Source organism: Ostrea edulis, chromosome 6, assembly GCF_947568905.1.
Source record: "Ostrea edulis chromosome 6, xbOstEdul1.1, whole genome shotgun sequence".
In the NCBI taxonomy this organism is placed as follows: domain Eukaryota; kingdom Metazoa; phylum Mollusca; class Bivalvia; order Ostreida; family Ostreidae; genus Ostrea; species Ostrea edulis.
The window spans coordinates 26,504,553-26,617,382 of NC_079169.1; the positions used below are offsets into that span (position 1 = coordinate 26,504,553).

General features: G+C 35.7%; 1 protein-coding gene and 1 long non-coding RNA gene across 8 annotated transcripts; one reads left to right on the forward strand and one right to left on the reverse strand.

Moving 5' to 3' along the window:
• Positions 1–3,863: 3,863 nt before the first annotated feature.
• On the reverse strand, positions 3,864–107,390 carry LOC125647971 (uncharacterized). Of its 7 annotated transcripts, none has more exons than XM_048874849.2 (24): positions 107,000–107,390; positions 80,678–80,738; positions 79,458–79,525; positions 40,150–40,319; positions 35,319–35,413; positions 32,365–32,454; positions 29,344–29,431; positions 27,624–27,704; positions 26,227–26,343; positions 25,670–25,799; positions 23,713–23,819; positions 20,630–21,481; positions 18,324–18,892; positions 16,657–16,791; positions 15,050–16,469; positions 13,876–14,090; positions 13,091–13,177; positions 12,158–12,379; positions 11,640–11,829; positions 10,041–10,281; positions 9,625–9,866; positions 8,505–8,648; positions 8,010–8,164; positions 3,864–7,526 (listed from the first exon to the last, which is right to left on the reverse strand). In XM_048874849.2, the coding sequence occupies exons 3-24, from the start codon at positions 79,517–79,519 to the stop codon at positions 7,455–7,457; spliced, it is 5,484 nt and encodes a 1,827-aa protein (XP_048730806.2). In that variant the 5' UTR covers positions 79,520–79,525; positions 80,678–80,738; positions 107,000–107,390; the 3' UTR covers positions 3,864–7,454. The 7 variants fall into 7 exon arrangements, with proteins under 7 accessions (XP_048730806.2, XP_048730804.2, XP_055998166.1 ...); XM_048874847.2 differs by having other exon boundaries at positions 26,227–26,346; positions 107,000–107,251; XM_056142191.1 differs by having other exon boundaries at positions 26,227–26,346; positions 106,996–107,242.
• On the forward strand, positions 84,326–85,433 carry LOC130047379 (uncharacterized). Its single transcript, XR_008796273.1, has 3 exons — positions 84,326–84,872; positions 85,001–85,155; positions 85,263–85,433. It is a non-coding gene; the product is annotated as an uncharacterized LOC130047379 (long non-coding RNA).
• Positions 107,391–112,830: the final 5,440 nt, after the last annotated feature.

The following is a 112,830-nucleotide window of genomic DNA, read 5'->3' on the forward strand; positions in this document are numbered from 1 at the left end:
CAGGGGGCGAAACTCCTGGATTTTACAGATTTTATGGGGCTTGAAATATTTCTCCTATTTAGTCATTTGTACTATTTTCTATCATTTTTTAAAGGTGAAATTGATAAAATTACCCAAATGTTAAGGGTTTTTTTGGAAAAAATAAGTTCTCCCAATAAAGAGTTTCAAGAAATCAAAAGATTTTGTAATTTATTTCTCCGGGAGTGGAAGAAATTATTGCTTCTTTTATCATTTAGTACATTTTCCGAAACAAGATACCGCGATTTACCTTAAATTTAAAAATTTTAGGGGGGGGGGGGGGGCGGCTGCGCCCTCCTCTAAATCCGCCACTGAATTCCAGCCGTCCTATAAAAATATGCAGGCATCACCCAAATCTGTCTATTAAAAAGATACTAGACGCAGGGAACCAACAGCATTATCAAACATGATTGGATGAAAGTTTAGAAACTGATGAAACATTATTTACTTCCAAAGTAGAAATTAGCACGTGTACTTAAAAATTCTATTAGTTTCATTAAAAATACATTTAAATACGGGACATTTCGGAGGAACAGCCCCCGGAGCCCCCATCAAAGCGAAATGGGGACCTAAAAGCGACCAACAGACCCCTTGTCTCTCAGAATTTTCCACGTCCCTCTAAATTGAAATCCTATACCCGTTCATGCTTATAGGGCAATTATAAAATGTTGACCTACCCATAGGCACCTGAAGTATGGATATTACTACCCCCCCCCCCTTTTTTTTGATATTTTTTTTTGGTGGCAATAATTTCTCTGAAATGAGTGAATTCTCGGTCTATCTCATCCCTCTTTCGTTTCACGCTTTTTGTAAGCTTTAGAGACTGGCCTTCTACCGGTATAATTTATTTTCATACCCACCGTGTGGCCTGATTATTTTGATCAGGTAAACGGAGTAATCCATAGTCAAAATTAATGTGTAAAGAATGGCTTAACTATTGGTATGAAACAGCTAGACAGCATTCAACTAAACGACGGTTGTATTTATATCATCTTCAGACTCGTTTAAAGTCAGTATTTTGCAAAATCTATTGTCCATAGATTTTGCGAAATACTGACTTTAAACGAGTCTGTTGAAACCTCTGTACATAACATCGATTTTATGTCAGTAGCCTGCCTCGATTTACATTTTGATCATATGCAGAACATGCTCTTGCGTATCGAATGAGAGACATTAGGATCATATATGGAGGTGATAATGGAATATTGCTGCATAAATGTGGAAAGTTGACAGTGGAGGAGCTGAAGTCATACCGATTGTCATAAAGTTGAGTGTTTAGTTTGCCGTTATCATCTACGTTCAATAAAATATTCAATTACGAAACAGACATGGAAGACACTGTAATGTCTTTTAATTTGAATTCACTGGGATACATCGAATCGACATATTGAATAAAAATTAATAGATAAAACGTCATCGAATGCATGTTCAAAGTTGCGATTTTTGCCACAAACCGTGACACACTGGTACAAGATAATTACTATCAATGGATTGTGCATAATATCGAAGTGGGATTCCAATTCCCGTGTCAACTGTGATAGATGTTCGGAGTCAGAGAAGTTTTAAAATACTGTTTACAGTCCTTCCACATCCTCCGTATTCATCAGATTTGCCCACCTGCGACCTTATTCATCTACACAGTACATGGAAAGAGATGCCCTTGGATCTGTTGTATGTTTATATCTGAATTGTGCCCCATTAAAGAGCATGAACTGCGCCTCGAATTGATCGACTCAAAGTGTGTATTCCGTCAGATGGAGAGTACTTTAAATATTATTTTCGTTTTGGGTATCGTTTGCTTACAGGTGTACAATGCCGTGTGGGCGGTGTCACGTGATATGGTCATATAAATAGAAATACGCGTTGTATTAGGTCATTCTACAGCTCGTTTAGAATGGCGATTATGAAAACAATATGTATGTAAGGTTATCATGACGCACTCGTATTTCGTCATGGTGGTATAAGATTGTATGTTTACAAGTGAACGTTCTAACAAGCAGCATTCCAGATTGTGTTTGTTTTCTTTTTCTTCATATCAATAGAGAAAAATTTAATGAGTATAATTAATAATTTATAACCGGACAGGGGGGGTATGAGGAAGGACAGGTTAAGTTAAAATGATGTATAGGATAGACAATGTAAGTGATATTAGTTTTGCAATACCCCTGTGTACACTGAATCCCTAGTTTTGCAATACCCCTCGTGTACACTGAATCCCTAGTTTTGCAATACTCCTCGTGTACACTGAATCCCTAGTTTTGCAATACCCCTCGTGTACACTGAATCCCTAGTTTTGCAATACCCCTCGTGTACACTGAATCCCTAGTTTTGCAATACCCCTCGTGTACACTGAATCCCTAGTTTTGCAATACCCCTGTGTACACTGAATCCCTAGTTTTGCAATACCCCTCGTGTACACTGAATCCCTAGTTTTGCAATACCCCTCGTGTACACTGAATCCCTAGTTTTGCAATACCCCTCGTGTACACTGAATCCCTAGTTTTGCAATACCCCTCGTGTACACTGAATCCCTAGTTTTGCAACACCCCTCGTGTACACTGAATCCCTAGTTTTGCAACACCCCTCGTGTACACTGAATCCCTAGTTTTGCAACACCCCTCGTGTACACTGAATCCCTAGTTTTGCAACACCCCTCGTGTACACTGAATCCCTAGTTTTGCAATACCCCTCGTGTGCACTGAATCCCTAGTTTTGCAATACCCCTCGTGTACACTGAATCCCTAGTTTTGCAATACCCCTCGTGTACACTGAATCCCTAGTTTTGCAATACCCCTCGTGTACACTGAATCCCTAGTTTTGCAACACCCCTCGTGTACACTGAATCCCTAGTTTTGCAACACCCCTCGTGTACACTGAATCCCTAGTTTTGCAACACCCCTCGTGTACACTGAATCCCTAGTTTTGCAACACCCCTCGTGTACACTGAATCCCTAGTTTTGCAATACCCCTCGTGTGCACTGAATCCCTAGTTTTGCAATACCCCTCGTGTACACTGAATCCCTAGTTTTGCAATACCCCTCGTGTACACTGAATCCCTAGTTTTGCAATACCCCTCGTGTACACTGAATCCCTAGTTTTGCAATACCCCTCGTGTACACTGAATCCCTTTTGGCGGACATTGAATTTCTGTTAGTGGTTCCATCTTCTCGTCTGCCTGCCATAGAATCAGAAACTGCATAATGGTGTTTATGCTTGCTGTCGAAATATTGCCAATTCAGCAAACATTATAGATCGGATGGGAAGTTTGAACCTGTCAAGATTAGACCAAGTAGCGTTGTCTGTGTGATAATATTGATGTACATAGAATACATGCGTTTAAAGCCGATTTTAAACCTAAACTTAATCGTAAATAGCTTTAAATGCATTTATTCTATGGTATATATATATATATACACATTTGTATACATATATATCACCAAGTTCCAACACAACACCCGATATCTAGAGGTATCGGATCCACACCACACACACAATGTATATATTCCACATTTCCAAAATACTGATTATAACATACATGGCATTCCATATTAATTTATATAGTCCCTACCCACGGACCTTTTATTTGCAAGTGACAAATTTACATTAAGAGGATTATCACAGATGAAACAGTTGGAAATGTAAATATAAATGGATTTCGTTCACTTGAATCTAGACATTTTAAAGGGGAGGGGCTGAAATTGCCTACATGGATTAATTGAATTCATATGAAATCATAAAGCAATAGCATACCTTTGATTATTTGTTTAGTTTTCTCCACACTATGGCTTACCAATGAGTATTTCAAAATAATGTAAATCCCTTGAATAAAGAAGACGAAGATAAAGTGTAATATTTGATGTTGATTTTTAATGTCATATTCCTGATTCTTCCAATCCTCTAAAGATGGGGTTACACTATTTCATGATTAACAGACATATAACACAGAAACAACTAAATTAGTCGAGTCCAACAGCCGGGAGGACCCCACCAAAAATCACAAACAAATCAACAATTAACCTCTGTACATAGACTGGTAAGGCATGCCTTCCAACGGGGTCGAGGTAACACGGGAGCTGGAGGTGAAACACATACAAATCGTGTCAAAATGTATAGAATAGAATATTTCTAAAAACATCATACAATAGCACTTCTTTTGCTTTCTTTTCAGTTCTTAAAATTGAATGCATTTTTTTTCAAACAGCGGTATTGATTCTCAGATACAGAGATATTTCAAGAGCTGTTAAAAAAAAATAAAATAAAATGGGAAACATTCTCAATTTCCTTCTTTATAAAAAAATCTGATGAAAAGGAATTTTTTTAAAAATCCTCAAAGTCATGAAATTTCTCTGTACTAATTCTTTTATCATGTCAATAATATCACATAGATTAAAAATGAAAAGAAGTCAAAAGGTCTTAGTGATATAAAAATATTTTCATATCAAATATATGAATCTATCAATCTTTTGTGTGAAATCTCATCTTTAAAAAACCCATAAAATGGAGGTACCTTTAGATAGCCCATCATTACCTGAAAAAACTCTTTTTTTTCTGAGGGAAGCAATTTACTCGCAGTCTCTCTGCCTATCAAAGCCAAACCTTATCACAAAACGGGAGTGATCATGTTGACAAATCTATTAGTATTGCTTTGCAAAAATAAATTATTGTATTCCTTTCTTTGTAAACATATAGATTATATCCCAGTAGCTTTCTGCACTGTGGACCATCTTAGCAACAAATACAATTGGCTTTTATCTTTTCTACATTGTAAAGGGTGTTAAGAAAATTGCTTTTGAGATTAAGATGCCCCCCCCCCCCCCCCCCCCCCCAAAAAAAAACCCTGAAGTTTTAATCAACTGAGTGACTTATATTTCAGTCTGAGAGAATCCCGAGGTTAGCAATAATTTCTACGATCTTAATAATTACACAACAGTCTGTGTCAATAATAATCATGCTGTTGTAAAGTGGACACCACTTCTTTGTCTTCCCTTATCTGTACCAGAAGAGTGAACTCCTTGAACATTAATACTGTATCAATTTCAGTACAAGAATATTGTACAAATTTATTTCTAGACCTGACCATTATATTTACTTTATGAATATTATATCTATTTTCTAAACAAAGATTGGTGGGGGAAAAAAAAAAAAGAGAGCAAGTTTTCTTAACACCCTTTTACATTCACTGCCATTCATGATTTCCTCTAAATACATTGGAAGCCAATTACTATGTTTCAAGTGTAGAATATACTTGTATCTCATGTACTTAGTTTCCTAAAGTGGAATAAGAAGACAAATTAATAGCATAAGAAAATGCATGCAAACTTTTCCAATTCTTCAGTGTTTCAGACTAAGTTAGGCTTATAAGCTATGGGGATGATGATGTCACCTATCTTTCTTGGAAATGAACTGGAATAATTAAGAAGTATCTATCACCGGGTGTCACGTCACCTTGTAGCTAGCATTGTCTTCTCAGTTTTGAATTATCCACGTAAAAGGATTTGATTTGATTGATTAGCATCACCAAAGTCTAGAGATTGAAGGGCGAACCCTAATGCATAAAGGTCACCTCAACTTATCGAGTGTGCATAAAGAGGGATGTCGAGGAAAGGCCATCGTTCTTCTTACTATAAATCAAGTACAAGTCATGATATGAGGAAATGCCAACTATGAAATCTTGTGCATGCGCAACAACTTTATAAAACAATGTTAACTTAAAAAAGGTCACCCTTATATTCATCGCAATGGACTCTTAAAAATATTGAGCAAATCATATCAACCCGTTTCAAAAAAATTCATCTGACTTCTCTCTATTTTCTACTGCAAACATTTTGATTTAAAAATTCACACAACTATTAGAAAAATAACTGTCCTTTTCAAACAGATTCAACATCATTCTTTCCAAAATTTCAGTTCACAAAATTATTCCATTCTTACATGGAACGAGATTTATTTCCTGTATAAAAGTTCACTTGATTTCTCCCCCAAAAAGTATTAAAAATGGACAGTGACCACATTGCACTTAAGATTTGCGATACCAGTTGTTTGGTTCAGAATAAAAATTTGACTTCTTTCAATGAACACAAAACTATAAAAAGACGAAAAAGGCCTTGGGTTTAACATCACTGGTGTCTAGTTTAAATAGTCGGATGGGTTTCCCTGTGGAAACCTGAGGGGGTGAAAATGATACATTTAATTTTCATACAACCAAAATTTCTCCAATTAAATGTGAAAATATGCCTTGTAATAAAAATATTTTACACATCTGACACTAACTTCTACATATGAAACGATACAACATCAAAATAAGAGTGAAATCCCATAGTAATATTTCCGATGAATAACATCAGGCGATGCAACTTCAATACATAATGAACATGTACATATTTACAAAAAATGAATATAGTTATATGCATTTACACCACCAGGTTAAAAGATCAAGGTCAAATACACTGGCCCTAGTCCAAAAAGGAAAATAAAGGGTGACAACTCTTGCCCTTACTTCCAGCATTTCTTCTGACCTCTGCCATCACATCACCAAGTCTATCTAATCTCCTGTACACTAAATATATGTACACATTGTACTTACAATTATCAACAAAGTACATCACGCAGTGTTCACAACATGTCCATTTCACGTCAACAAATATATATTTCTATATCTTGTGTTGGCTATCACTGCGACAAGTCAAAACAATATTCTGTAACTGTAGATACTGTCAACATTATGCATGTAGAATTTACACGGATACAAGTTTATAACTGTGAATAAAACAACATTAAAATCTGTGTCTCTTTAACAAAATGTCCGCCAGTCCCACGTACAACAATATGGGACTATAATTTTATGTTACCCGTCAAATAAAACCCAATCCACCTTCGTGGATAAAAATAGATCCGCTTCCTCTACGAGGCTGACAGTTTTTCTGATGAAAAACAATCTTGTGGTATGAAGTCATTAAAGATTCTACAAAAATATACAGGCCAAAGGTCAAAGTTCACCAGCCATTTCCTCACAGACAAATGTACATAGATTAAATCTATTAAAACATTTCTGTATGAAGGTCTTTTAAAAATCTCTGATCTTGGACTGCAGTCAATATACAATGTAGTTTATGGAAGAAATTCGCTAGTTAATTTCTGGATGTTTAATATGGCAGGCACTTTGTGCAACAAGTGTTTCTCCAGAAATAAATTGCGCCTCTTCATAATTCACCACACAAAAAAAAAAAAAAATTCTGCCAATCCGGGTGTAGCGGTCCAACAAATAAAATTGAGATCATAGTGTTCTCATCACAGGCTTGTTGCCATGACAATCCTCCGTAAGAGATCCAGGCATTTAACACTGGCCATTTTTAACGTGCCTGACAGGCACCCAAGGTTTGTAATCCCTGAAATTAGTTCTACACATTTGGTGAGTCTCCTACAGGGTGGGCCCTATGTCATTCAGATAACAGCTGTTGTAGAAGACTGCTCTTGCTATGGTCTGCTGGCTTGATATCCTCGATATTTCCCTGCAAACAAACAGACACATTTACTTGTGGTACATACAGCCAATCATTTGTAACATACATGAGAAAATTTATACATGTGGTTACAAAAATTAGAACAACCCTTTCTCATTAGGGCCACACCATATGGCAGGTGCCCTTTAATAATCACTCTGTGTATGGCATGTGATATTTAAGTTGGCTTGGGATGATTTTCATAAACTTTATACAATGTACATATTACCTGGATTTGAAATTAGGAAGAGGAAGGCCCCTTTCAATTACAAGAAAAATTAACTTTGTTGTTATGGAGTTATGTGACGTTTGACTTTTTTTTATTTCAATAAAATAACAACTCTTTCTATGGCATGCAATAACTAAGAAAGATTTTATAGAATTGAAAGGCAATGCTTCAATTAGGAAGAGTCTAAAGTTTGCATTCAGTCAGTATACTCTGATTATAAAAGAATTTGATTGGACAATTACATCAAACAAAGCTGAACTTACCCGAGGTTCCTTGGCAACCACTTGCACCTGTTCGGGTTTGAGTCGAGCTAGATCTTCGGGGAGAGCCAGATGAGCACTGTTGCCAGCCGCTTGAGGATTCATGAGTTGTGAGCGGAACACAGCTGTTGCCTTTATTTCAGGATTTTCTGGCACTACTGAGATAACCAAACAGAAATCTGATAATTACTGACACGATCAATTCTGTTCTCTATGAAAGGTAGGATTCATTTGATGCTGTAAACAGAAAGCTTGAGGCCAATATAACACCTGGGCATTTAAATGGAAAACATAAATTTGTAAACAGTACTGCAACATCATGTTAATATCTATACACACATAATTATTCACTTGCTCATTACAGTAGAATCTACTTGATATAAGAAATAATGTGAGAGAGAATATATCATATATTGTGATGCTTTGTATTGCAAAACATCATGATGTACTTTCTGTATATTGTTATATTCATATATACAGGCAAGAAAGCAGTCATACCAATTTCATTTTTTTCTGACAGTTGTCTAAACTGTTCATAGATTTCTTTGGCTTCCTGTCGTTTGACGGCTAAAACATCGTCTTCCTTGAAATCATCAAAACTAAAGTCTGACTTTGCCTGTTGCTCCTGCTGCATCTCGCTAACTGAAAAAAAATTAAATAAATAAAATGGATGTTGTTACATACTCTACTTCTCCCAAAATCATTCATCAAACTCCAGAAACTATTAATAATTATTAACGTAAATGGAAATCAGAAACTTTAAACAGAAATATGTCTAAAACAAGTATACACATAGTATTCACATGGAAACAAAGGAAATCAAACAACCGCAAAAAAAAATACTTCTTATACAATATACACATAGCGTTCACATGGAAACAGCAACCACAAAGGAAATCAGAGAACCACAAAAAGAAATATTTCCAATACAATATACACATAGTATACACACGTAAACAGCAACCACAAAGGAAATCAGAGAACCACAAACAGAAAAATGTCTTATACAAGTAGAGACATAGTAACAGCAGCCACAAAGGAAATCACGGTAGAGAACACCACATACTTGATTTCATCTCACTGACATGTAACAAACAACAAGATCGCTTGTGAAACACTATGCTACCTACATGGTCACGTCAAATTGTGACAAAGGACGATCTACAATAAGGACTCTTTTTGACCATCAAAACTGACATTTGTACTATTGTTTTAAAATCATGTGAAATTTGAGTAAGAATTCCGTAGCAGCTCACTTGTTGGACTCAAGTTGACTGAAATAACATTGGCCAAGAATTATGAAATCATAAACATGACATCTTGCCTCCGTTTTCAGTATTTTGACATAAAATGGCTATTTTCAAGCAGTTTTTCTTCTAAAAATAGAATTGGGCACAGGTTTAGACAAAATTTACACGTGAACAAAAGAGTTGTCTTTCCAATATACCTTTCTGATAAAGGTTAAAGTTCCACACAAAATATGTACATACAAGCACTGAAAAGGCCACAGCACTGTTGATTATTATATATATATACACAAGACACAGAAACAAAGATATATATAAAGACATACAGAAAGTCAGAAGAAATAAGATATCCTGGGGTCATGTAAACTTACTTTGCTCTATAATGTAGTTTGGGAGCTCACTGTACTCAGACGAGGTTGGTGGCTGGGGGGTGGTAGGAGGGGCCTGGGAGGAGGGGGGTGGGGGTAGGGAATGTGACATCCCCTGTTGTTGTTGTTGCTGCTGTTGCTGTTGTTGTTGCTGAAGCTGCTTTTCTGATCGTGCATTACATATATTCCTTAGCTCCTCCTTCACATACTGTGACGTAGATTTCTGCTGAATGGGCATGGGTTTACTGAGAAATAAAACATTGCTTGTCACGTCAAGTCATGGGTTCACTGCATCAGAATACACATAGCTCGCTACATCACATCATAGTATAATGCGACATAAAGCACAGTCTATCATAGTATACCGTGAAATAAAGCATTGTTATGTCACATCATAGTATACTGGGAATGTTTGTTACCTGTCCAGCATGTCGAAATCTTGAAACACCGAGTTCTGCTGACTCATCATACCAGGGTGACTGGTTGTCATTGACGACGGTGGCAGGACTGAGCTGGCAATTGACGAGGCATGATTAAATGGTGGGCTAACTTGGCTGACCTGAGGGTTCTGGCGAGGGGATATAGAGGAGTGAGGGGACATCAACAGAGGATCAGGGCTGTTACCGAACGGACTAGCAGGTCCCCTCGGTGAAGCATGACCTGCAAGAGAAAACAGCCATTGCTACTTTAAAAACTATCGCCTCAATCAGAATGCTATCTTATGGACATCTGCTAAACTTTTTAAAAAAGTTTTTGTAAGTACAATAAATACAATCAATTAAACAAATTTACAGTATGGAAAGTAATTCATTCCCATTTCTTAGAGTGTGGAAATTTTATATAGAGTTATATAGGGAGGAATATCATATTTCAACTTTTGAGCATCATCAAAAATTTATAAGTCCCTTAATTTTTATGAATTTGATATTTGTACTTATCACAACCAAACCAAAATATATATATCAACCCATGCACCCATTTTGTTTGTTTGTATCAAGTGTCCTAAAGTACCACAGAAATACGAACTAATGATCGGTGAAAGAATAATGGAAGTCAATATCCAAATCTTAATCAATCATATACCAAATTTCCCGCAACAGCAGCATTCATGCCGCAAACTATGCCCATGCAATATAATCAGTATTGCAGTGATAAAAAGATAGGATTACCTCCAAATAAACCAACCTTCTTTCAACACTTTCTCTTATTCAGACTACATCAATAAAATGTTAGGTCCAAGATGCGTTAGTTATAATATATCAAATGAAAAAAAGATTTTAGGGGCGAGATCAAAAGTTGGATAAAAAAATCTATTATAAATTCAAATAGTTAAGGGGAGGGGGATAAGATCTGTAAGTTTCTGTCATCCGACATCGATTACACTTTAGTGGAAAAAGAAAAAAAGACAAGCAACTGTTAAAAACACATAATAATATTACATTTTAATGAATATTTCACAGTTTTAATGTACACATTTGTGAATAAACAGAAGAGAAGGTGAAAACTATGTGAATTTAGTTTTTTGTCAGACACTGAAGTTTTGATTTCGCTCCTTACTCCGATGAAGCATCACTTTCCAAAATTTTCCAAAATAAACTTGGCATTAACACCATGGGGAACAGTTGAATATCTGTATCGAGTTTGTTTATCCTAGCCTTATTAGTATGATTTCTTCTGTTTTGTGCCAACAAAATGACCCCAAATCAGTTTTCATGTATTTAGTAACCCTGTCCCAGGAATTTCAAACCCCAACAAAATATATCATTTATATGTTTCAATGTGCAGAAACCATATCCTAATATAAAATCATCCTTACGAAACAGTAATATGTCAACAAACCATGAAAACTGGCCCTCACAAATTTAAATGACTCTATAGTAGGGAATAAAAGGTTGGGTCTAAATTTGGAATTCAAGTTACATAGAGGACTGGATTTACCTGGGGGCGAGAAATTAGGAACACAAGGGACTGGATTTACCTGGGGGCAAGAAATCAGTAACACAAGGGACTGGATTTACCTGGGGGCAAACTCATCTGTCGCATTATCCTGTTCTGGGCCATCATCGACTGCTGCTGCTGTTGTTGGAGTAAGCCCATCTGTCCGGTGTTACCCATTTGGTCAGGGAACTGGAAGTGACCACTCTGGTTATTACTGGTCATCGTCCCTCCAGAAAATGACCGGTGACGATTCATCAACAGAGGATTTGACTGCAATAAGAATGTTCATCCATCACTTCTGATCCATCCAGATTTGGGTTTTTGTGAACAGCATTAAATATCAACTGGTTTTGATACGCTAAACTGGTTTTCAAATTGGTATTCAATAAAACTGGCTTTGGTGTATTCTATATTAACTGGTTTTTGTTATTCAACTGGTTTTATTATTTTATTTAATATTTACTGGTTCTGATATCCAATATTGACTGGTTTCATCTTAAATATGAACTGGTTTTGTTATTCTAAATGTGCTGTTGTGATGATTTGGTTTGACTTTGTATTGTTGCACCTGCTGTTGATTTGTTGCACACTGTCCTACCTTAGGTACATTGCTGGTGATTGGGCTCTGCATGGCCTGTTGCTGTGGCTGCTGCTGTTGCTGCCTCATGTTCCACTGGTTCTGGGGTTGCTGATTAAAGTGTGGTGACATTTGAGAGTTTGGGGTGGAGGGTCCGGGTCGGATCAGCTGACTGAGATTAGGGTGTTGCTGATGCTGAAGGCCACTAAACCTGGGCGACATGGGACCGGGGATCTGGTTCCTCTGTAATAATAACATAAGGCATTTTCACACAGAAGAATGAGAAGGATGCTAAAATAACATTAATAAAAAATACTGACAACCAAGTCAAACTAGTCATTTTTTTCACAAACATCAAAACAGATGGGTGTGTAAAACATAATGAACCTGAACATGACTAGGTTCAGTTATGGCAAATACGACCTTGACTTTAGGCTTTGAGACCTTGGCCTTTCAATTCACTAAGTACCATAAATCACATTCATATGTGATAACATTATTTGCATGGCTTATGTGTAGCGTCATGTATGTAACAATTTACCTGATCGAACAAAATGTCTAGTGCATTTTTATCAAAACACATGCATATGACTATATTAAGAAACATGGGTATGCTTTTTCAGCAAACTTGACACTCAAACTTTTCTTATTCGCTAAATGTTTCATCTGATATTGCTTTCTAGCCCATCATTCAAAAATTTAAAATTGAACTTTAAGTCCACACAAAATCCATATCTTACAAAATTAAAAACAACCCAACAAAAAAAACCCCAAACACCTCCCCTTTTCTACAGCTAATTTCAGTGTTTTGGTTTTTGTGAATGATCAGGAATAGAATTGCGACTCAAACCAATGCTTAAAAATAATCCCTGTGTGCAGACCTGTATTTGCATTATCCTATGTCTGTTGCCTTGCGACTTGCAAGGTCTAGTCTTTTATGATAGGTTACAATACCTGAAGGGTGACGTTGGGGGCCGATCCACTGTTTAACAGATCATTCAAGCTCTCAGTGTAAGGCTGCATGGAACTATTTTCCATGTTCTGTAAAAATAAAGTGTCAGTTTCTCACTGTGGTCAAAAACAACTGTAGCAGCATATCACAAATGTAAAGCAATTCAAAATTTAAAAATTTGTTTCTTTTAAAACAGACAACTGATAAGTAGTTGTAGTACATTGTGCGAGATGATTTTCACATACAGTAAACATACTTTTATCCACAGGGTCATAATTCCGCTAAATCTATTTCTGTTCATTCCGCATTTAGAAAATCTTTTACAATTTACGTTTCACAGCGATGAAATAATATGCCAGAGTTTTAAAATATTACCCAACATTGGAAACTTTGAAATCTGCTTATCTTAGAAAAAAATTTTCACCTTGGAAATTAACATGAAGATCTGTTTTTTTTTCAATTTTATGTTTGCAGACAGAGCATGTATGCAACATAATTTCATATATTGATTTATATTGTATCTAAATAATACTGCTGTATGTATATGTGAACTAGTTCTGAAACTAATAATTGTGTTATCTTGTATAAATAAAGGACATTGTCATCACCATTGTATATCTTAGATACACTTAAAAGTACACTGGGACAGATTTCTGAGGGAAAATTTACGATTGCGTACATAGCGCAAAATAATCCCACTCTGAATAAATTACGTCTACAGCATCTTATTGCTTCCCAGTACAAATGGACCGCAGGACAGAACTCTTATATCGACAGAGACACCTACTGGAGGAAACCTCTGGTTGAACTGCTGCTGGCTGAGTTGCCGCTGCATTAATTGCCTTCGTCTCTCTTGATGTTCAGCAGCCTGGCGTTCTCGGAGCTGTTTCAGTTTCTGCTGTTGGAGAAGAGACTGCCTGACCTGACTGGCCATTGAGGGGAATCCCATGGGCCTCTGCTGCTGTGGAGTTCCCCCCTGTAAGGCACTGTTTAGGGGTCCTCCTACAACACATAAAATTAAATTAAAACTAGCAATTAATTCATACTTTGATCATAATGAAAATATCAGTGGTCTGATCTCATTAATTATACTCAATCTGGAAATATCAAATTAAAATTAATGTAGCCTAGCCTGTTGTACATGACCACTTAGGGAACTGTTGCAAATAAGTTGCATGTAACAGGGAGTGGTTCAATACAGATATTTAAAAAAATAAACAAGAGGTGTCTGTAACCCCTGCCAGAAACATGTTCAAGTATCTGTAACTGCACATCATGCAAGGTAATTTCACAAAACATCAAAGGATATTAGAAAGTTCAATATTCACAGTATTACAGAGATGAAATATAAACAGTACTCTGTAAATCTGACAACATAACAAGTCCTACATTTTCATGTACATGATTGTGCCACCATTATGAAGTCATATGATCAAATCAATATTATGGCTACAGATCCTGATCACACTGACACGTGGATTATAAAGCGTAAACTGACCCAAACCAGGTTATACTCCTATAACTTGCCCCAGGATTAAAGTCATTCCTTAAATAGTAATAATAATTACAAAGAAGTGAAATTATATCCTTCATTACAAATAACTAGGACCTAGATATTCTGCACAATCACCTCAGGCATCATTGGGAATTGAGAGGTGTGAACCCACACAGCCTGTGATAATTAGCAGTTCACACAAACACAATCTGGGAGGTTAACTAGTTTTGTTCTGATTAAGTCTAAATGATGTTTATTGTATCCACATTGCAAGGAACACTTTCCTGGGGGACTAAAAATAGCACGAATTGATGAAAATTAGTTACCTGTCACACAAGGCAGGGAGTTACTTAGAAAAGCCACGTCATAATATAAAACAATGTTTGGAGGGATTAAATATGGTCATGTGACAGAGAATCCCAGATAAATCCAGTCCAGACTGGATCCTAAAAAACCCTCCACTTACCTTGTGGATTGGAGTGGCGAGGACCTTGAGGGAGGAATTTAGGAGCCCCCTGGGGGAAGCGTGACCCCGTCTGAGTAGGGAGAGGGGACTGCTGCTTTGCCATATGCTGGTACTGCATGTCCATTCCACCGCTCCCCATAGGACTGGACAGGGGATGCTGCTGGTTGTTGACCATCCCAAAGCTGTTTTGTTGTGGAATGGCAGCCTGGGAGGACAGGTTAGGGCCCATGTTGTTCATCTGCCCCATTGATGACACTGCTGGAAAAGGATCTTCACTCATCAGTGCGTTCTGAATCCTCCTAATGGCCGCCCTATCATCTGACTGGTGAGGTTCCTGCTCCAGTCCAGGAATGGACCCAATGTTAAAGTTGGGATCTTGAATCACCTGTTCAAGCTGCGTCAACAGCTGAAGGTCTTCGGATGACGGTACAGGGTTTAAATCGGCCCCTCCACCCTGGGGTATACAGCTCATGTCTGGTCCCAGATTGGGCATGCTGTTGCTTGTCTGTAGTATGTGTTCTTGTTCCAGGTCAGCTGCTTGCTTCAGAATCTCTGCCAGCAATGGGTCAGGGGTCCCTGAAGGTTCAACATCCATCCCCGAGGTGGAATTAGTCATAGGTTCACTATTCACAGTGTTGGACCCCATCCCCAGTATTTTCTGAAGTTCATCATACTCACCAGACATCGAAGAAACATTAGAGTTTGAAGTTGATATACTAATTCCATTGAATACACTAGTGCTTGCAGATGTGTTTATGTTAGATGCACAACTGAAGTTTCCTATACTTGTTTTCATAGAGGTATCCATATTTCCATACTGATTAGAATTCTGAAACCCTTGTATACCATCCTTGAGGTTTTCCTTTTCTTTCTCGGTAGACAATCGTTTCGAATCTATGGGTCTCATACTTAACGGTTTATCGTGCACACTGAGGCGATGCTGGGGTGTTTCACATGGGTCACTGTTCACCAGCAATCTCCCCGTGTTCACCACCGCTTCATTTGGGGTCCGTTTTGACAATAATTGTGCAAGCAACACATTCTTGTTCCTGAAGTTATTTGCCATCTTCACTTGTTGTTGGCTGGGCATGCCCAGTTCCATGTCCGTGCTATCGACACTTCCGTCTGCTCCGGATGCTTTCCGCTTCCTGTTGGGTTTCTGGAGAGGATCAGCATCTCCTTTCTCCCACAGACATTCCAGTATAGAGCTTAGTGCCTTGTCTCCAATCATATCCGTTTTCTTGCCACCTTCACTGTTAGCTGAGGTGACAGCAGATGTTGATGCTGGACGGTGCTCCTGGGGGTGAGGAGGAAATCCTGGTGGTAGTACAGAGGTAGATGGCGTTGTCGACTGAGGTTCCTGGGGCCCAGATTGATGTCGTTGGCGGGAGAAGAGATCGTTTTCATGACTAGTACTCTCCTGCAAAATAGATATGTTGCCTAAATCAAATTTCTATTCAGGTTGTAATTCCCTATTAATATATGTTCGGTTTAATCTACTCTGTGACATCTTCAATATTGGCTGACATCTTCAATATTGGCTGTCATCTAACTTACTGAAAGAAGGCCAACCACATGAAGAGGTGGATCTAGCAATTTATACTTACAGCAGTAGCTATGACTGGGGAGGATCCACTTTCTTCCTCATTTAAAAGGATCTGCAGCAGGTCACCAGAAGTCTGCTTGGCACGATCTCGTACTTTTCCTTCTCTTTTCTTTTCCCCATCATCACTGAGTAATTTCTTTAAAACAGAAAAATCATAAAATTATCTCAAAAGTATACACCACACAAAAATCACCTAAAACATATATACTACACATTTTGCCTCTTTGAACAATTGTATTGTGTGCTATTTGATTTTGATCTAGTTAGCCCTTCTCTATGATACTAATAATTTGTTGTCTTCAGAAAACAGTGAAAAATAAGTAAATAGAAAGATTTGACTTTATATATAACTGTCAAATTGTACTTCAGATATTCAATTTGACAAAAAAAATTGGTTTAAACCGGGACTTTAATTTTGTTATTAGCTTGAACAGTGTGTGTGACTAGCTTTAACAGTGTGTGTGATTAGCTTTAATAGTGTGTGTGATTAGTTTTAACAGTCTGTGATTAGCTTTAACAGTGTGTGTGATTAGCTTTAACAGTGTGTGTGACTAGCTTTAACAGTGTGTGTGACTAGCTTTAACAGTGTGTGTGATTAGCTTTAACAGTCTGTGATTAGCTTTAACAGTGTGTGTGATTAGCTTTAACAGTGTGTGTGATTAGCTTTAACAGTCTGTGACTAGCTTTAACAGTGTGTGACTAGCTTTAACAGTGTGTGACTAGCTTTAACAGTGTGTGTGATTAGCTTTAACAGTCTGTGTGATTAGCTTTAACAGTGTGTGATTAGCTTTAACAGTGTGTGTGACTAGCTTTAATAGTGTGTGTGACTAGCTTTAACAGTGTGTGTGATTAGCTTTAACAGTGTGTATGACTAGCTTTAACAGTGTGTATGACTAGCTTTAACAGTGTGTGTGACTAGCTTTAACAGTGTGTGTGATTAGCTTTAACAGTGTGTGTGATTAGCTTTAACAGTGTGTATGACTAGCTTTAACAGTGTGTAATTAGCTTTAACAGTGTGTGTGATTAGCTTTAATAGTGTGTGTGACTAGCTTTAACAGTGTGTGACACTAGCTTTAACAGTCTGTGTGATTAGCTTTAACAGTGTGTGATTAGCTTTAACAGTGTGTGTGACTAGCTTTAATAGTGTGTGTGACTAGCTTTAACAGTGTGTGTGACTAGCTTTAACAGTGTGTGACTAGCTTTAACAGTGTGTGATTAGCTTTAACAGTGTGTGATTAGCTTTAACAGTGTGTGTGATTAGCTTTAACAGTGTGTGATTAGCTTTAACAGTGTGTGATTAGCTTTAACAGTGTGTGTGACTAGCTTTAACAGTGTGTGTGATTAGCTTTAACAGTGTGTGTGATTAGCTTTAACAGTGTGTGATTAGCTTTAACAGTGTGTGTGATTAGCTTTAACAGTGTGTGTGATTAGCTTTAACAGTGTGTGACTAGCTTTAACAGTGTGTGATTAGCTTTAACAGTGTGTGATTAGCTTTAACAGTGTGTGTGATTAGCTTTAACAGTGTGTGATTAGCTTTAACAGTGTGTGATTAGCTTTAACAGTGTGTGATTAGCTTTAACAGTGTGTGTGATTAGCTTTAACAGTGTGTGTGATTAGCTTTAACAGTGTGTGTGATTAGCTTAACAGTGTGTATGACATGATTATCACCTTTAACAGGGCATTTGATGGTTTCTTTGGCTCTGCCTCATTCTTGTCCATATCTGCCTTGTTTTGTGAGCCATCCTCCGTGGGAGCTGCCTCATTACACTCCTCCTCATCATCGTCAGTACTGAGAAGTTGTTTCAGGATCACATTCCTCTGTGCTTCCTTATCAGAGTCATCAGTATTTGTTGTACTCTGCGGTTTCTCTGGGGGACTCTGGCCTGGCCCAGGCTGGGGCGACTGATGCATGCTGTCTGCTGGGGATTTGGTCACCAAGCTTTCGCTGCTTGATCGTTCCTTGTTTGATGAATGGAGTGACTCCAGAGAAGTGTTTTTAAATATATCCGGACTCGGGTTGCTGCCAGACAACAGCTGGCTTAATTTACCCGGCCGAGACGATGAAGGAAATGTAAATTCTCCGGACCGTCGTGGAGAAGGACTGATACCGCCCCCAATGTTCTGTAGGGCTTGTAGATGGCCTTCAGATGGAGGGGACATCATGCTACTAGTGGGAGTCTGAGGGGCTGAAAACTGACCACTGCTATGCTGCATTCGACCCCAGGAATTCTGACTCACTGCAATACAAATTCTTTCACTACATATATATTCATAAATATTGTTTCTGTTAAGGATAGATTCTTGTCATCATTCAGGAAAAATAAATGGTATGTGCCACATGTGTGTGTATTTTCATTTAGTTATAAACCATGTGGGGTATGAAGTTACGTTACTCGTTCTTATTTACAGTAAACATTGAATGCTAAAACTAGGTCTGGACGACTTCAATCATAGGTGAATAAATTTTCGTTGAATCAACAGTAAAGCGAATGAACACTTCATTCTCTTATTTGTAAAATATGAAAGAAATGATTTCTTTGTCTTACAATAGAAAAAAATGAAAGCAAGAAAATATTTAGAAAACAATGGGAATAAGTTGCAACAGACATAAGTAACAGGGACAGTGAAGTTTTATAACATCTGGGGATGCAGGTGATGAAGTACATTTTCCTAGTGTTACTAAATATAAAAACTTATTAAAAAAAATCTAAGTATAGAAGTATGACAGAAATAAATATGTAAAATTATCTGAGCAAATTTGGTCTACCCAATACCGTATAAGCAGAAATTTGAGCAAGGACTTAATCTTGCTTTATTAGAGAGGGTATTGAGATTGCTAAAATTGAATATTGTTTACAATTTATTCTGTAGGTAATAGTTATCTTTCTTGGAATTATAAAGTCGCTAAAAGTAGCTCTCGCTAAATATACATTACCCATTTTTATGGGAAAATTGCTAAATTTGTGTCTCAATGAAAATTCTACTCATATGGTATCCTGTCGAGATTGCCGGTGTTTATTAGTTCTGCTTTACTAACCGACAGAAATATGTTCAAATGACATATAGTTATTATACTGCAAATCAAGACAAAATTTGTATCTGCTCTAACAGAATTCAAGGTCTTTTGGTATAGAACATGTGTTGTTGAACTTACACAATCTGTGTGTCAGATGTGTAAACATTCTGTAGCTATTGTATACAAATTATCACATCTCAAAGCCTCCAATGAATATGAGCGGAATCCATCCTTCATTAATCTACGCCTTCACTTCCTCCCTTCTTAATTGTCAAATGTGTGACAAACAGAGCAGATCAGGTGTTTATAAAACCACTAACATCCCACTCTTAATTCAGCAGGGCTACACACCATCATTAACTAGTTATTCAGCAAATTACATATAATAATTGATAGTATAAATGTCAGAGATCTTTTCTTGATTTTGATATCATTTAATATTTATTGTTTTGATGAAGTTACGGCAATTTTGATAGGCATCAAAGAAAACCTGATGTTGACCTCATGTTGTGTTTTGATATGTTGTATGAATTTAAAAACAAAATCATGTTTTATCATTTAAACTCAATGTTTTAGAATATTTAAGGTAATTCCATCCTTTTAGAATTATAGGTTCAATCTTATATTTGATTGTTGATTCTTCCAAAAATATATCTTAGTAACAAATAAAAGTGATAAAATAAGTATGCTGCGGTATTAATAATTCTTTTTACCAAATTGCATAATATCTTGTCTGCAATCAGTATTTCATATATAATTATAGATGTGTGCAGTGCACAAGTGTGAACTCTGACAGTATTAGTACCTCTGAATGATTGTTATTTATTATCTGAGGAGATAGGTAGGTTCTGTGATATTTACCTGAGGAAATAGCGGGGTTCTGTGATATTTACCTGAGGAAATAGCGGGGTTCTGTGATATTTACCTGAGGAGATAGGTGGGGTTCTGTGATATTTACCTGAGGAGATAGGCGGGGTTCTCTGTATGGGGTAGCCCATTCCCCCTGCAGCTGGGGACATACGGGGGTTCTGTCCCAGACTACTCCCAGGGCTTCTCTGACTGTTGAAACCCATGGCACCATGCATGTTTCGCTGACTTGAAGGACCATACTGGTTACTTCTAGGGCTAGGGCTGGAAGCAAAGCCAGGGCTTTTCTGACCTCCTCCATCAAAAGAGTTACTTCGGGAAAAATTGAGTGACAGTTGCCTTTGTTTATCAGAGTTTGGTTGCGGCTGCATGTTTAAAACATTCCGCACCAGGTGCTGTTGTTGAGAACTTCCCATCTTCACTTGTGGCTGCATGTTATTCCAACTGTTCATGTTGGTTGAGTTTCCCGTGGAAAAATTATTGTTATTATTATGGGGACCTGGATTTGCCCCTCCTAGCCCCGAATTCCCGGAAAATGTGGATTCACTTAAGAAGTCCCAGTTGTGGGACGTCAAATCAAACTGATCAACGTCCTCAATGGTCTGACTTAACGAGTTCTGAAAAGGTTGATTAATAGCACTTAACACTGCCATTGGAGAAATATTGTTTGGTAATCCACGGGCCGAGTTCTGTTCTCTTTGGTTGTTAGACACTAAAGTGTTCGATTGGCCGATAATGGATTTCATTAAACTTGTGGACGCAGAGCCTTTGAGCTCCACGTCTGAGTCACATTCTCGTATAATAGAGTGGGTGGACATGATAAAACGTTGATCTCCATTGTTACTGTATTCGTGAAGCTGACTCCGAGTCTGAACAAAGACGTACCGATTGTCCTGTAACTTAAATCTGTACACACTACTCGTATTGCTCTTTGTCTTCAGCACTGTAAGAAAATAAAAAACATTTTTGGAGTCTGTTTATTAATGTTCACCTACAGATTATTATAATAATGAAATATGACTTTAAGGCTATCACTCACAGACACAACTACACTATCGAACATCACCATCACACTATTACAAATTATCACGCACCCTGTTCATTTCTTCCTATATATTCGATACCCTACAATTTTCGCATAGTGCACAGTTAAATACATACAATCACTATTTCTTTTGTGTGTCATTATTTTTATGCTATATGACCAAAAGTCACTCAATACCGGAGTATACACACATACTGGGACACACCCACAGACAAGTGTCAATTCACATCATACCGGGGCACACCCACAGACAAGTGTCAATTCACATCATACCGGGGCACACCCACAGACAAGTGTCAATTCACATCATACCGGGACACACCCACAGACAAGTGTCAATGCACATCATACCGGGACACACCCACACACAAGTGTCAGTCCACATCATACCGGGGCACACCCACAGACAAGTGTCAGTCCACATCATACCGGGTCACACCCACAGACAAGTGTCAGTTCACATCATACCGGGGCACACCCACAGACAAGTGTCAATTCACATCATACCGGGTCACACCCACAGACAAGTGTCAGTCCACATCATACCGGGTCACACCCACAGACAAGTGTCAGTTCACATCATACCGGGGCACACCCACAGACAAGTGTCAATTCACATCATACCGGGTCACACCCACAGACAAGTGTCAGTCCACATCATACCAGGGCACACCCACAGACAAGTGTCAGTCCACATCATACCGGGTCACACCCACAGACAAGTGTCAATGCACATCATACCGGGACACACCCACAGACAAGTGTCAGTTCACATCATACCGGGACACACCCACAGACAAGTGTCAGTCCACATCATACCGGGACACACCCACAGACAAGTGTCAATTCACATCATACCGGGTCACACCCACAGACAAGTGTCAGTCCACATCATACCAGGGCACACCCACAGACAAGTGTCAGTCCACATCATACCGGGACACACCCACAGACAAGTGTCAGTTCACATCATACCGGGGCACACCCACAGACAAGTGTCAATTCACATCATACCGGGGCACACCCACAGACAAGTGTCAGTTCACATCATACCGGGGCACACCCACAGACAAGTGTCAGTTCACATCATACCGGGGCACACCCACAGACAAGTGTCAGTTCACATCATACCGGGGCACACCCACAGACAAGTGTCAATTCACATCATACCGGGACACACCCAGACAAGTGTCAATCCACATCATCTTAATTTCATGTTCATTCTTTCTTTCCACAAGTCTCAGACTAAACAGTCTACTGTAAATCTAGCGAGCAAAGACCATCCGAGATACAGATTTAACAAGACGCCTAATCACCGTACGGCTGTGTTGCTTAGTTCTTTAGGGTTGTATACACATTGAATCCCATATATCAGTCCTACCCTGGCACCAGGGAACACACACATTGAAGGAAACCTATTTTTATCCTGCATGCAACCTGACAAAGTAGCACCTTAAAACAATTTACAAATGTATTATACTATTAAAACTTACAAGGAAAATGGTTAACTTTTTCTGTAGAGGCTAGAAGTTGAAAATGTGGAAAGTTTTACAGATAAGTTCAGGGAAGCCTATGGCACATGTAAGCTTATCAAACGATGTCGTCAATTCATATGTAGCACTAGGGTACCAATGAAGTGTGGTCGAGAACGTCAATTTATGAGTAGCGGTAGAAAATGACTGATGAAATGTGATTGAGAACTTTAATTCATGCTATCAGTAAGGTACCCTGAAATGTGGTCGTGAATTCATGTTTACAGTATCACAGGGAGATCTACAAGATGAGACACCTTTCATCCTCACTCAACTTCAAACACCCTCCTTTTTCACCTTGACACACCCCTCTTCTTTCTCACTCACCTTGACAGGCCCCTCTTCTTTCTCACTCACCTTGACACACCCCTCTTCTTTCTCACTCACCTTGACATACCCCTCTTCTTTCTCACTCACCTTGACAGGCCCCTCTTCTTTCTCACTCACCTTGACACACCCCTCTTCTTTCTCACTCACCTTGACACACCCCTCTTCTTTCTCACTCACCTTGACACACCCCTCTTCTTTCTCACTCACCTTGACATACCCCTCTTCTTTCTCACTCACCTTGACAGGCCCCTCTTCTTTCTCACTCACCTTCTTGAAAATGCTTTGACAAAGTCTGAACATCATTTACGTGACAAAATTCTTGGATATTTTGACCAGTAATATCTGGGCAGGAATAGTGACCGGGAACAATTCCACTGAAATCAGAGAAGAAGAAAAAAACGTCACAGAGATAAGAAAAATGCTTAATTATGAACAATCAACTTCTTTTATTAAACACAGGGATCACCAAGTAGTGATCTTATTCTCTTTCATTACACAGGAAAAACTTATCATCTCATATGACCAATGCTTATCCCAAAATTATTTCCATCTATAGCAAAATACCTGTGTACTGCTGTATAGGTCAACAGAGTAACCACAAAAATGATTAAAATTAAGGAGAATGTTCAATGATATTGTAGAACAAGTGCTGTGAATAAAACATTCTAGGAAAAACATAATATCCAAGGACCAAAGATGTGAAAAAAGAAGAATACGCCATGAACCAGCTTTTCTGAGGTCTTGCATTTGTAATATCTAAACTTGATGGTGTATAAAACATCTGCAGACATAACAAATTAATCATGAGTTACTAGGAAATTTTGATACATCAAACTGTATTTATGCAAGATGTATGGTGAAAAAGGACAAATAATTTGAAACATACAGCAACAACCTCCTTCCATATACAGCATGGATACTCTCAAACTGAAACACTTCAAGGGACATTACACAAGAATTGACTAAAAACACCACCTACCCCCAGTTTCCTCTGAAACATCAACACATACTGAGTCCATAAAATTAGATTTGCTTAGCAGTGTCCACTTGTCTTCAAAACATACAGACAAAACAAGGTCGAATCTTGTTTATTTCCTGTGTGAAGACCCTACTAAGTCAATTTATGTAATGTAGGAAAACCTTGGCTAAAACGAACAAGTAACGACTGATAATGCTCCATATCTCAGGGCTATACAGAAATACATGTAGAAAATCATCAATAATAGAACGTACAGCTCACTACACCATCAAAATAACAACAAGGTGTTAGAAATGTCACTCCTTACGTCTTCATCAAACACAAAATCCTGTTAGTAAGAAAATCCAGAGATTTGTTTCCTCATTAACTCTGGGAGAGTGAAAACATTAGACCCAATAGTTTACCAGCTAGTACTGCACACAATCCTGAATATGCCTTTCTTAGTTAATATATAACATACACTGGTCACTGACCTCTTTACAACAACAACTCCTTATACATCGTGTGACATTACACTCAAATGTCAGATATCATGTGACCAATCGAAGCGGCTGCTTAATGAAACATCATGACTACTGTTAGTTTGGTTATCAACAGTGCAATTCTAACCCATCCTAAACACATTGTTCATTTTGTTGTAACACAACCAACTCATAAATATTTTTATTTTCACAAATCTGAGTTCCATTTTGTTCAAAGCAAAGGTGATAAAAGTTTCAAAGGAGCCAATCACAAGCACACTCGGACTGTAACTCAGGTCCAACAGCTTGTAGTGTCTCCCTCCTAAACAGTCAACAATTGTCTTATCATCCTACACATTTGATTGTTGGTGCTATCACTGTTTAAGCAGGACAGAGTTTAGATGACCAGTTTATTAACTGCATGATGACATCATACTTTATAAGAAACGTAGACAGAAAGGTAAAATGTACGCTTGGAAGTTTTAATCATGGTCTTTCATAAACATACAAGAAAAACAGCTTACATTTGATTTTTTGATAAAAACATTTTAGAAAACTTTTGCTACATGAATTCATTATTTTAGAAATACACCTTCACGAGATGTTTTCCCTGATGAAATCGTTCAATAGTGTTATTTACAACTGCAGTGGGCGACATCAGTTATTTCCCTTGACAAGATCAGTGACGTAATCTCCTACCAGTTGTGACAGAAGACATTAGTTATTTTCTAGCATGTGGCAACTTTTCACCCAATAGAATGCTTGCTCTGAAAGCTAACTGTACCTGGTATCGTGAGAGATTATTTTTCCATTGATATCTTGTTTTGTTGTGAACTGTTCAATTCCCAGCATGGTATTTGTCTTTTCGTTGAAAGAAAGGCGTCGTGCAATACACACTAGGCATGACAGCCCTTCTACAAAACACAAATATTCACATACATGTAGTTGTATGCAGATATTACACACAGTATATCAAAAAATTTGGTTATCAGAAACATATTCCTCAGAAAAAGTAGTTATGTTTCTTGTGAAAGGAAATTTCAGCTTTTTATTTAAGGTATATTTTCACCATCTGTCATAAAACCAACATTTCGAGAGTGCCTATAATTGATAAACAGCATTTTAATGAACTTTTCGTTTAATACAATGTCCTAGACACCTATTGGAAATAAGATTATCTATAGAGCAATGTATCCTCAGAACTGGGCAGTAAGGCAGTCCTGCTATTTCATTACAAAAAGAAATAATAAAATAAATTTTTCACATTGTCTGAGATCGATATAAAAACACTAAATCATCGTTTGTTCCATGTCCAGAATCACAGTTGTCTCCCTTTCCTACCTGAGTTTTCTGCACCTTCAGAAAACTTCTCCCCAGGCTGTGAAATGGCAGATATCTGTAGATTCTCATACTGCGACACATATGTCTGTTTGGTTTCTACATCATCATTCTCATCATCTGCTAAACAAATTTCATTCTTATCAAATCATATGTCATTAGTTTTTGGTCATTTTTACTGCACTAAATTGCAAACAAAATTCACATGTTCAATTTTATTTTTTAGGACAATTTCATTCAGATTCCAAACAAAACCATCATAGGACATTATTTGATTGAGATAAGAGAAACATGCTGTAAATAATCAATGCATGTCTGCCAAAAAATGTACAAATACATATCCATAATGAATTCCTCTTTTATTACATTCTGTGTATCTGGTTTTTGTTTTTTTGGTGGTGGGACACAAATATGGCATACTTGAGTCTACAAAGTATATACATTTGTATAGAGTGTTACCATTAATTTCAGTGGATAAAATTTTTGATGAACTCATCTTCATCTACTTACAGTGTATATGTATACTAATGTACTCAATGTTTTCATTTTGGTGAACCTTTGGGAATTGCCAAAAAAGGCCAATTTGTATACTTGCCCCCCCCCCCCCCCCCCCCCCCCCCCCCCCCAAACAACAACAAAAAGACCGATTAGCTAAATGGATTACAGTGTAAGATTGCTGATCTGTAGATTCAAGTTGGAGTCGTGCAGAAGTTCCATATTTTTCTCTCAATGGCTTTACAATAAAATGCTATTTTCTGCTAAATAAGGTACAAGTCCAAAATTTCCCATTACCATAACATTTTCATATTCATGTACGTTTCATCTAATTCATCTTTTAATAACATGTACACCTTCCAAAAGAAATACTGTACCAATAAAACAACTTTCCATAATTAATATAAACAGCATATTTTCCAAACCATACAAATTTAAATTCTAGTTATGCTTAAGAGTGTAATTTCAAGACATAATTTTTTTGCCTCCTCCATAACAATTACACGACCAAAGGCAGCATGAACTGCTGTGACAGTACTGGTTGTATAATGACAGTGGCCTATTTCCATTTCCCGATGTCCCGCAGTATTTCGCTAAAACATCATAATGATCACCAAGGAAAACTAAACCATGATGACTGCATTTTCGGCTGACATGCACCGACCAGACCCATTTCAACATAAATCAGAAAAGAACTCTTTTATCTGCTAATCTGCTCCATTGGATTAACTGACAGTAAACTTTTACGATCTTCACCAATTAACCACCAGCAGAAAGAATCCGGGAGCTGAGGATTAGGGAACTGAAGCTTACCATAATTTAGATGTTGAATGATTAAAAGCCCTCTCAACCAAACCTTAGATAATTACTATTTTTTTGTGTGCTTATTTATTTTAATTACTCACATGGGGGTTTAATGAGCATGCGACAATTAAATGTTCTTCCTTTTGCTATTGTAGAATCACTCGGCCATGATATCACGCTCCCTGTAAAAGATAAAAAGAAAAATGCATTACAAAAATCAATATGTTGCATTAGGGGGGGGGGGGGGGGGGGGGGGGGGGATCCCCCACATCTAAGCAAATCTTTTGTTTTCATGATAAACAAATAAATGTTGAGATCTGATGAATATTTTGAATCCAGCTTACAATGATTTTCTTTCTTTTAGTCAATAGTCATTAGAATGAACAATTGATATACAACAAGAAAGCCTGATCAATAAGTCTTTTTGATTATCACTTACCAGGGAAAACAAAGTACACAATGTTCAGTGACATACTACACAGACCTACAGATTTATTACTATGAAACGTACGGAACTCGACACTTCGTACTGAGCACGGTTATGATTTTTAAAACTTCAGAAACCTGTGCCGACATCATTGAATTTACTCAGTATAAGAGTGCCCGATTATAATGATTTTTTTTCAGCAGGTCTGGTTCTTACTGAAGACTTGAACTGGTATTCTGACTTCTGAGGACATTGACATTAAAATCATTAGAATTGAAGTACAGATATGTTTCTGCTTCCCGTACTAGTCTCTGCTTCAATATAGAAGTAACATCTTATTCAAAGGCAGTCAGAAATTTATCTCATTAAAAACTGAAATTTTGATTTTAAAGACACACACGACGTTTCTCAATGATATATAATCCTGGTTGTTGCAAGTAAAAAAGTAAAGTCAGCTCTTGTGTATAGCAGAAGGTTGCATATATAGACAGTATTAAGTTAATGTAGCAAAGAAGGGGAGAATATTTTTTTGATCAATCTGAGATCAAACCCAGGACCTTAATTAGGTGAGCTAACCACCGGGCTCACCAAGCCCAAATACAAACTATGGTAATATCAGTACAATATAAAATTGAAACCAATTTCGAAAATCATACTCTTCATATCAAGGAGATGAAAATTTAACTTTAGAAGAAATGTCAGAAACGTGGTGTATGACCTTCCTATGGAACATGACAACTAACTGTAGGAAATGACCGATTACTAATGCTGCAAAAGTCTTTAGAACAAATAGAAATTCTTGACCACCAAAAATTCGTTCAGTCCGATAATAAAAGTTAATAGTACATTTCAATGTTCAAAATGGTTAAATTATTACAATGACCATTATGAAAGAAACAGATTTCGAAAACTGTGGTCCCTAAGTTCTTGACGCTACAAACAGCCCGTAGTTACGTTAAATATCTATTCTGCTCTATTCCTCATGCCTCACAAGTGTTTACAAAAAAGTACAAAAACTGTTCGGTCTTCATAGCACAGCCTGCTACACTACATCACACATCTTGGTCATTTAGAAGTCCATCTCGTGCAATATGAAGAGTTCCCTTAGGTCTGTAGAATCCAATACATGTTTAAAATAATGTGATGTAGGACTTTACAACATAAAATCAGATCAGTGAAATTGATTGGCTGAATTTCAGAAATACACATGTAACATCCTTTGAAAAAGCCTTAAATGACAGACCAATTTCCCATCAGTGCCTCCCAGTGTCCTAAGCAACAACAGATTCAAAATACGCTCTACTGACTTTTCACAACACAATGCCCACCAAGTGCTGTGGGCAGCAACACTTGTAAAATATCCTTGAAGTGACTCTAAACAATGGAATACCTACCTAGAGACATGGGCAGCAGGCTGTAATTGAATTGATCATGGTCACCAATGTGTATGATGTTATACACGCTCTTCCCGATCAAATCATCCTGGAAAAGAGAACACGTCAATTTCAAAATGCTACGATACAACGGACAAACATCATTAATAGAAAGGAAAGGCATGCATGGATTCATATCTTTTCCATGTCTTTACTATTCTGTCTAAATCAATTCTTCCTGATAAAAGTAAGAAAATCTTCTGTGAATGCAAAAAGAGCATTATAAATGCAAACATGCCAACAGAAGCGGACATTTCACAACTCCACGGACAAGTCACTTGAATATGTGAAGGATTTGCAGTGTATCATCTGTTTAACTGAATTTACCATTGCACATGTTACAAGCTTCTCTTTGAAAAATGTCATGCCTGAATGCTCTTGCATTTTAAACAAACTGTTGGTTTTGGTTTGCCTTCATAAAATTTCAGTATCTCAAATGAACAATCAATATCTAATTTAGAAAGAAATCAAAATACTGGCCCCCCCCCCCCCCCCCCCCTTACAAATTACATCAAATGACAGAACAAAAATATAATATATTAGCTAAATGAGCGATCACAGTTTTTGACAAAGTAAGTTTATATAATTTCATGCTTTTTATTCTAAACACAAAGTACTCATATCTAATTCAGTTTCCAAAATTGTTAATACAAATTAATTTTCATGGGGAGTTCCATGACTTGAATAATTAAAATCTGCAATCTTTTATCAACATTCAAATTTCTTTTGAAATTGTCTATCGATCAATAATGATGATATATTGCTGTGCTTTAATCAAGGGGACAGAACTCCCAATGGATCGTCTCAGATAGATAACACAAAACAACCGAATTTGATAAAGTATTTAGCTTCACTGTAATTAGCCTAAATTGGTTTTTTAATGTATTGTTGAAACACATCAAATGATATGATTTGTTCAAGCTGTTTTGTTGGTACTATAGAAGAACATATGCCTGTTCCATCAACCAACGAAACAATAGTAATGGGTGTAATGTGAAATTCCTAAAGGTATTTCTTGTCACATGCATGGCTACTGGCAAATGTGATGAGACAGACAGATGGCTGAAAAATATCTTTTATGGTCTGAAATATTAATATATATACATACATATAAAAGAGAAACAGAATAATAGGTGTAAATTGAAGACAAACTTTGATACCATTCACTGTGAGGACAGAAGTGCACTATTAGGAAAAATTCTGTTCTTACAGTACTTCCCCATAAACCTGTCCCACAGAATGTGAAGTAGATAGAAGATATTAGGTAAATGGGCAACTCTCTAAAAAACATTATTTTCCCAAGTCGAAAGAGAGTATTGTATGAACTCGTATAAGTGTCCCTTAACTACCTATCATGGTACAAATTTTTTTGCCTTTACAGTTATGTATAGGTGTATTCTCTCCTAGATATTGTAAGAATGTCCTCATTAAACAACTTTTATCAGAGAGAGAGAGAGAGAAAGAGAGAGAGAGAGAGAGAGAGAGAGAGAGAGAGATTAGCTGCCCATGTATCACATGGTATATATACATAGGTAGATGCAAACTCTCTATTTCTGTAAACCGATATCTAACACTATTCTGTGGGGCATCACATCTTTTATACCATAACATTGAGCTATAAACTATGATACACACAGAAGCTGTGTTTCACATACCTCTGACAGCCTTATGATCATTATCATAAATCCCAACAATAAATTTCATATTAAATCTCCCCCATCCAAAACTCACACCGACACAGAACCCATGAACTGATACTGCTACGCAAAAGAAAGAGCTGAATACGAGGCCACATAAATGAAGATCTGCCATGGGAAGGGAGCAATGGGTATGTTTGATGGTATTGATTGCAGCACTACTCTGAATCATCAGAGCATTATCCTTCACAGCTGAAATGTACATCTATATATATATATATATATATATATGACTTGTTTTTTGTCCAGTGTTTTTTTTGTGAGCTTATCAAATTTATCCAACAGTTGGGATTGCCAGCTTGTACACAACATGTACAGACTGACCATTAAATGTAGGTCACTGGGTAATTATCACATGAGCTGGCTTATCATCCAGCACTGTGCTGCTACTCACACACAGAGAGCATAATAAAACTAGGTCAGACAAACTCTAATGAGGAGAAGAATCAGGTCATCAGGGGGAGTAAATGAGATATAAATACTGCAGATCTAGATCTAATGTAAGAGAGTCAGATCTGTTGTACAGGAGTCAGATCTATTGTACAGGAGTCAGATCTGTTGTACGGGAGTCAGATCTATTGTGCGGGAGTCAGATCTATTGTATGGGAGTCAGATCTGTTGTACAGGAGTCAGATCTACTGTACGGGAGTCAGATCTGTTGTACGGGAGTCAGATCTGTTGTATGGGAGTCAGATCTGTTGTACAGGAGTCAGATCTGTTGTACGGGAGTCAGATCTGTTGTACAAGAGTCAGATCTGTTGTACGGGAGTAAGGTCTATTGTTCGGGAGTAAGATCTATTGTACGGGAGTCAGATCTATTGTGCAGGAGTCAGATCTATTGTATGGGAGTCAGATCTATTGTATGGGAGTCAGATCTGTTGTACGGGAATCTACTGAAATATGTGTTCTTACTTATTTCTGGTGACCACAAGTTAATAAAACTTAATCATATGACAAGAGTTTTTCTAGCAAACTAAAAAAAAATTATTTTGGTCTGTGAAACAAACTCTCATCAATTGCTTTTTTTAGTTTACTGATAAACTGACATTATATCTTGAGTATTTTAGTATACGGTATTGCTCCATACAAAATGATTATAAATCTGTCGAGAATATCCGTTCTTCAACTTTTTACAAATACAATAAAAAGTCCAAAGAATTCATTTTGTTGCATCATTTAATTTATCACAAGTGTGTGTATTGTGTAAGTATTGTATGGGGGTGATAGAGTAGTTAAGTATTTGACTGTGTATGTATTGTATGGGAGGTAGGAGAAACATTTTTACCTGAGAATACTGTAAGTACTCGGTGATATTGTCAGACACAAATTCGATCTTCCCTTGACTGTTCACAACAAACAGAAAACCATCCAATGCCTGAAAGAATAGTTATATAAATATATATATAATCATTAATTTTAGAATACCATTTTCTCTGAAATAAAAATCAGGAATCAGTCATTTCAAATAATTTTGCAAAAACTTGCATCTAAATCGAATTAAAGTGCACAGTTTGATATATAACCAAACAAGCATTTTTGTAAGCATTGCATAATAATACATGTCCCCTATTGGCCCCTAGTCATCATATGTCAACATTTTAAGCACAATAACCAGGCCCCATAAATAAAAGTTGTTTATGACGAATTCAAATTCCCCATTTTGCATGTCCAAGGGTTGTAACTCAGCAAAAAATCAATGGACCAGAATAACATTCAAAATTGATCTGTAACTTGTCATGGTAAAGTAATTTTCCAATATCAAATGAATATTTACAAGCATGAAGAAAGTGTAGAATAGCTGATTTGCCAGACTGACTGACAGACAGGCGGGCAGAGTGCAAACCTAAAGTCCACTCCAGCCTCATCAGTAGGGGACCAAGAAAACGTGTTTTTGTGAAAATCTATGCCCTCAATCTTGTTTAAATCACTCTGTTTTGCATCACCAGGCATGCCAAACAGTTGAAACTGGTAAGTAAATGTGAGCAGTTGCTATTTTCAGATGCGGAGAAAACCGAGCTTTGTATTTTACTCCCAATTTGGATATGCCACTGCTTCAGTTATATGTTGACATCAAATTGCAGACCCTGATGTTGCGTGTTTATCGTGATAAAAAAACTTTCTACTAGACATGTCCAAATGCAATCAATACACTCCCTCCCCCTCAGGGTTCATCAGACTGGGGCATATTCGAAGTACAGCATATTTGTACACCATCTGCCCACATTCATAAAAATGTCTGCAATCTCTTGAGGTTAATATGTTCCAAATCAGACAAGGGTTTTAATGTCTGTGACCTTGACACATAAATATGACCTTGATTCTGGGTCAGGACATATTAACAATCTTTTGTGCAATGAGCTTCTAACATCTCTCAGTTACCAAGTTAGAGCTAAGACGAAAATTTCAAACTTTTTATTATGAGTGACCTGACTTTGGTCATGATGGACACCTGACCATAAACAACCTGTGCACTAGGTATGAGGTTTTAACGGCTCTTTACTGCACAGTCATGGCCCAGGCAAATTTTAAACCAATGACTTTGCTCTAAGCGAAATTACCTTATGTTAGGGTCATGATGCAGCATCTCACCATGAGGAATCTTTGTGCCAAGTTTGAGCTTCTAATATCTATCAGTTGCAAAGTTATGCCCCACACAAAAATTGTAGGATGGCAAGACAAAATGGAAATACAGTGAGTCCTATGTATATCCCCTAAATTTTGTTTGCAGGGTTTTATGAACGGAAGACAAGAGAGGTGAAAATTCTACAAGTGTTAACAATTACGCAAACAAAAGATCTTACAAAATTCAACCCAATTATATAGGAAACACTGTATTCAGAGATGACATAATCCGATCAGATAAATATTGAATCCATTCAGGATCTCTCTGCATGTACAATCAGCTCGAGGTTTGGTGAGTGTAACATCGTAATTTCTTTCAATTTAACATCTTCCTATAAAAACATATAAGCTGGATAGTGTTTGGAGACCAATAACACAGCTAGCTCTGCCGATACTTTTAGCCCAGCCACTAATAGTAGCAAACACTGACTACACCATGTCACAAGAATTCCATTCACTAAAATTTCAAGCCTTTCATTCAAAAGTAATCTGCAATGTTAAATTCTTTGATAAGTAGTTAAATGAGAAGGTCAAAAAATTAAAACATTTATAAGCAATGTTACAGACAGATGGACAGACAAAATAATTCAAGGGGCAGAAAAGGTCACTACAGACAGATGGACAGACACAGTATATATCCACACGCACACTATCAGATACAGCACGGTTGGTATTGGGCATCCCTACAGACAATATCCCAGCATAGCCAATCAATGTAGGGATTGCAGCAGATACTCAAGACTTGTTTCCAGCAAGTCACTCATCTGGAGAAAACACTTCACATCCCACACCTATAGCCTGACTTCAATTAATAAATATATTTCATTTTTCAAAATACATGAGGGCATGAACTGCGGTGCTTCACGCCAGCATACTTCATGGAGCACATCAGATGTTCATGAAAAGTATGCTGGCGTGAAGTGTTGCAGTTCATTCCCTCATTTATTAATCTATTTTTTATAGAAGTATTTCATTTTCCAGTTGTTAAAACATTTATACTATATCTATCAAGATTCATACGCATATTCTTCACATTCATGAGGAAATTGCTATATCATACATTGGAAATTTAAATATTTCAGTGAGAAACTCCAGTTGCATCATTCATTTGAATATATTGTAACTCTGTTTGTTAATTGACCTGATCTAATAATACACTCATTCATTGAATGGATGCAGCATGTATCCTTACATTTGGTCAATGTATCAATACATACACATATAATAAAGAATAAGATTGAATCAAATTGTTTAAATCACAAATCAGAAAAAACACCGGTCACCTGCAGTATTTGAAGCATGACCTGGATCAATATAAAACATAGGTCACCTGCAGTATCAATATAAAATATAGGTCATCTGCAGTATCTAGAGTATGAAGCAAGACCTGCTGGATTATATAACTGTTAGAAATGTGTTTGTCTCATCCTGAAGTTAACAATGATCACAGACTTCACATGGGCAAGCTCAGGGCTGGCATTGGTCATCACATTTAAGGAACCCAGCATACTTTTAAATTGTTTTGAATGAACTTCAAGGAGATGAGTAGAGAACTTATGAATTAGGTTTACTATTGAAGACCTAACAGTTCTGTGATTTTTAGGATGGAAATCCTACCTCCAGAAGCAGCGGACCAAGGACTTCAGTCGGGAGAACAGACGGCTTGCTTGAGGACACCTGACTTTGCTGAACAGCGTCTGACGTTGCTTTCTCTACAAAGGGATTGAAAATATTCTGTGATAAACACATCTTCTACACACTCAGCATAAATTCAGGGAATATTAATGTACACCTACATATGAAATAGAATGCACCCAATCAGTTCCTCAGAACTCCTTCAATCTATACTTTTTCATGAACAAAATGACTCAATAGACGGACAACCATGCTGCCATTACTATAACAATCAATTAACAAATTATAAATATGAAATGCTATCACCATGGAGATATTTCAGTAATCTAATTTTCTTTAACCATGTGAGATATTGACCTCTTGTGCAATAACTTGTATATTGGTACATATATGTTTATCACATGTTTACTCCTTTATCCACTGGATATCACCTGTTAGATAAATTTCGACTATTACACTATGTTATCCTACGCTGCTTGTGATGTCACAAACAAACGCCAACTTCACGTAGTTTGTTTACCAAGTGTCAGGAAGCAAAATTCCCAACAATACAATGTAAATGAATGGGTGGGTGGGTGGTTTAACATGTGATAAAAAGAATCTCCCATGGTTTGTGGTATATGATTTATATCCATCCTCGATTGAAAACACACAATGAGTTAAATATAAATCATATCAAACCACAAATCAAGGGAGATCCTATATCTATTCAACTATTAAGGGCACTTCATAGTGTATGCACAATTCTAACAAAATGATCCATTTTAAACACATTATAATACAAGTACATAGAATTTATCATTCTTTCGTTGGCTGGAAGTATACCACAAAGAAAAAAGACGGAAAACTGCATCATTGCGCGTAGTGCATGATGCAAAGCATAAATATTCAATCTATATTTCATTATCGTATTATTTTATATCATTATTTTAAATAAATAATAAAACTTGATAGATTTGAGATTATATAATGATTTATTCTTGGACTAAATTCGATGTCATTTTGAGATGGGCGTAGTAATTTGTGAATTCACAAATCCGTTAATAGCGGCTTCCATGAACTGCTGAGCAAACAGGTTTCTTGTCAACTGTAAAGTGTCGTTTTAAAAGGATGAGTTAGAGATAAGTCCTGTTGAGAGAAAATTGCTGGAATTTTGTTGAGTGGAACTGGAATTAAGTCCAAGGTTTGATGTTGGTTAACTAACGGCAAGTGTGGGACATGTGCAAAATCATGATGTGGGATGCAATCAGAGACCAGACAAGTAGGGTTCTCTTGAGGGTTGTCACAGCTTCCAGGTGGACAAGTGAGTGTGACAGAGGATTTTTCAAGCTTTACCAGTGAATTGCTAAGGTGTCACTGCTGTTGTAACATCCTACGGAAACCTTGTTTTGGTACCCACTCATAAACATATTATGCCGGAGTTCGAAACCATCAACATTAAAGCTGTATGACCCGATGTCCATGTATTATTTTTGTACATAATTACTTTAAAGCAGATTAATTACTTTATAAAGTTATTAACTTTCCCTTAATTACATGCTTGAAAACATCTGCATGTAAAAGAAAACAGTGCAAATATTATTTAGAAAGTAAATATAGTGGTTACATATATAAATTATCCCATAATAGACGTCTATAAATAGACCCACGAGCGTCAGGGGAAACCCAACATGATGTATTAACTCATATGCAAATGTCAAGTTTTAAGGCTGAAAGAGTGTAAAACAACAAATTACTAAGATCTTAAGAGGTATTTGATATTTTTATTTCTATTAAACTTATGGTACGGTACTGTTATAACAAAATACACAGCTTTACACAGATAAGACCACCGATGATCTGAAAGTTTGAACTGGTCACGTGACTGTCACTTGAATGGCAGAGTGACGCGGTTATTTGTAAACATCGATTTAAAATCAAATTATTTGGGTTAAAACAGGTGAAATAATTTATGATATGTCGTACAGTCTCATAACTACATACATGTGATGATTTAATAGCGTTTTTACGAGATGGAAAAAAATATTGTAATTCGGACCATTAAAGGGCTTGAATATTGAATCTCTCTGAGGTATGCAGTGTGTGGTGTATTTGGCATTAGGTTTGTGACATAAGAAAGTTGCCACAAAGTGTGTCATCCCCGGTTGCGTACTTTAGACTCTCAGAATAGCAGAAGTAGACATGTTTTTTTTTTGGGGTCCTCAAATAGCCATGTTTATTTCCTTTTGCATAACTCTTTGTTTATTTATTATATCTATAAAATTGTAGAGTTTTTCTTTTCAGGATTCCCAATCTATAAATAGATCTATATTGGTGTTATTACTATTACTTTCACTATTGTACAGCAAGTAACCTAAACCACAGGGAGATTGAAGCATGTATGCATGTATGAAAGGTATGTTTGTGTAAGTGTCTGATGTATTGTATGTGACCAAAAAAAAAAAATAAATTATAAAAAAAAAAAATAAAAATAAATAAATAGATCTATAAATACAAAACATCCACAGAATCCCCACATACCAATAGAAAGTAGTTCTGGCAATTTTTTCTTCTTCGTTAGATACAACATATCACTAATTTTTCAACCAATTAAAAAGCATGTAACATGTAAAATTAAATGATATTGACATGAACAGTTATACTATCTAATAATACACATACAGAATACTAGTAAGTTTTGTATGACCTAACAAGTGTTATAAGTTTTAAGACTCTCACAATCTCTGGTATCTATTATATACCACTTTTCCATCCAATCAAATTTCTCATGGCCAATTTCTAGCTTTATCTTTAATTCATAATTTACACTGACTTCCAAAAATTATGACATCATTATTTGCATTAGACAGGTTTTACCTATCTTAATTTCTTGGTATAGGCCAACAAATCAAGTGCCGTGTCAATATTGCCAGGAAGCGTTCTGCAGTAAATCTGCCTCGACAAGCACCCTGCATTACCAACACAGGGAGCTAAATCCTTTCCATACCTAATTATCTTTTTTCTTGTGTACAATCTAGCCCCATTATTTAATCAATATGCAAGCTTTTACACTTTGGATATGAAGCTATCTTCATTTCAATCAGCTTTAATCAATATTTGACTTGATGCAAACCCACTAACACCTCATCTGTTTATCATCTCAAATACTAATATGCACTGAAGTGTGCAAACTTCAGCCATAAAAAACGTTCCCAGCGTTACACCACCGTGTACAAGATATTTTATTTACTGGCGATCTGCGGCACGATTTTGTTTTAGCTGCTACAGGTGAATATGTTTTGCAGGAGTGTTTGAATTCACCAAAACACAAATCATATGATCAGTTAAAAAGTTCTTCCGATTATTCATTACAAATGCTACTGAGAGATGATATGATTGATTTTATAGTTAAATGTTCCTCTTGAGGTTGAGAATTTTTCACTCACATGGAAACGTCACCATTGCCAGTAAAAAGCTACAAAATTTAGGCCTATGCTCGGTGCTTCCAGACTTTGAGCAGGGAGGGATCTTTATCGTGCCACACCTGTCATGACACAGGGCCTCAGTTTATGTCGTCTCAACCGAAGGACCGCCCTATTTAGTCGTCTCTTACGACAAACAAGGGGTACTGAAGACTTATTCTAACCCCGATCCCTTCAGGAAGACTGAGAGATGAAATGCATTTCTAATTATTCTGCAAAACAAGGGCAATAACTGTCATAAACAATCGTTTTCAATCTGCATGACCATGACCACCAAGGACATCACATCTGTTGTAAATGGTGGGGATGATCATATCAAACCATAGAAATGTCTACACTATGCCTAATGGCAGCTTCTGTGCAGATAGATATGGAACTAAATTTGATGAGAAATTCCCACTTTGTGCTTTAATTAGCTGATGCACCAAGTGAAATCTCTTCTGATGGATTCCATTAAACTTGCTGGGTTATATACAACAGACAGAGCCTTGTTCTGGTTCCGTGAACCCATCATTACACCATACAATCACCAGCCTTGTACAGCTGACAAGAAACACCAAATGTGTATTATCCGTGGAGCTGCAAGACATACCTTAATGTTACAACATCTACAACATCAAGCCTAAATATTTACTTCATCTAAGAGCTGATAGTGTGTTTGCTTTTAAATACCGCATGTGTTTATGTAAGGAAACACCGTAATAAAATCAATGTCAGATTTTTATACAGCACGAGATAACAGCGAAACACCATGCCCTGCAGCGGCTGCTATAATCAAGGGCATTAATTCTGCCTCATTAGGGGCACACTAAATACTGACAAAGATGACTAAGCAATTCCATCAAAATTTGATCTATCACTAGAAATTCAGGTCAGTTGGTTTAACTGGAGAGTTCAGTTGAGCACTGCTAGTCCAGTAAAGAAGTGTCTTTTCCTCTGTGTTGAATTATTGTGAATAGATATGTATAGCTGTCAAGGGATACAAGTTTACAATTGGAAATGTATGGTCTGGTTAAATTTTTGCAAACTATTTCAATGTCCATCCATACCAAACAAACAAGAAAACCCTCAAAGTGAGACAGAGCACTCAGTATAGAGTGACTGGTCTGATCATGCGCAAGTTGAAGTACTGATTTAAAATACTGGCTTTTCCAAAAACATCTGTAAGTTGACTATACAGTGAAACCTGTCTAATCCGACACTGGGAGACAAATACATTGTCGGAATACAAAGTGTATTATTGGAATACAATGAAATTAAGGATGAAAATGATAGGGCTGGATGCCCAGTGAACAGGTGTGGGATTAGGTAGTTTTCACTGTGTACACTTTATACTGATGTAAACTACCAACCTTGTTTTAGCTGTTTAATTTTGTTTAAGCTTTCCTGTAGTATAGCACTCTTCTCGGGCTTCACGGAGAGGGCGCTCATATCCGTCACACTCGCCGAGATCAGCTCCGCCAACTCCTCAAAATAGGCGTTTTCCTGGTCACGCCTGCGACGCTCATGTAGACACTTGCTTCTACAAAAGAACATAGTTACATTAGTATAAACTGTTCAAAATCTAGTAAAACTGATAACATACACTGTGACACTGACCACATACACTGTAACAGACTGTCCACATTCACATAAGGCAGTCTATAGTTGACCACAGACACTGTAACAGCTAGCTGCAGCCACTGACCAATGTATCACAAGATTTTTAAAAAATCAGCAATGTTGCTCTATTCATAATTTAGCTGCAGCATAAACACACATTTCTAAAAAATCAAGAAATGTTGCTCTATTCATAATTTAGCTGCAGCATAAACACACATTTCTAAAAAATCAGAAATGTTGCTCTATTCGTAATTTAGCTGCAGCATAAACACACATTTTTTAAGTGAATTTTGTACAAGAAACTTAAGTCAATTCTGCTTGCATTTACCGTCATGTTCAAACACAAGCACCAGAATTTTATACCAACAACCATGTGTTACAGGATCACATTTTTATAATCAGTCGCATGTCTCCATTAAATATATACTGTAATTAATTAATCAAAAGGAAAAATCTCTTTCCTCAAAATGCCCCTCCTATCTTTAGCATCAGCCAAAAAATAATTAATAAATAATAATTCCGTTATGATGTGATGTGTTGCATACTCTAATGATGAATTTGTTATGCTCATGCACGTCAGCTGTGTGACAGTGTACAGTTTTTGAAGGCAAAAATATTTCCATGCAATCTTAAAGCCTGACATCGAATACCTTCTGAAATCAAAGAGAGATATGTCAAACTGAAAATTCTCTTCCAATATCCAACCTGACACTGGCTTCTGTTAGTTGATTAACAACCTCTCTGGAAATCCGAGACATAATTTCATAATATTCAAAACACTCCGAGTTATCTCATCTTCACAAACGTGACGGAAAGATAAAAACATCTCAACATACGTGACAGTAAGATAAAATATACGCATTGCCAATCTGCTACATGAAATATGATTAAGTCTCCCCACTTTAAAATGCCCAATATTTGAAAAAAACTGAGTGATGTTTACTTTTGTCGGTATATGAAACACATCAAGGCAGTAGTTTATAGAGATAAGACGTACAGCCCGGGCCTGCCTACAACAGGACTTACACAATGCCTAATCCTGTAGTACCAGCTTAATCAAGGCAGTAGTTTATAGCGATAGAACGCACAGCCCGGGCCTGCCTACAACAGGACTTACACAATGCCTAATCCTGCAGTACCAGCCTAATCAAGCAACACCAAATTACTGTCTGACCAATTTCTATTTGATGATTTCGTAACTTACTAGTGATAAATGTGATCATGACAACTAATTTTCAAGACGGAGATAATTTTAAACGAATACAGGAATACAGGACTGGTTCACGTAGAGAAACCATACGAGAGGAATGACTTCCTTAGCAGTGACCAATCTCAGGATTCATGTAGCCATGCAATAAAAAATTTTCAAACACATTCCAAATTTGTTTCAGGTACTCTTATATCCTTTTCATGGTGTGTTTCAAGTGCTTTTTAAGCATATATCCAAAGACATTTTCCAGTACTCTTTAAAAGCATATATAAGTATTATACTATACGTTCCATGTCGATCTGCTACAATATTGAACCAGTGTATGTATATACCATAGCATTATACTTTGGAAGAGGCATCGAATAACCAGCCTCGAGGAATCTCAGCGAGATTTACTGTAACACATGCTTCAATATACACAAGAGATTTGGCCTATAATTAATTTGACTTGAACGTCTTTTGGAGGAGATAGATTCAAACAATTTTGATTGATTCTGTAAATTCCAACAAAACAGGAAGAATGTCGAAAATTCAAAGATAGTCAAACAAATTTTTACTTTAAGGTATTCAATGTATAATGACCATATTTCATATTTAATAAATGGATGGTGGAATTTTTGTAATCATGGTATCATTTTGAAGGGTTCATCAAATAAAAATAATCCACCATAGGAATTTTCAAAATTTTGTTTACTGCTTGATTTATTTCACCTAGAATTTAACATTGAAGTATATGGGAAAAGCATGTTTTATTACAATATTTTAAAAAGAAATTATATTTTCATACAAATCTCTTGGTAGAAAGTTACATACACTTTCTCTTAATGAAAATATGAAATAAAATTAATCATTGACCACAAACGTTTTTAGAAAATTAGATTTTTCTTATTTTTACAAAGGGCAGACAACTCTTCCAAAGAGTTTTAAGTGCAAAAAGGTCAGCTTCTAATCATTCACCAGTCATGTGAATTTCATCTGCTTCATTTTCATCATTATTTAACAATAAACATTTATGTTGATCTAAATCCTTCAAAATTGTTCATTATCCTTTCATTATACATGGAATACCTTAAGTCTGGTTAGATCTGCAAAGTGAAATCAAAATACTAAGAAAAATTCATCTTCTCTAACAAGGAGTTTTGTTAAACTTCATTGCTTTTCCACATTAATTTTGATCTTTTACATTTACAAAACTTCGATTAAAGTCCAAATTTATTCCAGGTCCACTGAAATCTTATTACAATCTGTACTGAACACTATTGTCCATTTGAAACAATCCAGAGCAGCCGCAGTGAGTGCATTGGGCATACCTCATCCTAAAGATAGCTTACCTAATCCTCTGGTTTGCACACCTCGTAACACTTTCTCAACACCCGTGACCCACGATTCACATTCCAGTTGACCTTATACATCTATACACACCCTTCCCATTAGATAATACTAGTAGAGTTGTTGACAGAGGAGCTGAATATATTTGATGATGATGCCAACCCTTGTAACACCAGAACCTTCCAACACATTCTGATCATGCTACTAAAACAAGGAGATGAGAGAAAAAAAATCTACTATGTTCTAAACCTCTGTGATATTAGAGATTCAATTTATGCTAAAATTCACACATGGAGATTAGTTGCTCAGAATCTGATACAACTATACCCCACTACAGAAAAAAAAAGAACTATTGCATAATTCCTCCCCATAATCAAATGATAACACATCTCCAGGATTTTGATGAATTTTTTTTTTTTTTTTTTTTTTTTTACACACTAGATTAAGCCAGCACGCAAAACAATCCTATAAAAGGATTTTCTTGTTTGAGACAATTCAATTTTCCTGCTAAAACCATATCATATAAAACACATTTATGAAAAACTGCTCAGCGATACCCCCACACAGAAGAAACATAACAGCCTTGAGATATTCACGTAGAGATAATTGATCTTAATTAAGCATTAAATTCAGCTATTAAGACTAGGTCTCAGTGTAACACACCCCAGGGGACATAACTTATGCATAATATACTTTTTTCTCTCCATTGCTTGCTTTGCAATATATGAGACTGAAATCTATGCATAAATTGATGAGATCGAAAATGTTAATAAATGTCCTTTTTCCCCCTTCTATGATGGCATTAAAGACCCAGAGGAAGAAGATATGTCTTTACCAGAAATGTTGGTGGTTCTCCTGGTACCCACCATCAATGTATACAAATAGAACATTTCCATCCACAATGCACTCATATAATCAATCAATTTCACACCTTTTAATAAGATTTACTAATTTCTTCTCATTACAACAGATATTATCAGAAACCTAAAGACAGTACAGTAGGCTATATATGATGGAATATTCTACGGAGACCAGATGGTGAGAGCAGCGCATCTCATCATCTTAGAATCATTCACAACACAGACAACCACTGACTGTGAGGTACAATCCACATCATCAGTGAGCGAGTCTATGGAGGATCTTCCTCAGCTACAAACTGTACTGTACGTGCTTATATTCAGCTAAAATCACCAATGGTTATAAAGCGTAGCGAGGGTGGCTATATGATTGGTTTGCAGGACAATTTATGTTTCAGAAAAAATGGGGTGCTACATATTTCTTGCACATGAATAAAGGCCGATTTTCTCTCAGAGAGATGACACATACTACATTATGGAACACAGTGACCTATATCCAGAACATTCTGTAGCACACAAGAGAAACTCTCAGGGATGATGGTGAGACTTGTGATATAAGTGACCTCTACATGTACAAATCAAGAAACCAATATTCTTTACATATTATTCAATTAACTCTGTGTTTTTCCACAGCTGTAGGAAACGAGAAACAGATGGATTTGAAATCGAACCCGTGCATCTCCTATGTCAGGTGCTCCGACCACTGGTTTCCCAGGCTAATATCTATAGGCCACCAATTCTGTATTACATTGCCAACTCAAATTTTTAAACACATGGTGATCAATACCTTTTTCAGTTTTGTTTGTACCGAGTTTTTATAATGTCATTATGCGTTACAAGACAATCCTGAGAGTGAAGGTAGTATGCGAAGGGGTCATCAAATAATCTCCCAGGGCACCCTGGATTACAAGATCTCAATGTTTCAGGGAACTATCAGAAACAGCTGTTTGTATAATGTTCTGCTGCTGGTGTACAAGACGAACATGTTGAGAATATAATTCAAATTCTAACATGACAGAATAAAGTCGTAGAATTCAAACTCCTAACTATACACATCTATTGTATGTGTGAGCCTCTGTCACCCTCTGGGATTTATTCACACAGAATTTTGGGGGCAACTCCTTTTTCTTATTTTGATGCATCACTAGGTCATTTTCCAACCTGTCAAGTGTCACTGTATAATCAACAAATGTCTACACACAAGCAAAACCACAAAAAATCCACTGTATTTTAAATTTGCCACTCTACCGTATTTTAACCAGAAGTGCAATACACATGACAGAAGTTTATAAACAGCCAGGCGTTTTGAATGGTCTGGTGACAGCCATGAACACAGAATGGCTGCCTCAGTAAGCAGCGACAATTATGGGAATCGCTCCAACACCTCTGTGCCAACACCGATACCTAACTTCGTCCCCACAATACTATAATCACTCACCCTGATTTTTCTACCTCTAAATATACCCCTATTCATTCTAAACACGATCTTTTCAGGACAATTTTAAAAAAACATATATTAAACACTTTGTACCTATAAAGCAAATCACTATTTTATCTAAATTATAGAAAATATATTATGAAAGCTAAAAGTACTACGCTGACTTTTAACTTAAAATACATATGGTTCTTGATCTGTCAACCATGGCATCTGGTGATATCATTACAGCAATTTGTATTTACAGCAATAAGCAGACAAGCCATGAATTGATGTTACATCGGGTCTGGGACAGCTAGCATTGCAGGGCTGCTGGCTGGAACACTTTGGATTACTGTTTCATTAATCTGATGAAGACAGTTTGACATAAGTCTGGATCAATATGCAGAGAGCAAATAAAAACATCATTACTGGGCTTGTTTTGATTGAATGGCAGAACAAATTTCATTCCTGAATATTGAACTGATGGCTTTTAAAATGCAGTGTTAGTAAATGTTACGCATTCATGTCTATACAAATCTCGACCTTGAAGTTGAGTATGCTTGGAAATATATATCTGCCCAAACACAACCAGCAGATGAGACATTTTGTAATCTCATGCATTATAATGTAATTTCTCCGATTGCTGGGGAAACCTTCCATGCAAAGATCTACAAATCAAATATCGCAAAAACGCTTTGCAAAGATTTCACAAAAAAGCAACATTTACAGGAAGCTAATGAGATTGTCTCTCTATCTTTCTCTCTCTATACATAGAACTGCAATGTGAAAATGTAATGAGAAGTCAAGCTTTGTCCACTTTAACTCTAGCCACCTGTGGAATAAAAGTCAGGCTTACCTATTGGCAGAATTACATTGCAGATCCTTGGGTGTATCATCGTAAACAGACTGCCTTAACATAGAGTTAGAGCATCACCTTCAGTTTTCTCTGGAAGACTGACGTTCTTAAATCCAAGACCAAGGAAGACACCAAAGAACATCAATAATGGATGAGTGTGGTAGTATCAAAAGAATCTGTCAGTGTTAATTCCTCCACCTGCCTCTTAACATTGCGGCATAATGTCCACAAAACACTAAAACACCTCCACAAAAAATAACCTCCCCAGTGGAACAGGGAGAAAGGAAATATGGATTCTCAATGTGGAGACATCCACGAAAAGAAGCTATGAATGCAGTAACGGTTGTTTACCGTGTCTATACGATCAAAATGAAACACAGCAAGAAATCAATACCCCATTGATTGTGTGTGCAGTAATCGTAACACTGAAAACATTCAAGGCCACTCAAACTGCAGTCCACACACAAGCTGTTCAATAAAGCTGTTTACACAAATATGTATGTTTTTATCCACACACCTCTATATAAACTGCAAAGGGACATCAGGCATGATCTCAAATCCCTGCTGAGAAACAAACATGCAATTTAACAGCAGTGAAACTTTCAAGTCTACACTGAACATACATTTATCCGTTTATCTAAAATCTGTTATCAAACGAAAAAAATTTATATGCTGCCTCAATTTCCTCAAAATTCTTTCTTTTACAATTACAACAAGCACATATCATGAACTTTCCATGGTGCTTAATCTGGCATTTCTTGTGGTTCCATTCTATGACTAGACTTGTAATGGTATAAAAAGCTGCTTCTTATTGAAATGTGTGGTGTAGTTTTTTTGTTTTTTTAAAGCTTATTGCTATTCCTTTCTTTAGACATTAACAAAATAAATTTGGTCATTTATTTTTCATGTTGTGAAGGGGCAATTCATAAAAGTCAAGCATTACCACATGTTGTAGTCCTCATAAGAACCACATGGTTTCAACCATCCATCTGAATGTCACAAAACTAGGGCAAAATTCACGCCCTTCACAAAGAGAGACCTACACATGGGAGAGACTTAGTACTGGAGTAGTAGTACCACAATGTACTCACTCTCATCTCCTTCATAACCTCATGAACACATTATAGGGGACACACCACGAGACGGGTGATGGAAAACTCTCTTTAATATAGAGATAGCGGCTTCCTAATAAGCTGTCATCTAACTGCTGATGTGAAAACATTGTACAACTCATCATCGAACTACTGACGTGAAAACTACAATTTGACATGACAACAAAGGTTTGATGTGTCCATGGTCAACTTGTAGACATCATTCAAAAAACATACCTGTCTTTCCTCATCCACTTGTGCCATGTTGTTGTAAGATAAGTTACTGAATAAGCATATCTAATTTAAAGATCTCTCAGGCATGCATAAATGATCTGCATAAAGGAGTTGTTTTTTTTTTTTATCAATAACGAATACATGTATACTTCTTTTAAATAATATAACTTTCAAGAAAAGACTGTCGTTAAAATCATGCAGTCTATAATGAGTCTGAGAAGATAATTCAGATTCTGGTTATTTTATGCCATATCCAAGTTTTAAACAATGTATTGCTGTTAAATGAATTTGCAAAAAAAAAATAAAAAAAATAAATCAATCAAAAAATCCATATACATGTATATATCTTTTGGCAATATTAAATCTTTAAAAAATTTAAAGTTGAATTGCAAAATTTTAATACACAATGTATAACATTTTGACCCAAAACTCCTAATACAAAAATTTTCTCAAGTCCAACGGTATGTAGCTAATCCCTATACTTTATAAGACACTCCATTCACAGTAGTCATTTTATCCTGACTTCCTCCCCCCCACAATTCTAATAAATACCCTGCCCTTTGAAGAACCATGCAACTACAGAATGATCCATGAACACATGTAATGGGAACCTCACCCAGATTTTTCTGAAGTAAGAAGATGTTTCAGCATTCTAAGTTGTTGTGCATCACTTGGCTGCCTTACAAAGTTTCCCTTATCTCTCACGAAACCACAGAAGCCATCAAAAATCTGGATTGTTTTTTTTTTGTGTTGTTGTTGAGGTTTTGGCACCCACGACCACAATTCCCTAGAATTATGCACAACAGAACACTGTCACATTGAGTTACGCTTCAGCTTTTTTTTCTGCAATCCAATCTTTTTGGTTCATTCATGTGCAATGCAATGCCAGCTAGGAGAGGTCTATATTAAACAATATGGTTGCATGGTCTTGCACCTGTAATCTCCGATATATACTTCATGTACATATCCACACTACAACATTCATGACCGTGTCCCAGGTGAACAAAATGGGATTTGAATTCAATCTTCTTGTGAACATCATCAACTGCAAGGTGTGAATATGGCTTGTTGATTTGCAAGTCAAATGACACACATTTCTACTGTTCAATTATCACAATCCAATAGGCATAACAATATTTTATAAGAATACAGTCCCTCACAAGGCTGGTAATTTTTTTTTTTTACATGGCTTTAAAATCAATATAGTGTTGTTTCTTCAATACACAGTTGCTAGCTGACATATTACAGCCTTGCTGTGGTACAGCACTGGCAGTGGTAGGAGCTGTAGCTGGCAATACATACAGACTGGCAGTGGCTGACAATACACAGACTCGTTATGACAGCTGGATGGCACCACACTATGGCCAATTCGGAAATGTCAATGATAATATGTTACGCAAGGACAGGGCAGTCAGGAATGTTTTTTGTGGTCTGGTCTACAGCTACCAGCTTTCATAGCCTGAATTCTACACAACTCATAGGTGCATGAAAAGCGATCAATAATCTCGTTTTATTCCCAGTCTCTGAAACAAATTTCTTACCACTACAAATATCTCAGACTCATGGTCTACTTCACTCACTCGCCCATCACAGCCTGGTCCATGTATTAAACAACATTTCTATCTGCCGTATTAAATAACATCCACAGAATTGAAGCAACAGATAATCCAATAAGCATCTACTTTCTCTGCGAGAGGATCCGCTACCGTTTTTCACTTCCTTAGAATGGGAAATCTACGTCTTGATCAGAGAGATCTTATCCCACTAGTTTCCTGCTTCAGGCGCCTCTGATGCCTCTGACGACACCTGCTCCGATGGAGAATGCACGCACACCTTGCTCCTTCTACACAGATGAATTAAATCTTCATTGAATGTGATGACAATGCTCCCCTAAATAAGCCTGCATATCTCGGGAGGAGTTGGTTTTTCATTTGGTCTCCTTTCTTCATTTATAGCCATTGTTATGACCTGGAATCGCAGGTGACCCAGCAATTTCAATATCCAGTTAATCTATTCATAACCAAATCCTCCTCACATGCAAGTCCAGAAAATCCGACCGTTGTCAATCCAAGGCCCTCAGGACCATTAGTAACAAATCAGCACACAATTTTTTTCCCTTTCCCAGTAAATGTAATGTAATATTCATTTAGCGTTTTACATCAAATCTTTCCAAAAAATGCAATCATCTCATTTCTCATGTTAATTGTAATAAATTTAAACCTCATAAACTTGTAAATTGAATGCAGATTTTTTCCTATTTTGTGTGGAGTTTTCCTTTTGATTGATCATGTGCCATGATTAAATCTTACATATACATAGTACACCTTCTTGTCAGTATTTTTAAAAAAGGGGAAAATTCTCTCTTTTTTTTCTGCATGACAGAATCCTCAGAAAACTCTTGTCATTATCAACCATTAGTAATTGACAGGGAAGCTTTTTACTCAGTGATCGTTTTAAAAGAACAATGACTCGAATGTTTTCTTTACTTCAAACTCAATTTCAAAAAATTGAGAGAGAGTTTGTCTAATCTTGTGTGAAAATTAATACAATTTTTTATGCATTTAGTGTAACTGGAAAAGATGTTTCTAATTTTCAATCTTTAAAACATTCTATTGACAGTGCATTGCAGGAATATAGTCAATGTGTGTGTGTGTGTGTGTGAGCTTTAAAGTCACATTTCTATGTAGATTATATACCAAATTAAAAGAAATTGTTTAGTCTAACTACAGAAGTAATGGTTTTACAAATTGGATGATGTTAGCACTTATTTGAAATGCTAATTCCCTTGTACAAGAATCACTGACAAGTGAAAAAAACCCTTTGGCGCAAGTTTTCTTGAAAGTGTGACCTTGAAATGAGCAGAATCTACATAATATCTAATCTGAGTAAAATGACCACACTCCTTCATGTATAAAATATTTACAGAAGCTCTCCAGAAATCTCATAAAGGCCCAATACATGTACTTGAGCCCCTGAGGGATTTTAACAACAAAGTAACATTTGAATGGATCTTTTAATAAACATTATAATGACTTCAACCTCAGACTAGAATAAAAGACTGTTGCTTTGCATGGATATATGAACAATTGCTATTAAAATTATCAATATGCAATTAAACAGAGAGTCCAGAAAAATGGATCTAATATTCTATAATTGATCCAAAACAGAGAGGATGGTACAGGTTTTCAGAACTTGCATTCGACAATCGGAAGTATTCAAATATAAAGCAACATATTCCAACACACAATTTTCCTTTAAATTTGTTTATTCCTTTTAAGAACTCCAACTATAGATCCACATTCTTAAGAATTATGAAGACACCATGTGACACATTGGACTATTAACGTGGGTTTACAACCAGATGTTTATAATATCACCTTAAATCCTGATAAACAAATGGTTCATACTAACATAACTTACCTTTCTTAATATCCAGTGTTAATTAATGGTAAATCTAACACACACAAGGCAGGTCATACACCCCACCAGCAGAGCTGTTACACACACTAGAATGTGGTAACTCCACAGTCACCCTGGACAAGGCTCAAGTCAATGGCCATAAACCATTGAATGCAAACACAGGAGTTGATTGACCTTTACCTGGCCAAGGATCATCAATACACCTGTACTGTGAAACTGACCAGGTACTAGTTCAACAAGCCTGTAACACTGGACCACAGGCAAGCAATACACAGGGGTTTATCTGGGGCTGCTGAGATTACAGAATATTATCAATCAATCCACCAAAGTTACACTTGCTGCAGAGAGCCCTTGTCCAGCCAGCCAGGTGTGAAACTGGTCACATGACCCAGGGTTACACAATCCCCTGTCTGCTTTCCTGTCCTGGGGACACTGTCACTCAGGTAAAAATCAACAATGGAATCACTGTCAATAGGAAAAAACTGTGCAGAATGCCTACACTTATTCGGAGGCTTTACACATTACGCTTCAGATCACTGATAATATTCACTGTGTTTAGCGGGATGCCGAGGTGGTAAATACCTACATTTATAAACTATTTGACCACTACAAGTCTCTGGGCCAGCTCCAGTCAACAAATGTAAAACTAACACAGCATATACACAGTTATTCTATAAGTCTGCAGTCTTCTGTGTGAATGACTACAGTACACAGGATGTCACTATTACCATGACAATGCTCCAGCTATTTCACAGAACACACTATTTCCTATCCACTTCCTGAGAAAGAAAGCCAATGAGGGAGACCATGCCTTTTATGCAAAATGGTTTATCAATGAAAAGGCATTATCTGAGCCACAGAAAGAAAAAAAAAGAACTTTTAACCACAGACAACAATTTACACTGCCAAATTACAAAGTCTCATTCAATAGAAATGTTGATACTGACAAATTTAAGAGTGCTATAATTGATGGAACCCCATCCACTCAACAAGCAATATTTAAATTGCAATTACAGGACTCTTCTTATCAGGATCTTGCATGGAGTACATTGGGATTTCAGACAATGGTCTAAAATGAGGGGGAGAAAAAGTGAGAAGAATTTGTCCCTGATGTTGAGAGTAACTATTACATTCTACACATCCTGTGACATGGACAGGCCTACAACCTCCAGTGGATGTTGGGAAGAAACATCCAAATGAAGGCATCATCATGATTGATGGTTTGTATAATCCTGTCCTGCTATATACTGCATCAGGGCACCACTTCCACATACAATGTCTCTTTACATCACAGGGCAATTCCTTCCAGTCTCATCATATCATCTAAAGGCTAATAATAAAAATTGTGTCCATCATCAAGATCATACCTCCTTCTGACCATGATAACCACCAGATACTTTATAGATGAAAAATGAATGAAAAACAACAAAGTCGCAAATCAGCAGAATTAGCTAATCAACGATCACACAAATTAAAAATTTCTGATATATTAAAATGTACACCTCTGCATGCAATTAACACTTGCCTACAATTGAAGTAACAACTGACTTCCCATGAATAAAAAACAAAATTTGCATGATTAACTACAGGAAATATCTCTGCTACCTATTAATTACCATCTAATGACTAATTGTTTTTCCTTTCAGAATGATATGATGTGCATATTTAATGAAAGTAAGGCCTCTAATTTTAGTTACATGTTGAAATTAAGATTTCAATATCTAAGCTAATTATAATCATTAATTTGATCAATTCGACAATTTATTCAATAATTGTCTTTCAAACTGACAGGGTTATATTCAAATTGACTGAAACAGCCCTGAGACCATACGTGCCTGTAAAACTTCATGAATTCAACACTTTTTTTTTTACAAGCTTATATACTGTACATAGCAGTACTAATCAGAGATAACATTCTAATATTAATTATTACAATAGATGACCAAATCACAATAGCATTTATTGTCCAACAAACTAAAACTAAAATGCTTCCGTCTCTTAAAAAAGAAGAAGAAAAAATCTCAAAACAAACATGTCCTTTGATCTCAATTCTAAAAGAAATTATGTCATTATCAAAGAGTGTTGACAAAAAAAAAAACAATACATCACAATGTGCTAGTTTAATAAAGACCTTGATAAAATATTAGAAAGTTAAGTAACTTCAACTCCCTGAGTTGATGCTCCATTGATGAGAGTTCTTCTTACAGGATGGAGTAACAAACTAAACACATCTTGAAAACTGCAACCTGGGACTTATAAGTTTTAGACGAGCTCAAGGTGCCATATAATTACACCTCTGCTATTAGTATAACTGTTTATCACAATGTAGCACAATCTTAAACGAAAAATATCATGCATTAATTAGTATTATGCATTACTTTACAAAATTTATCTTCATCTGGGGAGGGGGGAAAGAGTGAGAATTTTTTTCTTGGTGACATTTATTTAAAAACAGTGTATGAATTGAGTTGCCAAACGCATGAAGAATGTGATTATATTTCTCATTATTTCCAGTTTATAAAAATTTAATAGTTTCATTGACTAATTTATTTTTTCCCTGTTCTTAGTTTGTTAGATCCTGAGTATGGAGACACAGACATGAAATCAATTCCATGGCCATCACACAACTATTGCTTCATCGCACCTCGTGCATAGTTTTCAAATATTTTCATTTCCATTCTGAATAATTACTGACAGAGAGTGCGAGAGCAAAGAAATTTGGGATCTGAGGAACGTAATTCTGGCAATGACAGCTAGCTTCACCAATCAATGACAGTGTGGTAATCTCATTTTCTTCATTTCCGTCCAAATTTTCATTAGATTTTTCTTTGAGCTGCTGTGCTCAGCAAGCAACGATACACAAATAGGTCAGTTGGAAAACTTGGAAAAATTGGTTTTTGTGTCGTCTTCCTGACGGAGTGAGTGACCTGCCACGATTATGTGAGTCATCGACAGCGACATATGATTTCATTCAACCAGCTTGTGAATTTAACACACATATGATAAAAGGACGGAAATCTAAGAGAAAAAGAGAGATACTTGGGTCAAAGACAAAAAAATATTTGTTCTTGACAAATTATAATAATTAAGCATAATATTATGTAATATTCATATTTGACATTTGAAGTCATCTGAACTGCTAACATTAAACTATCAGACGTACATCACCACTTCTCTCCTCCTTAACATTTCACAATAAAATTATTTGTCATTTTATGACAATTTCCACTTCACATCAGGTTTATCATTCATCAGACTTTTTTTTTGAATCCAGGAAGGATGTTTTCAAGGCCAACACATTTGACAAAGTCTGTCAATTTCAACAAAAACAAAACAATAGGAGATGTGACAAAACATGTATCTGTATGTATGCACAGTGTATATATATATATATATATAGAGAGAGAGAGAGATAGAGAGAGAGAGAGAGAGAGAGAGAGAGAGAGAGAGAGAGAGAGAGAGAAGAGAGGGAGGGAGAGAGAGAGAGAGAATGAGACTGCATTACCTTGCATCTACCTATATATACTAATAGTTAGAAATACACACTATTTATCTTTGAGGTATGTTAAATTAGCAAAGCTACAAAAAACATTAATTATACAAAACTATGTAAGTGTTGTAATCAATCAATACATGTAAATCGTAGCCTCTATTTCATTCAATGTCCCTCCGTGACATGGTTTTCTTGTGTGACATTCATCTAATTTGCTTTAATACCTTGATGTGTTTTGGGCTGATTACAGTTAATTGCTATATATATAATGATGTGATGTGTTACATTTAAGCCTCTAATATCAAAACTTGTTCAGGCTACACATAATATGTTATGTGTACTAAATGCTCCTTGCTTTGCCATCACATTACTGTGACATAACTGATACAAAACTCTGAAGCAACCTTTTTTCTAATCTGCATTTCTAATTGGCTATTAAATGCACTGAGGTTTGAGACAGTTAAAACAAGCAATAATGAGACGGAAAGCTTGCTATTGGGATGTTATAGTAATGTAATTCAAACGTAAACATTTTGTGACACACTTTGTAAAACAATAAAGCAAAATTCAACAAAGTAATTTATAAACATCAAGCAAAATGTGAAAATTGCATTAAATATAAACTATCGATTCCTCTCACGTTCCTACTTCTTATTTGCAACCATGAGTGTGTTTTACCCGCGATGCAATGTGTTAGCAGAGCCCGTGGGTAAAACTGGATGTTTGCAACTGTTAAATCAGCATTAACAGTCACAAATAACAAATGAGAAGATAGTGTTATTTCCTAAATAACTTGCAAATGACAAAATCAATAAACTAGAAGCGACATGAAACAATACACAATCAATGCTATATATTTTCCATAGTTGGACTCTTCTAAGCCTAAATTGCTAAATCAATTATCTATGAGCACAGAGCCTCCATTGCGGATCACAACCTTACCTCCCCTGACACAACACATCACAATGCTTCAATTATCAACACACTGATCATAACAAACACAAAACATCATACACAAGTCACCTGTCAATCGTAAAATTCAGAGGAAGGGTGGGTGTGGACGTGTTTGTGTGTGTAATAAAATGGCTGAAAATCCCTCCATTACGAAACTCACTCTACTATTTAAAGTCTGTTCAATATTTGCACCACAGAGTATATTAGGCTGTGTTAAGTTTGTGGTTGGACAGTGTGATAACTAGAGGTGAACAGCCTCGTATCTCCTTGGACTGTAAACTTGACAGTTAAATGTAGTATAAAGTACTCAGGCGAGTGGATTTATCACTACTTCATCTGTTTAACACAGTAGTGAAACTTCAATTTCAAAATATCGGTTATGTCTAATACCAAATATTTACTGCAGAATAAATATTAGTAGTCTAAAACTGTCGATCACCGACAGTTCACCATCAAATAGAGACACAGTGCATAAACAACTGATTTTCTGTGTATCATAGTATATCCAATATGTATATTTAAGTCTCTCTCTTTCTCTCTCTCTCTCTCTCTCTGTATCTCTCTCTCTCTGGTGGTTTCACTTCTGTTGTAATTGGGGTTACATCCTTCACTTATAGAACTCTGGATTCAACAATACACTTTTGTATTGCATTTATAAAGATGCTATATACAGAACAGGGGATAAATAAAATTGGCCTTCAACGATTTTATTTACAAATTTTATTTGAAGTTTGTAAATATCAAACAAAGGCTTTGTAAAATTAGTTGTTCCTTAGTACATAGAAATATATGCATTGAAATGCTATGGTTTCTCATAAATTTTCTTGGGCATCAAAATTTGTGGATTTGCCAGAAAATACATTTTCATTGATATACGTAATTTCATGGAAATGCTACACCTTCATGACAAAACTTGTATCTTGTTGATTACAAGGTCCGACACTACCATAAAAACAAAGAAAAAAGATGAAATTGCAATATCAAGGTATCTGCAACACTTCATACTGGCGACTTCATACTGGCATCTTATTCACAAAGACTTCATACTGGCATCGTATTCACGAAGACTTCATACTGGCATCCTATTCACGAAGACTTCATACTGGCATCCTATTCACGAAGCGCTAACATGCTTCGTGAAGTATGCTGGCATGAAGCGTTGCAGTTCATGTCTAATTTAAAAAATGAAATCTATTCCTGACATTTTTGTAACCATAGCTATGGGGAATTCAAACTTGACCTGATGTAGCAATGCACATTACAACAGTAATGATGAATTGACAGCCAAAACATAAAAACAAAAGAGACCCTCCCCACTAAATTAAATTGGACCCACATTGTGCCATGTGTTCACTGTGTAATAGGTCCCACGTGGCATGGTAATTTGCCTGTACTGCAGTAGTATAGCTATATTTATACATTTACCAGCAACCTGTTGATGTTACAGCACAAAGTGTAACATGATCATGTAATGTTGTATCCCACAGTAACTACTACCACTATGACATGCGTCACACCACTACGACAGGCAGACACAGGCATGGATCAAGTCATTTCTACAAGTGTTCCTTTGATTTTGACATCAAAAACAAAGAAAAATCTTCAATGTAAATGTTTACTGATATCAATAGAATCAGACGGAGACAGATGTGGGGGTTTGCAGTTGATCGGAGTCTGACTTTAAATGTGGACATGCACCCCGAGTACAAGATCATGTAACACATTGATTCGATCACAGGAACGTTTTCCAGCAGGCCCCAAGGTAATGACAGTAAGGATTGTGATTTAGTTTGCTACAATTCCACTGTTTCAGAAAAGACATTCAATAAGACTTCATCATCTTCTTGGCATTTAATATAAACACATGTAATGAGACAATCTTGGCCAGTATATGTGTGTCTTTTTATTTTACCTGAGAGGTTTACTATTGCTGGAATATTTGAATAAGGCTTTGCTGACAGGAAAAACGAGATAGATCAGAATACCTTACTACATATGTGTTGCTGGGTTTATAAAAATTGTCAGTGCAAACACTGCAAACCTTCAGTGTGCTGTTTACATGCCACACAAAGTTCTAAAAACATTTGTGTGTACGTTAATATATACTAATGAACAGGCAAAACACTACCATCTATTGTCATACCCCTGTACAGAAAAAGGAAATACTGTAGTGAAATATGAACACCATATTTCCTACAGCAGGACCCATTATATCACAACACAAGCTCACAAGAATAGAGATAACAGATACTATAAACAAATGTGGTGAGTTGTCCACTGTGTTCAACTAGTGAGGCATCATTTTATAGTCACAGATGGTGAAGTAGAATACAAGTAGTCAAGTACTTTGATCTAACAAATGGCCAGCAGAAGAAAAATTCAGGGGGAAATATATAATTACTGCAGGACGAAACTCAAGTCACTGGAAGATAAGGCAGGAGGAAAATCGTACACAACGCCTCCCCTATACACACACGCTGTCTAATGTCTGAATAATTCAGAAATTTTCTCCATTTGATAAAACCACATGATTACTACAGATTTACACTTACAGAAGAAAAACAAAGTCTATACATAGTACTTACTTGTTACATGGCCACAGTATGATAATTCCCAAAGTAGAAAATCAGACAACTGTGGTAAACTCCCAAAATAAAACCACAACTACACACACACGCACGGTGTGTTCAGTGTGGTGGCCTAGATCTATGTTCTCCAGAGGTGGAAAAAAACCCACCACTAATAAAGTGCAACAAAATTAAACAAACACACACTGAAAGACAAATATTGATTGCTGTTCCAATTAATCCCACTGTAGAGATGTCCAGGCAGAGATGGGATCATACCCCTCTGAGGAAATCAGTCTGTTAAGACCCAGAACAGCTGAGCCATACTTCAGTGTCTTGCCATAGACTTGTTTATGTCAGTGCGCTCAGGGAGAGATACACATTTTCAAGGTCTTTCCTACGTCACACATACACACATACAAGTTTGTGTAAACCTATCTCCGCATAATAAGTTACCATATGCTTGAGTGATTACCAGAGCGTATTCAACAATCACAGGATTTTTAAAAACCCAGGCTACATAATGGTTTACCAGCTTGCCAGGTCTATATGGAGGAAACCTTAAATTTTGCTAAGAAGATTAGCAGTTGGACTTAAATGCTTGAAAATCGACTGTGCAGAAAAAATACAACAAAGTGAAAAATAAAGTGCTTCATTATTACAAATGAAATTTCTTCAGGTTCAAAGATTACTTGATGAATATGATTTCAGCACAGTGATATGACTTCCTGTACAGAGTTAAACTAATTACTACAGGGGCAGGAACACATCATACTGAACAGAATAAGACATTCACATATCTTACACAGAATCACGCCTTTTTAAATGAAGTTTATGTCAAGAGGCCTATGGGTCACCATGCTCACCTAAGTCACTCGGTTCATACGGAGAAAAAGACTTTAAACCCCTGACCAATTATGGAGGGCTGAATCGATACCCCTGGGCCTTCACATGATATGTATCTTGATACATTGATGTGCAGAAACGGTTTATTTTCTTTATGATATACTTGCAGAATAAAATTTCTAGTATGTTTATCGATATATAAAAACAGTTTAGTATTGGGTTAAGTTTTGCATATTAGCAATCAGTTATAAGTTCCTCTATGCTTAAAGACATGGTAACATTGTCCCATCATCATTTAATTTTTAATATTCACTAAATGTTCATAAAGTTTTGAGATGGTAATTTTGGTGAGTTGAACTTAATTAAACTTCCTAAGTCTTCATGCAGGCACAGCCCACATGGATATTTTGCACAAGGACTTTGGAGTGAGCTGCATCACACCTTCATCTTTCTTTGATACTTAACAGACATACTAGAAATCATCCACTAAAACATATAATCCTATAATCCTAAATCCAAAACAGAAGGAATTATTTGGCTAAATGTACACGGCTTGATATGAAACAGATATGAATTTTTCCCCAATTTATTGTGCAAGATAAACTGCAGCTTAAATTTTCAACAGCCATCATTATTCTAACCTGCACGACAGACACTTACAATATGGACGAGTTCATCACTGATGAGAGGAGTTTATGGTTAAGACATTCTACATAACACATTCAAGTCTCTGCATATGGTAAAAAAATTTATTGAACCAATGTTAACTGCGCAAATTTAGTGAAAATAAATCAATATCAAATAAAAAACACACAGCGGAATGACTTTTGATATATAATTAATTTTTTTTTGCTTTAAATGTTTGAAGAGTTCCACTCCCAGGTGTACATACTGTACTTTGATTATATCAAGTGAAAAGGTATGTAATCAAGTAATCAAATCTTATCTAGAATCAGCACAAACTTTAAACCCCTAGATGGCCCCTCCTTAGCACTTTTGGGGATCATCCGGCTGAACATATTTAAATTTTCCATAGATGAGTATGAAGACTTGATGAAATGATGCCGTAGACGAAAACTATATTTTTTAAAATTTAAAATATCTATTCCCTTTTATAACTTTTAAGCCCTGTCCATGGAACTTGTTGTGGAGTGAACACACTCCAATCTTAAGCTTACAAGAAGATGCTTGCATATTAATTGTTTCTCTCTAGCTCAATATAAGGTTTTCCAAAAAACTTTCCCATAAAACCAAGGGGCATGGTTTGAACAAATTAAATTTACACACGATTCAAGGATGTCTTAGGAAGCTTTATCCAAATTCAGTTACACTGTATAGTCCCAAGTTCTTGGAAAGATTTTTGAACACCCCATCCCATTTTCTAAATACCCCAGTGTTCAGAGTAGCTCCCTGGATAAACAAGTGAAGATAACGAACAGTGATCAATAAAGAATACAAAATTACGAGAAGAGCAAACACAAAACCCTGGACACACCATAGGTGGAGAGCAAGTGCTGATCAGGAGTAAGTAACCCTGTTGACTGGTCACACCCACCATGAGCCCTATATCTTTATCAGATAATCAGATAAACAGAGCAAGCTCTAGTCAAAATCAGTTTGTAAAGAACTAACCTAACAAACCCAGTGATAGCTTGTAAAACTTTGTTAGATCTAATTAAATTTCAACCCCTTCACCCAATGATATGTTGTGCCTACTTGGAGATTCCTCAGACTCTTACCTCCACTTTTATATTGTCACATGTGCAGGGGAGAGTCCGAGTGGAAGCCACACATGTCATAATATAAAAGCAGGGTTAAGAGTCAGGGGAATCTTGGCCCACATGGTGCCATCTTCACATTAGACTGGCAAAATGGTTCTGGGGTGAAAATGTGAAAATCTGACAAGTTGAACAACAAATACAATCAGAAAAGCTTATCTAAGTAGGTTCTGTAGGGAGCTAGAAATAAATCGTAACAATGACTGTTTCTGTCAATTCCTCTAATAATACATACCGGGGTACACACATTAATAAATTACAAATGTCCCTAAATGTTTATAATGTTTTGATGTAAACATAGGTGTAGGGGTCAAGTACTAGAGGTGATTGTACAACAATTAGATACTGTATTTTCTTCACAATGAATGAGACTCCTCGAGCTGTCTACAACTCAAGCCATCCATTTTCTGCTGTCAGTCCTGTCAGTTATTATGTATGACAAAGTGTGACTTCTTGTGTGTTTATCATAGCAATGCAAATTTGCACATCTATGAAGGAGAACGAAAAAAACAGAAAGACATCCGGAGAAAAAGAACTTTTTTTTCCTAGGTATTTCAATTATGCTGCTTTTGATAAACGACACATCAAATGAATGCCTCAGTAAACTAAATATAATATATACTACTATAACATTAGTTTTCTTCACCTTTGCCATGGTTACAACTGTAACAGTTTTCTTTTCACCTTTGCCATGGTTACATTGAGGTCATCTTCACAAGTCAAGGGTTATTGATTCGTTACCTCGCACTAACCCTTGACATCAGTCGCTATTTAAAAGTTGGGCTCGAGAAGAAGCATATGATTGGTTTGCAGCCTGAAGCTGCAAACCAATCAGACAACGGCTTTTATAATCGGACGAAAACAAAACTAAACAGTAAACACGCATGGCGACGGCATTATGGTGTAGAATTTGTGGCCAATTAGTACAAGACAGATACCGTCGATTGATTTTCGGGAGTTCGTTTCGCTTGAAGAAACAATTAGACGAGGTTTTGGGGTATGAGCCGAATGAAAATGATGGATTGTCGAAGTACGTTTGTCGACTATGTTTTAACAAATTCAACAAATTGTCCAAAATAAAGGGAACAACTTCGTAAGATAGCGATTTACCACTGCCGGTTTTAGTCCCAATAAAAACATTTTCCTTCTCTGATACATGACATCGAAAGCTTTTAGTTTTCAGTCAAATGATCGATTTGATGCTTTTCACATATCTTTTCGTCAACGGACGCCATTTTTTACTTTTTGTTTATTCCCTTACCAAACTTTCATCTGAAACAAGAAATCCCATTGGCTGATTAATTTTAGCGTATTGCGTCATCCTTCTTCTCGAGCCCAACTTTTAAATAGCGACTGATGTCTAGGGTTAGTGCGAGGTAACGAATCAATAACCCTTGACTTGTGAAGATGCATTGAGGTGTGCATAATGATCTTGCAAAGTTATGGACTTTCCTCAAAGACATAAATTTGATGCCAAGAAAGCCTAACATTAATTGGCAAGATTGGAAATATACAATGTTTGTGACTGTCATCTGTTACAGTCAAAGCATTTGACGTCACAAATGAAAAGGGCAGATATGACAGTGCATATACAACTGTGAAAACATTGGGATTGAAATTGTAATTTTAAAGCATTGATAATCAATAAATATTTGTAGTAAACGTTAAGAACATTGTAACCCTCGTAACTAAAAGAAATGATTGTATAACACATCACAAAAATACCTACCAGAGGTTTTAAAGAAATCGTTTACTTAATAAATATTTTTTGTGTGTTAACTTTGCATTGATAATTTGCAATGTACAGGAATTGCGTTTTCAAATTATTTTTTGTTGTTTTTACAGCACACAATTTATTGTGAAAGGTTGGTTGGTTGAATATTGTTTAACGTCCCGCTCAAGAATTTTTCACTCATATGAAGACGTCACCATTGCCGGTGAAGGGCTGCAGAATTTACATTTGTATGATGTATGTAGGGAGACATTTGTATGTAGGGAGACATTGGTATGGTGTATGTAGGGAGACATTGGTATGTAGAGAGACATTTGTATGGTGTATATAGGGAGACATTGGTATGGTGTATGTAGGGAGACATTGGTATGGTGTATGTAGGGAGACATTGGTATGGTGTATGTAAGGAGGCATTTGTATGGTGTATGTAGGGAGACATTTGTATGGTGTATGTAGAGAGACATTTGTATGTAAGGAGACATTTGTATGGTGTATGTAGAGAGACATTTGTATGTAGGAAGACATTTGTATGGTGTATGTAGGGAGACATTTGTATGTAGGGAGACATTTGTATGGTGTATGTAGAGAGACATTTGTATGTAGGGAGACATTGGTATGGTGTATGTAGAGAGACATTTGTATGTAGGGAGACATTTGTATGGTATATGTAGGGAGACATTGGTATGTAGGGAGACATTGGTATGGTGTATGTAGGGAGACATTGGTATGGTGTATGTAGGGAGACATTGGTATGTAGGGAGACATTTGTATGGTGTATGTTGGGAGACATTTGTATGGTGTATGTAGGGAGACATTGGTATGGTGTATGTAGGGAGGCATTTGTATGGTGTATGTAGGGAGACATTTGTATGGTGTATGTAGGGAGACATTGGTATGATGTATGTAGGGAGACATTGGTATGTAGGGAGACATTTGTATGGTGTATGTTGGGAGACATTTGTATGGTGTATGTAGGGAGACATTGGTATGATGTATGTAGGGAGACATTTGTATGGTGTATGTAGGGAGACATTTGTATGGTGTATGTAGGGAGACATTGGTATGGTGTATGTAGGAAGACATATGTGTGGTATATGTAGGGAGACATTGGTATGATGGAGTTTGTACTGTACATGAATTGGTACATGTACTTGTGGCAGGACTGATATATTTCACTTGTCCTGTAATCTACTGCCTCCAAACTATCGTTGGTAAAATGTTGCCCAATATCTCCTAGCATCTCCAAATCTACTTAAAATTAAGTTTGTCTGAAATGATAATAAATCATGCAAGATCTAGAACCTTCACTGATTAACACAGGAACTGATCATATAAATCAGGACTCCAGATTGTGAAACATAAAGCAACTCCATCAAATCCACTATATTCCACTGAACCAAATGTAAAATTAGCCTCCACCACTACTCCTAGCGCTCCCTACCCTCTGGTTGGTCTTCTGCTGTCGTCTGCTGCTCTGTAATTTACTGCATGTCTAATGAACTAGGACACCCAAGTATTTTGTGCCTGATCATAAGTGTGGCCCCTGTAAAATCTCTAATTATAAGCACTAGCAGACATCTTCTAAAACAAAACAACCACTTTGTCTGTGAGATGTCTCTAACCTTGATACAGTCCTAATGCGAGCTCTGATACATAGATAGGAAGCTGAACTTATCAAAAAAATGTCCAACATCATTAGTATAAAGTACAAAAACTTTGTTAAAATGTGTTACTTAAACTATTCATCACATATGTATTCAGTTTCTGAAATATGAGCCTTGCACACCAGACATTTGAATAAAATCAACAATGAAATGTACCAACCTATTTCCTACAGGTGTTTTAGAGTGCAGAGTGAGAAAGACAGTATACCAACAGTCCAGAAGAATTCATGATGGACAAAACCTACCGACCAACAATAAAAAAAATATCTGTATTCATCATTCTGTGTCCTTTGGGTGGCCTTGAACATAATTTCAAGAGATAAACATATTTCACAGATTCGCTGATGAGAATACCGGTCAACACAGTCTTGAGCTTGACATTAAGGCTTAATTATTCACTTGTCCAGCACCAGCCCAAAATAACATGTGAATGTTACTTTATCTAATTGAATGAGTAAATCTTTAGGGCTGTCTCTCAATAAAATGGAATGAAGTATTTTTGTAAATTGTTGACAGTCCCTGTGTTTGCTGTTTAGGGACCTAGCAGTATATTTCACTGTTTGGTTGGAAATACAGCATAGCCATTTACAAGAAAAGTTCATCTAAAATCAAAGTACAATAAAAAAAATTCTGAATAAGTTAAAACTGACTCTAGAAAAGTAGGAAATATTGCTAGTGTGAGTTAAGAAAAATCAAACTCCCATTTAGGAGATTACATTCAAAGTAGATAACAGTCCCATAATTGACCAATTCCTGAGAATCAACAGCCCTACAGTTCCTCCGTATGAATATCAAGAGCCCTACATTTCCTCCGTATGAATATCAACAGCCCTACATTTCCTCCGTATGAATATCAACAGCCCTACAGTTCCTCCGTATGAATACCAACAGCCCTACATTTCCTACACAATGAGAATTAACAGCCCTACATTTCCTCCATATGAATATCAACAGCCCTACATTTCCTACACAATGAGAATCAACAGCCCTACATTTCCTACACAATGAGAATCAACAGCCCTACATTTCCTACACAATGAGAATCAACAGCCCTACATTTCCTACACAATGAGAATTAACAGCCCTACATTTCCTCCGTATGAATATCAACAGCCCTACATTTCCTACACAATGAGAATTAACAGCCCTACAGTTCCTCCGTATGAATATCAACAGCCCTACATTTCCTCCATATGAATATCAACAGCCCTACATTTCCTACACATCTCTACAGATTCTTCCACAATTGAAAACATCTAGAGTATAAATAACTGATGATTTTTGCCTAATAAATCCACAGGATATCGTCTGCAAACAACAACGTTATTTCACTACTATGAAATTAGATTCTGGGCTTCATTACTACTCTTAAATGGAATACAACATTCTACAACCTCTTACTCTAAGTTGGTGAATACCTAACATTCATCGATGCATAAAATAAATATTATATACCTTACATATACAGCCCCTTTACAGAACACCATAACATAAACCCTACCAGAGGAGTAAAAGCTGAGTAATTATTCAAAATGCAGGTTTTTACTTGGTTCTGGAAAAATGCCATCTTTTCATTTGAGCTGTATATGCTATGGAGGAGATCCTACAATGTTCTGGGGATAAACTCCCAGCTGTAACCATCAATTAATAGGAAAGGAGATTTCTTTTGATGTGAGCCAAGAATCATTGAGATTATTGGTGTTCTCTGACAATCAGGGTCACATGGTCCCGGTGACATCAGCTCTTAATACAATCCAGCAGAGATAAAGGAAACTATGGCCTTTTACCCAGGTGAATGGCCGAAGGACCATCTACAGGGTATGTCAGGTAAATCAGGTGAAAATCGGTCGAATATATTACAGCAAAATCAATCAGACATCAATAAATAATCATATTCAATGTAAAAAACATCCAGAAAAATATTGTTTAATTGAAAAATCAACTATATAATTATAAACTACTTTGAGAATAAAATGTTCTATTTAAAAAAAGCATGTCGTCCCATTAAAAGAACAAGAATAGTTTGCCCTTGGGACAATTTTATTTAGTACTCCCACTTAATTAGTTCACTTAACATAGAGAGGGTTCAGAAAAACTTTTACAAGAATGAAATGAAACATTCAAAACTGCACGGAGTTACATGTATTTTCATAAGGTCTGATACATGTGCAAGAGTTTATGCAATACGCATTTCATTCTCATCCACAAAAGAAGGCACTCTCGTCAAATTGCTATCAAACTCTCTACTCATTCAGGAATTTCATTAAATATTTTAAGAACATTCATTTATTAGCAATCTAATCAACCTTGACTCCTCTTGAAAAAAGAAAACCGGATCACCATGTTGTCTACATAAAACATGCACTCTATTTCTTCTCAGGCCCCTATCTCAAGTTTTTTGATACACAGCATATGTACTATTACGCTTTCTCAATTCACCTTCCTTCTCAGACTTGACCTGATACCCCACAAAGCAAACAGCTGATTATCATCTATTAGCTTAATTACACACCCAAGAAGAGAAAGGATTCATACCTTTACTGAGACCATTTCCAGGGGTTTTCTTTTTTCTCGAGAAAACAGTTTTTTTTTTGCAAGCCTATACAAGTTCTCCTGACAGGACTACGGATTTAATGAGAAGTCTGCTGCCGTAAAAATAATTAGTATAACACCATCTCCCTGTCTACATTTACATTAAATTAATATATACATAAAGTTTTGATTGTGCAAATTTAACAACTTACAAAAACTTCATTAATTCAATTATTCCTCCACAGGTAACTTGCAACACTAGTTTCTAGAATGCTTGATAGAAAAGAGGGAACACAGTACATTTTAATGAGCAAGAGTGATAGTTAAAACAGATGTCCAGAGTCTGGTAGATGTGCCACCACTGTGAAGAGTAATAACATCAAGAATTTCACTCTTGACAAATACTTTTACAGTTTTTTGATCTCCTCCATTCAAGTTGAAGATCTGTAAGAATTACACCACTTATTCATCTGTATGTCAGTGGATCAAGAAACGGAATTGTCAATGGTGTCATTTGGTTCATGGATAAGCCATTACTTTAACACCCCTGCCAAGATCTTTATGTCTATACAAGAGAGAGAAAAAAATTGTCATCGTAATCACTAGCTTCATGAATATTGTAAAACACTGATGGGTGAGTAAGGTGGACTAGTGATTTATCGCTGCTGGAATTTTTCTTCAGCAGAGGTCTGCATCACCTGGCTTTGTGACTAGTAGACAAGCTAGGTAATTACAAATCATTGATATCCTATCACTTCCCTCCGAGCATGGCAGCCTACTCCAGATATATTCAGTCTCTTTTCTCTGAGGCTGATGAAGATAGAACCTTCCAGGAGAAAAATAATCTGTGCTCAAGAAAAAACATGGTCGTATAAATGACGGGCCACTTCCGCTTCATTGTCACACATGGATGTAATATCCGCTCCACAGACATTTCATGGGTTTGTTTGGTGACATTTCAGCAATATCATACCAAATGATTGCATTCTATACGTCTTCACACCACAGGCACCACCCCAACGAGAACACATACTAGTCTTCTTCAACTCATTTTCAATATCTTGAACAATTCCAGAACTGTTCAACAATTTTCTCAAGAACTTCAGTTCCTAACTGGTTCTTGAACATCACTTAGGAACCAGTAAACAACTGTTTACAAAAATAAATTTCTTAAAATGTTATAGAAATGTTTTTGAACAAATGAAGATTCTGAATGATTTAAGAATCAAATTGTTCTTGAGCAATTCTTTAAATATAAATATCACAAACCTACTAAGAACTAATCAAGAATTTTCAGAATTCTTAAAAAGGTTCCTTACAAGTTCCTTGAATAGATATAAGAATCAATGAGGGATTATTTAAAGCTTTTTCTGAAATACATTTAGAACATTTTAAGAACTAATCACGAAATTTTCTTGAAAAGTGACAAGTTCTTTTTCAAATTTTACATATCAATGAGGGATTTTTAAGGAATAGCAATGTTCTTGATCTTTTCCTAATACAATTTAGAGAATTAATCAAGAAATCTTAAAATTCTCAAGTTCACGAAATAAAATTTATGAATCAATGAGTGATTTTTCAGGAATAATAATGTTCTTGGTCTTTTCCTTGAATATATTTAGAACATTTTAAGAACTTATCATCAAGATTTTTCAGAATTCTTGAAAGATTTTAACAAGTATTTCAGTATTTGTAGTGTTTTTGATAAATAAAAAAAATAAACAAAACTTTCATTTTCATACTAAAAATATTCATTGTCAGAGTTCTTCTAAAACATTGTGCAGCGATGAAGATGGTTAGACTGTTTCAAGAACTAACATTCTTGATGTAATTTAAATTCATCAAAATTACTTAATAGTAAGAACTTGAGATAATAATTTTTGTATGATATAACTACCTTTAAGTATTTTAACATGATTCTCTAACACTCAAAATACTAAATTTTATCACAATTTTTGGTAATTCACCTTTCCTTTCATCATCATGATTTACAGATATGCATTTTGTCCAAATATGTTACTCGGATTTCCTAATTAGACAGTGTAAATATTAAAATAATCTAAACTATATACCCCAGCAGGTCTCTGCAATCTTCACAGGACTTTACAACTCTGCACCATAAATTAAGACCAGGTTCTTAATTTAAAAATCTAAGCATCCAGTATGTGCTGCAGACAGAAATGAGCCCATTGCCAAACTTGATTTCACCAGGCCAGTCCCTGTGCCACTGATGTTATGACATAAGTTTACAACAGTCAACAAGGATGTAGCTGTTCTGAAGCAAATCCAGATGTCATGTTCAAGCCATTGTGTTTATAGAATGGTCAGTTTTGTTCTTGACAGTGAAGGGGGAGAGAGAGAGAGAGAGAGAGAGAGAGAGAGAGAGAGAGAGAGAGGAGGAGGAGGAGGAGCTTGCTTAGTGTCCACTTTCTGAATTACTAGGGTATCATAAATTAGAATTGGAATTTTATATATTTAATTCTTTCAATCAATTTCGATTTGCTTCTTACGATTTTTTAAAATTCCCTCTAGTTTCAATAATGTAGCCCTTGCGGAGTTTTAATATTCGGACCCACAAATATTGCATATAGATTCCTCCTATGTTGAGCAATGTGTATTATACATGGCTATAGAAGGTCAGGTCTTTGGTATTTTTTAATCATTTGCAATTTTATTTCTTTTTCAGAGAGCATTCCTTGGTCTTCATAAAAGACTCATGCAGATACAGTCGATGTGAATATTTCCAAAATCAGTTTTAATAAGTTAAAACGAAGAATTACACTTTATCCTATTCATGCCGTGACTTGAATCCAAGTGAGTTTACCGAGAATCTGCGACATGTGTTTGTGAGTACAGATGACGTGTGTTTGTGAGTACAGATGAAGTGTTTGTGAGTACAGATGACGTGTGTTTGTGAGTACAGACGACGTGTGTTTGTGAGTACAGATGAAGTGTTTGTGAGTACAGATGAAGTGTTTGTGAGTACAGACGACATGTGTTGTGAGTACAGATGACGTGTGTTTGTGAGTACAGATGACGTGTGTTTGTGAGTACAGATGAAGTGTTTGTGAGTACAGATGACATGTGTTTGTGAGTACAGATGACATGTGTTTGTGAGTACAGATGACATGTGTTTGTGAGTACAGACGACATGTGTTTGTAAGTACAGGCACTCTGAATTATATGAAAAAATAGATGGAGCTGCCAGTAGAATTGTTGCAGATGAAACTGTGATTGTTGTGAACAAATATTGAACGTATGAAAGATTCCAAGAACTGGAGTTATAGATGTCTGGTTTCATCAATTTTCAGTGTTGAAATGATCTGTGCAATTGTTTGCGGAGTTAAATCACTCTGGAAGTTCATTAGCATATAATATACATATATTACATTTCACAGGAAAGTGTGTACTTTGAAGTACTAGCTCATATTCTTCAAATGTTTATGCATTGTTCCAGAACTGTTCAAGAAACTTCCTAACCTGGTAATATTCTTAAATAGTTTTGTTAAAGTCCAATACCTACATAATTCTTGAAAGATGATGAACTGTCCTTAATTTGTTCATGCATTAACGTAGTTCCACACTCCTGTGACGTCATAAGATTTTCCAAAGTCAATAATTTAATGACTGGAACATAAATTTTGTTGGAGTCTTTTTCAATAGTTATTGTAAAAAATCTTGTTAGCCATAAAATATTTCAAAAGTCTTAGTTATATTTGAATAGTCAATAATGTGTTTCAAAATATTGAATCCAAGGACAATAACTCTGTTTTCATTAAATTATTTATCAAGTCCATTATGCAATAGATTTCCTATATTTTTCACAAACATTTTACCAAGGTGATAAGGAATTATTATCTGTGTCTTTTCATGTAATTACATAAAATTTTAATCCATTGGTGGTTTTGAATAGCTCAGCTGTATGGTGCCAGACTTAGGTTTTTTATGGGGGTATGCATACTCTGGAAGCTATAGATTTGAAATTAATAAGGGAAGGTATGGATTTTTTTTCATAAATAACTATAACAGATGTACATCTACTAATATAAACAGAAAAAATGATATGTAAACCATGCTATAAGGAAGTTGTGTCCATATTAGTTTGTTTTTTAACATTTTGGAGAATAAGGCTAATTCAATAATTTTGCACTTATTATACTAAAACTTGATGAACATATTGAAAATGACATGTGATTTAGTTATTGACATGTTTCCTGATAAATAAATGCAATTTAAATTATTATTTTTTTTTAATTTTAAAATAACAACGGATAACTGTTTCCAATGAATTTCATAAAAATCTACATAGGGGTACATGACTTCAGTAGTGACTGTAATGAAAATTAATATGGAAATCCTTAACTAATTTGCCTTTTTTCATTACTCTGAATGTTAATCTATTGATTCCAAACAAAAAAATGCTACCTAAACCCCAAAAAGCCAGGACTAAGGACCCACCTTAAATGAGATAAGAATCTAACATTTCAGAAAATTACCAGAATTATTCGAGAACACTTCTATTCTTCATCAGTTCAATAACTTTTCATTAGTCCATTGATTCTTTTTAATCAGTTCTTTAAAAGTTTATGAGTTCAGGTTCTGTTCCTGAAATGTTAAGTTCTTGTTTTATTTAACATTTCAGGAACATCTCTGAAAAGTTCAAGAATTGGTGGGGTACAGTTTAAAAATGTTCAGGAATAATTTTTCAAGAATGATTCAAGAAAAGAAGAAGGGACAGTTTCTACAGTCATCTGGCCCAGAAAATAGATGATTTCAGTAGGAGTCCAAAAATCTGGCATTCAAATAAGGAATATATAAGCAAACCCAAACTACATTTAATTTGATCCAAAATTGCTTTTTGTATGAGAGGAGCATGAAGTTGGCATAAAATTGCCAAAAATGCAAAAATCAATGAAATTTTCATAAATTCAGGGGGTTTTCCTTTCAGAAAACATACAGCTCATGTGTTGAGCAAATCTATATTCAAATACATTTTTTATTTTTTCTTAATACACAATATATATTAATTTCATTTTGCTCTACGGATGGGTACACCTTTTCCTGAGCAATAATGTGGATGAAATTTAACAGTTATCAAGCTCTTTTTGAAAAAAGGCGGAAAAAACTCTTATTCATGACATAATAATGCTATAGAATTAGAAATAACTTTTTTTTGGCATGTATTTAACTTACATGTATTCAAAACACAGATCAAGCTCGATTTAAAACACATTTAAATCAGAGAATATTTTTGGGCCTTTTTATGTACATAATTGTACCTTGTTCTTTCTGAATAATTCAAGAACTGTTTGTAAAGGATTTGCTGGGGCACTATAGAATTAAATTTCAAGAACTCATTAGCTATATATTATATCAGAATGTATTCAAATACTATAAAATCGTGAAAATAAGACGCTCACGGGCCACATCGCTCACCCGAGTCACTAACTGGCCCTGCTCTTCAGCTTTAAATTTTATGATTTTTAAAAGATTGGTTGTTTTTTTTCAACCTTTACATCCATGGAAAATTTTGACCCCACAGTGTGCCTAAAATTTTTCCCCACTGGGTCACGACACAACCAAACCTGAATCCAGATGGGGATGTCTAAACACCAGCATGACTAACATGACCTTGTTTTTTAAAAACATATTCTTTCATGAATGCATTGTAACATGCATCATGTACAACTTGATTCATTCTAACCCCAAGGTTAATGATTTAAATGGGTTAAAAAAAACAACCTTGAACCCATACATCTTGGATTGTTTGCATTTTGTTATGATCTACTGTGGATCTGCTAATCTTGAAAAGACTTTCTTTTCATTAATTTCCTGAGTATTCCAATATGACACTTTTAACTTTCATTGTGTTCCCACCCTATCCCAGGGCCTCTGAATTAAACAAACTTGAATTTGAACTATCTGCATATGATGACATTACATATTTTAAATATGACTAATCGTGGTCCTGCTGTTGTTGATATGAAGAATTTCAAAAATGTTTCCCTATATATTCTTGCACTACCTGGGAATGCTTGCATATCTATATGACTAATCATGGACCTGTTGTTTTTGAGAAGATTTGAAAAGAGTTTTTCCATATATTCCCATCTAAAACTCTGATTCCCTATTGTGGCTTCATCCTACCCCCGGGAACCATGATGTAAACAAATTCCAATCTCCACTATATCAAGAACCTTTTATGTAAATTTCAGCTTTCCTGGCCCAGTGGTTCTTGAGAAGAAGATATTTCTAAAAATGACTCCACTTTATTTTCACCTTTTCCAGAGTAAGTTGGTCCAGTGGTTCTGCAGAAATGGGTACCTGTAAAGTGTGAAACGAAATCGAAACAAAATCTACCGAAACAAGACCTAACAAAACAAAATAGACTGTATAACCAAACTCTTTCAATTATAATAATTAAAAATGGTATCTCGGGCCCCTGTGAAAGTTACCATGTATAAATAAGATTTGCCTCCCCTTTGATATAGGCTTTCGGGTTGACTAATACAAAGCTTTAAAAGTTGGAAAGGGGGGGGGGGGGGGGGGGGGGGGGGGGGGGGGGGGGGGGGGGGGGGGGGGGGGGAGTAAGCAAAGTGCATATCCGAAGTTAATTAAATTATAAATACCATGTGCAATTAGTTTCAGATCCAGAAATTTCAGAAAGGAGGGTTACACTAAATGATGGGTGCAGTCGCCGGCGTTAGATCCGCCTTCAGGCATAAATACATGTTTCAGTATTTCTTGCTCTAAAGACAAATCTATGTATACATGTGGATATTGTGTATTTGTATGTAGTATATCAAATGATGGATTCTGAGAATGTCTTCACATTCTCTTTGTAATTTCTGCTTTCCTTGTTCATAAGCCTTTTGATTTTACAAAATGCTGACCTGATATTATTGCATAAAATATTTTCCATTTTCCGTTCCATTTTCAATCCCCATTTTAGCAACACCCCAAATACATAGACTTATCTTTAGACTTACTGCATATCAATAAAAAAAAATTAATAATACATGTATATATATATATATATCTTACCGAATTGCATTTATATAATATGGTATACTATTCAATTTTTTCCATTATTGAAAGTACTCACACCTCAGCAGTTGAAGATAAAATATGAGATTAAACGTCTTCCTGCTTTAAACTTTCTCAGACACCAGCTTCTTTAAATGTTTGATGCTAAAAGATGGACTGCTTAAAAATGTATCAGTCTCAAACCGAAAGACCACATCAACAGGGAAGAGAATTTCATTAATATGTGGTAACTTTCACAGGGACCTGAGATATCATTTTTTATTATCATGATTACACAGTTTAGTTCTACAATCTGTTTCGTTTCGTTTTGTTTCGGCAGATTTCATTTCGTTTTGCATTTTACAGGTACCCTGCAGAAGACAGTGAAAATGACAAATACAAATGCCAGACATTCGATCAGAAAAGCTTACGCAAGCCTTTGGCTCAGGGTGAGCTAAAATGAAGAAGAAAAAAATCAAGCCACTTATAATATGCCCCTCTCCCCTTCTAGCATTAAATCAGATATGAAGAAATTTCCATATTGTAAAATATACAAAGTTTATAAAGAGTTCTTTTTATTATCTTTATTTATAATATTCCTTCAATTAACATTTTGAATTAATGAACACCATACATATTCTGCCATGATTGTACAGCAATGTCAATTCACGAATCATAGTCTGATTGTGATCTCTTTTCATTGAATAGTCTAATGTTCCAGGCTTTTACAAGGATATTTTTCATTCAATGAGAGAGAACACACAAAAGTTTTTCATGAAATTACATATCAATGAAATTGCATTTTAAGACAAATCGATGAAACTTGATGCCCTCAAATATTGATAAAACCAGTATTGTAAGTGATTCTCAGAGATCCAGCAGGGTGCATTCATGGTATATTGGTGATACGTAAACTGAAGTTTATCAGTGACTTTGTATAAGACAGGCACATCTTTATACACTTATACACTGTAACAATATGGATCATGTTAATGGTAAGTCACCTTCATATTTGCAGAATGGAAAAATGTACATTTTTCATCAAAAGTTTTACAAATCTGAGAGAAGTAGCACATTTATGTCATATTTCTGGATCTCTGCCACCTCCATGTAAAAGACGTATAAAAAATACTGTTCATACTATTAATCTTCATGAAAATAAATTTTCAAAATACCAGATACAGATTTTTTTTCTAGATTGGCCAAATACAGACTTGCAGCTGAGCAATACAGGTAGTGAATCGTGACAGCAGTTTTTCTACATCCACTGCCCCAAGAACAGATCTATCCTAGAAAATGAGCAGGTCTTTTCTACCCTTTTTTCCAATTACAAAAGGCATGCACTTCACTCTGAGATTTAACAAGAATAACTACTGAAGCCATCTAATAATTCAGTTTGACTTTCGAACAATAGCTTTTTCAATGCTCAATGATAAACTCTGCACCTAACAATGTTACGGTCTTTGTGTCCTTAGAAAAAGATATTTCATTAATACCACAGCAATCCACCAGCACATGCAATTATCCCGCCAACTTCAAACCCACTCATACAACTGTTGAATGAGAATAGAGGTAGCCCAGGAAAAAATGGTTTGATAATGAATGCCACAGATGACCAGTTGCGTTGAAGCATGAACTTTGCTTGAGGTCGGGTCACCTTGTCTAAGATGATGGGAAAATAATAAAAAAAACTTTTTACAGAAATGAATTATTTCAGAACAGGCATATCAGCTGCAGCGGACAAGTAAAGCTTCACCAATCACTGTCCATGAAACAAAAAGTCTCTTTACACATCTGCAAGTTTAGTTTGACAAATGACATTACGATACAGATCAACAGATAGATATTCATGTCTTCTTTCTGCAGTGAATCTTGTTAATCATAATAAATGTCTTGAATAACAAAAACATACAACCCAGCAACGTTACAGATGTTCACCATATTAACATAAACATTCAAGAGATTTTTTATGCAACAAAATCAAGCAAGCGTACACTTCACGACAACTTCACGAATAAAGAACATGGAAATCCATTGCAAGTTTTAAAATAAGCAACAAGAGTCTTCATGACGCCATGGCTTCAAAAGAACACGAAGAACTGGGAAATCAGCTTAGCTCACTGAGGGGCCCTTCAATCGGAACTTGGAGACCAGCTTAAACAGGTCTCAGCTGCAGAGAGACACAATAATTAAATTCCTGACACTATTCTGAAGAAAACAGCCATGATTTAAAAAGTGAGGATTTCTTCAATGCGTCCAAAAGACACATCCAACAAAAGAAAACTTGATATATGTTTTTCTACCTGTCTGGCACGAAAAGCATTTCATTCTTTGATGGAAATTCCATAAAACAAACCAAAAAACATATCTTTCAATCAAAATATTAAAAGAAATGCCATGTATTATCGTGATGTTTTAAATATCACCTCCATCTGGGAGAAATTCAGACCTGTATTTAGTGAAAATGAATTCAAAATTGTATAATTAATTAAAATATTTATCCACTTCAGCATCAGCAAAGGCATTCTAGAGGATTAGATCTCTGAAACATAATGACCAGTGGTAAAATATACCATTCCATGTAGACCCCCCCCCCCCCCCCCCCCCCCCCGAGGGATTATTTTCATAGAAAACTTTCCTAACATCCCCCAAAAGAACAAAATATCTCAGTATCTAAATATATTTACTGAAGGCAATCATAGTCAAAATAAATATCTTCCAAGAAATATCAGAAATGCTTCTCTCTCTCCTCTGAATTTATACACATTAGGACATATTTTTCTTGTTTTTTTTCTTCTAAGGAAAGTTTCCTTACTTCATTATTGATCACAGCTTAACAAGATACAAGAAATAACCATTTTAGACATCACAGCAGTCATTACAATCAGGCCTGACAATTCCCGGTAATGACCATGTCTCCACAGGGACTACACACAACAACAAACTACACAATGATGGTCATATTTACTCCAGTCTACATACAACAACAAACTACACAATGATGGTCATATTTACTCCAGTCAAGTCAAAAATTACTAAAATACTCATTCAATAACAAACTACACAATGATGGTCATATTTACTCTAACCCAGTCAAAAATTCCTAAAATACTCATTCAATAACAATTAAACTACACAATAATGGTCATATTTATTCTTCCAAGTCAAAATTACTAAAATACTCATTAAAATCCAAAGGCAGAAATCCCCAGTATTGAAGGGACATAGTATTGTTTCAGAAGTTACAACTGATCCAAACTACAACAAATCTGCCACACAATTAGGACATCACTCCATCTAGAAACTAGAAAACTGACTCTAGTCAGAAAGGCCCCCACAATAAATATTTCCATCAGGTGCTCTATCACTGAATTGGTTGGTACATCCCGTCCTTAATTTTTTTCTTCTAGACTTGGAAGATGAACATGTGCCATAGAAAGTGCTGTCAGCTAATTTATATATATGAAATAAATTGAACTTCCATAACTCTGTAACAATAAAACCAATATATGTGAATATCAAGAAATATCAAAAAGTCTTCCTCTTCCTAATCCAATTTTAAGCACTACCAGTGATTTTTCAACATTTTTCAAAAGGGTCCTGTAGCTTTCAAATTGGGAAAACTTGTCAACATTTTGATCAAATTGGGAAAACCTAGTCATTATTGTAAATATGCTAAATATCAAACAAGAAATCAAACACAAATTGATGTCATTCTTCTTTTATTTTACATATTTAACTTTCTTTTCTTTAAGCTCTTAAAATTTTCGACTATTATTTCTAAATCATCTAGAATTGATGCGTCTTTGTCATGTCGTACATATAAACTATTCACATTGAACTTATTTTTTAACAAATACGTTTTTCGCCAGTTATTAGTATTGGGAAAAGTGCAAGCTTAAATTGGGGGAAAAATTGGAAATTTTTGGGAGGGGAAAGGGCCGATATTCAGACCTAAAATGGGTCTTTAAAATCACTGACTACTCTTAAATTCTATTTTTAAAAAACATCTACAGTAATCTCAAGTTATTGCCTGCCATAAAAAGTGCTATTTTAAAAATTCTATGTCCCATAACTCTGTAACAACAAAGTATAAAAATATGAAAATCAAAGGGGTCTTCCTCTGCCTAATCCAAATATTACATTTAAAATGATTACAGAATGACAGACAGGACAAAAACAATATTGCCCCCCCCCCCCCACCCCCCACTTCACATTTTTTATTGCATTTTTTGTAAAAACAAAATCATTTCAAACATTTTTTTCCTTTTAGAAATGAGTAATCATTGGAGGTTTATAACCATTCTACTAATTCAGAGCAGCTTCAATCTGTCTGATAGGCCCAGTTCCTAATCATCTATTAATCTGCAGCTGCTGAATTTCCATTTTCAATATAATAGTCCACATAATTACCCAAAATAATAACTTACATTTCTGTTTATTTAATTCTATGTAAAACAAACATAAAATCTGGCATTTAAGTCTAAAATGCCTATCAAGAATTTGTAATTTTTTGCATCAGGAATATCTAGCAGATTCATTCCACAAAACAAGAACTTGAAATCTTTAATCGTGCTTTATTTTTAGTACAATTCTATTTAACTAGTATACCATTTATATAATAGAAAATTTGATCCTTTTATTATTGACAAACTTTCTTCCTCAAAATCTGTATCATATCAGAAAAGTCTTAGATCCGTGCATCTACAATACACAAAATTTTCTGTGTTTGAGCAAGTGGTAGCGGATCTGACCGAATGCTCTATATCATTCCAACCAGAATTTACTGCATCACCTGATAGACTATATAAATCTTAAGAATTATCTGTATAAATATGGGCCACTTTCTAACCCCTCTCACAGACATCTACACTCTCGATAGTAAATTGCCATATGGACTGGTTGTACTCTGTTTTAAAAGCACAATTGTATCCTGCTTAGCAATGGTTGTATCCAAATGGTGTTTGGCCATGGTGCATGGGAATGGTATAGTTATCAAGAAGAAGTTAAACATTTCTATTGTTCACAAATCTAATAACTGACCATTTTGGCCCCACCCAAATACCAAAACCCCTACCCCTTGGATCACCAAATTTACAATTTTGGTAAAGGACTACCTGCTCTTTTTAAACATCTATTTAGTTTCAATTTAGTATCAATAGCACTAAAGAAGATGTTATTTAAGTGGTTTACACAAAAACACTATATACCAAGTTTGGCTCCGCCCTGAGGTTAGAACCTCTACCAAGGGATGATGAATTTTACAATTATGCTAGAGGCCTTCCTGCTCTACATCATGATGCATCTAATTTTTCTTACACATGTGTGGTTCTAGAAGAAGATTTATGAAAATTGATCTATTTTTGGCAGTTTTTGCCCCACCCTTAAGGCCCAAGGGGTGCAGGAGACCTGAAATTTATGTTATAACAGTGTTGTCCCAAAGATGCTTCATACCAAATTTGAAAACAATTGGAATGGTAGTTATCCATAAGAAGTTAAAAATGTTTAATTGTTCAATTGTTAACGCACGACGACGGACACAGACCAACTGCAATAGGTCACCTGAGTCACACAGGTGGCCTAATAAAAATAATCCACCATAGGAATTTTCAAGTTTACTGCTTGATTTATTTCACCTACAATTTAACATTGAAGTCTATAGGAAGAATAAGTCTTATCAAAATATTTTTAAAAGAATTAAATTATATATTCATACCAAATCTCTTTTTGTTGAATACACTTTCTCTTGATGAAATAAAATTAATATAATTAATTACTTACCACACACATTTTTAGAAAATTAAATTTTTCTGATTTTTATAACAGGCAGATAACTCTTTAAAAAAAATTCTCACGTGCAAGAAGGTCAGCTTTAATCATATGCAGGTTATGTGAATTTCATCTAATTCACTTTCATCACTATTTAACATAAACATTATGTTGATTTAAATCCTTCAAAATTGTTCATTATCCTTTCATTATACATTAAATACCTTAAATTGGATGTAGAAAAATTCCCGTTGACTAAGATTATACTCATTTCTGTACTTACTTTAAGACTTGTTTTCTATCATCATTTCCTGGAGTTTCAGATTCTTTCACTGTTCCAGACATCCTATGCTACAAAATTTGTTTCATCTCTAAACATCATGCCATCAGCTAAAACATCATAATATTTGATTTCGTGAATCATCAATTTTTTTTAAAGTTCAAGTCATTCATAATGTACTTTCTTTTTCATTAGCACTGTTAGCACTTCAAAACAGAGTTTTGTACACATTGTGTTCATCTCATGCAGTATCCATAGTAATGAAAGCATATTGGTACAGGTGCATCTATAAATTTCATCTCATTACTATGGTCAGTTTTATTAAATATAATATTCCTGATCATACCCCATACAAATGTGAGAAATTTGACCTTGACCCTAACCTTAGTTCAGCAAAAATGAAGTTGCTACCTTTAAGGAATGACTTTAACTTTGGGACATATGTGATATAACCTGGTTTGGGTCAGTTTACACTTTATACTCTGAAAAGCAGGTTATAAAAAAGTTTGCTCCACCTTCACCCTCAATTTTCAAGCCCTAAACACAAATGCACATTACATTCATCAAAGTACGGTGTCATAAACAACAAGGTACAGGTTATTCATGATGGCTCGAACTTCCATCTGTCAAAGTTCTTAATCTCTCAAAGTGAAAAAAAGGTCCCAATTTTATATATATATATATATATATATATATGTAACAAATCAAATTTACTCTCAATCTGTGGAATATTCGATCTCTCAGTGAAATTTTCTACATTGGTGATTTTTCAAGAACTATTAAACATGATACATAAATCAATTTTGTTTCTTATTATACTTTCAATAAGTTTTCACTCATATTGAGACGTCACCAGCTGTAGATGAAGTGCCACAAATTTAGACCTATGCATGTTGCACTCAGGGCCGTAGCAGTTATTGTGCCAAAACCTGCCACAACAAGGTACCTTGATTTTAAAGGTCTCATCCTAAAGACCTGTGACTCTGACTTCTAAATACAGAGTTTCCATTCTTAAGTTTGACACAGCCAAGGTTTGAACAGGTCTTGAACCCATTTTCTCCTTGCAGTCATGGAACCAACATCCTATCTACAAAGCCAGCTGAATTCCCAGTAACATATAAATTTATAAGAAATACTGCCCAGAAGACAGCTAGTAAATGTTAGACTAGCAGCTAAACTACATTAGTTTTAGATTCTGGAGACTTACCCAAAATAATACCTACCTATTCCTGGGCGTGTTCTAGCTACAGACGAGAGACGGCAACAGACCCCATGGGTGATACACTGTAAAAGACCAGAGGTGTAAACTACATCAACAAGATCAGATATGTGTTTCTCAGTTACACGAGGCCCATGGACCTTAATGCTCACTGGAATACCATACAATGATAAGGTACCCATGGGCCACATCAATCCCCTTGTACACTTTAAAACATTAAAATCAAAACATTAAATTCAATCAAGTGCAAACCCTGGCACAGGAGTCATGGTGAGTTCATAAGGGTCATGTTGAGTTCACAAGGGTCATGGTGAACTCACAGGGGTCATAGTGAGCTCAAACTTAAATCATATGATAGAACATTTTCTACCTTTGTGAATTTTAAGAATATTCTATATACTACACACTGGAGAGTTCAGATTTCATGTTACTTTTCTGCTGCAATTAGAGTGATCTGCCCTTTGGTGTACAATACAATAAACTGAAATTTACAGTGTTATACACATTCTGTAATCAATTAATGTAAGGGTAATCATTGTATTAGACCATGATAAAGTTACTGAATGCTTTATTTGAAAATCTTTGCCATTTTAATTTTTAAAAAATGATTTCTGTTCATCAGTTCTTTGTAGTTTTTGAAAAATTTTCCTGGGGGCAAAATGACACATACCCATGATGAAAATATCAAGATAAACTGAATATGTACACCTTTATGTGATAAAATTTTCTCGATGTCTAAAAAACATTTCTCTAGAGTATATAAAGGATTTTCTTTTTATTACATTCATAAGAAGAACTTCAACACTTTCCTGTGGCCCCGCTCAGATCAACCTGCCAGTGGAATATATGAACATGCCGGCATCTCATTTTGACATGCTGTTCCCTTGTAGCACTGTCAGTTAAGAAGGTTTTTAAAAAGATTTAGCTCACCAGTGCCAAAGGATCAAATGAATTCTTTCTGGAAAGTCTGTTATAACCTTTTCACATTTTTATCTTCTCTGGAACCACTGGACCAATTTCAAACAAATTTGGAACAGTAACCTTGCATAAAGGGAGTTTGAGTCATTCAAATGAAGGGCCAGACCTCTTTTTAAAGGGAGATAATTGAAAGAAACTAAAAATTTGATGTGTGTCTCAAAAAATATCCTCAAGAATCACTGTACCAGAAATCCCAATATTTACAAGAAAGCTTCATTATATTGAATAAAATCAAGAAAGCAGGATTCCTGGATCAATAATGAGGCTACAGGAAGACTGTACTGTTCCACATTGGAATCTAAAGGGAGAACTTTTCATAAATAGTCTTCTCCAGAACCATTTTAACCAAACTTAGACTTAGTATCCTAGCTTGGGTAAAGGAGATTCAAGTTTATACAAATGAAGGACACTGCCCTTTCCAAGGAAAGATAAAGCAAAAATTAGCACCAATATAAAGGTTTCTTTTGAAAATGTAAAATTGGAATCTGGTTTTCTTTTTTCTTTTTTTTTGAGGTCCTCTAAGGCTGAAATAATGTACTTTTCCATAAAATCATTTCTTCAAGTTCTAATTATTCTTTTTTTATTCATTTACATGAGGAATTTCATTTGACATACTTACACAGTTCAGGGTTTGACATTTACTTTTTTGAGCACTAGACCAGTCGGGCTACTGATTTTTACTAGACCTGACCTTACATCCACTAACCCTAACTGACTGTACAGAAAGAAGTGATAGTTTCTCCACATTTAATTACTTACTTCGAATGACAAACGTTAAGTTTGAACTAATCCTTATTTGATTGTCTCAAAAAAATCTTCAGTCTTTTCAATCAATTTGATATGCTTTTATTTTCAAACACATTTTCTGTTTCTTTAAATTCTACCCGGCATGGATATTCTTTAGTCCATTTAGAATAAAATGACCTACCCCTCTGAAAATAAATCCCACTTTTTTGCTTAATTGAAGGATATCCCTGGAAGTCCTGGGACTTCCTTGTGAAGTCCCACTTCTCCCATGTCCTAATGCAGTGGGATAATACAGGACTTCATGTTTCTGCATTTGTCCTGGAATATCCCACTTACATCAAGAGTGACTTTGCAAGAATTTCTAGGACATATTTATTACCTAAATGTCTTACAAAGTCCCACTCTCATAGCAGCAGGTTTTTCTAGGACATTCTTGTGTTTTTCAGGACTTTATTATAAAATGAAGACGAAAACATCGTCCCAGAAATTCCCTAAAAATCTCATACTTGATACATTCAAGATAATGCAAGACTTTACATTGCTTTCCAGGACTTCGTATTAAAAGTATGCAAAGAGAGAAGTCTTGCAATTACCCTCAAAATCTTACAACCAGTGAAGTCAGATTATAAAGGACTTTAATGAGGGTTACAGGACTTTTAGATATTAATTGTTACAAAATTAAATCCTTGTCATATCAAAGAAAAGATTTTACATTTTCTGGATTACCTTGACATGTCATTGCTACATAGTTCAGGCTAAAAAAAACCTATAAGAACAGTGAATGATTCGTGGATAAGAACATTTATGTATACAACAACAATCATGTCATAATAAGTTGTAATAGAAAAGACTATATTTCATCAAAAGTAGACTTGAAAAATGTTGGCTATGAGAACACTTCTTATAAATTTATAATGACAACAATCTGAACTTGAATAAAAATCACTTTACTGTCAAATGCGCTATTGAAATCCTCAATGTCACTTGAATGACTACCATAATTTGAGTTTTGAGATGCTTCATCACAGGAGTTCAATCGGGTTTGTCATGTTTTTTTTTTAGGTTAGAATATTGTCCAGTGTATTATTAAGATCATTTTGATAACAGCTTTCCAGTTCCTGGGCTACCTTCTTCAAAATAAAGAAGATCCCTTTTTGTGAAAGAATGTTCAAAAATTCATCAGATTCTGTGGTAGGCTTTTCCATTTCCAGAGATGACACAGCGGCATTAATGTTCGAAACTGAACTTTAAGAAATGTCTGTATCAAAAGGATTGCAATTCAGGCTCAAGTGATGATAAGTTAAAAGGATTTTCCAATGTCACGGTCGTATCACTTGAAGTACCAATGGCATATCAACTTTTGGATGTCACCACTGAAGATTGCAGTTGATGTTTTAATATTTAGTACATTTAGGAATTCGCATGTTTACATCTTTCTTGCACAGCATGTACCTTTTGGGTTCTCAATCTCCTGCAATAATAATTAATTACAAATTATTAATGAAGAAACTTAATTTTCAAGACACTGATTAAAAATTTTATATTTAGAAAAGTTTCTTTGACACATCAATGTTTTGAGGTGCAAATAGCAATAAATTATCACTGATGGATACAATCAGCTTGCCATGCTAAATTTTGTAACCGTACTGTCCGTAGTTATTTTACGAAGCAGTAATAATTACAGAACAAAGTCAACTGATCGAAACAGAATCATAATGATGGATATCCATGATACAATGTTCTGGTGATTATACCCTTTCCATCTAGATCGAACCAGTCAATGGTTTACGTTAAAAAAAAGAGAGAGTAGTTTGTTTTGATATGTTAAGCTGTAAATAGAATGATTGTATCGAGGAATTTCGAGTGGTCCAGCCATCAAGCGTGTATTTTTCCAATGCATGTAATCATTTACAAACGTAAACAAAATAAGCATATGGTACTTACAGAGTGTCATCCGTTACCCCGTAGTCCTTTTTCATTCCGATGTTATTGATTTCCATTCACAAATCTTTAAATCATAAATGACTTCTTTGAAAGTTGTAACTTCCGGTGATGTCGTTTCGGTCAACTTGTACAATGTACGAAGCTTGTCGTGTTTTTTCTTCTCCCCGTTCTAATTCGATATAAGATATATCATGTATAAAATATATCATATGTATATATATGAAGTCTTATACACTGGGTTTCCACTGGTCGATTGTATAACTTTTTACTGATCGTCTTTTGGTTACGTGTTGACCTGGGGACGAGTCAGTCAGTGTACGACCTGACGTTCACGCAAGTGATCAAAGCGCTTTTTTTTCAATGTTCCTTTCTGGGCGCGAAGTCAGGGAAATAATCGCAAGGATGGAGAACATTCAACAGAATCAGTATGCAATCAAGCATGGAATGGATTCCAGATAGGAATATAGGATTCACCTTACACTCAGAAACTGGGGGATAGGCCTAGTTGTTCAAAATACACGGCGTTGCTGGTTAGTATTTTTACTTTTGGTTTGTAATAATTCGTCTTTTTTGGTAGTCTAGTGGAATTGTCACACCTTAACAAAATATCATCCTGTTTCCAATATTTTTATCTAGTACATGTTCTCTTTCATTGTAGCATGGACTTGAAGAGATAGTTATGAATTTAGAATATCATCAAGTGACTTTTAATAAGGCACTGTTTTCAGTGGATGAACCGACATCATGCAGTGTGACAGGAAAACGCCCGTGAGACCAAAGATGGCTTAGATAAAAGGGAAGACGATGCAGAAGGTGCATATATACAAGTTCAAGACATAGATATTTTAAATTTTGCATGATGTTCATTTATAAAACCTGTTCTGCAACCTCTCAAATAATTCATTATGCTATCTTTTAAGCCTCTGTACCAGAGAAAAATCCAGAGATGGCCCTCAAAGAAGTTAGAAACAAGATGAGAGACCGTCTCAAGTTGTTTAGGTCTGGAGCAGTGACCTTCCCCCACCCACGAGTCGAAGAAATAGATCTTTGAACCAGGTTACCCGTGACATCAAGATAAATAAAATTCAACTTCAGGGACAATTTGATAATACCTGTTTTAAAAAAAAATTTTTTAGCTCACCTGGGCCGAAGGTTCAAGTGAGCTTTTCTGATCAAAATTTGTTTGTTGTCTGTCGTCGGCGAAAACTTTTCACATTTTCATCTTCTCCAGAACCACTGGGTCAATTTCAACCAAACTAAGTGACACAAAGCACCCTTGGGTGAAAGGCTTTCAAGTTTGTTCAAATGAAGGGCCATGCCCCTTCAAAGGGGAGATAATCGCAAAAATACAGTGGGGTCATTCAAAAATCTTCTCAAGAACCACTGGGACAGAGAAGCTGAAATTTACATGAAAGCCTCCTGACATGGTACAGATTCAAGTTTGTTAAAACCAATGACCCAGGGGGGGGGGGGGGGGGGGGGGGGTTTGGATTGGGTCTCAATAGGGGATCAAAGTTTTACTTACAAATATACAGGGAAAATCTTTATGAAAATTGTCTTCTCAAGAAACACTTGGCCAGAAAAGCTGAGATTTACATGAAAGCTTCCCGACATAGTGTAGACTCAAGTTTGTAAAATTCACAGGGTTGTCACTAACGCAGGAATAGGATCACAGAAATTTCATTGGGGTTTGTCTGATATGGCGAGTCCCGCAGACGTGTCTCGGACTCTGAGTAAAAATCATAATTTTACTTAGAAGCCCTGATTTGTGTATTCATTAAAACTCATAGGAAAAAATCTAGGTAAAATGTTACGCTCTAATGTGAACCGAGATGATACCACCGAGTTCACAGTGTCCCAATCCGACTTGTTTGTTTAGTGCAGTCAATTGGGTGCAAATTAGAATATAATATTGAAATTTAGATACAAAGTAAAAAACATTTTGTCACTCACAGGCAGTTATTTATATATGTTTCTTTTTTTTTTTTTTTTTTTTTAAAAAATCAGGATCTATATTTAATTATAAATGTTTGTCTTCCGGTAGCCATTTTTATTGGAATTGAAAGTAGCGTAGTTTGTAAACTTTGGTAGATTTTACATCATTTTACAAACAAAATTAGTACGCATCTATTTTATCACAATAATTATTTAATTAAAATTTTGTTTAATACTGAATAGGGTTGTAACGATGATAGAGGATTCGGGAAAGTAATTCTGTTTGCAATGGGCAATTAGTTGTATGAGACCGAGTCGTGAATGATTACTTTTAATTTCATGTGTACAAAGTGATCACTGCACTGTTATGCATGGGCTTGGCGAAAATTAACTGATTTTTGCCATTTGTTGAAGATGAAAGTGAACAGAGGTACGACATTAGCTTGTGTTCACTCGGTATAAATAAAGGTGTAGGAAAAATCTAAATGACTCTTTAATTCAACTTTCATGGGACTCGTCAAATTTTCATGGGACTCAAGCTGCTTACAAACCATGATACCGGGACTCGTCTTCAATATTTTCTAGTGACAACCCTGAATCGTGGCCCCCAAGGGTAGGTTTTGGCCACATTATAGGGACAAAAGTTTTACACACAAGTATATGGGAAATCTTTAAATATGGACTAAGGTGAGCGATGTGGCCCATGGACCTCTTGTTTAATTATTTGTTTACGTAAGAAATAGTGCTTTTTATCTCACCCCAGCCATAATTTAAATGAACTTTTCAAAGTACTTGCTTTGGAAGTTCATATAAGTATTGCTGAAATTTATGTATATGTATGTTAAATAAATTTTATTATCAGATTATCATTTTGATTCATAATTTCATTCTTAATTGCCACTTTTACAGAAAAGATATCACATATCCTGGATCTCGAGTTTTATTCCACAGTAGGGTAAGACCAAAACAGGTTAGTAGGATAAATTGGGACTTTCCAGGAGTCCTGCATCAACTCAAAAAGCAGGATTTTTAGGGAGATCCAATAAAATCCTGCAAAATCCCAGTCCTGTCTACTGGGACTTTCCAAGACATGTCCAGAATAATCCCACTTTCTCCCCTTTCAGATTGCAGGATTAAGTGAGACTTTGCAGGACTATAAAAGGCAAATTTAAGTGTTCAAATTATCCTTAAAAGTCCTGAAATGTCCCACTGCCAATACCGTCCCTCTAATTCCTTGTCAATCTCAGTTTCAAAAAAGCAGGACTTTTCAGGACAATCCTGATAAATCCTGGGATTTTGTCTTGGGACTTCCTGGGATATCCTGCTGTATTTTCAATGGGGAAATTATCCTTAAAAGTCCTGAAATGTCCCACTGCCAATACCGTCCCTCTAATTCCTTGTCAATCTCAGTTTCAAAAAAGCAGGACTTTTCAGGACAATCCTGATAAATCCTGGGATTTTGTCTCGGGACTTCCTGGGATATCCTGCTGTATTTTCAGAGGGGCAGCTCAACTGGTTTTTTTATAATTTCTATTTCATAAACCCTGCTTTGTTTCTTCCCAGCCTTTTCCTTTTCTTTCTTGGGACATCTTTCCTTGAGGACGAGAAGTCGTATTTGAATATATAGAGACATTCCCGCACATATGTCAACACCGAAAAATGGCTGTTTACAACGTAATTTATCAATTCGATAAACACTTTCTTATATTTATATAATTCAAATAAACTGGGTTTTTTTAAAAATGAAAATGAATTCAATTTATATCTATTTATCCGAAACATAACTTTACATCCATCATCGAGCAGATGACTTATTTATTAGAATTAAAAATAGAGATTATGTCATCACGCGGTTCAAAATTGCTCGCAAACTCTTCACAGTTTACTGTTTTCTTAGTTAAGAATAAAATATCCTACTGTTTAAAGTTTTTTGTTAATTTTTTCAACACGACCAGTCGGACTAGCAAATCAACATTTAACCCGACCGGACCCATCATTTGTTAGACTCGGTCGGTTGGACGTGCCTTAGTGTCAAACCCTGCATTTACTCAATATGATCAAAGAGTAAATCATGGATGAAATGAAAGTGAATCAGTAAATATTGTGTGATTATTTTATAATGAAACTCTTTCTTAAAACTTGACAAAATACTGATTAGAGAAAGGCCCAGACTTTACAACTCGTATAAGAAACAAGATGGGTTTGTGAAACACAAATGCCCCCGATAATGGCTAATTCCAAAGATGGCCAAGGTCACAAGGACAAATATCTTGGTACCAGTGGAAAGATCTTGTCACAAGAAATGCTCATGTGCAATAGGAAAGCTCTAATATTTATCATTTAGAAGTTATGACCAATGTAAAAAAAATAAAATTAAAAGTAGGTCAAATGCCAAGGTCAAAAGGTTTAGAACCCATGGAAAGGTCTTGTCACAAGGAATACTCATGTGAAATAACAAAACTCTAGCACTTACTGTTCAAAAGTTATTAGCAAGGTTAAAGTTTGCAAAAAAGTAGGTTAAACTCCAAGGTCAAGGTAACAGGTTAAAAACTTTTGCTACCTACACAAAGGTCTTGTCACAAGAAATACTCATGTGAAACAAAAGTCATTAGCAAGGTGAAAGTTTCAGACAGGACAAAAACAATATGCCCCCCCCCCCCCCCCCCCCCCCAATTCAATCTCAGGGGCATAAAAATTGCAAAGTATCATTATTTAAGCTTTGCCCACATCCACGAGGTAATGGTGTTAAAAACATGACAATAACACTTCTTGATGCTGTTTGCATATCAATTTGACGAATTATTTATTAACATCACCATGTTGGTATGTTGTACAGTCAAAACAATGGAAAAAATATTAACATATGATTACTGACTACATCATACTAGACATTTCAGTCATTTGAAGGACATAAAACAATCAATTAAATAACTATACACACGTTTTTCAGCTGCTTCAAAATCTTCAGAACATACAATTTGTTTTGTTGAGTCAGCACCACTGATGATCATTAAAATACATCATATTCAAATCAGGGATTTATCTTTTATATTTTATTACCAATTTCATATTTAAGGGAAATTTTTGAGAATTCAGTGATGAACTTCTTCCAGGGGAGGGGAGGGCCAGGGACATTCTCAGATCATAATATCTAAAAATAGGCACATCAATTGATCGATTACTGATTCTTGTCTATATTGGAAGAATTTGATAATTATAGAAAATTATTTTTGTTAAAATTCCCATACAATTTCATGTATTTTCTACATTTCAAGGGGAATTTTTACCTGTGGAAGGGGAAATATTCATTTGTTGTCAGAGGGGGGTATCCTTTACTGGTAGTAAAAAGAATCTCAATAAATCCCTGCAATTCAAAATTTATCATAAACAAGACAATAACATAAAATGTCTTCGATTTTCAACCGATATTCTAAAGGGAGCTCTAGACAAAAGTTTCACTTTGAGTACAATCTAATTAAAATTAGATGTTAGATCCGCTCATATATTCGCTACACAAACATCTAACAACATCCCATAGAGGGTCACGTCAGAGGTCAAATTTGCAACAGCCAATCAATTTTCCCCCTTCATATCGATATGGTATTATCCCACAATTCCACGTATTGTTTACGCAAGGAAGAGAAAAAAATGGCGGCACCCACGATCATGACTTATTTATCACGTGTTTTGTTTAAATTTTAAACTATGGCGACATCGGGGGATCTTTTCATGTATACTTCAGCAAAGATGACATTTAAGTAACTGTTCTTGTTCATTTTCAAAGCCTCGAGATCAAATATATTCAAAGCGGTTTTAATCGCTTCCATTTCTTCATCGGTCGCCATCTTTGATAAGTACCAAATACAGTATATAATGAGGATTTTCATCGGATGCCGATGACATTCCACCTTTGTTGGTTAATTTTTCATAGCAAATTTGACCTCTGACGTGACCCTCTACGGGATGTTGTTAGATGTTTGTGTAACGAGTATGTGAGCGGATCTAACCTCTAATTTTAATTAGATTGACTTTGAGTAATGCCTTTCATATTAGGCCAATTCAACTTAATAAGTAGATTATCATCTACAGTCACCAAACAGTATGGGGCGGGTGGGAGGATTTTATTTTTCTATTTTTATTTTCTGAGAAAATATTTTGTCAACAGATTAGTGCGTCATTAAATCATAAATGCTAGATGGATATCAATCTATGCTTATTTCACAGAGGAATTCCTGGTTAAGCTTTAATTTCAAACACAGAAAGATACCAAACTTTTTGAAGATTTACGCTCGTTAGAACACAAGAAATTAAGAAAACCATACATATATGATATATATATTTTCTTCACCGTTCACGTAACTTTTCACTTTGCTATATCAGAGTCGGGCATGAAAATTTTCTGGAAATCGCAAGTTTTGCAAAATAAAAAAATTTGGGGCGGTCCGATTTTTAAGGGGCGGGCGGGGATGATAATCTATCAATTAAGTTGAATTGGCCTTACTTGCCTTTTTCAAATAAGGTATTCAATGTACATGCAGAAAAGAAGATTGAACAATTTTGATTTGATTTACTGTGAATTTACAGTAAGTGTGAACGACTCAGCTTCTCAAGTTCATTCGAGGTCTCGGATAGTTGGTTTCAAAACAAATCTGTCAATGTTGACGCATCAAGGAAAGAACAATCACTGCGATTGGACCAATATTTAAAGGGGTGGGAATAAAAATAATTTTAGATTGTCACACGTGTCTTTACACTGGCGTGTCATTACATAATCTTTTAGCACGATGGAAGAGACCACGAAAAGGTAAAACCAAACTAAAACAATGACGTTGATTTTAAAATTATATGCCGAGAGTTTATTTTATGGTAAAATCAGTAAGAAATTAGGCGTCGCAAAGGCCACGTTATAAAATTGTCAATCATGGGAACTCTTGGCGTGAGTCTTGCACCGAAAATGTCGCCAACAAAGCTCACACCGGCAATGCTCACACCGGATGTACTTTTGTTAATCGAGTATGAAATTAAAAAGAAATCAAGTGTATATTAATAGAGAAATCAGACAAAATTTATTAAGAAGAAATATTTGTACCCCTGACAATGTACCAAAGGTGTCTTTAATTTGTAGAACTGCGAGAAAGTTTTAGGGAAATGACTTTCAAGAAACTGCAAAGAAAATCCAAGAGAAGCATATTTCGTCTGAACACAGGGACTCGTCACGAAATATTTGTCTTTTTGAAATTTGACATCGTCTATTCTATATTTACAAATAAATGTAAATATAGAATAGAGAGGGTCAATTCGTGACGAGCCCCTGTGGTCTGAACACGAACGAAGTGTTGAAAATTTCTTTGCTACTGATTTTATTGCAATTTAGGCCGAGTCAGTTATATATATATAGTGAGAGAGAGAGAGAGAGAAACTCTAAACGCTTTGTTGAAATATTTTGACCGGGTTACCGGTCTTCTTCAGTCGTGTTTTCGTGAAGAAGACCGGTAACACGGTCGAAATATTTCAACAAAGTGTTTAGAGTTTTTTCTGTATTTTACTTCCAAAAAAGAGACTTTATATATATATATTGACGAAGCGAGTGTCGCGTTCGTACAACGGGTAATCGCAATCATGGACATACCATAGGAACTTGAAATTTTATCAATAAAGTTAATAAAATGTACTTGATTGACCATAGCTCAAGGCTTGGTCAATCAAGTACATTTTATTAACTTTATTGATAAAATTTCAAACTCCTATGGACATACAGTTAGGGGTGGACCAGTGATATAGGTTCAATTTATGGTATCACAGAGTTCGGGCCCAAAACGGGCTTAGCCCCTGTGGGTTCAAAGGTACGCCAGTATCGTAACATTAACAATTGACCTTTGCTGTGGTTTATTATACGTTATAGAATGCTAACGAAATGCTGAATTTCTTTAATAATGTGTTACATGTACAGTAGAGGGGTGGTTTGGGGAATTTAGTTTTTGCTAGAATTCACAGAACTTGCCGTTGTTCATTCAATTAACAGTATCTAGCGATGGTTACTTCCGAATTTCTTACGAAAATGTGAGTATATATATCAGTAAAAGACATCAAAGCATGCCATGTGTTGAAAATAAATGTTTTCTCGAAGTAGAATATCTATTGATCTTATTACTTAATCTGACAAATTATTTTAGGGGCGAGATCAAATGTTCAATGTTAGAGAAAACTGAGTTCGCATAGTTCTCACCAACACCCCCCCCCCCCCCCCCTCCCCCAATACAAAACTAAATATGAAGTATGTTGAAACTAATCGATTAACAAGTAAAACAAATTAAAGTGTACATTGAAACTATTAAACGTTTATTAAAATGTATTAGGCCAAAGTTTTTATTTTTGTTGGTTTACGATCCCGCCGACCCTATTTTTTCCTATTTGCGAAAAAAAAAAAAAAATGGATTTACTTTCCCAAAATTGTCATCTTTTTCCGGATTTTTTTCGACTAAACAACAGGTTCTATAATTTAGAATATATCTTAATCTTCAAAACGCTTTGTACGCTCCGAGGATTTCACGAAGATTACAAACATTTAAATGACTAGCACAAATAGAACGCGAATGTCAAAAACTGGCGGTGCGGACGTATTTTAAGGTGAAAGCTTATTGTGAAAGCAATCCATCGCTTTCCAAAAGCTTCTTCCTAAGTGGAAAGACTGACCAAAGAATAGGCGATGCGCTTTACCCACATCTGTCCCAGCATAATGTGTCCATTTTGGAAATTCGGACTTGTAATTCGGAAGAAGGAAAACCATCGTCATCGACAATAACAGACCCAGATACTCCCATTTCTGTTCTGGAGTCATTTGGCGTGCGATTTATTTTCGTTCACATAAAACAGAATGGTAAGAACTCAGATATGTCAGATGTTTTTGTGTGAATATTAAATGATAAAATGACAAATATCTTAACGAAAAACTCGGTGTCTCGAACAAGATAATCGTTAAATATTGGACATAAGAGTTTAAAAACATGAAATCGGACACATGAAGTGCTAGAATAATCAGAGTCTGCAATTTTACCTTGAATACTTTAAGACTCGCTATAAGAACGAGTTTTAGGATTTTTATTTACTTTTTTACAGACAAGAGAGGTGCAGCTGAGGACAAGGAAAAGGGATGTGTTAGGCCAAATGTTTTTGACGTTTTGATGAATGTCCAAAAATCATATGACAAACTACCCTCTTCAAGGTAGGCACATGGGTATATATTTAATGTAAAAAAAATCTAGATCAAAAATTTTGCACATCAATATTTTATATTTTATATGTGTGATAAGACTACGTCAAATTTTTATTTATTTCTGCATTATTTTACACAATCACTTTTATTAGTATTTTATAACTTTTATGAGTCTTTGCTTGCAGGCATCACGACCAAGTTTCAGCCAGTTTGTTTCTTCTGTGGGGATACTGAAGTGGACAGCACATCGCAGACTGTGCAAGACTTGAGAAAAAACTATAGCATTGTCAGACCTATTTGTGGAAACTGCATATCAAGAGGCATTCAGCCTAAAGTTCGAAATGCTTTGAAATTGAATAAAAAGTGATCATGGAAATTAAAGTTGACAAAAAAAATGTGTTTTTTAATTTTTATTCAGTCAATTTAAATACTATTTGGTTAAGGTTCCAATTTTTTTTTTTTTTTTCCCCGACCACCCAACGCATATTTTGGTGGCAAAAAATCGTAAACCAAAAAAAATAAAAACTTTGGCCTTATTATGTGGTTTTAAAGTCAGTTGTCTTTTTTTCCCCACTAACGTGTAATCGATGTCAGATGACAGAAACTTACGAGTTTTTACCCCCTCTTCCCCCCAACTATTTGAATTTAGAAATTTTTCCGACATGATCTTTTCCAATGCTTTGCAAGATTTCGAAAATATCCTCTGAGAGATTTATTTTAAAATAACGATATGGAAACTGCGAATGTGAAAGAGACAACAAAACAAAAGCATTGTTCTTAAACGGACAAAATCGCCTATAGAAACGTACTGAAATTTCTGATCACTTAAAACTGACAAGTATCTACAGGAATTTAAGGGAGTAACCTTTCAATTTTTATTGGGATATAGAGGCAACTGCGGATCCTGCCTTTTCCCGCAGCATTTTCGATCCCGTCTTTTTCTTTTCTTTTCAATATTCAGCACTATTTGAATTATTGCTATCCTGCCTTTTCTTTACATATCGGAGCTCGCCTTTTTCACCCTGTATGCCCCCTCCCATACCTATTGATACTCCGATGGATTATAAGTATAACACGGTTATTCCTGTTTAAAAGATAAAATTTATAAGGTATCTGATAAAAGTTGCATCTTCTAAAGTTTACGAGATATCTTGTATCTTTTATAAGACATCTTATATTTTTTTCTTTATAAGATATCCCATCACTCTTATACATGCAGATATCTAGTATATATAAGATAAACTTTACAAGACATTTTATTATCGTAATCTCAAATCTCCGTTGTCAAATCAAAACTGATATTGAATCTCACGCTACGTACGGTGCAATTTACGCTGAAATCAAATAGTGAAACTTACACTTGTTAGGCACGAGATAATATAATGCCAAATACTTGGGACCGCCTACCTATAATTTAACCGACCTATCAAAAGCGCTCTTTAAAATCACTCGGGGACTTTCCAAATGAACTATCTGAAGCACGTCATGTACTTGCCGATATGTCTCGTTCACACTTACTGTAAATCCACAGTAAATCAAAATAAATGCTTATTGTTGAATAATGATTTCAGTGAAGAAATAGATCAAATTCACATCAAAAGTCAATCTTATTACACTTGATACAAGACTTATTTGCCCTTGGTCAAAATATGAAAAATCTAATTTTCTAACAATATGTGTAGTAAAAAAATTAATAATTTATTTCATATTTTTATAGAGAAAGTTTATGAAACTTTTTACCAAGAAATTTGTATGAAAATGTATAATTTCTATTAAAAATATTTTTAATATAACATGCTCTTCCCATAGACTTCAATGTAAAAATCTACGTGAAATAAATCAAGCAGCAATAAAAAAAAAAATTCAAATTCAAATTCCAAAACTGGATTATTTTTGTTTAATAAACTCTTCAAAATGAAACCAACCCTTTATTTATTAGATATTAAATATGATTATTTCACATTGAAATACATTAATAATGAGTAGAGCACTAATTCTTAATTTTGTTAGTTATGATCTCTCACAATTTTCCAACAGAAATTTTAGATATATATAGTCCTGTATTTTATAATCTTGATTTAAAATACTGCTAGAGTTAATAGAAGTTTTGTTTCATTGTTTACAACCCATGTAACATATACACCCATATTCTCTGCTTGTAGTTTCTGAAATAGGAATATCTACCTATGAAAAAACATTGACCCTAGGATTCATGGCGTAAACGAACTTGAATCTACATCCCTTAAGGATCCTTGTATGTGCCCCTATGGGACTTGGGAACATTATAATATCGAGCTCCGGGCACACCAAAGCTGACATGGGTGAGTTAGTAAACCGAGACTTATAGAGTCAACAGGATTGGATAAGATCAATCCACTGGATTGCATACTATTAGTATTGTTCCAATTATCGATTGTAATAAAAAATCGATTGATTATGCAGTGAAACTTCTCTAAACCGGCCAGCTGTCGGACCGAAAAAAAAACGGCCGGTTTAGAGGGGTGGCCAGTATACCGAGAATTTAGCATTTAGAGACATTTCAGCTCAATTTTATGAGATATTTCATTGACATACCACAAACCATATAATATGGTGTTCAACGACTATTATTTCACTATTGGAAATAAAACAAAATAATTTACTAACATGTTTATTTTCAATTTATAGCACTAAAACTAATTAAACATGAATAAACATTTTTACATTGATATGCATAATTAATGGAAAACATCCCGTTTAAATAAAACTGCATTTGATATATGTATAGAAATTTGTAGACTAGCAGCATTTATGTAGAATTTCGGCTTATGTTTTAATAAACAAAACAAATACATGGCCATTTGATTGCTGCAATTAATACACAGAGTAGGTACAGGGTAGGTACTTCTCACTTTGATATGGGGATCTATGATCAATTATCGGTGGAGATCAAACTAGTCCGCTTGTACCTACAGGTAATTATTACAAGAAATAGTCTTGCTGCAATCATCTAATTTTAACTACAAATTTATAACAGGATACATTAAGAAAACACAGAGGCCTATTATTGGAATTCCTCTTACCTATAAAAACTCTGTTTATGTCCATTGTTTATATCGTTAACAAATTTGTTTTGACGTTTTTGAAAAGTACAGTAGTAAATATAAAATTTTAATTTTGATGTTTCTTAGGAATTTTAAGTCTATGGAACCCCCCCCCCCCAAAAAAAATCATTTATCTATTGCAAATTATCATTAACAGTCATGGGTTTGTTGTTTATTAACTACCACTTATATCCATGGTGCAACAATATCGCATATTGATTGTATTCATTCAATCTGTGCATATCTCTTTATAACATTTCCTACAGAAAATTGAAAGGGTCACTTGGATTAGCCAAGCACTAATTAACACCCTGAACAGCACAGGTAAACTATAGAACTTATAGAGACCACTGGTGTTTTTCACACCTCCGGTGGATAATTTCCCACCTGGCCAGTAGATCAGTCATTTTTCACACCTGGCCAGTCTTAATCACCCCACTGGTCAAAACTTTCTAGTCTTCAAATAGTGGCCAGTATTATAAGGGTAAATTACACATGTTTGTTAACAATTGTACTTTAAAAAGTGGCCGATGTCCGGTTTTCAGGGGTGGCCGGCTTTGTGAGACTTTCTTTGTAAGGAAATGTTAAGATTTCTGCCGGGACTTTGAAAATCGGCCGATATTCAGGGAGAACCGGTTTTCTGAGGGGCCGGTTTGGAGAAGTTTCACTGTAATCGAAAATCGATTGATTATTTTATTCTTAGTGATTATCGATTATTTTTTTCAATAATCGATTTTTCAAAATTTGTTAAATCATAAAATATGTGTGCATTCTTGAGATTTTTCAATTCTAGTTTGAATTTTCTCTTTGATCATCCAGTACACAAAAAAATCTATAGTTTGGAAATATTTTGTGTTAAAAATACCTAAGAGGCAGGGCACTATGAAAACATAGTCTTGACATAGCAAACTATGATGTAACCTGTCCGTGTAATCATTACCAAATATGCAGTGTCGTCAAGGTCAAAAGTTGCATTGGTTGTTTCGTTTGGTCGACGTTATGATATTTCCGTACTTAAAAATCTAGTTTATATTTTAAAAATATATATAAAAATATAAATATACACAATAAAATGTCTTTTTTGTTTTATTGAGTGATGAAGGTAGCAATCATTCATCATCCAGGTTGAAACCTGGCTGTTCTGTCAATGTCGAAATATGGTTTCTCTCTCTATATTTTGTAGTGTGGATGTAAATCATTTGATTTTGTTTCATTAGGAATAATGATAAAGTTATGTACATGTAATAGTGCAGATCGAACTTTAAATGAGTGAGGTAAAAAATTGGGATAATAATATTTTTAAAAAATAAATAATAATAAATAACTTAGACCTTCAATTGATTCAATTAATTCACATTCAATAATAAATGGCTGGGTAGAAATATAAACACAATATGTTACACGTACTTCTAAACTGAAATGCACTACCCGATATTAACTCTGACCAACACATGTAATACTGGTACAATAATTATTATACTATGATAGATCTATATCACAGGTTTGGATGTCTTGATTAAAAAAATGAAGGGGTAATATTATACTATGAAAATGTTAATAAATTCCATTTATATATTCTTGTCCTCCATTTTCTATTGAAAATTGTGTGTGTACGTTCCATTGGATCTGCCACTTATTTTAACTTACAGTAGCCTCACTTGCATTTTTACAAATATGAATTAAACTCCCTAAAACCGTCATTTAAATGTGTAAAATTATCATTTGAGAAAACAACTACCCTTTTTAATTAAAAAATAAATCTAGAGATTTAATAAATTATCTATTTATGCCTGAAATCATACATATAGTTACTTCTCATTGTAATTAAAAATAAAGAAAATGCATTACAAAACACTATATGTAACAATTTTGACTCGTAATATGGATTTAACAAAACAGGTATATGTAAGCTTGAAGGTAGATGTATGACTAAACTCATGTGCGGGAATTTATTAACTGGAAATATATCAGAATAGCTGAATGACTGGAGACACTTTATGTAAATGAGCAAGATTATGTGTGAGGGATATTGTATGTTGTTTTTCCCCCAGAAAGATTACTTATCATTTTCAAATAAAAGTGGAATGTACAAGAAGTTTTTACTATTCTTCCCGCATTTCCGACATATATCACTGGCCCGATGAGTGATCGGCCTAGTGATAGCCCCGCGTAGCGTACTGATTCGAGGTGCAAAACTTCAAAAGATTTGGTTGAAAATGTTAACTCCCGGCTATATAACTGGTAATACTTGCTGTAGAATGGAAATTCTGTAATACTCGCGTATCTTATTTTTAGGAATCAACATAATGAAGCATTTTAATTGGCATCTGTATCTGCAGTAATCACAATACATCACATATACTGATGTCAGCTGTTCAGATGACTATTCCTCTTCCTCTCGCGATATTTCAAAAAAGTTATTTTTCGATAGAAGCTAGAACGTTGCTGAGAGTTTTCTTCATTGGAAAGAATACCTTTCATTACCAATTTTTATTCAATCGAATTAAATCTTAGAGCGAAGCATACGCAATATAAAAATTATTGCCTCAAAGTGAAAAAAGAGGTGGTAAAATCCGGGGGGAAATCAAATACATGTATGGGTTTGACGTTTAATTTCAAGTAATCAACATCCGGTTTCACAAATTAAGGTGACATGTGATTTGGGTAAATACAGTACGGCCAGCGTGGATCCCGTATTCCCCCCCCCCCCCCCCCCCCCACCCCCGGGATTAAGCTACCGCGGTATATCTTCTTTTCTAAGATTTATTTAATATGACGGTATGTAATGCCAGAAAGCTGACGATAATCAAGCCCTAATCATTTTCTGCCAACGAATAAAATAACTACTGTACAGGTAGATAGCCCTAATAGGTAAACAACGGTACTTCACACTGCGTCGGTGTAACTCTGCCCCGCGATGAAATCCCTCGGCGGGATAGCGCGGGAAGGATTAACATACTGCGGGGGGAGTGCGGTCTAATACGGGATCCGCGCTGGCCGTACTGTAGTATACATGGAAATCAAGGATAGAAAAAATCAGCTAAAGACACTTTAGATTTCACCCCAAGCATACACCATTACAGGGTGTTCGTGGCTGGAGTCCTTTCCATGCATACACTTTTCTGGCCCAGTAGTTTTTGAGAAGAATGTTTTTAAAGATTTTCCCTATATATTTGTATGCAAAATTTTGATCCCCCCTTATGTGGCCCCATCATACCCCCGGGGACCATGATTTTAAGAAACATAAATCTGAAATGTTAGAAAGCTTTCATGTAAATATCAGCTTTTCTGGCTCCGTGGTTCTTGAGAAGAATATTTCTAAAGATTTTTCCTACATATTTGCATGTAAAACTTTGATCCCCTATTGTGGCCCCACCCTAACTGCAATAATGTAGCCCTATCCAATTTTTTTTAATTCTGACGTTTTCGGGATAGGGTTACAATTCCATAGGATCTCCGTAATGGTGCAAAATAATTTTATGAATAACCGATAATTGTAATTGTAATTAAAAGATTTATATAGCACCCTATCAACATTAGTTTTCTAAAGCGCTTTACAAATGTGAAAGAAAAGATAATATAAAATCGATGTGCACATACATGTAAATAAAATATTCATAGTGTCAGAATTAAAATGCATAAATATTATTATTAATATAATCTCTACATTATTGCAGCTAGCCCCCCCCCCCCCCCCCCCCCCAGGGGAGGGGGGGCATAATTTGAACAAGCTGGAATCTGCACTATGTTTGGAAGCTTTCATGTAAATTTCAGCTTTTCTGGCCCAGTGGTTCTTGAGAAAATTTTTAAATGACCCAACCCTATTTTTGCGATTATATCCCCTTTAAAAGTGACATGGCCCTTCATTTGAACAAACTTGAAAGCCCTTAATTACCTAAGGATGCTTGTGGCCAAGTTTGGTTGAAATTGGCCCAGTGGTTCTGGAGAAGAAGTCGAAAATGTAAAAAGTTTACAGACAGATGGACAGACAACAGGCGATCAGAATAGCTCACTTGAGCTTTCAACTCAGATGAGCTAAAATCCGAGTAATTAGATTAAAATTTTCATACTCGAGCACTTGGAATGTGCCAAAAATCAGCCTATTTTAGATAATAATCGATGACTGAAGTGAAACACCACTACCGACACTAAATTCAAAATGACTGATGTTCACAAGACGTCAAAGTGCCAGCAAGACAATGCTGTGTACAATAAAGTTTGAAAGTTTAGCAATGTTCAAAAAATTCTTTAATAAATTTCCCTACTGCCTACCAGTGCCTACCCATATTTCAAATTCTGGGTTGGGAGAGGGCAAGCAAACAATTTTGTACAAGGGTGGCCTAACATTAGTTTACAAGACATCATTTGATTGTCATTAGAGGCTGCATTTCATTGTAAAATGAAATATTTATCTTAAATATGCATGTCATAAATGTATTTCAAGGTGTAAAATAAATGAGCATAAAAGATTATTAAAATATGTGTAATCAAACTATTGATTGATATGCTTTATATTTCAAATTTAATATACTGGCACAATTAGGCAGTCATAAGTGGTTTAACAAGAATAAACTGCAAAAAAAAACACAACAACAAACCAATACAATATTAGGAAGAACGTAAACAACACCTCCCCCGTGGTTTAAGGGGAAGAGATGATCCGGAGTGAAATTTACAGCATGTTCACAGTTAATGTGTTTGACATGTCGGTTTTAGACTTGACATATCATGATACCATACACTGTAACAGAATGTCAAATTGAATTTGGCTCAACAGTTTGCCCATAACTGACAGCCCCCCCCCCCCTTAAACAAGCTATTGATCAAACATTCATCAAAAAAAGGATTACTAACGATATGGACCTAATTTGACCCTTTAAAATGACTTTGAATTTCTTTTAATCAGTAGTTTCTCCTATTTGATGACTACTAGTACACCTTCAGTTCCTAAAGTGCAGTATTTCATTCATCATTCAAACAAAATTACTGGTGTCCCTAAGATCCAGTGTTCAAAATGAACCATAGACCAAGTCTATGTCAAATGGCACTAGTCTACGCCAACTGTAATTGAGATAGACCAAATTGTCTATGCCAATTTTCTAGATTTAAAACAATAAAGTAATCCCAAAGGACAGTCGACATCTGATAAACATTAATTCATGAGGAAAGGAGGATGTTATAGAAATGGAAAGAAAATATGCTTTCTAAGTATTTATTAGAAGTAAATGAAAATGTTTTAAATTTGTGTTTTTGTTGTTGTTTTTTTCAATGTTTCGGTCTATGCCAATTCGATGAGGTCTAAGTCATCTTGTTTTGGCATAGACCCATGGTCTATACCAAGTTTTAAACCATGCAATTTCAAACACTGAAGATCTAACATAATACATATATAATATTATTTTCTAGGTGTTTGAACAAGAGGCTCATGGACCACACTGCTCACCTGAGTCACCATGGCCCCATGTTATTCCTCAGAAGATTCTTACCCCTATAGGCCTTTCCGAAAACGTGAGTTATCTCTCTTTGTATTCTTACATTTAGTGTGAATATGACAACTTCCGGGTAGTAATACACTCAGACTTCGCATATATTATAAGAGTTATATTAGTATGGGTGCTGTTCAAAATCGAAAACAGTTGAAATCATTTGTACGAGAGAGTAAGAAAATGTTAATGGAAACAAAAACGAATTTCTTGATCGAGTCGTGTGTGATTTTTCGGGGGGTTGTTGTTGTTAAAAATTAAATTGGAAATCACGCAGACATTCATTTGTTTACATATGTCTCCAATATAACGACTGACATAATTATTTTGAATGAAATCGAACAGAACTTCTGATTCTCAAGAGATGATGGCATCTCATCAACTCAAAGCTCGGGTTTTTACAAGGATCGACACTGCAAAGATCTTGCATAACATCCCCCCCCTTTCCAAAATATTAATTAAAAGAAATCAATTAAATTAGGAAATCAATGCTCTCATTGTTTTATCAGGGCTAAAATTATTCCACCACTACCAATCGACTCTTTCAAAAATAAACCAGATTGCAATGTTTGGGTAGTTTTCTCCAAAGTACCTGGCCGTGTTCATTCTGTGTGCAAATCATTTGTACACTGCAGCATGAAGCTGGAATTGTTAATATCAACTGATATGTTTAAAATGCAGAAAAATAGGTAATCAAATAAATTTTAAAATTAATTTTATTCAATATTGCTCGATTGATATAAATTATTTTTCATAGATCTGTGTGATCCCGGGAGGGGGGGGGGGGGGGGGGGAGGGGCTGCCATATTCTCAAATGTACTCTCTAGGGGAAGGTAAGTTTAACCCCCAATAGAATGCTTTTGACATCTCTGTATCTTCCCTCTTTTATTCGTTTTAGCCCCCTTGAAATGTACTTGATTATGTAGGCGCGTATCGTGTCATAACAGAAATTACAATGACAGATTTAGACCAGCCCCCACCCCTTTTGCCACAAATTTACAAAATAATTTGAGTAAAACTCCAAATATTTTACCCAAAATGGCTTTATTTACAGGTACACACTTTTGCCGACTATAAATTCAGGTCGTTCAATTATAAGTTATTTTATTTTCAAAACATTGCATGTGTAAATGTCAGTTTAAAGATGGTTTGTGACGACGAATTTCTTTATCGTTATACTTGTAAAATTTGTGGGCAGACAGCTGGAAATCTGTCAGTGGCCTCTCACTTACAAGTGCAGGCTGGGATAAATTTTACTCGCCAATCAAAGAGATGTACATTTTCAGAATCCAGAGGTGTCAGCTCCGACATACCTAGACGTACATCGTGGAAGAACTTTTATCGCTGAATGTACTACATTGATATTGAACAAGTAACTTCTGATATTTTATTATAAATCTGACTGTATTAAAACGCGGGCTAAAGATTCTGAGGAAATGTATGCAATATATGATATATACTAATTTCAGTCATAAAACACGTAAAATTCTGGAAAATGGGGGGGGGGGGGGGTAGTTAGAATAATCTTACTGCGTCTCGGGACATGCCCTTCACTTTAACGTCGGGGGGTGGGAGGGGGGGGTCCTCCTCTACTTACAACATTAATTTTCTATTATTTTTACATGCAAAGTAGGTTATTTTCACGTGTATGAAGTAAACCTATGCATTGGGATTTTTTATTAATGTTAAAATATTTGTTGGCGTGATTACTGTAAAATTATACAGCAATAGCTTTGCGGCCTTTTGCACTGTTGATAATGACGCTTCTCGAATATACTACCCGGAAGTCTTAAACTACTGTTACGCAAGCGCACTACGTCCGGATCAAGGAAAGATATATCATGTTTTCAGATTGGCCTATTTAATCCAATGACAAATTTTGACCCCATATCATGACCTAGCCTCATGTGATTATGATTTTCCCTAAGTTGAATCCACACAACATGGGGATGCTTCAATATCAGTGTGACTAACATGACCTTGGAAGATTTTTAAAGACTTTCCAACTCTATTCATGTAAAATTTGATCCCCGACTTTAGTAACCTTAAGCTCCATGAAATTTTTTTAAATTCATATAACTTGGACTGTAGTCACATGTTTGCATACTGACATAATCTAATAATGCCCTCTCGAAAAGATTGTTCTCTAATTCCTATATATTCTCAAAAAATATATAACCTATATCAAAATTTTATCCCCTTATGAGCCCCACCCCACCCAATCAAGATAATGAGTTTAAGAAACTTCAAAACTTCAATCCACAGTTCTTTACATCATGCTTCCATATTAAAATGACTATTCATGGCACTGTTATACTCTTGAGAAAACAATTTTTAATATATTTTTTCCTCTATATTTTCCCTTATAAAACTTTGCTCCAATACTGTGGCCCCTCCATACCCATGATTTCAATCAACTTGAATATACACTACCTGAGGATGCTGGAATAATTATATGACTAATACAGGCCCTGATCTATTTTCTACATAACCCCATGAAAAACTATGACCCCCTATACTGACCCAACCCTGCCCTCAAGGGCTATGACTTGAACAAATTTAAACATCTACTCATGAAGGAGGCTTTCACATAATTTTTATCTTTTCTGGTCCAATGGTTCTTGAGAAGAAGATTTTTAAAAAGAAACCACTACATTTTCACTATTTCTTAATCATACCCCCATTTGAAAAGGATGTGACCCTTCTTTTAAACAATTGTAAATCCTCTTTACCCTAGGATGCTTTATAGCCCATTTGGTTGAATTATGGAAAAGTTGAAAATGTTAAAAGTTCACAGATGGATGGATGCTGGACAAAAAGTGATCAGAAAACCTCTCTTGAGCTTTCATGTCAGGTGAGCTAATAAAAGGAAAATATTTTTCACTTTTTCCTTTTCACATATTGCTACATATGTACACCTCTAAGATAGACGAAAAGGTATGAAATAAAAACAAGCACTAAAAGTGACACTTTTGGTGAAAACAGATGATATGGCAGACAATAAAATGTGTCATTTGTGACATCAAATTACAAAAGATGGTGTGAATCTGCTTGTAAATGTTATCACGGTTTTGTCATACAAGAAACAAATTCTATAATAATATTTAAAATCTTGAAGATCTAACATGAATTCCCACCATTTTACGATCCTTTCATATATAAATAAGTAAAAATTTAGTGATTAAGAAAAAGCAGAGGGAGCAAAGCAACTTACTTAAAACATAACCCACATTTTCATTGGCTGATTCAAAGTTTTGCACCAATCAAATCAATTCAATTTTTCCAACTTTTGTCTTTGTTAGTGGAATCTGTCAACTAAAATTTTTTTATGTCACTGTGAACATAAAAATTCCTAACAACTAACGAAACAGTGGGATATGTTCTAATGAAACATAGGATTCAAAATATAATTATCTGTTCACACAGAGACCTTATTCTTCATGACTGGGGTAGAGTAATGGAAGATATGGACAAAATTTACTCAGAAGTGCCCTGCTGAGCTGAAATGCAAACTTCAGGATCACACTGACTAATATCCACAGTCAGAACATAAACTCACATCTGAAATTCATGCTGTAAAATTCACTTTTAGGAGGTAGTTTATACTGATATACAGGAAGCTAACTCCAATATAGCAATGAAGGTCAGTATTTGTTTTAGAACACAACACTGCATATAGTTAGGTAATTTTTGACTTGTCAATTATTAGTAAATGGATTTATATACATTATCAAGTCACAATCATCTGACAGGAATAAGTGATAAAGAAAGGTAAGAAAATCCATGCATTGGATCAACTTAAAAGAGTCCTAATAGATTGTTAAAAGCATAAAATAGTCAGAGATATGGACCACTGTCCTTGTTAAAATATCACAGGGTGGTTTTTTTCTTATTTTTATATATGACACTTGCTACAAACAAACTTTTTTTCTTCAAAAGTTATGAAAATGAAAACAAACTTTACATTTAAATAAATTTAAAAAGAATACAATGAAGTCCAAAGCAGTGGGGGAATTTTGTATAGATCGAGTTATAATAGTGGATAGGGAGGGATAATATATTGTAATTAGGGATATACGGACTGTGGATATCGGCCTCAGGATAGCTCAGTGGTTAGAGCACCCGACTAGTAATGCAGGGGTCCCGGGTTCGATTCCCAGTCCTACCAAAGATTTTCTCCTCTCTCCTATATACTACAATATATCTAAATTTTTGAAAATCATAGAAAATTCACAAATTCCCTTACATTTTATTTTTATCTTTGGAAATCTTATATTTGTACTTACAAAAACCAAACTAAGCCAAGACATATGCACCAACCCATGCATCCATATTTTTGTTTGTATCAAATGTCCTTAAATTAGTGTCAGCTTTTTTGCCAATAGTGATCAGCAAATAAAAGTTGACCAATGTCAATAGGAAACTCTACAGTACAACTTGCAAAATTACAAATTACGCATTTGGTATTGCATAGTGTTCTAAAAATCTCTACATGATGTCATATTGTTGTATTAAAGTGCAAAATGCAGATGACTAATGGTGAGTGCTATAAAACAGAAGAAAACAAAAAGTAACCACCATGCAGTGCTATATTTATATGTATATACACATGATTGGATTATACGGACATACCCCCTCGTCTGAATAAAACCTATCTTCTAAATATTTACCACCAATCATGTCCTGCTTCACAAGTATAACGATTCTACGCAACAAAATTGCAATGTGCACTTCGTCGCATTGGTAATAAAGATTTGACCATCTGCCAATAGCAATATTTTCACACCTTCTCACCAGATAACGAATTGGATTTCTATCATCTTGTAATAATATGAACTTCAAAGAAAATGTCATAAAAATTCATGTAACATGACCAGAAATTACTGACAATAGCATTTACTAACAAATAAATGCACACAAGTTTACGATTCTTACTGACCTACCACAAAACAAGCCGCCATGTTGGAAATTTGTCTTCATTTGCATATCACGTAACTTATAGCAGAAGATATTTCGTCGAATGCCGTTTGTTTACAATAATTGACCATTCAGCAATAATCATATGAATAGTATCTCCGTGCATAATGGCATCAAATACAAAATTACTGTTCATCACAGCGTCACAACCTGCTCTTTAGGTCATGCATAGCTCATCTCATTAAGTGACCGGAAGTTGCAATAATGTAAATCCGAAACACCCACGTGTGTTTCAGTTGTGGTCGAGATGTGTTGATAATCAAATTTCCGAAAGTTTTCTGTCTTATATGACTAAGATAAGAATGCTCATAAGCTGCAATGAGTAACATAGATACTGTAACGCTTAACCTATCATTCACTTTGTACTTGTTCTTTCTTTTTTTTGAAAAGGAAGGGGGGTGGGAGTGAGGAGTAGTAAATATAGAATAGAATATGATTTATTTCCAAATTAGGGCCCTCTCGGGCATACAGCATACATGATTGTTAACATTTCAATGTGCAATGACGATAAAAAGAAAAGGGGAAAAAAAAACAAGAGTAAAATATGCACTATTAGTATGAGCAATGTTCATACATGAGACATTTGAACATGATAATACTTCTTTGTATTATATGTAAGTAGATCTACCACCGTGTATCCTAATGCAAAACAGTCAGAAATATTCATGCATTCAAGTCACTGATTGTATTTTGAATATTATTGTTTCTATGGTATAATCTATATAATATGTGCCTTTGCCAGTAGTTGTCATTGTCCTTGTGCAAGTAAATCATTTGTCCAGGGGCGGATCCAGGAATTGCGGTTACGGGAGGGGGGGGGGGCGCCGCTTTATGAGGCAGTGGGTCCAGGGCTAAGCCCTGGTGGGGGTCCAGGTGGCGAAGCCCCCGGAAGCTCCTGGATTTTACAGATTTTATGGGGCTTGAAATATTTCTCCTATTTAGTCATTTGTATTATTTTCTATCATTTTAATAAGGTGAAATTAATATTAATGACCCAAATTTCAAAAATTTTATGGGAAAATTAAGTTCTCCCAATAAAGTAATTCAAGAAATCAAAAGATTTTGCCATTTATTTTTCCGGGAGTGGAAGAAATTATTGCTTCTTTTATCGTTTAGTACATTTTCCGAAACAAGATACCGCGATTTACCTTAAATTTGAAAATTTGGGGGCGGGGGGGGGGGGGGGCTTCGCCCCCTCTAAATCCGCCACTGTTGTCATTGTCTCGATTATTTGATTGAATTTTTTCTCTCTCCACATTTTGTTACAAAATTTCATTCTGAATCTAATTCAGTGTATCTAACTAGAGGGGGGTGGGGTGGGGTGGTTGCAATCTCCACTGACTTTGGTTGAATATTTCGTCATTTTGGGGTATTCACCTACCAGCTCGTTTCTTGGATGGAAAGGTGCAACGGCCCCAAGTGGTTCCATCGCACCCCCCCCCCCCTTGAAAATTTACTGGATCCGCCCCTGGAACTGGTATTTAACATAATTAATGTTTGTTATTGTATCCGTGTCATGCATTTCATTATCATAAGAAGTTAATGAATATCATTAAATGTTTCTATAATTTATACCTAAATGTTAATTCCATTATTTTATTCTGTATGCTTAAGGGTGGAAGATGTTGAAATCGTCTAGCTCTTCCCGGCTCCTCCCGACCATTTTTTGTCCTTTTTACCTCTCTTCCTCTTCCGGCCCTTTCCTTTCTCGTTTTTCCTCACCCCTTCCTCCCCTCCCATATATCCCTTGAGCAGTCCCACTTATTTTTCTCCCCTCCTCTTTCTCTCCTATCTCTCCTTTCTAAGGTGTGCGGAGAGAGTTTATACATTTATTGCATGACAGTGAGGGAGATATGAAGATTTATTCACTCAAGAAAAATCATATTCCCCGAGGGCAACGCCCGATTAAAAATTGTCAAGAATTCTCTGATTTCAAGATTTTTCAAGTATTTCTTAATATCAAGAGTTTGAGTTTGACAACGTTCATTTTCCGTTATTATGAACACCGTTGCCAAACGTCATCTGGATACAACCATTCCTACGCCCATCTGGATACAACCATTCCTACGCCCATCTGGATACAACCATTCCTTCGCCCATCTGGATACAACCATTCCTACGCCCATCTGGATACAACCATTCCTACGCCCATCTGGATACAACCATTCCTACGCCCATCTGGATACAACCATTCCTACGCCCATCTGGATACAACCATTCCTACGCCCATCTGGATACAACCATTCCTACGCCCATCTGGATACAACCATTCCTATGCCCATCTGGATACAACCATTCCTACGCCCATCTGGATACAACCATTCCTACGTCCATCTGGATACAACCATTCCTACGCCCATCTGGATACAACCATTCCTTCGCCGACCTGGATACAACCATTCCTACGCCCATCTGGATACAACCATTCCTTCGCCTATCTGGATACAACTATTCCTACGCCCATCTGGATACAACAATTCCTTCGCCGACCTGGATACAACCATTCCTACGCCCATCTGGATACAACCATTCCTACGCCCATCTGGATGCAACCATTCCTTCGCCCATCTGGATTCAACCATTCCTTCACCGACTTGGATACAACCATACAAGCATACATCAGCGAAAAGACAACATTACAAATGTATATCATAAATGTCAGGAAGAAAACTTTTCAATTAAGACGATTATTAATGATAATTAAAATATGACGCTAGATACAACCATTCTCTGATGGTTTAACGTCTAGGACAAAATGCAAGCGCAAAGTTTTACCATTAGTCACATCGTCACAAATCTTCCTATTTTAGCATCTAAAATATATTTACCAGAGAGTAGTTAGATAATGGATATATAGATACACCATTAATGAATTGTTCAACATTTACACAAATCAGGGACCGGGATAAGTCAATTTATAACGAAATCCAGGCGTGTAGCCAGAAAGAAAACGAAGTGTACGCAAAGTATGGCAAAGGATCTGGGGGCCATCTCGAGGCTCCCAGTACGTCCAGGGCAAATGCCTGGTGGGATCCAGGGGGCGAAGTCCCCGGAAGCTCCTGAAATTTACCAATGAATTCGCCTATTTTTGTGCATATAAACAGAGTTTCTTGTCAATTTCTAAATTTTTCAAAATTATTTCCTAAAATGTTTTATTATGCCATCTCACCGTATGTACAATGTATTTGGACTGGCATTACATTTGATGTACATGTATATACTTGTACGAGTATATGAGGGGGCAGACAGGGGGTAGCTCTCTCCCCTCTCACTCTGTCCGCCCCTCATATATGGTAAATGATACTGTTAACAAAGAATATCCTAATCCGTCTACTACATGTATGATATACATAATTTAAAGTGATATTTGACATAATGCATGTCAATGATTTAAAATCAAAAACGACTTTAAATTTGATTGAATGGACATTATGATGCTGATTTAATTATAAACCCAGACTATATACATGTAATGCATTTATTTTTAGGCACAGTCAGATATTTTTACGGCAAAGATCTCTCTCTCTCTCTCTCTCTCTCTCTCTCTCTCTCTCTCTCTCTCTCTCTCTCATGATGTAATACGCAGTTGCGTACTTCCGTAGAGGCAAAAGGGGCGGATCCAGGAAACGCGGTGGGGGGGGGGGCACTTTTATGAGGCAGGGGGTATGGGGGCCGCCTTGAGGCCTCCAGTGGATGCAAGGTGGGGGCCCAGGGGGCGAAGCGCTCGGAAGCTCCAGGATTTTGCAGATTTTACAAGGCTTGAAATATGTCACCTATGTAGTCGTTATTACTATTTTCTGACAATTTTGATAAGGTGAAATTAATAAACATGACGCAAATTTAAGGATTTTTGGAGCAAATGTAAGTTCTCCCAATAAAAGTTATTCAATAAATCAAAAGTTTTTGTCATTTATTTCTTTTAAAAGAAATTATTGCCTCTTTTATCGTTTTACATTTTTTTTAAACAAGAGATCACGATTTACCTTAAATTTGAAAATTTTAGGGGGGTGGGGGTGGGCGCCGGCTACGCCCCCCTTAAATCCGCCACTGGGCAGCTACGGGTCTGTTCAAAATTGATATGAGATTTGGACAATCGTAACTACTCGGCCATTTCCGCTACACTAAAAAGTTTTCGCGAAGCTAGAAAGGCCGAGGATTTAGTAAGCAAGTGGAACAAGGGAAGCAACCTCTACCACACAAATCAACAGAAATCGATGTTTTTAAATGGCACACGCGAGATGAATATGCTTGCTAATGATCCACACTAAATTTCGATACCCGCTTACTTTAATACAGTATCGATTCATACAGACATAAAGCCATTGCCTCCCCGGCCCGATCTTGTAGAAAGCATGAAGACGCCTATTATTTTTTTTTCTCTACAGACAAAAAAAAAAAAAAAAAAAATTCCAATGGTAACTAGAAGCAATCTTTTTGATCAATTATTCATTTTGCATGAATCGAATGTTATCAGTGGCGGATTTAAGGGGGGCGCAGCCGGCGCGCGCTCCCCCTAAAATTTTCAAATTTTATGTAAATCGTGGTATCTTGTTTAGAAAAATGTACTAAACGATAGAAGAAGCAATAATTTCTTCCACTCCCAGAGAAATAAATGACAAAATCTTTTGATTTCTTGAATTACTTTATTGGGAGAACTTAATTTTTTTCCAAAAACCCTTAAAATTTGCGTCATCTTATTAATTTCACCTTATCAAAAATTGTAAAATATAGTACAAATGACTAAATAGGAGACATATTTCAGGCCCTATAAAATCTGTAAAATCCAGGAGCATCCGGGGACTTCGCCCCCTGGACCCAATGGGGGGCCTCAAGGCGGCCCCCAGACCCTCTGCCTCATACAATGGTGCCCCCTAACCGCAATTCCTGGATCCACCCCTGGTTATTGATGCCCATCTTCTGGTTTAAGGAGATGGTATTTTGAAATACTCAGGGACGGATCCTGGAATTATCAATGAGGAGGTTAATGAGTGTGGAAGGGACGCATGTTGGTCCGGAAACCCCCCTAAAAATAAATTTGTACTAAAAAAGAAGTACAGACGAGTGTTCTGCGGATTCTCCAACCCAAATAAAATTAGATCGTTTGATCTACTCTCTTAGTTCACTACTCAGTTAGTGTAGGGAGTACGTGAGCGCATCTAACAAATAATTTCAATTAGACTGGAAATGTCTCTATTTTGTTCTCCTATCTATGTCCCGGGTGAGATGATAAGCAATACGCTAGACATCGTGAATCGTCAGTCTATCTATATGTCACAGTAAATAGTTAAAGGTGCATTCGTTCAAAGTAATATATTTATAATGGTGATTTACAAAACAACTTATGCAATAAAGAGTTGGTCAAACATATGGCGCGCCAAATTAACATAAACTCAAATAATTGAAGATATCTTCAATTATTTGAAGATATCATCAATTCATTTGATGCGCGCAACAATTGAATTAAAGATATCTTCAAATAATTAATGATATCTTCAATTCTGAATTATTGTGCGCATTAATTGAATTGATGATAGCATTAATTCTTCAGCTGAATTGATGCTCGCTTTAATTGAAGTAATGATCTTTTCAAATGAATTAATGATATCAACAATTGAATTGATGCGCGCTACAATTCAATTGAAGAGAGCAATAATTGATATAATGCGCGCATTAAATCAATTGATGAGAGCAATAATTGAATTGATGCGCGCATTAATTCATTCGATGAGAGCAATAATTGATTTAATGCGCGTATTAATTCAATTATTGCTCTCTTCAATTGAATTAATGATATCTT

Coding starts and splice junctions, on each gene's coding strand:
- LOC125647971 (XM_048874847.2), bottom strand. CDS start 79,519: ATGTCTGGAACAGTGAAAGAATCTGAAACTCCAGGAAATGATGATAGA. Junction 10,282..11,639: donor ACAGATGAGTTTGCCCCCAG/GTAAATCCAGTC, acceptor TTTCTCTTGCAG/GTCATGCTTCACCGAGGGGA. Junction 8,165..8,504: donor GTCAGAAAAAAATGAAATTG/GTATGACTGCTT, acceptor TGGTTATCTCAG/TAGTGCCAGAAAATCCTGAA.